This window comes from Pongo abelii, chromosome 4 (genome assembly GCF_028885655.2).
Source record: "Pongo abelii isolate AG06213 chromosome 4, NHGRI_mPonAbe1-v2.0_pri, whole genome shotgun sequence".
Lineage (NCBI taxonomy): Eukaryota > Metazoa > Chordata > Mammalia > Primates > Hominidae > Pongo > Pongo abelii.
The window spans coordinates 158,122,523-158,266,701 of NC_071989.2; the positions used below are offsets into that span (position 1 = coordinate 158,122,523).

General features: G+C 42.5%; 2 protein-coding genes, 1 long non-coding RNA gene and 1 other non-coding gene across 9 annotated transcripts in view; 1 reads left to right on the forward strand and 3 right to left on the reverse strand.

Moving 5' to 3' along the window:
• Window positions 1-5,123: 5,123 nt before the first annotated feature.
• Window positions 5,124-62,239, reverse strand: CSNK1A1 (casein kinase 1 alpha 1). 5 transcript variants are annotated; one of them, XM_024246753.3, is made up of 11 exons: window positions 61,683-62,049; window positions 60,914-61,020; window positions 35,997-36,123; window positions 31,254-31,352; window positions 28,755-28,838; window positions 23,987-24,126; window positions 22,888-22,966; window positions 20,975-21,049; window positions 18,112-18,218; window positions 16,546-16,658; window positions 5,352-7,879 (listed from the first exon to the last, which is right to left on the reverse strand). In XM_024246753.3, the coding sequence occupies exons 1-11, from the start codon at window positions 61,803-61,805 to the stop codon at window positions 7,872-7,874; spliced, it is 1,062 nt and encodes a 353-aa protein (XP_024102521.1). In that variant the 5' UTR covers window positions 61,806-62,049; the 3' UTR covers window positions 5,352-7,871.
• Window positions 9,916-16,503, reverse strand: LOC134761442 (uncharacterized). The gene is made up of 2 exons (XR_010140053.1): window positions 12,029-16,503; window positions 9,916-10,316 (listed from the first exon to the last, which is right to left on the reverse strand). It is a non-coding gene; the product is annotated as an uncharacterized LOC134761442 (long non-coding RNA).
• A 29,883-nt stretch (window positions 62,240-92,122) lies between the features above and the next one.
• Window positions 92,123-144,179, forward strand: part of ARHGEF37 (Rho guanine nucleotide exchange factor 37) — a 53,674-nt gene continuing 1,617 nt past the window's right edge. The window contains exons 1-14 of one of the 2 annotated variants that reach the window (XM_054556051.2): window positions 92,123-92,441; window positions 100,359-100,477; window positions 108,592-108,788; window positions 111,960-112,083; window positions 120,419-120,566; window positions 127,456-127,655; window positions 129,073-129,203; window positions 129,832-129,936; window positions 131,257-131,367; window positions 132,632-132,961; window positions 134,892-135,020; window positions 137,967-138,162; window positions 139,696-139,853; window positions 142,806-144,179. The exon at window positions 142,806-144,179 is cut by the window's right edge and continues 1,617 nt beyond it. In XM_054556051.2, the coding sequence (XP_054412026.2) occupies window positions 108,603-108,788; window positions 111,960-112,083; window positions 120,419-120,566; window positions 127,456-127,655; window positions 129,073-129,203; window positions 129,832-129,936; window positions 131,257-131,367; window positions 132,632-132,961; window positions 134,892-135,020; window positions 137,967-138,162; window positions 139,696-139,853; window positions 142,806-143,015 (2,028 nt within the window). In that variant the 5' untranslated portion in view covers window positions 92,123-92,441; window positions 100,359-100,477; window positions 108,592-108,602 and the 3' untranslated portion in view covers window positions 143,016-144,179. The remainder of the gene's footprint in view (window positions 92,442-100,358; window positions 100,478-108,591; window positions 108,789-111,959; window positions 112,084-120,418; window positions 120,567-127,455; window positions 127,656-129,072; window positions 129,204-129,831; window positions 129,937-131,256; window positions 131,368-132,631; window positions 132,962-134,891; window positions 135,021-137,966; window positions 138,163-139,695; window positions 139,854-142,805) is intronic. The other variant, XM_002816068.5, reaches the window with a different exon arrangement.
• On the reverse strand, window positions 117,503-117,607 carry LOC112133584 (U6 spliceosomal RNA). Its single transcript, XR_002915221.1, has one exon. It is a non-coding gene; the product is annotated as a U6 spliceosomal RNA (small nuclear RNA).

The window sequence follows — 144,179 nt, forward strand, 5'->3', positions numbered from 1 at the left end:
ATTCCTCCAAGATTAATTTCCTCAAGACAAGGAGTCTTCACCGTCTGCCGAAATCTTACTCATCCTTTCTTTTTTTTTTTTTTTTTTTTTTTGAGACGGAGTTTCCCTCTTGTTGCCCAGGCTGGAGTGCAATGGCGCCATCTTGGCTCACCGCAACCTCCACCTCCTGGGTTCAAGAGATTGTCCTGCCTCAGCCTCTTGAGTAGCTGGAATTAGTCATGCGCCACCAAGCCCAGCTAATTTTGTAATTTTAGTAGAGATGGGGTTTCTCCATTGTTCATCAGGCTGGTTTCAAACCCCCCACCTCAGGTGATCCGCCCGCCTCGGCCTCCCAAAGTGCTGGGATTACAAGCGTGAGGCACCGCGCCCGGCCTACTCATCCTTTCAGATGCAATTCATAGATTATTTTCTCTGGTCTCCATCTGCCCCATGAGTACTGTATCTGTAACATCCTATGTTGCATATAGGTCCATTTGAATTGTCACCCCTGAATTCCCAGAGACTAGCACAGTGCTTGGCATTTAAAAACTCAATTCCTATTATTGTTTGTATAGGAATTGCACTTTGTCATAGGCTAAAAAAAATCATGCATGCCATTACAGAAAACTCAATAATGTATGCTTCACAATTTTGCAGGGTACAGGATGGTCAATGATTTTTAAAACTATCTCAAATATTTAGTTTCACTTCTTTTGGTGGCACAAAAAACAAAAAATAATCGGTTTTACTGTCTAAATGGAGATTAAAACATGCTGTTAATGGAGTTACATACGTTAGCACAGTGCAAACCAGTTTTGCAATTAATAAAAAATATTTACTTAGCAACTGTTACAAGCAGTTTCTAAAAATATCCACCTCCACCCTTTCTTCTGATCCTAAATATCTAATGCAGCACTTTATCACCAAGATGTGTGCCGCTGTCCATTGGCATACAGAGCCAATGGCAGGCTGCCTGAAATCCACAGGAATTGTTTCCAACAGTTATTCAAACTATTTTGCTTCTCTGAATTAGCAGCATTGAAGACTTAATATGGTAATGACGAGAAAAGGCTACATTTTTTACCTAAGACATTCTGTTCCATAAATGACAGGCTATAAAAGTACTACAGAACTATAAGAACACCCTGTCAATGAATACACTGGTATATTAGAACAATCTATATAAACTTAGGTACACGGAAATGCTCTAAAAGTGTAAAAATATTCACAACTTCAAGCAAAAATAACTTGGTCAAGTTTGGTTTTATGTAGCAGACTGCAAATCTAATTAATGCATTCCACACTTGTAGATATAATGTATCTTAAATCCAAATACAATTTTAGTCAAGTTTTAAGGTGATTTTTAGAAAAAAGTCAATTTTTAATAAGACCATGAAACAAGAAGACTGGCCTTTTTTTTTTTTTTTTTTTTTTGCTATCATCAACACAGAGATGAAGTATTGCTGATAACTAGGTAAGGGTTGGCTAATAAACGCATTATATTAAAAAACTGCTCTGGCTTAAATGTGCCACTAGAAAACATATATTACCTCTAAATTGTGAGTAGTACTATTTGGCCTGGGTTCTAGTCTTGCTTGGGGAGCTTGACCACATCTGCACATCTTTTTGGGTTTCATATTCGTTAACCGGTCTCTAAGAGACAAAAGAAAATGAGCTCTAGCATTTGGCTCTAAATATGGATTCTACTGATGAGCCACAAAATGACCAAACATGTCAGTGGATAAGTTAGTAAAAAGCCTGATCATTTGCCCCTTTCTCTCCTGGACCTGCATATTTTGTGGAGTGCTCCTATATTTCAGTGAATAGATGAGGGGTGAAGGGAGTTTAATGACTCCTAAGGAATGGCAAACCTTTGCTATTTGAAGGCCAAAGGATCAAGACACCAGCGCAGCCTTGTAGGACACACACAATTACTTCTTTTTTTTTTTGAGACAGTCTCGCTCTGTCGCCCAGGCTGGAGTGCAGTGGCTCACTGCAACCTCCGCCTCCTGGGATCAAGACTCTCCTGCCTCAGCCTCCTGAGTAGCTGGAATTACAGGTGCGTGCCACCACACACAGCTAATTTTTGTGTGTGTATATATATATAATGTATTTTTTTAGTAGAGATGGGGTTGCACCATGTTGGTCAGGCTGGTCTCGAGCTCCTGACCTCGTGATCGTGATCCACCTGCTTCAGCCTCCCAAAGTGCTGGGATTTACAGACCTGAGCCACCATACCAGGCCCACAATTACTTTCAAAATATACACAAAGTACTGCCCTGCCTCTTAAAGTCATTCCCTCATACTTTCACTAAAGGCCCTTACTCCATTCTGCCTGTTCACATCCCCCTGCCACCCCAATCCCCAGCACTATCACATAGCAGCCTTTTGCATATGGCAGAATCAGTTCCCATCTGGTGGATGTAATGAAAAATTCATGACTAGACTGGAAAATTACTATTAAAATTTCCCAGATTTTCATGTAAATTAAAAAATACTAAAAAAAAAAAATACTCTGCAATCTACTAACATATTTCTAAGCACTTAAAAGATATCCTTATCCCACTCTTATACCAGTGGACACATCTTGTTTTATTACTGTCACTCCTATTTTCTTTAACACCCTAAACAATTAAGTACATCTATATTCTCTAATCAGATATATGTCAAATAGTAAATTAGAAAATGCTACAAAGAAAGAACCAAATTACTCCAAACATTTTAGTTAAGGCTCTGTAAGACTGCTTTTTAACTTACTGGGTGTGGATACAGGGAAGCTACTCATTGCCTTTGTCTTTCAAAGTGCCTAGATCTTAGTTCAAAAATGCTCCAAGAATAAAAATACTTGTTTGTGTAAAGTTGACGACAGATGCAGAAACTATCCATTTGCTTATTATAGATGGGATCTGCCCTGCCCAAGTTTGAGGGGCTAAGGGAGGCAATATAAGCACACAATACTTTTTTTTTTTTTTTTTTTGGAGACAGAGTCTCGCTCTGTCGCCTAGGCTGGAGTGCAGTGGCTCGGTCTCGGCTCACTGTAGCCTCTGCCTCCTGGGTTCAAGCAACTCTGCCTCAGCCTCCCAAGTAGCTGGGACTACAGGCGTGTACTACCACGCCTGGCTAATTTTGCATTTTTAGCAGAGATGGGGTTTCGCCATGTTAACCAGGCTGGTCTCGAACTCCTGACCTCAAGTGATCCGCCCACCTGGGCTTACCAAAGTGCTGGAATTACAGGTGTGTGTCATAGCACTCAGACAAGCACCCAATTTTCTAACTCCAAAATTGTTAGATCTGAATTAAGCACACTCCATTTATAGTCAATTTAATTTTGAAACCGAAAAGACTCTACAACACATCTATGTTGACAACAGCTGCAATTTAAGAAATCCTAGTTGCCCAATCTTCCAGTCATTCTGGATTTTAAATCTTTCCAGGCTGCCATCCTATTTGATGTATATTTTTATGTAAGATATTTAGACACTATAAACTACTTTGAAAGGGGAAAGTTAAGGTCTTATATCACTCAAGCCTGGGCGACAGTGCGAGACCCTGTCTCAAAAAAAATAAATAAATAAAATAGGGGAATATAACTATCTTCCCTCCAACTCTTTGCTTTGGTATCCTCATATGCAAAATGGAGACAGGATGTACTTCACAGGACGCTGATTAGGCAAATACATGTAAAGCACTTAGAATAGTGCATGACACTCAGCAAATGATGGCTAATACTATCAATCTCTGGGTTTAAAAGGGTGATATAACAAGAGGAGCACCATGGCTTAACTGCACGAAAGCAAGAAAATCAGGTTTAGGTCTTGGCTCTATAAAGCTTACCAATTACCAACATGCCTTGCCGTGGGCAGCCCCACTCTTTTCTGTAACAGTTCTTTTAACTGTTTCTTATTACTGTTATGAGGAATAAAAGAGATGACATACATTAAGGATTCTGAAAACTATAGTTTGCAAAATGATTTTTCTAACACATAAAATCCTTTCACCTTAAATTAGCTGACATTCAAGTTAGAGCTTTCTCTTCTCTCCATTTTTAAGTCAACGTGGAATCACGGTATCTTATTCAGTGAGTTGTAATGTTGCTACCAGTTTATTTTGATAATTGACACAGATTTAGCAAGTATAAATCCTTCAAGTGGCTCCTGTGCCCTTTTGACATGTATCCACCTTTTTGTTGCTGTTGAGACGGAGTCTCGCTCTGTCCCCTAGGCTGGAGTGCAGTGGCACGATCTCAGCTCACTGCAACCTCCGTCTCCCGGGTTCAAGCGATTCTTCTGCCTCAGCCTCCTGAATAGCTGGGATTACAGGTGCCCGCTACCACACCCGGCTAATTTTTGTATTTTCAGTAGAGACAGGGTTTCACTACGTTGGCCAGGCTGGCACCATAATAGAATGTTCCAGGTTCATCTCATATTTCTCCATCCCAGGAGCCATTATTACTCTACTTTTGAGTATGTCCTCAAAACTGGTCTAACAAGTCATTTCAGAAAATAATTTCACTTCAACAATACACTGTTTGTTGATTCAACACAAACTGCATGGGCTGCTTAGATCAATTTACACTTGGTTCATCGCCATCTTTGGCTGTTTCAAACATACACTGCTAAAAAAAAAAGATTGTCATTAAGAATGTTACAATAGAAGTGGAAGTTTTGAGGAGGAAGAAAATCCCCCAAAATGTAAGCAATGGTAATAATGCATTTAAAGTATAGTCTCACAAAGTCTCACTTAAGAGAGCAGCAGCACATCCAGGATACATATATTGATCTGCTGACACCACTTCTTTACTATACTTCATACAGATGTCCTCACATCTTGATTTACATGGTTATAACTGCTTAAAAACTGGCAAAGAGAAAATCTAAAATAATGCTTTATACCAGTTTGAGTCAGAACCAAACTGTTCCAGACTAGTTGGAAAACGACCCAGGAACTCACCTGCATTAAATGCTGAATTTAACTGAGCAAAAAATTTAACTCACCTGCATTAAATGCTGAATTTAACTGAGCTAAAAATGTCTAGGCCATCCCTTCTTAGAATTCCCATGACTCATTCTAGTCAAGAGCTATGAGAACATATCCCTTAATAGTTCAGCAAACTTTAGGGGAAACTAGCTCATTGTCTTGGGTTCTAATGTTCTTTTGTTTGATTATTTTTATTATAATGAAATTAAACTTATGACTATTACAGCATGCTCAGCTTAAAACATTTATGAGTACTGCAAGGACTAACAGAAACAGGAAAAATCTTAATAAAAATATTTGTTGATGGGAAATCATTGTGAAAGCAAACCTCCAAATATTCATTTGTAAGCCATAAGAGGATAAGCACAACCATATGGGAGGAGATAACCAGTCTCTCCCTTCATATATATTCTTTTTTATTTCTTGTTATACCTTCCCAAAACAGAGACATTCAACAGTAGTTAGAATGGCCATCTCCCAACATTTTAAAAAAACTGCACCCCCCAATGGGTGAACAAAGTAAAGAGTAGTAACCTAGAGTTCAGCTGAGTAAGCCACTGTGAAGCCTTAAGTGGTGAGGTCTTCCAATTTCAGAGTGATGTGTCTTCAACTTGTATCATCATTTTAGCGGAAAAACATAATTTAATTTTGGTGAAATGAGATTCATCTCGCAACAGGATTAGTAACAGCATTCACTGAATTTCACATTCTTCTTTTGTGAACAGTGAAGAAAATGAATGGTAGCTAGAAGATCAATGGGATTCCAGCTCCAGCTGCAGATGGAATGACGATATACCAGGACAAAAAACACCTATATTTTGATTTACAAAGCTAACAGCAGTTTTAAATCTGCAACTTAATTACAGACCAACCACACCACAACCTTTTCAAATGGCAAAAATACAAAAAAGTGTTACAAAAATATTTCAGAAAAAGTGCATAGTCTAAGTGCATAGTAAATAAAAGCACTGAAAAATATCTTGCTAGAGGGAGTTCAGCTTGGAAGTTATTACCAAAGCTAAACATTTTTATTTTACACAAACTATACTCAAAAATAGCTTTATGAGACCGATTTCTGGCTAAAAGTATCAAAGGGTTTATTAGTCAAGAAACAAATACCTCAACCGACAAGGGTGGATAGAAAAGAAACAAAGAAGCTGCCTACCCCAAAAGTTCAGACTTAATAAAATTTCTTCAGTATTACGGTACTAATATCCCTTAATGGCAGAATGTGATAATCATGGAATTAATTATTGCTAAAGTAGTTTTCAAATAAAAAAAAAGAAAAAAGAAAACAAAACAAATTAAACTTGACACAATCTGACCAAACACGTGTCAATTTACAATTTCAAGGTTATTTTACAAAATACCTACATTTACACAATAGGCTCCCGGCAGCATTTCCAGACAAATGTTCTTTTAATTTATCCTGACATGCTATAAATGAATAAATTACACTATTTAAAAATTATCATCAGTAAGTTTTCCTTTCTCATGGGTCAGAGAAAAAGAAATGAGCGTGCAAAGAAGATTGAGAGGAAGCGCACGCACACAGATAACTTAAAGAAGCAGGAGGGGCTGGGGAGGGTCAACAATCACTGAACCTCACACAGTGTGATGCTCTCCAAGGGTGAAATTCAACTGCTTATAGCCATTTCAAAAGTATTTTAAAGAAAAATGTTTTGTAGGGAAACCCTTTAATGCTTTCATTTTTATTCAAAATCAGTCCAGCTGCTAGTCAGCGGGCAGCAGCTACAATACCAAGTTCTGGCAGTTGCAGTACTAGATATTGTGCCTGCAAGTCACAAAAAAAAAAAAAAAAGAAAAAAATGAAAGAATGCCTTTCCCCTTCAGACAAAAGAATTACTTTTTTCATTTTTCTTAAAAAAAGAGGAGAAGTTATAACACGAAACCTAAATTGACTTGCAAAGGAATACCATGTAACAAATGGCTTGAAGTAGTCTATCAAAAAATTGGGGAGATTTTTATTTAATAGTGAGTCAGCAAGGCATTTTTTGTTGTTTAAAAAAAAATCTCATTTCCTTACAGAAACAGTTTTTAGTTTTTAATGAACTTGTAAACAAAAAAGCTCCCATTTCAAAATAAAAACAAAATCCCAGATCATATAGATGTTTACAGTGATTACATTTATCTAAGCAACATACATACATGTTCAGTTGTAAGATGTTAACTAAATTTCTGTGACAAATATGCTTTTTTTTTTTTTAATACCAAGAACATTATAGAGTTAATGCAGAGTCCTAAGGATAATCTAGTAGTCACTAAGTTTTTCTTAAGTCTTCACTTTAGATGCTGTTATTTCTAGCACAATTAAGCAGGCAGAGTCTTTCATATGCTCAAACACTGGAATCTTTGGTTGCTACCATATCAGCTGGCTTGCAGACAAGAAGCCAACCATTTTAAGAATGTTTTAAGTGAACAACTTGCAAACCCCAGGGATGGAAAAACCCTAAGAATGCACAATTGTGAGCATTTACAACCATCACAACTGTGGCTGAAGACTGTTCATGCCGTTCTTCTGAAATGAGATCTCAAAGCAGTATAGTTCAAAACAAAAGGTTTTAACAAAAAATTGGCATATGCACAATTTCTCCACCAATTTTTGTGTGTCAACCATTTAGTTAACTTTTCCACTTGAAAAAATGCAATAGAAAACCGGACACCATGTTTCACTATCTCAGTTAATATTCACAATTACAGCGGCTACAACTCAGGATACAGCATCACCAATGCTGCCCAGAGTCAGTTTATACTGAAATTAAGTTCTTTACACCAAGTAAATGGTTGTCCACAACCACTGGCTAGTGTACATATGAACTAAAATTTCTAGATTTGGGGAGAAACAAATGCTGCTCCGATCATCTGCTCTGCTTCTTCTGTTCCTCAATTCATGCTTAGAAACCTGGTAAAAAATCAAAACAAAAAAAAAGTTAAAATTCCAAGTTAAAAATTTTAAATTACACCCAAAATATGGAAATTGGGTGGAACTGAGCCAATAATTATAGTGGCTCATGTTATTTCGTCTCTTGTGAAAAGTATTAGCTCAACTTTTTAAAACAGAAAAACATGAATCTATACTTAAAACTAATTTTTTCTGTTTTGAATGACTCTAGGAAGGAGTGGTACAGTGAATTCAAAGCCTCTCAGCATACTAAAATAATTATTAGTAATTCAAATGAGCATGTTTCTGCATTTTTAGTACCCAGAACATATTAGGCATTCACATATTTATCAAATCAATGAAAAACAGATTGCTTTGCTTTAACTAAAGAATACAATTTTAATACTACCATGAGCACAAATTATTTCTGACACAAATTAAAACGGTTAGCTTTAATAATAAATGCATTCAAGGCATAACTATCTGTATTATTTTACTAAACAAAGACCTGAGAAACATGTAATTTCTGTAGAGAAACCTTAGATAGACCTTTAAAACTTCTTTACCAGCCGCATTAGAAAGATTGTTTTGTGACTCATTTAAAAATGTAAGCAAGTGATGCTTTTTTGGCTTTATTTACTTCTCAAGCCTACACATTCTACAAATACTTCCCTCCTCCACCACAAGTAGACCCTAGGGCCTCTACATAGGCCCTAGGCCAAGTTTGAATACAAGAAGCCTCAGGTCATAACCACACTTTATCTACAGCTAAAGGCAAAGGGAGAAAATATGCCTGTCCCACAGCAATAGCCTGAAAATCTCTTAAGCACCGTTTTTCCTCTCACCAGACACCCACTCTGAGGCACCAATGCCCCTTTGTCCACCTCCTTACAAATGAGCTAGAAACTATAGCTCATTCTAGCCCACCCCAATCAATCCTCACTTCTTCAGCCCAGGTTATGTTTTCTTCAGTCATAAACTGCTCCTTTTTAGTTCTTTTTTCTTTTTTTTTGGAGACAGAGTCTCACTCTGTCACCCAGGCTGGAGGGCAGTGGCATGATCTTGGCTCACTGCAACCTCCGCCTCCTGGGTTCAAGCGATTCTCCTGCCTCAGCCTCCTGAGTAGCTGGGACTACAGGTGCCTGCCACCATGCCTGGCTAATTTTTGTGTTTATAGTAGAGACACGGTTTCACTGTGTTGGCCAGGCTGGTCTCAAACTCCTGACCTCGTGATCCACCCACCATGGCCTCCCAAAGTGTGGGGGTTACAGGTGGGAGCCACCGTGCCCGGCCTCTTTTACTTTTTAAACATTTGTTGGGCCATCTCCCATGGGCTTTGTGGGAGAAACAAAATAATTCTAATATTTATTTCTTATGCATATATGCCCATTTTTTTCTGGGAAATAATAGCAAACATACAACAGAGTAGGTGCATAATAGATCTTTGTTGCCTGGGTACTAAGTCCATAAGCAGCAAATGCCAAAAATGAAAGATAACAAAACTTTGAGAATATACTCCACCATAGGGAATATCATTTGATGCATGTTATTAAGAAGTTATTAGCGAGGTAAACCTTTCTTTTAAAAGTTGTCAAACCAAACCTTAATAAAAATCTGACTATACCTTGTGACCAAATTTTAATTTTAAAATACAGGAAAAGTTTCAAGCTTCTTGTTTGGGAGTTTAAAAAAGAAAAAAAGTACAATACAGGATAAGCTATGCAGGTTAAGAAACTAAGGATTAAACAGAAATTAAACAGATTAAACAGGATTAAACAGAATTCCCCCATCAGGATTTGGTTTCAAGTCTTGCAATTCTTCTTAAACATGATTTAAAAAATGTATTTTCACAACTACTAAAATTGCTGGGTTTCATCATAGTTTTCTTATGTAATCATATTAAACTAATTGTTATGGTGAATATACCAAATGGCTTTCAAAGGGAAAACCACCATCACTAACAAACTAAAATGGAAACATGCTACATTGTCAGTCAAAATACAAGGAAACTCTTGTGCCTTTAATAACAAGAAAACTTTAGAAAGTATCTGTACATCTTTTGACCTGTTATCTGAGGAACTGCTGAGTCAATAAATGATTACAATTGTTTAGAAACTGGTAAAAGGCTACCCTAACAATATTCCTGGTAGAATAGAGCAGTCAAATCCAGCTTTAACTCTTCAGATGGGTCAATGGTATGACACTCCAGCCAGGGATCAACATTTCTCCAGTGAATTGTCCTAAGATGTTACTGAAGTATGTTTAGGAAAAAACCTCAATAGGAATATTCAACAGGTATTCAACATTCAGTCTTGAAGTACTAAGCATTCTTTTCCCCAATACGCATTAGTCTTTGGTTTTTATCTTGCAGATTGGGTGGCTTATCCAGGCTTCCAAGAGTTCAAGGACCCATCTTCACTGTAACATCAGTTAAAATGAGGAATGAATCCCTTTATTCCTTTAAAAAAAAAAAAAAAAAAAAGGGCGGGGGGGGGTAGTTAAAACAGAGTTGGAGGATGTGATGATTAAGAAGTTAATAGCTTAATTAAATTTCAAATCTGCAAAAAGCAAAAAAAAAAAAAGTTTATTTTTATATAACTAACAAGGACATTCTATCCCTGCCCACCACCCAATCTGAAATCTAAAATGTATGCTCTGGCCCAGACGAGGTGGCTCACATCTATAATGCTAACACTTTGGCAGGCTGAGGCAGGAAGATCACTTAAAGCCAGGAGTTCCAAATAAACCTGGGCAACATAGTAAGACTTTGTCTATAAAAAAAATAAACAAAAGATATGTTTTTTTTTTTGAGATGAGGTCTTGCTGTTATGTTGCCCAGGCTGGACTTAAACTCCTGGGCTCAGGAGATCCTACCACCTCAGCCTCCCCACACAGTGTGTATCTGTTCTTATTTGTAAATTAATTTCAAATGTTTTCGACTTTTTAAATAGAACCAGAAACTAGTTCAAAGGGATATTTACGTAGTAGTAAGGCTTCTAAGTTTGTGATGGGCTTTTGAAATTTAGGATCCCTTCACGCTACAAGACAACTTTTTAAGTTATTTTGAATATATTAATTATGCTATGTCATTTATACTAACTTTTCCCATAACATGGCTGTGTTTTTTCTTTTCTTTTTTTTGAGACAGAGTCTCGCTCTGTCACCCAGGCTGGAGTACAACGGCGCGATCTCCACCCACTGCAAGCTCCCGTCTCCTGGGTTCACGCCATTCTCCTGCCTCAGCCTCTCAAGTAGCTGGGACTACAGGCACCTGCCACCACGCCCGGCTAAATTTTTTTTTTTGAAGGTGGAGTCTCGCTCTGACGCCCAGGCTGGAGGGCAGTGGCGTGATCCTGGCTCACTGCAAGCTCCGCCTCCTGGGTTCACGCCATTCTCCTGCCTCAGCCTCCCAAGTAGCTGGGACTATAGGCGCCCGCCACCACGCCCGGCTAATTTTTTGTATTTTTAGTACAGACGGAGTTTCACCATGTTAGCCAGGATGGTCTGGATATCCTGACCTTGTGATCCGCCCTCCTCGACCTCCCAAAGTGCTGGGATTACAGGCATGAGCCACCGTGCCTGGCCCCGGCTAATTTTTTGTATTTTTAGTAAAGACAGGGTTTCACTGTGTTAGCCAGGATGGTCTCAATCTCCTGACCTCATGATCTGCCCACCTCAGCCTCCCAAAGTGCTGGGATTACAGAAGCGAGCCACCGCGCCCAGCCTTTTTTTTTCTTTTCTCTTCTTTTTTAAATTATTTAAAATAGAGATGAGGTCTCCCTATATTGTCCAGATGGTTCTCAAAATCCTGAGCTCAAGTGATCTTCCCATCTAGCCTCAAAAATGCTGGGATTATAGGAGTGAGCCACAGTGCCTGGCTGCTTGTGTGGTTCTGTTGGTTGCACAGAATTAAGCTTGGAGAATTTTAAAATAGATTGGCAGCATCTAAAGTTAAAGAATAATAATAATAATAAAAAACCTGTAATAACTCTTCCTTCCCTACAGAAACTAAAAGAGTATTTAAAGTTGGGAAAGACAAATGACAATTTTAAGTACAGAAGGTATACATTATTCCTAAACTGCATTAAAAAACAGACTGAATTCTTTTGTCTTCCTTATAACAGAATTCATTCTGCTACACATTTCTGATGTTCTGGAGTTTTAAAATACCTGTTTATAATTGATTCTTTCCCCAGCTGGTAGATGGTCTGCACTCAACACCACTGAGTCACAGCAACGCTGTACTCTTCTAGGTCTTCTAATAGTTGTGCTATCATCCAGATGATCTAACAAGTTGCAGAATTTGAAGGTCCAGCAGTCTTGGAGACATGGACTCCAGATGACCACAAACCAACTCTTGCACTTTCATCGGCATTTCCTGTTGGGTTATTTAGATCTTTCCAGCTTTACTGTCCACAGTAAAAAAAAAAAAAAAGCTGACAAAAACTCAAGATTTCAGCAAGAAGATGCGGTTCCCTGGTACTTCTTAGAATTGAGTGTATTCAGAGCAGTGTGTTCAGACTGTCCAGGTGTTTCAAGATCTTCCCCTGTGATGTGGGTGTGCTGCTGAATGACCAGCACGTTCCTAGCAGCAATTGGTGAAGTCAGAAAAAGTCAAACTAGACATAAATGGTAGATGCAGCCCAGTAAAACTGGAAGGTAATTCAAGGAAGACTGTGGACATGGTAGGTCAATGTGATAGAAAAATAATATTTGTAATCTCCTCTGAATGTCAACACTTTGATAGCCGTCTATATTATTATGATAAAATTCTGCTTAGTAACTATGGTTAGGGTAGTAAACAGATGGGTTAAGATGATGAGAGTACATAATAGTAGAATTATCCAAGAATCCACCTTTGGGTTCACTACCTTCTGAAATTCTCCCCCACCTCTTCCTGCCCTCAATTAAAGAAACACTTAACTTCATTAGATTTTGAATGTCCTAAAAATATTTCATTTTCCTTTACTTATTTTTAATATCTTGAAAAATACTTTTTTGATAATCACACATAGTCAAAGGGAGTGAAATACATTTTGAAGTGTGTTGGGTGTGAATCTTATGTATTTTTCTTAGGAACATGAATAAAAACAGTAATTATAATCTTGTAGTAACTGAACATTAAAAACTAGTATAGATAATAATTGGCATAAAGAGAAGTCTTTTGATGGATATTGGAATGGAGTATTTGAAAAGATCTAAAGAATATAAGGAAGACAGAAGTCTGCCTATTATTTAATAGGCCCACATTAGCTAGATAAGCCAGACTTAAAGAATCTTTAAACATTCTTAGTAAGTTATTAAAACGACACCATTTTTACTGAAGAAATAACAGATATATTTTTCAAAAATTACCATATAAAACATTAGTAAACGCTACCATTTTGGGGATTTTCCTACATTAGAGATTTCCTTGCTTAAAATACACTTACGAAATTTTTTTTAGTATTATTGAACTTAGTTCAATAACACTAAATCCTCTGAAAGTTTAACTCTGTGAAGAGTAATAAAATGCATTTAAAAAGCACCTTCTAAAAATTCCTTGTTGTGACACAGGGTCTCATCTGTTGCCCAGGCTGGAGTGCAGTGGCATGATCACAGCTCTCATTGCAGCCTCAACCTCCAGGGCTCAGGTGATACTCCCACCTCAGCCTCCCAACACAGCTGGGTTCACAGGCACTCACCACTGTGCCTGGTGCTTTTTTTTTTTTTTTTGGGGGGGGGGTTGGGGAGGATATTGGAGGGAGCTGGGACAGGGTCTTACTATGTGGCCCAGGCAAGTCTAGAACTCCTAGGGTAAAGCAATTCTCCCACCTCAGCCTCCCAAATGTGTTGGAATAACAGGCATGAGCCACTGTGCCTGTCCTAAAGTTTTTAACTAGAAAAACCCAGTAGGATGTTTTCATCATTATTAAAACGATTTATTGGAATCAATGAATCATTGAGCTGTATGAGTTCCTTTCTTTTTTTTTTTTTGAGACAGAGTCTCACTCTATCACCCAGGCTGGAGTGCAGTGGCACAATCTTGGCTCACTGCAACCTCCACCTCCCAGGTTCAAGCAATTCTCCTGCCTCAGCCTCCCAAATAGCTGGGACCACAGGTGCATGCCACCACACCTGGCTATTTTTGTATTTTTTGTAGAGATGGGTTTCCACCATGTTGGCCAGACTCTCGAACTCCTGGCCTCAAGTGATCTGCTTGCCTGAGCCTCTCAAAGTGCTGGGATAACAGGCATGAGCCACTGCGCCCAGCTGAGTTATTTCTTAAATAAAGAACCACTATAGTGGACCTTAAGAGACTATGCTTTTAAATGCCCTTGTTACTTAGAGACTGGAAGCAGGAATAACATAGAGCAATTGTTTTCAAACTCCAGAATTCCTAGGAGATTTCTTAAAGGATAACCTGCTGGGCTGGGGGTAGAAGTTAGGGGAATATGTTCCTCATGCTTATTTCATGCCTAAGGCCCGAAAGCCAGCTACATTTTCATGGTTTATGAGAATTTCATGTAAGATTCGTCTTGAGCACAAAGTTTTGTATTAAAAAAGAAAAACAGATGTTTTCAAGATGTCAAAGAGCAAAAAGAAGTCTGTGTTCTGTGAAGTGGCACTTTTCGGTAGCAATACAGATGTACTGCCTTGGAAGTGTATTTCTGAAAAGCAGTCAATGACATGTGATGTGTTTTATGAAAAGCCTAATTTTTCAAGCCCATGTTTATGTGATAATTTGTATGACCATTGTCTCTAATGTCACTATAAAATTTTTATAAGATTTTAAGTTGCTTTTACAAAAAATAGCTACAATACAAAATAAGGATTAAACAAGTTTAATTACAGTTCTTCCCACCCCCCCCCGCCAAGGAAACTAACTCAGTGGCTCCAACTTTTCTCATCTTTAAGATCTGGATAGGGCAGGACACAAATTCTGCTTGTTTATTGAATAAGAGACACACAGTAAACTAACAAAGAAACTAACTCAAAATAAGGTAATTCTTTCTGAAATCTGCTGAATGCCTGAAGTAAAATGTTCTAGGTCAGAAGAGATTTCAATCTAATTTTAGTTATAGAAACTGCAACCTGTGATGATCCTATTATCCCAGCTAGCTTTCGGCAAAATTGGTTTCATTTTGTGAGAAAAAGCAAATATACTATAGGTTGTCAGGTGTAACAAGTCCTTGGGTTAGAGACTCTATTTGGTCTTACCTAAAATGGTAGGACTGTTTTTCAGTGACACTAGCTACATAACACATTATGAACTTCTTGGCACTATGATTAGTTACACAATGATTAAAACACTCAAAAGGAGCAACTATCCCAACTGAGATGCAGAGGCAGAGCACTGTGTGAACATTAGGGTTTGCTATCCTGAGTTTAAATGTCACCATCTGAAAAACCCAACGACAATAAACCTTCAACTTTAAATCCTTCCCAAATACAAAAACATGGAATAGAAGCATCTCAACTTCATTCCTAACAGATGAGCTGCTGGGATGAGGATGACATCAGTTAATAATATTTCTTGAAAAGTATCTTCAGATTAGAATCTATTTTTAAATAATAAAATAGTTTAAATACAACACTAATAATGTGAACCAAAGATTAATCTATAAAGGCCAAGTTCAGACTAGAGCAGTCATTCCGAAATTTAAAAATTAGAAACCAAGAGCCAAATCTTACTTGCCCACTACTTCCAGAAAGTAGGCAGGTATCATCAGGAGGTAAGCTCCAGAAATGGGAAAAGAAAAACAAAACATGAAAACGGGAGTCAAACTGTATAGCAACAGTGTGCCCTAACAGTTCTACTCCTTACAGGCAGTAAGAGTGCCAGAGAAAGGTAGAAAGGAAATAAGACTAGCGGTTTCAACGGCATTTGCCCCAGTTACCTTCAATTTGCAAGGCCTGGCTGCAGACTGCAATTCCACATTAAACCCTGGGAGCCTGATATTTGCAACATTGTAAAAAATCAAGCCAAAAACAAAGAAATCGTTTTGAAATTAAGATCATATGTAGTTAAACTGCAAATAAAAGAATTATTTTTGTGACTAGAAAAGATGTGCTGCGCTTTGCATTTATTTGAGCATTTAAGAGAGAAAATGAGATGCTCTGCAACTGAGAAGACAGACACTTTGGGGGTAATGCCAAACTCACCTCTTGAAATTACAACACGTTCACAATTTTCCATTTTAAATGCTAAAGCATTAACATGCAAAATAAAAAATCTTAACATTGTTAGTCTGAAATAAAGTCAAAATATGGCTAACCAAATTCATTATTAGAAATCAACAAGTGTTAGGTCTAGGATTTTGGATTGATTGATTATATTATATTCCCAACACCAAATTTTTGGAAAGGGGGTTAATGAATGAGTAAAAAAGATGCAGTTGTTAAAAAATGACCCAAAATCCCAAGAGAAATGATATAAATATATACACATATATGTATATACAAATACATATACATATATATGAACAAGGACATTTGGGTTTAAAGTTAGTAGTCAAATTTTCCAAGGACGTCTTTTTTTTTCTTTAACACAGAGCCAAATTTTTATGTATTTTAAAACCACCTCCTTGATCTAACACTGTTAGAAATGAATTACCCAATTTTGTATTCAATTTTTTCCCTGTAACGTCACTTGGTTCTTGGCTACTAACCTTTCATGTTACTCTTGGTTTTGTCAGTTTGCTTGCCTGTGGGGGTTTGGGCCTGCTGACCCTGCCCACTGGAAGAGGCTGCCTGCTGTGCTGCTTTCTGCTTTAACATTGTCCAATCAAATGTGTAGTCATATTGATGGTTCAGGGTCCTGGAAAACATAAAATATTTTATGTTAATCCTTTAATAACAGAGTCCAGTTATATAACCTACTAACTTTTTAAGACAGTGAGAGCATTTCTTTACACAACGAATATTTCCTCAAGTGTGGCAGCTTCTAAAATATTTCTTATTATAGATGAAAAAGGCAGCATGAAAACTGAAACACGAAATCAAGCTGTCAGTTATCTAGGGGAATACTCATAAGAGGAGGTACTTCCTAAAAACAAGTAAGAGTAAATATTCAACTGGAAGTTTGGGAATAAGATGTCTGACTGGTGCCTGGGGAAGACACTTTTCTGGGGTTAAAAGATTACCTGAATTCTCTCTTTCTTTTTTTTTTTTTTTTTTTTTTTGAGACCAAGTTTTACTCTTGTTGCCCAGGCTGGAGTGCAGTGCAGTGGTGCAATCTCGGCTCACTGCAACCTCCATCTCGCAGGTTCAAGCAATTCTCCTGCCTCAGCCTCCTAAGTAGCTGGGATTACAGGCGCCTGCCACCATACCCAGCTAATTTTTGTATTTGTAGCAGAGACGAGGTTTCACCATGTTGGCCAGGCTGGTCTCAAGCTCCTGGCCTCAGGTGATCCACCCCCATCGGCCTCCCAAAGTGCTAGGATTATAGGTGTGAGCCACTGCACCTGGCAGATTACTTGAATTCTTTGTTTTTCTCTTTTGAAACAGAGCCTCACTGTCACCCAGGTTGGAGTGCACTGGGGGGATCTCAGCTGACTGCAACCTCCGCTTCCCAGGTTCAAGAGGTTCTCCTGCCTCAGCCTCCCAAGTCGCTGGGATTAAAGGCGAGCACCACCTCACCCGGCTAATTTTTGTATTTTTAGTAAAGATGGGGTTTCACCATGTTGGGCAGACTGGTCTCTAACTCTTGACCTCAAGCAATCTGCCTGCCTCAGCCTCTCAAAGTGCTGGGATTACAGGCATGAGCCACCGTACCTGGCCGGATTACCTCAATTCTTACTCTCTTCCAACTAAGAGTCTGAGCCACATGTAACCTATTTCCCCCCCTTTTTCAAGACCAGTTCTGGGTTGTGCCTAAGGAACCCTACCCTAGTTTAGGACTGCTACCACTTGATCAGACTCCATGACTATGTGGTATTTTAATTGCTTTTTATTTGCTACTGTAACAAAGTTGGAGCGTTCCAGAAGGCACTGACAGCCACTTATATCTAAGATGAATTATAACTATTCTGGAAAAGTTACATTCTACTTTGAGTATGATTCAACTCTCCATCCACTCCAAACTAAAATCACCTATTTACACTACAAATAGAAAAATGCCAAATTAGTCCCAAATAAATCAGTTTCTTAAACCTTTTATTCATGTTAGCTAGATCTGCTTTACTTTAGTATTTATCAAAATGAATTTGTTAGGTAAATTTAACCAATTTCCCTCACAGAGTTTATAATCTTAAAATACCTTAAAAACTGACCTGAAAAGAATGCGGAATAGCTGCCTCAGATACATGTAATCTGGGGCTTCCTCAAAGCGTAGCCCACGACAATAGTTTAAGTACATCGCAAATTCTGCAGGAAACCCCTATAGGTTCAAGGGTTAAAACAAAGTTAAAAACAAACATTTCAAGATAGAAAAATAAGTGCATTTAAGTATAAGCAAAAAGATATTTTTAGGTGGGATATTTTACCATTTCATAGGAAGATATGAGAGCTAAAATGATGGCTTGGTCTCCTCATAAATTTAAATAAAATTTCATGACCCTATCTACCCTATTATGTACAATATTAGTAGAAGAAATACATATGTTTTTCCCATATAGTGCTTTTCCTATACAGTACTATGTTCTTAAATAACTTATATAGCCCACTTGTTAAAACCTGTCATTTTATCAAAGTCCCGCCTCTTCATGAACTTCTTTTTCTTTTTTAAAGACAGGGTCTCAATCTGTCTCCCAGGCTGGAATGCAGTAGTGTAATCTCAGCTTACTGCAATCTCCACCTCCCAGGCTTCAAGCGATCCTCCAACCTCAGCTTCCTGAGTAGCTGGGACTACAGGCACGAGCTACCACGCCCAGCTAATTTTTTGTATTTTTTAGTAGAGACAGGGTTTTGTCATATTGCCAAGGATGGTCTCAAATTCCCGAGCTCAAGAGATCTGCCCCCCCCTTGGCCTCCTCGGTCTCCCACGGTGCTGGGATTACAGGTGTGAGCCACCATGCCCAGCCTTCAGAAGTTTCTAAATGGTTGCATGATATTCTACCTAGTATATACATCATTAACTTGTTCTTTATAATTGAACATTTGGATGTATTCTAATTTTTCTCTATTATTAATAATACTGCTAAGTCCATCTGTGGGCACAGAATTTTTCCATTTAGCTCCTTAGGAAAGATTCTCAACAATGTATAAACATTTTCAAGACTCTAGGTATTAGTCACCAAAAGGATTTCCCCAATCAGCAATGTGGAAATACAAAATATTAAAAGAGCACAAACCTCTATATCTCCTCTCCTAGAGTAAACGCCAATGTGGAGAGTGGTAAAGTTAAAGGAAGCAGTCTTCTTTCTACAACCTTATGATTGTGGAGTTAAAGTTACAATCTCTTTCTACAACCTTATGAGAAATTTCTCATGTCCTGGAGTTAGGAAGGATAGAATGGAAATGCTTGCAACATTTTTTATTGATTGCACTGATATAAATTGGGTGACCACTTGAAACATATACATATGTTAAAAGATGTAAAATAACACATATTATACATCTTTCTAAAACTCTACATTTATATACATTTATGGCCCGTGTTAATGGTAAACAGTATGACAATGAGACTGAAAACAATCTCACCACTTTATAATTACTATTTTAACTCTCACTGATTTCTTCCCTCAACTATTTATTTGTATACTGCTTTGTACTTAATTTCAGGTATACAATTCTTTCTTGTCTGAAAGACCGTATGGCCTTCTTTTTATGGACAAGATCATGATTATTCATCATGACACAAATACCTCTCTATTCTAAACTCAATTGCCTTTCTATGAAGTTGAAAATTTCAGAAAAAATGAGTATGATTCAAACTGTCTTCTGTATTCCTGTATTGTTGGAGAGCTGCTATTTTGGATTGCTCCAATCTGTCTGCATGTTTCCCTGTTCCTTAATGTACTAATTGTTGATAACCTTTCTTTTCCAGCACTAGTTTAGGGTAAGGAGAATATTTCTTACTTTTTCTTATAGATTAATGAGGTTCTATTGAAAATGTTTACCTGCCCTGTTTATTTACCCCTAGTTTTCAACAGATTAGAGAGCCCTAACAAACCAGAAACATAAAACACTTATTTTACTTACTTAAAACGTTTATTTAACTTATTTTTTATTATTATTTTACTTATTTTTGTTGTTGTTGCGACAGGGTCTCACTCTGTCACCCAAGCTGGACTGCAGTGGTGCAATCTTGGCTCACTGCAGCCTCGACCTCCTGGGCTCAAGCATCCTGCCCCAGCATCCCCAAGAAGCTGGGATTACAGGCATGCGTCACCATGCCAGGCTAATTTTTGCATTTTTTGTAGCGATGGGGTTTCACCATGTTGCCTAGACTGGTCTCGAACGCCAGAGCTCAAGCGATCCACCCTCCTCAGCCTACCAAAGTGACTACAGCTGTGAGCCACTGTGCCTAGCAAAACACTTATTTAAAAAGACCCCTATGTTAAAAGCCCTTGTTAAAGATATTTAGAATAATAAAAATGTAAATTTAAAATGGTGAATAGCTACCTAACTCGATGTTACAAATTCCAGAGCTGGCAAATAAAATGTTCCTTTTTCTTCTTGGATCACTCATTCATTTATTCACTCATTTGAGACAGAGTCTTACTCTGTTACCCAGGCTGGAGTGCAGTGGCACAATCTCAGATCCTTGCAAGACAGCCAAGACTGTACCACTGCAATTGGCGCCTCCCGGGCTCAAGTGATCCTCCTGCCTCAGGCTCCTGTGTAGCTGGGACCACAGATGTGCATCACTGCACCCAGCTAATTTTTGTATTTTTGGTAGATAAGGGATTTCACCATGTTGCCCAGGCTGGTCTTGTGGAACTTCTGGGCTCAAGCGATCCGCCCACCTCGGCCTTCTAAAGTGCTGGGATTGCAGGCGTGAGCCACTGTGCCCAGCCGGATCATTTATCTATTAAGGTAGAAATGGGGTTTCCCTATGTTGCCCAGGCTGGTCTTGAACTCCTGGGCTCAAGTGATCTACTGCCTTGGCCTCCCAAACTGCTGGGATTACAGGCATGAGCCATTGTGCCTGGCTTCATTTATATTTTTTTAATATTCATCATACATACTTACCTTACATAAAACTTCAACAGGCGTGGACATCTTCTTTTCACTAATCTTTTCGTATTTTTGTTTCTTTGTTGCAGCCTGTGGAAAAGAATAAAATAAAAAAGATATACTCAGTGCTACTGAGAAGAACCATGGTAGTTTAATGCACTAGACATATAAACATATACCTGTGAGATTCAAGAGAAATTTTAACCCAGAATTAAAAAAATCAAAGTATAATACATCTAACAAAAATTTTTCCCAAACTGTTAACTTCTGATGTAAGTTTCTTCTCTAAGAATATAATTTTAGTTATAGGGAAAGGGTGAGTCTAATAGGAATGAATATATGGATATTAGATTTAAGTAAAAATGGCTGGGGCCAAAATTGAAAAGCATTTTCATTCTTTCTATATATTTTTTTTAAAGAGATGGGGTCTCACTATGTTGCCCAGGCTGGAGTGCAGTAGCCATTCACAGGCTCAGCAGTAATTCCCTGTGGCCTCCAACTCCTGGCCTAAAGCAGTCCGCCTGATTCAGCCTATCAAGTAGCCGGGACTACAGGTGTGCATCATCATACCCAGCTGAAAAGCATTTTCTTTCCTTTTTCCTTTTCTTTGTTTTTTGTTTGTTTGTTTATTTTTTTGAGACAAGGTCTCCCTCGGTTGCCCAGGCTGGAATGCAGTGGCTCGATTATAGCTCGCTCGAACTCCTGGGCTCAAAGCAATCCTCCCAGCTCAGCCTCCTGAGTAATTGGGGCTACAGGCATGTGACACTACACCCTGCTATTTTTTTTTTTTTAAGTAGAGGTGAGGTCTTGCCATATTGACCAGGCTGGTCTTGAACTCCTGGGCTCAAGTGACCCGCCTGGCTGGGCCTTCCAAAGTGTTGAAGATTATAGGCATGAGCCACCATGCTCAGCCTGAAAAGCATTTTCTTAACCCATGTTCAACATAAGGGCAAAGGCATCAGATTAATACAAAAAAATTTGTTCATCAATTAGTGACATTAATAAATGGAGTTAACTGTATAAGTCACAATATTTTTCTAAACTAAAAATACTCATATTAGATAAAGCTACCTACCCAAGGACTGAGCACTACAACTAGCTCACAGCCACTCAATAAATACAGGTATTCCTCCAAAGAACTGGTAAGGTACCAAAATAGCCATTAAAATTTAGGACACACCAACAGTGGTGACTCACACCTGTAATCCCAGTACTTTGGGATGCTGAAGCGGGAGAATCGCTTGAGCCCAAGAGTTTGAGACCAGTCTGGGCAACACAGTGAGGCACTGTCTCTACAAAAAATACTTTAAAAATTAGCTGGGCATGGTGGCATGTTCCTGTAGTCCCAGCTACAGGTAGGAGGCTGAGGTAGGAGGACTGCTTGAGCCCAGGAGGTTGAGGCTGCAGTGAGCCAGGCATTCCGGCTTGGGCAACAGAGCAAGACCATTCCCCAGGCCCCCACCCCCACCCAAAATTAGGACACGGTGATTTATCATTAACACACACTCACAAAAGTAACAGTAAACTCCTAGCTAATAGAAACAAAATGTTAGGACATGTATTGCTGGATAAACAGGTCTTGCTGTACATAAAAACATACATTTTCAACATAATGGCAACCCATCAAAATGAGAAAGTCTCCACCTTTCTTAGTCCATGCCCACTTCCATCTAGACAGAGCTAGTGGCTACCAGTGGGTACCAGCTTACTGTCTCTCAGAGGACACTGTTCTTCAGCTGAACTAAGTTCTTACTAAAATGATCTGGTTTCATTTTCCCAGATAAAAGGTAAAAAGTAAATTAAGGTTAATTCTTTATTATCTCAGAAAAATCTCAGACTTAGAAAGGACCTTAAATCTTATCTTCTCCAATATATATTTTTATTCTAAAAAAGAGAGAGAAAAATCTGATAATGTGAGTCTGGTTTACCTTTAGCCCTTGCCATGGCAGGCTGGTTCTATTAAAATACATCAAAACATATCCTAATGATTCCATGTCATCTCGGCGACTAGAAAAGAGAACGTAATTTTATAAACTGGAACTATTATGATGAAAAACATATGAAAGAAAGTCAAGTACCCAGAAGAAATGTTCCCAAATGAGGAGGGAACACTATTTGGTGTCTTACGCAAGAAGCTACTTATTTAAGGTGATTTTAAAAAGTTCATGTGTTACCTACCTCTAAACAAAACTTTTTCCATGGAATCCAAAATCAGACGAACAAGTGTCTTACAATTTAAAAGAACAAAAAGGATTTGGCTAAACAACCCTCTAAATGAGCTTAATGAACCAAGCAGGATGACATTTCTATATTTTGCAGAAACTCATTAAAAAAAACTTCAGGAGTACTGAAAAGGAGTTACAACTTAAAACTAGTTGAACATCTATATGAATGTATTCATGCATACATATCTATATACACATACATACAAATATATATTTAGAGATATATATATATTTAAGGATAGGTAATGCCTTGGCGTACAGAAAAACTGACATTACAGTTTAAACTAGATCATTCAGATATTCATGGATATTTCTTAAGCCTGAAATTCTTGGTATGAGGTTCTTTAACCTGAGGCATATCATTGTTTTTTCCACTTATTACTTCTATGCTTGTTTTAAGGAGCAAAAAGTGACTGTAAAAGATGAAAGGAACTTTTATAATGCATTCTTCCAAACTCAACCTGAATTACTAAAGTATAAAAAGCCCCAAATAGCTTTAAAAATATATGTACTATCTTCAGCTGCAAAAAGAAATGTCAACATTGCACTTATGCTTCTAACTTTCTATCACGCAGTATTTTCCCCCCAAGAGACAATCTTCAACAACAACAAAAAATCCAAAAGACCTCATTTAACAGTCTTCTCTACACTGGTTAAAGCAGCAGGTAAAATGATTAATAAGCATCCTTCAAATCCTCAGCCAAGAAACATCCTTAGACATTGTAAGAAACTAAAATATTTCAAAAACCCATTGATGGCTTCTGCTATGGCTATGATAAGCACATTCCATTTTCGAACTTACCTCTGCTCAATACCAAGATGTGCATTGATGCTAGCATATCGGGCAGTGCCAGTGAGGTTTTTATCTTCTCTGTATGGTATGTGTTGCCTTGTCCTGTTGTCTCTGTACTTTTTGGCCAAACCAAAATCAATAAGGAATAACTTTAAAAGAGAAATACAGAAACATTAGGTTTCCAACCTTGTTCAATTAAACTGCTTCTTATTCATTAAATGGTATCTATTCTATGCATTCAAATATATCAAAATAAAGTATCCTAAGTATTAATAGAACAGATAATGAACAGACTTAACACCCCCCCATAAGCTTTTACTAGTCTTTATCAATAAATCAAGTTAAAAAAAAAACAGTCTAGTAGTTTATCCTTGTCGTTTGCAGATTTCACAGGCCCATTTCATTACATACTCAGGAACCTGTCTTTACAAAGTAAGAAATGTATACATGCTTGACAGCAGAAGCAACAAGAGTGCTGCTATTTGTCATAATGACACCTGATAGTCTGTACACCTGTTACTATTGGTAAACAAACATGAGGTTTCAAAATCTAGATATAATGGCCGAGTGCGGTAGCTCACGCCTATAATCCCAGCACTTTGGGAGGCTGAGGCGGACGGATAACTTGAGGTCAGGAGTTCAAGACCAGCCTGGCCAAACATGGCAAAGTCCCACCTCTACAAAAAATACAAAAATAGCCGGGCGTGGTGGCACATGCCTGTAGCCCCAGCTACACAAGAGGCTGAGGCAGGAGAATAGCTTGAACCTGGGAGGCAGAGGTTGCAGTGAGCCAAGACCGTGTCACTGCACTCCAGCCTGGGCGACAGAGCAAAACTCTGTCTTAAAAAAAAAAAAAAAAAAAAAAATCCAGATATAAACTATCTGAACTCTTCCCTCCTACAAAGGCCACTCTTAAATGTGCCAACAGAATGCTTGTTATCTACCTTAAAAGTCTGACATTGCTAATGAAACCAAGACTTTTTATTAATAAAAAATACTACTTAGCACTGACATTATACAGATGGGTCAGGTTAAACTTCTGGAAAATTTAACAAGTTGATATAAAAATCCCCCAAAAAAGCACTTAGCATTTAAATCAAGGTGGCTTACAATTAGCAGTTTAAGTGAGCTAACTAAAAACAAAAACTAGTGTTTAGAACAAAATAACGTTTAGTGTTATCATGTCTATATGGTACTCAGGGAATAATGTATTCATTTATAATGTAGCTAATTGTTGTATGTAATTCAAGTTTACACTCCAGAACTTAAGCCTTTTATAAGTAAATAACTATTTTTATGAAAAAGAAATCCAAAACATATTCATATTTACCTACCATATGAAAAGAAATAATCTTTATTTAAAATTTTGGCTTTTGTCATAAAATCACCTATTATGCTATATTTTAATAAAAGTTAATCTACAAATATTAAGCTAGGCAGGTCTATGTGCCCTTACACTATACAGCCCTAGTCTATTGTTCTCTAGTTATTCCTAAATTTTGTAGTTCTTCTCTCCATTAGGCTACTGGGTCCCTTTTGACAGTTTATAATTTGTGATGTGCTGGGAAACTTGATCACCTAACCTGCAGATTTCATGTCAATAAATAAAGCAAGTTACTGATTTAGGTTATAAAGATCTGACCAAGTACCTCTCTTAGGAGCATGAGTAACATCTATTTCAGCCAAGCATTATAACCTATTCTCAATTATACTTTGGACAGTAAAGACACTGACAGTTGAGCTTCAGTCACCATGTCAACGAGATACTGATTTTTACTTAGTCTACTATAAAAGAATGAAGATTAAATTATTAGTAAATGTTAACTGGATGATGAAGACTCTCAAAGTAAAAAGATTAAACTCCCTTCCTAAGCAATCAAGTCATTACAGGAAAAATTGTGTTGTAAAACACTAAGAAATAAAGCTTATACTTTAAGTTTCTCTTGATATGAAAACCAGATCAGTACACAAATATTAAAATGAGCAAAATACATTTGTTAAGCAAAACAAAAATGATGATTAAGTTCTGCAGAGTCATAGTGAAAAGAAAACATGGGGAAAATAAACACAAAAGGACATTCAGCTTCATGGTATTTTAAAAATATCTCTAAGAAATATGTAGACATTGAATGAAGAGTGATTAGTACATAGAATTTCCTCCAGTTCACATTTTCTAGGATTGCTTCCTTTCGTACTTTAAAATGAAGGACAAAAGGGAAGAGCTCTGACATGAGTATGTCTAACAGTTTCATTCATGTCTAAATCTACATTCAATAGCTCCATTTGTGACTCAATAACCAGACACTTTCTCACAACCAAAAGACTGCTTTATAAAAATTCAGTGTTCGCTGGAGAGTTCTTTCCTCCCACAACGCCGAAGGAGGAAACCTTATTTATCAAGAAAACTACAGATATGTAAACACGATCTTCTTAAACATCTCAATCTAAAAACAAAAATCTAAAGAGCAAATAATTTTAAATGCTCTCCTCTTATAGAAACTGAAAATACGTCAGGAAAAAAATGTTAGCACTGAACAAAGATAGCCTATTCTCAGTAAACAACTGAAAGGAAAACTACTTGAAATTAAAAAAGGAAATAAAACTCTTGGTGGTTCATTACCTTCGGGTACCTATCAAGCTTCTTTAGTAGCTTTCTGTATGCTTTGCTGTTTAAAACTAATAAATATAAACATATAATGGAAATGTTTACATGAAACCACATGATGCCAAAGATACAACCAAAAAGCTGTAAATATGTAAAGGCAGAACCAAATGAGGAAAAGTCAGTATCAAATAAGCATAAGATAATGCATTTTTATTATAGGCTTTTATGTGCAAAGACACAGGCACTTCCTTCAGTGAGTCAAGCTCCTTTTCTGTGGATTTTTACTAACTACATGTTATGAGTAAAATTTGCGCCCATTTTAAACAATGCAGCCTATTCTTCAAAGGCACAGGGAACTGAGTTGATAAATAGGGGATAATTTGACCAGGCGCAGTGGTTCACGCCTATAACGCCAGCACTTTGGGAGGCCAAGGCAGACGGATCACTTGAGGCCAGGAGTTCAAGACCAGTATGGCCAATGTGGTAAAACCCCGTCTCCACTAAAAATACAAAAATTAGCCGGGCATGGTGGCGCGCACCTGTAATCCCAGCTATTCAGGAGGCTGAGACAGAACTGCTTGAACCTGGGAGGTGGAAGTTGCAGTGGGCCAAGATCGCGCCACTGCACTCTACACTCCTGCCTGGGCAACAGAGTGAAACCCCATCTCAAAACAAAACAAAAAACAAAACAAAACAAAACAAAACAAAAAACCCCCAAAAAACAAAAAATAAAACAAAACCAAAAACCAAAAAAAAGAGGGGGGGGGATAATTCCATAATTCCATTCAATAGAGGCACATTTTCTTCAAAAATCACTGTGGCTAATCTTAGTGTTTAGTACTTGCAGCATTTTTTTTTTTTTTCCTAACCAGGGGTCATCATTTCCCTTGCCCTTCTAAAACATTCACAAGGTCACTTTACTAAAAACCTAGCTAACCTGTATGTACAAAATCTAAACAATGTAATACAACTTTCTTTGTAAATTATTAAATGATGCTACGAAATGTAAGCAAAATATGTGAATGGGTAAGTAAAAATGAGGCACTATAAAACTAGTTTTATTCTTCTAATACGCCTAATGATCCACCATCTACTGTCTTCCCCCCACTCCTTATCTAACTAGTCACAATACTTGGTACTTCTTTGCCTGAATAAAAATAACTCTGAATTTCTGAAACCTTTTTTAATAGCTGGAGGTGGTTCCTGGAATAAAGCTGGGCAGTATGGAAAAGGATTAAATGATTATCCAGATGATACATGTGGATAATTTAAGGTATTACAAAGTATGTTTTTTGTTTTTTGATTACTCATGCCAATACTTCCTCTTCACTGTATACTAAACTGAATGATTAAGATTCATTTGCTCAGGAGCATGAACATTTATGAACTTAAATTTTGTGATAAAAAAGCTATTTAACTTCAACAAAAGTACAACAAAATATGAAGAGTTCTACTTACAAATTTAGAAAATTAGTAGGGTGTTTATCCAGCCTGCCAAAAACTAAATTTAATATATTTCAATGTATTACTAATGGCAATCTACCATATAGCTTGATAAGTGCTTAAGCTATGTTATTGTTATATTGTTAAGAATGCAGTATCTTCTAGTTCCAGAGCATATAATGCTCTGTAAATATCCATTTGCTAGAAGTTGAGAATACAGACTGAGGAAATAAGTTCTAGAAACACTAGATCTGAAATCTGATCTACACTTACCTGAAGTTCCTTAGGGAAGGGGAAGAGAGGTGAGGTAGAATATATTCATTATATAGCACTAATGAACTGAATTTAAATATATTTCGTGCATTAAGTTGTATAACTCCAAATAAATTTTTAAAAACTAACACTCTATCTCAAGTTTACTATTAGGTAAACAATTTCAGTAGTAGACCAACATCATTTCCTCATATGTATGTTAGAGAGCTAAACATAATATCCTATTTTCATTTAGCTTTTTTCTAAACTTTATAAGTTTTAAGCAAAAGCCACAAAGAAATATCTTAGTAATGTTATGTTTGCCAAGTATGTCTGAATAATGCCAACGTAAGAGGTGCTTGAGCAAGATCTACATTCTCCAGAATTAAAACAAAACAAAAATCATCAAAATAAAACAATAAAAAGGAAAAGCACATGAATTTGGGATTGAGGTTGGAATAGGAGACAGTTTCAGACCTGGTTTAATCCTGAGAAAGATGGGTCCTGAGAAGTACTAACAGTCATGCTTCTTTTCCTCTTCCCCACTGGAGATTCTAAACACTAAACAGACAATAGAGGGTGGCAGTGCATCAAACAGTATTGCTTACATTGCAACAATGGCCGGCGCAGACAGGCAACACCGAGGCATTAGAGAAAGAACAGGGTAGCCAAATGCCATCCTTCTTCCACCAAGCACTGTAGCTTCTCAGTTTTCCAAATAAGAATCACATGCTCAAGAACATTTGAATTCTGGAAATTACTCAGGTTTTTAATGCCACTATTTTGTGTCACTGCCTGAAACAGGGATAGCAATGGTGACATTTGGCTCTTTTATATTTTTAATCAAAAATGGGGAATTTAGATCTGCAATCTTTGGTACCACAATCTGCCCTTCCCCCCCAAAAAAAGATTGTACGGGGGAAAAAATCTTCAGTAAGGAAGAGGTAGAAGGCATTTAGTCACCTTAAAATTTATTTTCGTAAGCATGCAGGGCTGATTACTGGAAGAGATGAGCAAATTCACTAAGATTGGAGTGGCCACTCCTAAATATCAAATTCAGAACAATTTTCCAAATAAGAAATTTAACTTTAAAAATTGTCCTCAAAAGCCCCCCAAAACCATTTTTCCCCCATGAATAGAAAACTACTGGAACAAGCTGACCAAAGAATCCAGTCTCATACAACTGGCATTTTTCAAACTACAATACAGAAAACACTAAAAATCAACTACATAAACAAAACACTAATCTAAAATGTTCAAGAGCAACATTTAGCATTTGAATCTTAGTTGAGTAAAACACTTTGCTTCTACCCCATGGCCTCTCTAAAACAGTGTTAAACAGCAAGCAGCTCCACAAAATTATTTTTAATATCTGCAAGGAGAAAAGGAGACCTAAATCTCCTAAAAAGGTTTTCACCACTAGATAACTTACACTTCCTTAAGACAACTATGCGATTAACAAGCTATTCTTAAGGGGGCTGTGGGGGTGGGGGGTGGAAGGCAAAGTGATATCTAGGTCATCATTTAAATTTAAGGCAAAAACCATGTACTGCAATGTCAACGATGCAGAATAGGAATCACATGGTGATAATGGGTTTTTAGGGGGTAAGAAAACGGGAAGGAGAGGGCTGGGAAATGGCCAAGAAGATTGGAGTCAAATGGACAAAACTGCCCCAAAACTTAAGAACAGTAATTTTATTTTTTCAATTGAATTACCAGGCTTTACAGTAATAAAAACCTGTATACTTCAGAGAAAAGCTATAAAATATTTTTTAATGCAACTTGGGAATGACAAGATAAGTTATGTGTATATTTAAACACCTTTCATTATTTAAAGCTCAACAAAAAAATTTAATTTCCTAAAACCTAATCAGACCATCAGTATCTCACATTGACAAATAACACCAATTCTAATGGTAATGGCTCCCAGTTGGCATTCATACAGGCAAACAAAGGTAAACATTTATAGCTAGACCTAAAAACACCAAACATTTCCTAATAGTTTAGTAAAACAAATGGGCATCTTCCTTCCAAAAACAAAACAAAAAAGCCACAAAAAAACAAAAAAAAGCCCCCAAGTTGTCCTGAAGTTGAGAATTTCTATCAGATAGATCATCAGATCACAACATGCTTAGTGCATTGCCAATGCTGCCTGTCTGCCCGAGCTCAACATAGTATCGATAAAGAAAGCAATTCACTCAGTAAGACTAATCATTACAGAAAAAAAGTCAACACAATTAGTTTCTAACTGCAATCATGCGCCACTAGCTAAAACCCAATCACCCCGTAAGTTGAACCACTCTCAGAGACCCCAAATGAACACTAGTTTTGTTGTATGAATGTTCATTTCACTTGTCTATATTTTCCTTTAAAGGGAGAGAGAGGGGTGGAGAACTCACCCAATTTGGCACCCAAGTAAAAAACTGTCAACTACTTTTGAAGCAGGCCCAAAAGTTACCCTTTTAAATACACAAATTCAAGGACTGAAGAATTCTCATTATCAACCATGCTCAGTCAGCAAATGTTAACACCATGGTGACAGATAAGTCAGTGTTCCCACACTGGCACAAGCACATATATTATAAAAACCCACACTTCAGAGCCAAAGGTTAAAATCTGGTTTTAAGCATTCAGGAAGAAAAGAATATGGGGGTTTTTGCTATTTTTGTGAATGAAAAATAGATACAACTGTTCAACAGTTAAGTAACTTAGACAACTACAGTTCATTTTATAGCCCTTAGAATTTTATATTTCCATATAAGGTAACTAACCTCGGTTGGGTAAGTTGAAGATAATTTATTTCAAGTTACTAAGTTAATGGAGTTAGCTGATTATCCTTATAGCACAATCTTTTAAAGCAACTGTCAACAGCAAATTCAACTTACTATGGCTTTTTAAAAGATTGAAAAGTTTACCAAAGCAATTCTTGTCGAAACTTTACTCTTTGTTCTTTCATGCAAAGAGCATTTGACTAACCTTATTACAGTGACGCCCAATACCCATTAGGAAGTTATCTGGTTTAATGTCTCTGTGTATAAAATTCTTTGTATGCACATATTCAATTCTACTGATCATCTGGAAAAAAAGGAAGGGAGAGATAATTGAGTTAAGTAGTAAATGAAAATCAACACATTATTTCTTAAGTATTTCAGTATCTCATTTTAGAGTTCACAAAGACAGTGCTAAAGAAAATGAAATGGAAAGGACAACTAAGTTCTCCATTTATTTCTAGGTTAATGGATATCTAAGCATATACTTGCTGTGTCCTTTGGCTTTACCTTCTAGTATTAATGATTAAAACCATGGGAGGGTCTAACCCCATAGGAAGACTTGGTGTTTGTGATTTTCAAGTAATAAAAGGAATACCTGTAGAATAGTTTCAGTTGCTACAATAAAGGAAATAAAATAAAAACTTTCCACTCTCAATCCTAGGCCTTCTAAAGTAACCTGTTAAAATGGCCTGGTATTACCCAGACCATGTTATAAGATATACATATGCACACAAACAGATACACATATACTTGGGAGTGGGGGATGTTGACAGATTGGCAGATAAAGCTATAAGTAGTTGTTATAATTCTTATATAATCTCATTCCAAAAGTTAAATATTAAACATGCCATTCTTAAAAGCTTTCCTTAATTTCTTGGAAATTATGCAAAGTCAAACGCTATAGCTCAAATATCCTTTTTAATAGCTACAAATATTCTGTGATAGAGATGTTATGTCTTCTCACAGTATTCTCACATTGTTTTCCACTTTTTCCTACTATAAATAATGCCATTAACAGACATGTATCTTTACCCACTAGTACTTTTATTTCTATGGACTTCAAATCCCATATAATTATGGGGAGTTGCTGAGTTGAAGGGTGTATTTTTCATTTTGATAGATAATATCACACTGCCTTTCACAATAGGCTGTAACAATTTGGATTTACTCTTTTTTTTTTTTTTTTTTTTTTGAGACAGGGTCTCACTGTCACCTAGGCTGAAGTGCAGTGAAGCAACCATAACTCACGCTGCCTCAACCTTCCAGGCTCCAGTGATCCTCACACTTCACCCTCCGGAGTAGCTGAAACTATAAGGTGCATGCCACTACACCTGGCTAATTTTTTTGCGTCAGCTAATTTTTAATTTTTGGTAGAGACGGGATATCGTTATGTTGCCCAGCTGCTCTTGAACTCCTGGGTTCAGGAGATCCTCCTGCCTCGACCTCCCAATGTGGTAGGATTACAGGCGTGAACCACCATGCCCGGCCTCAATTTAGGAGTAATCCTTCCACGAGGATTTTTTTTTTTTTTTTTTTTTGAGACAGAGTCTCACTCACTCTGCTGCCCAGGCTGGAGTGCAGTGGTGCAATTTCGGCTCACTGCAGCCTCTGCCTCCCAGGTTCAAGCGATTCTCTTGCCTCAGCCTCCCGAGTAGTTGGGATTACAGGCACCCGCCACATACCTGGGTACTTTTTTTGTATTTTTAGTAGAGACAGGGTTTCGCCATGTTGGTTTCCAGCTCCTGGCATAAAATGATCCACCTGCCTCGGCCTCCCAAAGAGCTGGGATTACAGGCATGAGCCACTGCGCCTGGCCCTTCTATGAGGATTTACTCTTCTATGTACTGTCAAGCTCCACTCTTTGCCTATTTTTCTTTCGGCCTATTGTCTTCTTGTTAGCTTTTAGGAGTTCTCGTCATAAAACAAACAATCTTTTATCTGTCATTATGTAAACAGATTTAAATTAAGTATTTTTTATTTTGACTGCTTATGGCATTTCTTGTATACAACAGAAGTTTTGTGTTTTTTTTTTTTTTGAGACAGAGTCTCACTTTGTCACCCTGGCTGGGGTGCAGTGGCGAGATCACGGCTCACAGCAGCCTCAACTTCCGGGGCTCAAGTGATCCTCTCAGCTCAGCCCCCTGAGAAGCTGGGACTACGCACATGCGCGTTACCATGCCCAGCTAATTTTTGTATTTTTTGTGGAAACGGGGGTATCGTTATGTTGCCCAGGCTGCTCTCGAACTCCTGAGCTCAAGTGATCCTCCTGCTTCTGCCTCCCAAAGTGCTGGGATTGCTGGCATGAGCCATCACACCCAGCCTCTATCTTTTCTATAAGACACTTACTTAGAAGTTGTATTTTTAAATAGATTCCATATCCAAAGACTGCCAACATTATCTTTCTGTCCATATGTTCTTGCTCTTCCCAGTAGTATCTGTTAGGATTCTATTTTTTATTTGTCCTCATTTTCCCCAGAGCTTTTATTATCATGAATACACAGATTCTAAATTGTACTCTTCTACCTTGATAAATGTCTTCTGAAGCCAAACTAGTAATCTCTGGCTTGAACAACTTACACCTGTTACCTGTCAGCCACAGAGCAAAACTTAGGTGTTAACTACCTTAAATGAAAGCTTTCTTGTATCTCCCTTCCTCAGAATTATATTTTTTCCACATTTGTTACCCGTGTACCCAACAGAGACTTCTACAACTCTACAACAAGGATGGAACATCTTATTTTTCCGTCTTTATTAGACTCTAAGTTTCTTTCTAGAGGGAAGAGACTAATTCTTATTTTTTTGCCACCCCAACCCCCAGCACTAAGTACAGTGGTAGGCTCTCAATACATGTTCAATGTATGGATGCTTACGTGTTACTGAACAAACAAAACATAAGCCATAACTCTTTTATTAGGATTCACTCATATATGTTAGTTAAAACATATTAAAGGCTTTTTTTTTTTGAGACAGAGTCTCGTTCTATCCCCCAGGCTGGAGTGCAGTGGTGCGATCTCGGCTCACTGCAATCTCCACCTCCCAGGTTTATGTGATTCTCATGCCTCAGCCTCCCGGGTAGCTGGGATTACAGGCGTCAGCCACTACGCCCAGCTAATTTTTGTACTTTTAGTAGAGATGGGTTTCACTATGTTGGCCAGGCTGGTCTTGAACTCCTGACCTCAAGTGATTTACCGGCTTTGGCCTCTCAAAAGTGCTGGGACTATAGGCATGAGCCACCAAACCCGGCCCACATTAAAGGCTGTTAACGTAAAAGAGATGGGGTCTTTGCTCTATTGCTCAGGCTGGAGTGCAGTGGCATTATTATAGCTCACTGTAGCCTGGAACTCCTGGGCTCAAGAGAGCCTCCTGTCTCGGTCTCCCAAAGTGCTGGATTACAGGCATGAGCCAGTGTGCCTGGCCACTTTTCACCTTTTAATGCTTGAGTTTGTTTTGTGCCACAAATATCACAATTTGCTCACATTTGCTTGAGCCACTGAGTACTTTTAAGGTTAAGAAGCTTGGGGAGTATCAGGTGCTGATTACAGAAAATGGGCACTACTTTCTAATCCCTGGAATTATAGACAAAGTTTTTTCATTGATCTATAATAGTTGTATATATTTATGGGGTATGTGTGATACTTTGTTACATGTATACAATGTGTAATTATCAAATCAGGGTAGTTGGGATATCTATTACTTCAAACATTTATATTTTGTATTAGGAACATTACAATTCTACTCTTCTAGCTATTTTGAAATAAACGATAAGCTATTGTTAACTATAATTTCCCTACTATACTATGTAATACTAGAACTTATTCCTCCTAACTGTATTTTTGTGCCCATTAACCTACTTCTCTTCATCCCTCTGAATTTACAAACTTACTAAAATTCCACCTCAAATATCAAGTCTGTTTATCTCCATTTTACTTTATGACATTTACTTGAAAGAAGCTCACAGTGATGCTTTGGGTAATACATAAATAATAGTATTAAAAGTTAAGTGATAAAGCAAATAAAGGTAAGTGATAAAACAAATAACCTGTGTTCTCCTTTCCCTTTTCCTCATTTTATTTTCTTCTGTTATTTTCCCTCTTCCTTTTTATGTGATAGGCAAATCTGGACTAGAGAGCTGTCACAAACCCTCCATTATATTTTTAAATGTCATTCTCTTCATAGTATTTTTATAAGCACACTGAGTTTAACTTGAAGCATTTCCAGCATTTTCCTGCCCTTAAAGGTAACAAATACTGATCAAAACAAAAACTTATACATGTTTTGATATTTACCAATCATTATCTTAATGTATTATCTTTTCCCTTAAGGTTTGTTCCTTACTCTATCTTTCTCATTTCTTAAGATCGAAATATCCAAACTTTGGCTGTAAAAACCATTTAATCTAACCTACAGCCAATGCATCAATCTAATTCATGACATCTCCAAAATTTCCTAGGTCTTAAGTAACACAAATGGTTGAGAATCCATTACTCCAAGCAGCATCTACTTGGTCAAAAAATTCTTCCTTATATTACTTCAGGACCTTTTTATCCTCAAAAATAGCTTTTCTAAGAGTCCCACACATAATACATAATATTCAATTTTGCTTAATTTAACCAAAATGTCAATATACATTTATCTACAATTATATGCATACATACACTCTAAACTCTCCAAACAAAATCTTACAATAACCTGCTATATATGACACTAAAACTTCATCTGAAGGAGCAGACTGAAAACTACTAGTCTACAGATGAGTAAGAAACCAAGATAATTCCAGGTTTTGTCTTATTCCCATAGGAAAATATCTACAAGTCACATTATTTTTTTTTTCTGCCTATGCTAAGGTTAAATAGTGATGCACAGGATTTTAATACTCTTATTTATGAATAATGAAATTCCAGTCAACAGTACTATTCTCAGTTTATATTCTAATCAAAATTTCACATACCTGGTCAGCTAACATAAGTACAGTTTTCATTGTGAACCTTCTTGAACAGAAATTGAAGAGGTCTTCGAGGCTAGGTCCCAGAAGATCCATGACTAGTACATTGTAGTCTTTTTCCTGACCATACCACCTAACGAAACAAAAGGAAAAGAGAGGATATTACAAAAAGCTATTACTTAATATCATCAACCCTAAGAATAATATAGTTTTCTTTCACTGACTAGGTATTATTTAAGGCGAATGTTCCCCTACTCAGAAGACGAACCCACTAATTAACTACAAGGCCCAAGACAAAACAAGGGTAATGAGACTTTTTTTTTCCCTGTCATGCAACTCCATTCTCCTATATAGATAGGACATGCATAGTAGCCTTAACACTCCTGTTACCAGGGCAGCTGAATTTTATACCCACTGGCCACTGATTCCTATGGCCTTTACCAAATTCCTTAATCTCACCTGAATTTACTTTGTAACTGAAGAAATGAAGATGACTCTATCAGTCATTCCGAAATGTTTCAGAAAGCAAAGATTTCTTTTATCTGAACTTCCATTCCAGTTCCTACCAAACTGCATTTAATCAATAATTACTTGTCCTTATTCAAAAAGGAGTCACATTTTTGCTTGGTTTCAGATCATAGAAAATAACCCGTATAACACAAGGTAATGACATTTATTTGCTTTTAACTGGAATCATGTTTTAATTATCCCGGGCTGTATTACTGTATACAATGTGTCCCTAATAACTCAAGAAGTATCAACTGCCAATTTCATTTATCCCAAGGACTGAAAATCACTGCAATAAATTATTTCAAATTTTGATGCCTATGATTCTGGTAAGAGTACTTTCCTTAAAATAAACACTACCATTTTTCTTTCAAACTTTTCTAGATATCAAATTCTGCTAAGAAAATTGGGTGATACTTAAAATTTTGTTTAAAAGGTTACTTTAAAGCTTAAACTGCAGTCATTTCTTTGTTAACTCCAATAAGAACCAATACCAAAATTTACCATATCTGGAAAGCTTATGTTTTAAAAATATTCAAAAGGAGAGAACAGGCTTTTCTTTCTTTCCCTTCCTTCCTCCTTATTTATTTATTTATTCATTTATTTTTAGACAAGGTCTCGCTCTGTTGCCAGGCTGGGGTGCAGTGGCAAATCACAACTCCTGCAGTCTCTGACCTTCTGGTCTCAAGCAATCCTCCTATTTCAGCTTCCCAAGTAGCTGGGACCACAGGCGTGCCATCATGCCCAGCTAAATTTTTTAAAAGTTTTTGGTAGAGACACAGTCTTTTAAATTTCTTGTAAAGGCAGAGTCTCCCTATGTTGCCCAGGCTAGTCTCTGACTTCTGGACTCAAGCGATCCTCCTGCCTCAGCCTCCCAAAGCACTGGGATTACAAGTTGAACCACTGTACCTCACCAGCTTTTCAAGAAAACTAAAATCTGTGTCAAAATTATAACAAGTATCAGTCAAGGAGGAAACTGTTTAGTGCCATTTCTTGCTTTGCTGATAAATGCCAATGATTCAAGAAAATCAATATTAAAACTAGAGTATAAGGATTTAATCTTTTAAGAATATTTTTCTAGAAAATGCAAAGATAACTATACAGATGTGCTACTCTTGTGTCTCTTCTTTAAGAAAATAGTCTATTCTAACTAGTGGTCCTGGGCACCCATTAACCCTTGATGGCATCTACCAAAACCGCAGAAATTTCAGGCATAGCACCTGAGAAAGGCAGGCGGGGGGAGCCTCAAATCAGTTAGCTTTAATTTAAGACCTATTCAGATAGGTCTCATAGTCAGGTATAATAAATATGCTCCCTAGAATCTTATGTTGAGAGTAAGAGATCCTAAGAGGATTATAAGCCAAAAAGTTCAGTTCCTTCCTACGATTTTTGCTTCAGTTGTTCTTGAGAACTACTTCCCAAACCTGACACACGGATAACTGCCAAGCACACAAAATCAAATCCATTTCCACATCCTCTTTGCAGAAAAGAGATAATCCAGTAAGGGAAAAGTGTCTGCTTAACTTTCTAGAAGTCTTGCCCACTAGGCTAGGAAACAAATGTGTCAACGTGACAGCAAAAGAGCCTTTTTTTTTTTTTTTTTTTGAGACACAGTCTCTTGCTCTGTCCACCAGGCTGGAGTGCAGTGGTGCGATCTTGGCTCACTGCAACCTCTGCCTCCCAGGTTCAAGTGATTCTCATCCCTCAGCCTCCCAAGTAGCTGGGATTATAGGCGCCTGCCACCACGCCCAGCTAATTTTTGTATTTTAATAGAGACGGGGTTTCACAATGTTGGCCAGGCTGGTCTCGAACTCCTGACCTCAGGTGATCCACCTCTTGGCCTCCCAAAGTCCTGGGATTACAGGTTTGAGCCACCACACCCAGCCAGAAAAGCCAGTTTTGTCCATATTGCTTAAAACAGCGCGCTAAAGCTGCTGTTATTTTCCCTCTTCCACTCTTTATTCTCTCTACGAGAATTCAACACCTTTCACATTCGCTGAAACATTTACTTGAAAGAAGTTCACAGTGATGCTTTGGGTAATACATAAATAACAGTTTTAAAAGGTAAGTGATAAAGCAAATAAGCTGTGTTCTCCTTTCCCTTTTCCTTATTCTATTTTCTTTTGTTATTTTCCCTCTTCCTTTTTATGTGATAGGCAAATCTGGGCTAGAGAGCTGTCATGAACCTACCATTATAAACGTTCAACACTTGTTTAATATAAATATAATTTACCTAGGCTTTTAAGAAAACGAGAACACCAAATCCAGAAAGAGCTAAGGAAGTAAGAAGGCGCAAAAAGTCAAATAGGCAAAAGGGAAGGCATAAATCAACTCTTATTTATAAGACCACGTCTCAGCTCTAGACAGGTTTCCACTGATGGCTCAGACATACAACTACAAAAAACAAGCAAATGTTATAACCATCCATCTAAGCCCAAACACAAACCTGAAATGTAAAAGGCACAAATTCAGACTTTATATTTTCATGCAATTAATATGATTTCATAAAGAAATCATCTGCAAAGTAAGCCTCTAACAAAATCACCTGCATGTAAGCCTCTAACTCCCTTAATAGTTAGAAACTGGGAAGAATTAGATGAATTGAGAAGCACACTTAAAACACACACATTATTGGGCATTCTTCATCCTTGCTTAAATTTATGAACACAAGACATATTCACTATTCTCAAAGTCAGGAGGATTAAATACTTCATTGAAAGTAGCTAAAAAAACAAGCGTCTCAAAGGCATTTTATCTTGTGGAGCAACCATGCAGTTCTAAAACAGCTAGGACTTTCTTTTCTATGGACTGGTACTATAACTCCTTAAACCTAAGAGACAGGTGTTTACATCTTTCACACTTCCTTTGGTCTCAAGGAATATATAGCTTAATTCTCTAGAGCTAGAACGTCACACCCTCCATCTGTGCTTTTCCATCTGGACTAACTCATTCAGACATTATCACACACAGATTCAGAACCAGAAATGGTCTTCTGCTTATTCCAATCTTACTTATTCTTAGTTTCTACCTTCACCTCCATGCTTCCCACGTCTATTCTGAGAGCTTTTCTCTACCTTCTATCCCAACCTTAAAACCCAGATGCCAAAGAAATCTTCCTTATGTCACCTATCCCACATTGGTCTCCTATTTCCTAGAATTCCCAAAGCCATTAACTATTGCTTGTATACACAGTCTTAACCCCTTGACAACACTCATCTACTGTTACTTTGGTGTTTGTCTCTATACCTGGTAGGACAGAGCTTACAGCTTTATTTTTATTTGAATAGCCTTTTCACAGAACCTGAGTAATGAACAAGCATTAACCCGATTCTCTGAGGCCATTTAAGTTTATAGTCTGAAACACCAACACAAAAACCTCACTCTTATTTACTTTCTAGGCCTTCAAACTAGAAACACAGGTTTTACCTTTAGACATTTTTAAGTACAAGATGTGTTGCTACTAAGTGTACAGTGGTAAAGTGATGTGCATATTGCAGGTACTCAGGTAATTATGAGACTAAAAAAAGTACTCCAGTTGATTTGGACCTTACTCTTCCTAAGTTACAAAACATTAAAAAAAATCAAGTAATTTACTGGGTGAAAGTGAAAATAATAATTTTAAAAAGATAAAATGTTCGGGGATCTCATTTTCCATTTGTTTCAAATCTATACCTTCAGACTTCAGTGTTACCTAAAAGTAGGCTGAAGAATGAGTTCATAATTTACACAACCATCATTACTTACTTACAGCATAAAAAAAGTATCTAAGGTTTGAAGATAATGCCAGGAGAAGGCAAGGTCTATCTGTCTGCTCTTATGTCCTTTCCTCTAAACGCATATCCAAATTAAATCCAATTTAAAAATTAAGACATACACAAAAAGCACAAATGTAAGACAATACATGCAAAAGTCAATGAGGCTGACAAAAAATGCTAACACGATCCACACAAAAGATCAATGAGAACTAAATCTGCCTAAAGAGGTATTAGGAAAATAGTCTGCTACCAGTCAGATCCTGAAGGATGAACAGTGTTTTGATAAGTAAGGCAGAAAAGGGCTTACCAGGCAGGGGCAAACCATTTTGGAGCATGGACTGTCATAAAGGGAAGAGTCAAGGTGGCAGATAGATTGAAACTGCAGTATAGGTTCTTCAGTGCAAGGCTTACGAGCTTTACATGCTGTAAATAATTGGGTGAACTATTACTACAGTTTGTGGCTGAGACATAATTAAAATCAGTATTTATTAGCCTTGGCATCAGTATACAACATGGAAATGGAGGACCAGGGGAAGGAACGACAATGACATGGTTACCAATTAGGAAGTGTTATACTATAGCCGGAGATCTCAAGCTAGGGGTTTGCTTTTTTCTGAAAAATCTCTTCATGAAAATGGGAGTATTTGAGGGAAAAAAATACATATTTTTCATATAAAAATATTTAAGTATTACTATGAGACCCAGAATATTCCAGAATAAATCAGTGTAATTATTGTAATATGCACTTTACCCAAATATATGTTAGTTCCATCACCATGACTAGGACAAAATAACAGTAAAAAAAAAATTTAATGTAGATCTTCCCCTTCAGACTATTAACTTAATTAGGGGCAGTCATTATATGTCTTGTTCACAATCTGTATTCCCAGCATACACAAGAGATGCTCAAAACATCTGCTGAGTAAAATAATGAAAACTCATATTAGAAGCGGTAACAGTGTAGGGAGTGCTTGATTTGGCAGATAAGGAAAACAAAACAAGAAATGCAAAAACACTCCCTGCACTCAAAGTGAAGTCATCAGGAAGCATCTATTTATCCCTAATTCAAATAAGCCAAATAATTATAAAAGTTAAAAAGTCATTTGCCAATCTTTCGGTTATTAATGTCAGAGTCTTCAGTGAACAACTAAAAAGTATCAACACTGAATCAGTGCTATAATATATCCAATTTTAATAGCGCCTACAAGATATCCTGAAGATACTGTCTCTCAAACTTAGTCTCTTGCCAACCCATCATCATCCGACCTTTATGCTCCTTTTTAATGGGAGCAGAAAAGGAATTTGGCCTAGCAAGATCTTGCTGAACCATAAGAACTAGCTCAAATTGTCTCTTTAGGATACTACTGCTAACAGTTCCAGCTACTCAGGCCGGGCGCGGTGGCTCACGCCTGTAATCCCAGCACTTTGGGAAGCCGAGGCGGGCGGATCATGAGGTCAGGAGTTTGAGACCAGTCTAACCAATATGGTGAAACCCCGTCTCTACTAAAAATACAAAAATTAGCCGGGCGTGGTGGTGGGCGCCTATAGTCCCAGCTACTCAGGAGGCTGAAACAGGAGAATTGCTTGAACCCAGGCAGCAGAGGTTGCCATGAGCTGAGATCTCACCATTGCACTCCAGCGTGGATGACAAAGCGAGACTGTCTCAAACAAAAAACAAAAACAAAAAAAACAGTTCCAGCTACTCTGTTCCCTTTTCTCTAAAATCCTTTTAATGTTCCTATACTCATATTTGTGTATGCCATTCTTAACAGCTATTTGCCATTCATTCATTATACACAGATATATTCTCAAAACCACAGATACCTCTTCTCCCCATACATCTCTTCTCAGAATAATGTTTTAAATGCATAAAATACAAGGCATTAGAAAGAAAATCAATTATAGTGAAATTGAACTAGCATAAAATTACTTCTAAAAAATCAATTTTGGGGCCAGGCACGGTGGCTCATGCCTGTAATCCCAGCACTTTGGGAGGCCAAGGAGGGCGGATCACCTGAGGTCGGGAATTCGAGACCAGCCTGACCAACATGGAGAAATCCCATCTCTAATAAAAACACAAAATTAGCATGCCTGTAATCCAGCTACTTGGAAGGCTGAGGCAGGAGAATCACTTGAACCCAGGAGGCGGAGGTTGCAGTGAGCCGAGATCACGCCATTGCACTCCTGCCTGGGCAACAAGAACAAAACTCCGTCTCGAAAGAAAAGAAAAAGAAAAAAAAATCAATTTTGAGCCAGGTACAGTGGCTCAAGCCTGTAATCCCAGCACTTTGGGAGGCCGAGGTGGGTGGATCACTTGAGGTCAGGAGTTCGAGACCAGCCTAGCCAACATGGCGAAACCCTGTCTCTACTAAAAATACAAAAAAAAAAAAAAAATTAGCTGCACATGGTGGTGGGGGCCTGTAATCCCAGCTACTCGGGAGGCAGACGTTGCAGTGAGCTGAGCTTGCGCCACTGCACTCCAGCCTGGGTGACAGAGCAAGACTCTGTCTCAAAAAAAAAAAAAAAAAAAAAAAAGCAATTTGGGATATAATAATATACACACTCTCCTTATTATTATTATTTTTTGAGACAGGATCTCACTGTGTCGCCCAGGCTGGAGTGCAATGGTGTGATCTTGGTTCACTACAATCTCTGCCTCCCAGGTTCAAGAGATTCTCATGCCTCATCCACCTGCTGGGATTATAGGCATATGTCACCACTCCTGGCTGATTTTTGTATTTTTAGTACAGACAGGGTTTTATCATTTTGGCCAGGCTGATTTCGAACTCCTGGCCTCATGTGATCCGCCCGCCTTGGCCTCCTAAAATGCTGGGATTACTGGTGTGAGACACGGTGCTGAGCCCTACACTCTCCTTATTAATGCACTAAATATAGGAGCAGGTCTAATAAATGCTATAATTTTGATGTAGTAATGAGTGTAAACCATATTTTAAGATACCTGCAACAATAATATGATACAAAATATCTGTGATTTCAGCCGGGCGGAGTGGCTCACGCTGAGATCATGCCGTTGTACTCCAGCCTGGGCCACAGAGCGAGACTTAGTCTTAAAAAAAAAAAAAAAAATCTGCGATTTCTAGCTGGGTGCAGTGGCTCACACCTGCAATTCTAGCACTTTGGGAGGACGAGGCAGATGGATCACCTGAGGTCAAGAGTTTGAGACCAGCCTGGCCAACATGGTGAAACCCCATCTCTACTAAAAATGCAAATATCAGCCAGGCGTGGCGGTGGGCGCCTGTAATCCCAGCTACTCAGGAGGCTAAGGAGAATCACTTGAACCTGGGAGGCAGGAGTTGCAGTGAGCCGAGATCATGCCATTGCACTCCAGCATGGCGATAAGAGCAAAACTCCATCCACCCCCCACAAAAATCAGTGATTTCTATTGGTGACAAAGTCAAAGGTTCTGCTAAAACTCATGAGGTTTCCTACTTACACTTAAAATCAAAAAGAAATACTAGATTTGAGTGAGAAGCTCATGAAAATAAAAATGTAATTTTCCTTACCTGTCTAAACACATAGATCTCATGGGTGGTGGATATGGTTATGAACCAGGTTAAGAGCCCCTGTTCCAAACCAACTTTTGAGATAAATAGTCTGTAGAATAAGATCTAATATTTGAAAATCATGTATGTTTTGCTCAGCAACAACGTAGTCAACTAAGATGATTTGTTTTCCCTCTTCTTGCTGCCTTGTTACTACTAATCCTTTGCTTACATTACCCCCAAGATCCTTGAATTATGGTACATTTTCATATTCTCCACCTTTGTTCCTTGCCCTTTGCCTTCAAAGATATATAGATGTTCCTTAACTCCAAAAATTATAAAAACAAACAAAAAAAACTTTATCACTGTTCATTATCAAAGTTACTATTCATTTATCCATTCAATATTTAGAGTAGCTAACAAGACAAAACAAAATAATTGCTGCTTTCGTGGCTTACAGTGGGGAAGGGGGATAAATACCATGATGAAGGAGAGAAGAGTGCTATTGTGGGGGCACAAATTATGGGGATCCGATCTGTTTTTTTAAGGGAGGCATCAGGGAAAGTTTCTCTGAGGAAGTAAGGTTGATTCTCAAAGGATAGATGGAAGAGAGCCAGGTAAAGGGGTGGATTGGCACCAGGCTGAAGTCTGGTGCTCACAAGAAACTAAGTGACAGCATAGGTTGGTATAGTGTGTAAGATCACCTTATTTTCTTCTTCAGGTAATTTTTTGAAAACCTGGTTTATATTTGCATCTTACTCTCATTTTTTCTTGGTTCCCAGTAACATAGTTATTTTCCCCATAATACCCAAAGTGTTATTTCAAAGATCACAAATAATTGAGCGGGGATGTAGTTGCAAAAAAAAAAAAAAAAAAAAATCACAAATGACCTAACTTTTGTCAGCTCTTGTCATCATTGCTCCAACATTGATAGTGGTAGTATTGAGGGACAGCATGTGGAGAACTGGAAGGTCCAGGGAGATACAAATGTTAAAATACACTTTTTCATTGGGAAGTGGAAAATGAACTTATAGTCTTCATAACACAAATTACAAAAGCTTGATCAAATGTTTTCTAATAGGCATTTATATAAAAGTAAATTAGTAGTTCCCTAGGGCTGACGGGAAATGGAGTGACTGACAATGGGTTCAAGATTTCTTTTTGGCATGAGGAAAATATTCTAAATTTGAATTATGGTAATGGTTGTACAACTTTGTACATATACTAAGAAACAAACTGTACAGCTTAAATAGGTTAACCTTTATATGGGTAAATTATATCAATAAAGCTGTTGAAGAACTGGTAAATGACAAGTGTAATATAAAGGCAACCATAAATACAAAATACAAGAAGAAGCAATTTACTTAGAAGATAAAAAAGAAGGCTTCTGGCCAGGCGCGGTGGCTCACACCTGTAATCCCAGCACTTTGGGAGGCCAAGGCGGGCGGATCACAAGGTCAAGAGAGATCGAGACCATCCTGGCCAACATGGTGAAACCCCGTCTCTACTAAAAATACAAAAATTAGCTGGGTGTGGTGGTGCACGCCTGTAGTCCCAGCTACTCTCAGGAGGCTGAGGCAGAAGAATCGCTTGAACCCTGGAGGCGGGGGTTGCAGTGAGCCGAGATGGCGCCATTGCACTCCAGCCTGGTGACAGAGTTAGACTCTGTCTCAAAAAAAAAAAGAAGGCTTCCTAAAAATGTTAGCACCTGGGCTAAATTTTGAAAGATGCCTGGATTATTGTATTAGCTTCTTAAATATTCTCCTAGTTCCAGTTACCCCTCTATGGTTTTACTGTGTCATTTCTCTGTTATAAAAACTAAAGGAGCCATGCGATAGCTCACACCTGTAATCCCAACACTTTGGGAGGTCAAGGTGGGAGGATCACTTGAGCTCAGGTGGTTCGAGATTAGCCTAGGCCAACAAAGACCCCGGTCTCTCTGTAAAAAATAAAAAATTAGCCAGGCGTGGTGGCACGCGCCTGTAGTCCCCAGGAAGCTGAGGCAGGAGGATCACTTGAGCCTTGGCTGCTGAGGCTAGCCACTGTACTTCATCCTGGGTGACACTGAGACCTTGTCTCCCCCCCCCCCAAAAAAAGCCCCTTACCTACAAAAAAGCAAGAGTTTCATATATCAAAAAATTCCTAAGTATGGCCTCTGCTTATCCTTTCAATTCTATGTACTTACTCCCTCTTCGGATTATCCTCAGACCCAATCACTGAGTCAAGTTACTTTACTGAGCACCTGTTGTGTACTGAGCTCTAACACAGCCAAACCCCAAACCCTTTAAGTCTCATTTCTTTCCTACTTCTTGGATACACATTACCTCTTCCTAAAAACTTACTTTCTTTATTCAACAGCCCATTATCCTGACTCTCCTCCTGCTTTATTAATTCCGAATTTCCACCAAGGGGATGAGTCCTCACCTCCCAATTTACTTTCTCCACTATCACTTATATGCTGATCTTGCTTAGATCTAACCCCAATCCCAATTGCCTGGCCTAGGCTCAGTCCTGTATTTGCTGCTAACTTTACTACACAAGAGTAAAACACAATATGCCATTCATCTTAATTTCAACATGTCCAAAGCCATTACCACCCACCATACTTGTAAAATACTAAAATTGGGCCCCCTTCCTAACTCCCTAATTCAAACCTCAAATTCTTAAGGCTCAAGTGACTTACCTCCACTCCTTAAAAAGGGGTAACATGTACATTAAAAAGTTTCAGAAAGAAAAAAAGAAATCAAACACACTCCTATAAAATATCCCCTAATACACTATTAAGAGACCAAATGGCTTTTTGTTTGTTTCTTTGTTTTTGTTTTGAAATGGAGTCTCACACTCTGTTGCCCAGACTGGAATGCACTGGCATAATCTCGGCTCACTGCAACCTCTGCCTCCCAGGTTCAAGCGATTCTCCTGCCTCAGCCTCCTGAGTAGCTGGGATTACAGGCACATGCTGCCACACTCAGCTAATTTTTCTGTGTGTTTTGAGTAGAGACAGGGTTTTGCCATGTTGGGCAGACTAGTCTCGAACTCCTGACCTCAAGTGATCCACCCGCCTCAGCCTCCCAAAGTGCTGAGATTACAGGGGTGAGCCACCACACCCAGCCACCAAATGGCTTTCTTTCTTTTTTTGAGACAGAGTTTTGCTCTCATTGCCCAGGCTGGAATACAATGGCGTGATCTCGGCTCACCACAACCTCTGCCTCCTGGGTTCAAGTGATTCTCCTGCCTCAGCCTCTCAAGTAGCTGGTATTACAGGCATGCGCCACCACGCCTGACTAATTTTGTATTTTTAGTAGATATGGGGTTTCTCCATGTTGGTCAGGCTGGTCTGGAACAACCAACCTCAGGTGATTTGCCCACCTCAGCCTCCCAAAGTGCTAGGATTACAGGAGTGAGCCACCATGCCCAGCCTCAAATGGTTTTCTTTAGGGTAATTTTTGCACTATAAGTTAGCACTTGTATTACAGATAGTGTTTCTGTATGAAGATAGTAAGAGAACAAATAACTGGATGAAGGGAACACTTCCCCCTACTTTGCATTAATTAATTTGCTTAGAAAATCCTCTTTAAATGGATAGAGCTAAGTATTCTAGATAAGAAACTGTAGACGAAAATGATACAAAAAGGCAAAATTAAATTATCTTCATTAGTGCAGAAAATGAATACAAAAAGAAAACAATGAACATTCCAAAGTTTGATATAATGTTTGTTTTAAGTAGCAAATACAGAAGAAAGGACACAATGCCTGGGCTGCAAACATACAGCAAAGGGGAAAATGAAAATGGAAGAAGCAACACAAGCTACCAGAAAGGAATGATACAACCTCAAATAAAGAAAAGATAGCTATTCAAATACATGAATAGCTATCAAGTCTGTACAACCCTGAATAATACAGAACTAAGTAATATTCATAAAAGTAAGTCCTTCAGCGACCAGACCATTAAAAAGTAGTCCAGTAAATCTGCAGTTACGTTTAAGAATGGGAAGCTGGCTAAGTTGACAATGTATGTAACATAGTACCAAGAATACTGGACCAGCAGCCAGAAACATAAGTTCTAGTCCTGGCTTGTTATTTTCTTGCTCTGTGACTCCGTGTAAGTGATTTCTGCTCACTGGTCAAAGATTCTTAATATAACCCTATTTATTTATCAAAAGGTGTTGTGGTAATTATGAGACAGTTTATGTAAAAGCACTTGATAAATTACAAAGCATTACATAAATAAGGGATTATTATTCTTACTACAAAAAGCAGTCGCCTGGCCAGGTGCAGTGGCTCACGCCTGTAATCCCAGCACTTTGGGAGGCTGAGGCAGGTGGATCACTTGAGGTCAGGAGTTTGAGACCAGCCTGGCCAACATGGTGAAACCCCATCTCTACTAAAAATACAAAAATTAGCCGGATGCAGTGGTGGGCGCCTGTAATCCCAGCTACTCAGGGAGCTGAGGCAGGAGAATCGCTTGAACCCAGGAGGCAAAGGTTGCAGTGAGGCGAGATCGCGCCACTGCACTCCAGCCTGAGAGACACAGCGAGACTCCATCTCTAGGGAAAAACAAACAAAAACCAGTTGACCAACAATGAAAAAATGCCAACAACCAAGACAATACCATTTCCTACAACAGCCACAGCACTCAGCAAAATTCAGTAACTACCCTCAACAGCTTGATACAATGGAGTGCCAAAATCTCAGCACAGAATTTCTCAGTGTGGTTCTCTGGTCTTTAGTAGAAATTCCTTGTGGTAATTACATTAAAAACAAAACAAAAACAAAACAAAACAAAAAAAACAACTCTTGGTCCCCACTCCAGAATTGGTCAAACAAAAATCTGTTGGTAGAGCAGTGTAACCTGCATTTTTTACAAACTCTGTAAGTGGTAATTATTTATACATAGCTGAGGTTGGAAAATGCTGACTTAGCAGGATTCACATGAATAGTCTTAACGGGGTCCTACTGTTGCAATTAACCAAGGCAATCTCTAAATGTTTCAGGGTACTGTTTGGGGCTCATCTCAATATGCTACCCTCTTAAGTAAACATTTATGTCCTCACATAGTTTGAGATGTAGACATCTTTCCTCCTAATTTTCAGCAGGAGACAAATTCACAACTATATGCCAGGCTCACAGCAGATGCTCAAAAAGAATGCAAGCCTCACAAAATCATCGTCTGTTCAATGAAGTGTGCCCAGTTTTTTTTTTTTTTTTGAGACGGAGTTTCGCTCTTGTTGCCCAGGCTGGAGTGCAATGGCGCGATCCCGGCTCACCGCAACCTCCGCCTCCCAGGTTCAAGCGATTCTCCTGCCTCAGCCCCTCTAGTAGCTGGGATTACAGGCATGTGCCACCACGCTCAGCTAATTTTGTATTTTTAGTAGAGAAGGGGTTTCTCCATGTTGGTTAGGCTGGTCTCGAACTCCCGACCTCAGGTGATCCGCCTGCCTCGGCCACCTAAAGTGCTGGGATTACAGGCATGAGCCACCGTGCCCGGCTGCCCAGTTTCTTAAACTGTGACTGGCACAGGGTAGGTACCCTCATGTGAATGTCAACTGAATGAAAAATGGTTGTTCTCTTCAAGGTACAGTACAAGGTGTTGTATGTTAAATTCACCAAGAGAGTCTCAAACTATCAGAGCTCTCATTTGAAGAGTAGAAGCTAACAACACTCACTTCTCTAAAAGGGATAAAAAATAATATTATGGAGGTTCAAAAATGGGACCACTAGGATTTCTGTAAGTACAGCTTGGTGGTAATAATTTCAATCAAGGGTAAACAGCCAAACACAAAACCAAACTCAACCTAACAGTGAATGGCTGGGCACAGCGGCTCACATCTGTAATCCCAGCACTTTGGGAGGCCAAGGCAGCTGGATCACTTGAGACCAGGAGTTCGAGACCAGCCTGGCCAACATGGAGAAACCCCATCTCTACTAAAAATACAAAATTAGCCGAGTGTGGGGGCGCATGCCTGTAATCCCAGCTACTCAGGAGGCTGAGGCAGAAGGATCACTTGAACCCGGGAGGCGGATGTTGTGGTGAGCCGAGATTGCGCCATTGCACTCCAGCTTGGACAACAAGAGCGAAACTCCGTCTCAAAAAAAAAAAAAAAAAGAGAAAATTAAATGTATATAGATATATAATAAAAGTAGAATTTCATTATTGTACTTGGCACAATAAGAAACACAAGATATCTCTATGAGTAAGACAGTTCTCTCCCTCAAGGAGTTTCTAGAATGCATTATTGTAGGAATGCATCTGAAACATGTGAAGAGGTAAATGGTTTCATACATCGATTTTAGACACTTTCCAGAAATCAAAGCATTTGATTACATGGGATTATATGTACTTTCTGGTACTTTCCAGTACCATGATGCCTATTACAGGATTTCCTGAATTAATTCTAAGAGGAAATATATAAATTAAGAACACAGCCTTACAGCCTGGGCAACACAGTGAGACTCTATTTCTAAAAAATAAAAATAAAAATTAGCCAAGTATGGTGGTGTATGCCTGTAGTCTCAGCTACTTAGAAGGCTGAGATAGGAGGATCACTGGAGCCCAGGAGTTCAAGGCTGCAGTAAGCTATGATTGAGCTACTATACTCCAGGCCTAGGCGGCCGAGCAAGAACCCAACTCTTAAAAAAAAGAGAGAGAAAAGAGTATAGCCTTATTAGGTTGTAATTCTAGGAAAAGATGGGGGTTGATGGGGGTGAGTAGCAAAGCAAAAATTAATTGTTATTATTAATATACTATATTTTGGGGATTAATAACAATTATTAATTGTCACATATAAGAATCACCCTGGGGAGCTTTTAAAAATCATGATACCTAAGTCATATCCCAATTTAATTAAATCAAAATACCTGCGGTTACGGATTAGGTGTCTTTTTAAGTTTGCCATTTGATTCCATTTGCAGCAAAATTTGAGAACCACTGGTAGAGCTGAAAGATGCAGTAGGACCTGTACAAATCACACATCAGCTGTGTGACTTTAGGCAAATTAACCACTTTGACTCACATACTTTATATGAACCACCAACTTGCAAGATTGGTGTAATGATTAAATGAGACCATATGCAATGCCTGGATAATACTGGACTCTTTTTGTTGCATGCAGAGGGAAAAAAAGAATGTTTAGCCACACTGAATTCAACCAATTATTCCCTTATTTCAAAAGTACTTATCAACATTACGAATAAATAAAAGGCAATTATACCTTAAAGTTAGAACAAATCATTACATCAGAGAACAAGAGGCATCTTTTGTCCTACTGATTCCATCAATATATACTATACATTAAAAAACCCTTAAGACCTTCTTGGGCTTTCGAAAACCCTTTTACAAGTAAGAACTGACTTTACAAATTATAGAATTCATTCTATTAATAGGTTCAAATCTAGATGGCATCACAGGCAGAACCCTGACTCATAATACAATGCTCTTTCCATCCCCCTTTATGTTGAGGATCGAAATGTACTCTCTTCAGCTAAACCTTTTTGTGTAGCACTTCCAAAATCTCCATTACAAGAGCCATAACATACCCCACTGCTCACACCGACAAGAAAAAGGCAGTATTTTAGTTCTTCAAAGGAGAGCAAGGTAAAGATATCAATTATCACTGAATACCATATTCACTACCATCACCTGCAACACAACCACCATCTGATAATTTTGTCAGATAAATCCTATAATGTACCTCATGGTGATTAGCAGACTATTAATCTATAGTAAAACCAACATCAAAATAATGCTTAACTGGGGACTGGGGAGAAAAATAAGGCTTAACTGTAATCCAAAAGACAGACTTAAAAAATAAATAAATAAAATAAAACTAACACTGTCACAGAATAGAACTTACCAAGGATGAGCAATGTGTGCATACAAAGAAAAAATCAAATAGTCCTTATCTCAATAGAGATGTAGGTTACACCAACATATGCATTTGTCAAAACTGATCCGGCAGGGTACGGTGGCTCACGCCTGTAATCCCAGCACTTTGGGAGGTCGAGATGGGCGGATCACAAAGTCAGGAGTCCAAGACCAGCCTGGCCAATACGGTGAAACCCCATTTCCACAAAAATACAAAAAAAATTAGCCGGGTATGGTGGCGGGCACCTGTAGTCCCAGCTACTCCAGAGGCTGAGCCAGGAGAATCGCTTGAACCCAGGAGGTGGAGGTTGCAGTGAGCCAAGATCGCGCCACTGCACTCTGGCCTGGGCAACACAGCAAGACTCCATCTCAAAAAATAAAAATAAAAATAAAAATCCCACTAAAACATGCGTTAGTTTATGCTATGTTAATACTAGTCAACCAATGTTTTTTTTTTTTTTTTTTTTGAGATGGAGTCTCCATCTGTCACTCAGGCCAGAGTGCAGTGGCGTGACCTCAGCTCACTGCAACCTCTGTCTCCTGGGATCAAGTAATTCTCCTGCCTCAGCCTCCCAAGTAGCTGGGATTACAGGCACCTGCCACCATGGCCAGCTAATTTTTGTATTTTTAGTAGAGACGGGATTTCACCATGTTGGCAAGGCTGGTGTCAAACTCCTGACTTCAAGTGATCCACCCGCCTTGGCCTCCCCAAATGCTGGGATTACAGGTGTGGTATGAGCTACCATACCTGGCCAGTCAACCAAAATTTTAAGAGCCATCTGAGATTGAAATTAGAAACAAAAACAGTAACAAAATAAAGCATAATTTTACCTGTGTTCATACACTGAACACCAAGTTAAATGATGAAAGTTATGAAGACACTCATTCTTGACAGCAAAAATCCCTGGTAAACAGTGACAGATCATGAGAAAACCAAGACTTAATGATATTTTAGGTACAGCTTAAATATACTTTTAAACAAAATGATCTAGCCAGGTGCGGTGGCTCACGCCTGTAATCCCAGCACTTTGGGAGGCCGAGGCAGGTGGATCACTTGAGGTCAGGAGTTCGAGACCAGCCTGGCCAATATGGTGAAACCTCATCTCTACTAAAAAAAATTAGCCAGGCATGGTGGTATATGCCTGTAGTCCTAGCTACTCAGGAGGCTGAGGCAGGAGAATCGCTTGAACCTGGGAAGTGGAGGTTGCAGCGAGTCAAGATCACGCCATTGCATTCCAGCCTGGCCAACGGAGCAAGACTCCATCTCAAAAAAAAAAAAAAAAAAAAAAAAAAAAAGATCTAGGTCCAGAAATGACTAAAGCCAAGGGTCCTTGATCCCTGGGCCACTGACCGGTATCCAGTATAGAAGCGAAGTGAAGCTTCATCTGTATTTACAGCCACTCCCCAGTGCTGGCATTACCGCCTGAGCTCAGCCTCCTGTCAGATCAACAGCAGAATTAGATTCTCATAGGAGCGCAAACCCTGCTGTGAACTGCACATCAGAGGGATCTAGGTTGTGCATTCCTTATGAGAATCTAATGCCTGACGATCTGTTACTGTCTCCCGTGACCCCCAGACGGAAGCATGTAGTTGCAGGAAAGCAAGCCCAGGGCTCCCATTGATTCTACATTAAGGTGAGTTGTATAATTATTTCATTATATGTTACAATGTAATAATAATAGAAATAAAGGGCACAATAAACGTAACGCACTTGAATCATCTCAAAATCATTCCCACCCCCACCCCACTCCCTACTTTGCTCCAGTCTGTGGAAAAACTGTCTTCCACGAAACCTGTCCCTGGTGCCAAAAAGGCTGGGGACCACTGACTAAAGCCAAGGAATAACTCATATACTTTACATGGGTTCAAGTATTTACTCCAAAATGAAATACAAATTTATATATATATAATTTTTTTTTGAGACAGAGTCTCGCTCTGTCACCCAGGCTGGAGTGCAGTGGCGTGATCTCAGCTCACTGCAACCTCCGCCTCCTGGGCTCAAGCAATTCTCCTGACTCAGCCTCCTGAGTAGCCGGGACTGCAGGCACACACCACCATGCTTGGCTAATTTTTGTATTTCAGTAGAGATGGGGTTTCACCATGTTGGCCAGCCTGGTTTCGAACTCCTGACCTCAGGTGATCCGCCCGTCTTGGCCTCCCAAAGTGCTGGGATTACAGGTGTGAACCACTGCGCCCGGCCACAAATTAATAATTTCTAACAAGTTTTTATCCTGCAATCCACACATTCAAAAGGGAGAATAAGAGCACCCTGAATCGTAAGCATCTAATTAAATACAAATAGGTTACTTATATTTATGTAAGAGCTCTTCAGCTTGTCTATGAGGCAAAATGCCAACAAGTGAAGAAGTACAGGATGGCTCTCCAGCATCAAATGGAACGATGTGGAGTGTGTGAGAGGGCATGATTTGACCTTGACATAAGGGTGATAATGATTCTCAGGAGAACTGGAAGTTAGGACACTCTAGTAACTCCCCTGAGATTCAAAAGTCTAATTTGTATTAGTAGGAATAGGGCTATATACATCTCTAACATTTTGTCCAGCTTAAAATGCTACCTAGCATTATTACATTATCTCATAAGCCAGTATAAAGCAGCTCTAGTATACCATGAACTCAGTTTCCCTTCGAATTAAAAAGCACATTTCTCGTGATCTGTGACGTACGTTGTTCTGGGTTTTTTTTTTTAGTCCAAGCTAAGCATGGACACTGTAATATATCTTAATGAAGACATATCCAATGCAGCGTCATCTTTGCTCTCTGATAACAGCCATTATGTTATTCACGGGATATATGCTCAGTGCCAAAGATAAGATTAAGCTGCTTTTAAAAGTGAAGAGTAAGGATTAACCAGTGCTTTATAAATACGTTCTAAAACATTTGACCTTCAGACACAGAGGGCAAAAATAGTGATTAAAACACACTAGGCAGCTGGGAGAGGTGGTATTCATCTGCAGTCCCAGCTACTCAGGAGGCTAAGAGGCAGGAGGATCATTTGAGTCCAGGAGTTTGAGGCTGTAGTGTGCTATTATCATGCTTCTGAACAGCCACTGCACTCCACCCGGGTGACAGAGCAAGAACCTGCCGCTAAAAATAAAAATAATAAAAGATGAAAGAAAAATAGGAAAAACAAGAAAGGAAGGCAAGTAGTAGACACAATATCAAACTGCTGGAATGCTTTTTTTCTAGCTACTATCCTTTGAAAATAGGTCTTAAAATTCCAGGACTAAAAGGCCTTAGGATCAATGAGGCCAGTGACACTTTTAAGTAGGGAACCCTTGTTCAAACAAAACCCTACCCAAAAGCTCAGTATGCAAAGGCAAATGGAAATGAGTATTTAGCTGGCAAAAGAAGGGTAGGCAGCCCTAAATCTTTCTATTCAGCACTCTCCTTCCCATTAGAACAATCCTTTTTTTATCTTCTAAATGAGGAAACAGATGGGCTCACACAGATTAAGGAACTGACCGACTATAGATGACCCAGTCAATACCACATGGCAGATCTACAGCTCAAACCTCCAAAACCTATCTAGATAAGAATTTTTTGGTATGTCATAATTGTTTCTTGGGTCGTTGCACGGTGGCTGATGCCTATAATCCCAGCACTTTGGGAGGCTGAGGCAGGAGAAGCACTTGAACTCAGGAATGCAAGACCAGCCTGGGCAATATATCAAGAGCCCATCTATATAAAAATAATAATAAAATTTTAAAATTGTTCCTTTGGAGAACTTAATTCAATTTAGAATGGAACACACGAAAAAAGAAGGTTTTAACAGAAACTCAATACAGCTGACCCTTGAACAAAAGTGGCTTGAAATGCACAGGTCCACTTATACACAGGTTTTTTTCTGCCTCTGCTACCCAAACAAGATCAACCCCTCTTCTTCCTCCTCAGCCCAAAGTGAGGATGATGAGGGTAAAGAGCTTTATATATATATATAGTTATTGACCAATCAAGTTATTGGTAAAGCTTTCAGTGAACAGTAGGCTAGTAGTAGTTAAGCTTTTGGGGAGTCAAGTTATACTTGGGGCCAGGCGCAGTGGTCCACGCCTGTAATCCCAACACTTTGGCAGGCCGAGGTGGGTGGATCATCTGAGGTCAGGAGTTTGAGACTAGCCTGGCCATCACTGTGAAACCCCGTCTCTACTAAAAATACAAAAATTAGCTGAGTGTGGCGGCGCGCCTGTAATCCCATGAACCTGGGAGGCAGAGGTTACAGTGAGCCAAGATCACACCATTGCACTCCAGCCTGGGTGACAGAGCAAGACTCCATCTCAAAAAAAAAAAAAAAAGTTACACTTGGATTCCTGACTGCGGGGCACAGTGGGAGTGGGTTGGGGTTCAGTGCCTCTAACCCCAGCACTGTTCAAGGGTCAACTGTTATTTTAAGTGAGCTCTCATATATTAATTCACAAGGTCCAAGAATTTTCTTTTTTTTTTTTCCCTGCCTCAGGTCTATTTGTACAAATAGCACAGGAGGACCCCAGCCCCATAAAGACAGCAGCCCAGCGGGGTCACATCAGTCCTTCTGTCCTCACATTGGCAGACAGAGATACCTACTCCGAAGCCTTTGTAGGGGCCTGAGAGACTTTGGGAGGAGCCTGAGCTGGAACTGAAGCTGGAGCTGCAGCCTGGGCCCTGGTTGATCCTTGGCCTTTGGCCCACACAGTCTGAGCCCCTTGGCAATGCAGAAACAAGCAGCTTCCCAAGCTTGGGGTGGACAATGTAGGCAAGTCAATCGAATTTGTAGCTGACACCCTTTGGGATCTTGGGCTTAACCTCCTTGGGCTTTACGAGGGCCCTGCTAGCCTCAGCAAGTGCACTCATGGCCTTGGCACTGTTGGCCTGCATCTTCTTTAGGCCCTTCTTGTGCTTCTTGGCGAAGTGCATGTTCCTCAGGAACCTGGAGCCCACCATTTCTGTGTCATTTTCAGGACTGGTTGTGTGTGGTGTGGTTCTTGGACTTGGCCATGTCTGTCTGTATCTTAAGCCGTGGCTCTCCAAGTGCCTAGAACCGGAAGCTTCATTTCTTAAAATATCAAGAAAATGGATGCCATTCTCTCATCCTTGCTTTTTTTTTTTTTTGATACGGAGCCTCATTCTGTCGCCCAGGCTGGAGTGCAGTGGCACGATCTTGGCTCACTGCAACCTTTGCCTCCCATGTTCAAGCAATTCTCCTGCCTCAGCCTCCTGAGTAGCTGGCACTACAGGCGCATGCCGCCACACCAGGCTAATTTTTTTTTTTTGTATTTTAGTAGAGACAGGGTTTCACCTGTCTCTACTGCCCAGGCTGGTCTCGAACTCCTGAGCTCAGGCAATCTGCCCACCTCAGCCTCCCAAAGTGCCAGGATTACAGGCGTGAGCCATGGCGCCCGGCTTATCCTTGCTCTTTACTCTGGATGCTATGCTTCTTAACAATAGGTCTCTCAAATTACACAGGAAGGACCTGATTAAGCAGGTCATCTATGCAGGCCAGGTAATTTTCAGTCTCTGTTGTAAGATATACCAAAGTATCTTAAAGCAAATCCTGGCTGGGCGCGGTGGCTCACGCCTGTAATCCAAGCACTTTGAGAGACCGAGGCGAGCAGATCACGAGGTCAAGAGATGGAGACCATCCTGGCCAAAATGGTAAAGCCCCGTCTCTATTAAAAATACAAAAATTAGCTGGGCATGGCGGCACGTGCCTGTAGTCCCAGCTACTTGGGAGGCTGAGGCAGGAGAATTGCTTGAACCCAGGAGGTGGAGGTTGCAGTGAGCCAAGATTGTACCACTGCACTCCAGCCTGGTAACAGAGTGAGACTCCATGTCAAAAAAAAAAAAAAAAAAAAAGCAAATCCTACAGGGAGTTTTGTAACAGAAAACATAGGGAAGGGATTGAACAAATTTGTATATGAAGGATAAAGGCAGCAAAATCTAAATTTTTTAAATTAGTGACAATACTTCTAAAACAATAGATAACACATAACTTTTATCTAGCTAATACTAAATAGTCAACTTAATTCAATACTTTCCGAGTAAATATTTATTAAGTATGTACCATGTATAGGTGATACGGAAATAGTGGGGAACAAACTGAGGGGGATGGGAAGATGTTGCTACCCAAATAAAGAATGTTTACATAAATCTTTATCCTTTTTGCTTCAGTGGAAACAGTTTTTTTTTTTCACATTTCACTTTAAAACCAATGAACCACTTTTGTTTCCATGTATCTGACCCTACCACTCCTAAAGCAAATTTACCCTTTCCACACTCTCATCCAATTACTGTGTTCTGCTTTAGAGACTACACCCAGAAGCCACACTCTATTCTTGGATGCCTTACCAAACCAGTTCACCAAGCTTTCTTCCTTAGAGCCAGATCCTGAAATCCCATCTCTCAGGAAGCCTTAACTTGAAAGTCAGGTTAATCTGTTTAGCCTCACCCACAGACAGCTTATAACTACCATAACTCTCTCTGCACTCACCACCTTATAATAGGCACCTATTACTATAATTCTGCTCAGAAGTTAATTTATTCATGCGCTTATTCAGTACATTACTCATTGCCCTTATGGGTCTGTATCAGGTCTTAAATAAAAGCTACCAGATAAAAGGACATGTACTGTACTTGGGTTTAGCACTGAAAATGACAATGCTTAATGCTTTTTGAAACTGATTTCAAATACATTAAATTTAACCTGATTTGTGAAATTTATAAAATCTCCCAACATAGATGAATCTCAAAAACATTATGTTAAGTGAAAAGTGCCAGACACAAATGACCTCATATCATATGATTCCATTTATATGAAATTCTGGGAAAAACTATAGTAATGGAAAGCAAATCAGGGGTGAGGGGCCTTATTTTCCCACATAGTAGGTTTTTTTTTTTTTAAAGGCAAGAATGATTTAAAAACTTCCAATCTATATCATCTCAGATTTAATCTTCACCTCATAAGATAAATTTGCAATTTTCTTCCAAATGATTTACTTGCTCATTTACAACCAATAGTACATTTTATCATTCAAATCTCCATTAAAACTGTAAATCAGCATTGGAACTTTGTTTATTTTTTTGTTGGGTTTTTTTTGTGTTTTTTTGAGATGGCGTCTCGCTCTGTCACCAGGCTGGAGTGGGGTGGCGCCATCTCAGCTTACTGCAACCTCCGACTCCCGGGTTCAAGCTATTCTCCTGGTTCAGCCTCCCGAGTAGCTGGGATTACAAGCACGTGCCACCATGCCCAGCTAATTTTTGTATTTTTAGTAGAGACGGGGTTTCACCATGTTGGCCAGGCTGGTGTCGAACTCCTGACTTAAAGTAACCCGCCTGCCTTGGCCTCCCAAAGTGCTTGGATTACAGGCGTGAGCCACCACGCCTGGCTGGAACTCTTTTTAAGGACAGTTTTATTTGGGTTGTGTCTATGTAAAGACTATGCAACCCAGTCCTTAATTCAAGATATGAAAAATACAAACTGGAATAGAAAAAGGGGCTAACAGGCTGGGCCTGGTGGCTCACGCCTATAATCCCAGCACTTTGGGAGGCCGAGGCAGGTGGATCACCTGAGGTCAGGAGTTGGAGATCAGCCTGGCCAACAGGGCAAAACCTCATCTCTACTAAAAATACAAAAATTAGCTGGGCGTAGTAGTGCAGCTCTGCAATTCCAGCTACTTGGGAGGCTGAGGCAGGAGGATCACTTGAACCTGGGAGGCAGAGGCTGCAGTTAGCCAAGGTTGCGCCACTGCACTCTAGCCTGGGCAGCAGAGTAAGACTCCGTTTCAAAAGAAAAAAAAAGCCGGGCACAGTGGCTCATGCCTGTAATCCCAGCACTGTGGGAGGCCAAGGCAGGCGGATCACCTGAGGTCAGGAGTTCGAGTCCAGCCTGGCCAACATGGTGAAACTAAAATACAAAAATTAGCTAGGCGTGGTGGCGGGCGCCTGTAATCCCAGCTACTCAGGAGGCTGAGGCACGAGAATCACTTGAACCCGGGAGGCAGAGGTTGCAGTGAACCAAGATCGTGCCATTCATTGCACTCCAGCCTGGACCACAAGAGCGAAAACTCCGTCTCAAAAAAGAAGAGGCTCCAGTAAACAGTAAATACCATTCTTACCTATTCTGAATAATTTTGCAAATGTTATTTTAGATTATTGCTAGAAAACAGCTGAGCTTTAAACTATATTTTAGTCTCCATTCCATGAAGAGGCTCTTTAATTCCAAAAGTTAAAACATTACTCTAAAACCCTCCGAAGTAAAGTTAACCATTTGACAGAACAATGTCTTTCTATCTCGTCATCTTTTATCCTCGTTACTGCTATTTGCGCTCACCAATATTCCACACCAACTAAGGCCCCAATTTCTCTGATGTGAAGATTTACTGACAAACTCAACAGGTTAAAATTACTTATCAAAGTGTGACTAAGTGATGAAGATTTCTTTTAATACAACTGGTATGAGTAAATTTTAACATAGTTGGTGCTGCTCAAACTGCCTTTGCCACTACCTATACAAATTTAGTCCCGACTGAAACGTGCCAAACATGACCATTCACGAAAAGAAAGAGTAATTAACACTTTTAAAAGAACTACAAAGGATTTTACATAGTATAATTCAACAATTTCGTGTCACATCTGCTGCAGAGACCACAAACATTGTCACTATGCCATCTCCTTCCTCGAACCCCCACACCGCCTCCTGCAGCTTTATTCTTGGCCTTTCAAAGGTTTAATCCACTCGGTGCTGCTAAAGGAGGAATCAAGGAAGCATAATTTGTGAACCCAAGCTGAGAAAAGGGCAGGAATACGGGGTTGAGTCACGTCGTTCCGCCATTTTCTAAGCGGAGGAGGAAGACATGTTGGAACAAAAACACAACAAAAGAGCAGCCATTTCCCAAGCCAGCTCCAATAGCAACTCGAACTGACACTGCCGGGTCGCTTCGGCACCTTCAAATCCACTTCACTGGACAAACCTAAGTACATCAGAAGTGCCGCCGTAAAAAAGGCAGCAGCCAACCCTTCCGCGTAGGGATCAAAGATGACCTGCACGCATAACTGCAAATGAAAGCCTCGGGAAGAGAGAGAATGACGGAAGCGAAATGGAGCAGTGTAATACAATGCAATAAGTTGGCAAACTGAAATTTACTCAGTAATTGACATGACTGACTTACAGGAAACCACCAGCTATAGGGAACCCAGGTAACTAAAACACCAAGACCCGGATTCAGCTGGTCTCATTAACTGCCTCTACCCACTTCCCCATTCCGTGGTTCCCTCAGCGGATCGCCTATATGCACCGGGTTCTTACCGTATGTGGGGGATGCCAACCCCACCTTGAAGAATCTTATAGAGCTTGCTCTCGTACAGCAACTGGGGATGCCTGGCCTTCTGAGATTCTAGCTTCACTGCCACTTCCTGCAGGGGAAAGAGGGGATGATGGCATCAACATCCCTACGGATTCAATGTCACTTAGGAAAGGAGGGAGACATCAGCAAAACTCCAAGTCGCGACTACAAGGAAGAAGTGAAAAGCTGGAAAGCGAAAGCTCTCGGTAATTATAAAACGAGGCAACCAGCCTCAAAGGCCTCTTCAGGGGGTTGTGACGAAATCCGTACGTCCTCTAAAGTGCAGGAAAATGATTCATCCAGAAAAAAGAGGCAACCTCTGAACGTAGTGAGAGGTTTTTAAGGAACTAGGCGATCGGAAATTGTTCTAATTGGAACAAGAGGCCCAGTAGAATTAAAAATTAAAAAAAAAAAAACCCATGGGAATCACAGAACGAGGATTTTGCCGTTTCCACCTTAAAAGATGGTTAAAAAAAAAAAAGCTCAACTAAGGGACATTTATGGGACGTGTTTAACAAGCTGGGAAACTAGTTCCCCCAACCTTTCTATCGGGTTCTTGACCCTTTTAGGGAGACAGCGGGCGAGGTTCGTAAGCCAGGAAAACTAGCTCCCTGGACTCCCTGGCGAGTGCGTGCGACGAGAAGAGGCCCGAGCACTTTGGGGGTGCGCGGTGGTGGTGGGGGGAATGAGGAAAAGCGCAGCGTTATCGTGAACCCCACCCCAGATGATTACCTCGCCGTTAGTGATGTTGATCGCCAAATAGATGTCCCCGAAGGAGCCAGACCCGATCTTCCGTACCAGTTTATATTTCCCTCCGACAATGAATTCGGCCTTGGAACCGCTGCTACTCGCCATCCTGAGAGACGAAGATGGAGGCTGGGGCCAAGCCCCGACACCTCTGGGAAGAGGACGGAGGCCTCTGGGGCTCCTACACTAGGCAAGGCTACGGAGGAAGTCGGCAGGAAACGGAACACGGAGGCCTTTACCAGCGTTCGGGGCCCAGAATCAGCAGAGGGGAGCCTGATCACCGCCGCCCAGTCAGGTTTCTTTTTGCCAGGCCGCAGTTTGTGAAGGGCTTCTCAGCGGTTACCAGGCTGGGCCACTTGTTTCTCGGCGGCCGCCGCTGCCTCGCTTGCGCGGCGACGTCGCGGGCTGGAAAAGGGGCGCGGTGAGCTAGGGCGGCGATACCGCTGCCACCACTGCCGCCGGCTCCGGCCCAGAGGGACCCCTGTCACTCCGCCGACGACGCCATCTTGTTACTCCAGCTCCAGCCAACACAAAATGCCCCCAGTCCCTGGGAGCCGCTTCTTCACGGCGCAGAGCACTCTGGGAAAGGGATCTCGGGCGCTCACTCCGAAGGATCGGCAGCGAGAGGGCGGAACCGGATCCGTGAGAGTCGCGGCCCACGCTCCGAGCGTCACCCTGTCACCGCCCAGCTGCGCATGAGCGCTGTAACTCCTGCTGACTGCGCAGGCGTGCCGCGGCCTGTCCTCACCCGGTCCCAGGCTCTCTTCCACTTCCGGTCGGCGGCGGCTCAGCCGGTGTTACCTGTCACTCGCCTCGGACCCGCCGGGTCTCTGGAAGGCTGAGTGGCCCCCAGGCCTCGATATTGGGAGGAGTCACCTTCATGTTTCATGGCAGATGAAAGCTTAAGGCCTCCTTAGGAGTTGGGTATTGACCTTTGCTCTTTGAGTCGGTTTTTAACCTTTGATCTTTCTTCTGGCCGTTCCCCCGGACCGGCCTATTCCAACCCAGTTTCTGTTTGGAAAGAGGCTGTCGCCTCTGGTGGAGAGCAAGAGAAAAGCAGCCAGCGTTGAGGAATCTTTCAGGGCTCTCGGTTATAGCAGAGCCTAGCTAATTACCCTTCATAATTAGAATTGTCTTATCTACTACGGAGTGTTATAGACCCTCTTTCCACAGGAGGGGAAAAAAGAAAGAAGCCGGAATCCCCCTGCCATCCTATGACTTTGCATTATTGCCTCACTACCACATTTGATCTTCAGAAGAAAACCTGGCATATTGTTCATAATGAAGATTAAGGATAGATGGAATCAACAGAAAATTAATTAAACAAGAGTGAAAAAACTGTTATGTCCCCCCAACCCCATCAAAAAAATAAATAAATAAAAAGAATCGTATGTTGGTCATGTTGAAAACCGCAGTATTAACCTGAACAGAGTAGAGGTAACTATTACAAAATTTAATTGACAACATTTAAAACTACACGGTAATTTTTTTTCTTTTTTACTAAAAATCGATCAGAGAATCCAATTTTGACCACGTTTTGTTTTACAAAATTTGACCTGGGAAAATTGGGCTTAGTAATAATAATGTTCACGAAAGAAAGCTCCATGGTTTATGCTATCATCTTAAGTCAGACGTCAGTCGTAAAAATTTAAGCTAAGCCTATCCTAAATAAAATTTAATTAAAATAGAAATGGGGGCCGGGCGCAGTGGCTCACGCCTGTAATCCCAGCACTTTGGGAGGCCGGGCCGGGTAGATCACTTGAGGTCAGTTGTTCGAGACCAGCCTGGCCAACATGGTGAAACCTCGTATCTGTTAAAAATACAAAAATTAGCCGGGTGTGATGGCGCACACTTGTAACCCCAGCTATTCGGGAGGCTGCGAATCGCTTGAAGCCGGGAGGCGGAGGTTGAGGTGAGACTAGATCACGCCACTGTACTCCAGCCTGGGCAACAGAGAGACCCTGTCTCAAAAAAAATAATTAATTAAATAGAAATGGGAGAAAAATGTGAAGAATTTTAACTGCAACTTTGAAAGGTGGTCAAGTAATTAGTAATAGGGTTCATCTCGGAAGATAACTGAAGTGAGAGGGGAGGAGACTTCCCCTGAAGTTTAGCATGAAGTTTTAAAGCCCAACCAACACCCAGGGTGTCCAACTCCCAAATCAGCACTGTTAAGACATCATTCTCCTTTGGTGACTCTAAAGCATGTTTTGACTAAGTTAAAATCTGCTGTTAAATTCTGATATAAAACGCAGCCGGGCGTGGTGGCTCACACCTGTAATCCCAACACTTTGGGAGGCCGAGGCGGCTGGATCACCTGAGGTCGGGAGTTCGAGACCATTCTGGCCAACATGGTGAAACCCCGTCTCTACTAAAAATACAAAACTTAGCTGGGCGTGGTAGCATATGCCTGTAGCCCCAGCTACTCGGGAGGCTGAGGCAGGAGAATCGCTTGAACCCGAGAGGCAGAGGTTGCAGTGAGCCGAGATCGTGCCACTGCACTCCAGCCTGGAGACAGAGTGAGACTCCACTCCATCTAAAAAATTAATTAATTAATTAATTCTGGTCTAAAAAAAAAAGCCAAGTTTAAGCATCTTGAGTTTTCCAGAGATCACTCCTATTCTGCTAATTTTCTCACACACATCCAAAGTTTGATGGATTCCTCAGCTTGAGGAGTTCTCCATAATGGGATGAGGTATACATTTAGACGGATATTTTGGTATTGTGATAAAAATGCTCAATGAAGTCGGGGGCGGGGTAAGGGTGGACATGAAGTGGTCTAAATTAGTGATTCCCAAAGATCTGTGTATGGACAGGTGCAAGTCGCTAACAAAGTTTGCCATGAGAATGTGAGAAAAGTAAGCAATACATCTTTCATTTATTTATCTGATTTCACATTATATTTCATTCTGAGATTTAGTCTTTTCACATATGTGTCATTAAAATGCTCTTTTATAAAATGGTGCTGATGGTAGATGGTTTTGGTTTTTAAAATATTCTTGCTCAGTTAAAAGTTGAGCCCGGGTGCGGTGGCTCACACCTGTAATTCTAGCACTTTGGGAGGCCAAGGAAGGGCAATCACCTGAGGTCAGGAGTTCGAGACCATCCTGGCCAACATGGTGAAACCCTGTCTCTACTAAAAACACAAAAATTAGCCGGGCGTGGTGGTGCATGCCTGTAATCCCAGCTACTTGGGAGGCTGAGGCAGGAGAATCGCTTGAACTGGGGAGGTAGAGATTGCAGCGAGCCGAGATTGTGCCACTGCACTCCAGCCTGGGCAAGAGAGTGAGACTTTGTCTCAAAAAAAAAGTTGAAAGCTGTGTACGGTGGCTCATGCATGTAATCCCAACACTTTCGGAGGCCAAGGCAGGAGGATCACTTGACTCCAGGAGTTCCAGGCTGCTGTAAGCTATGATCAAACCACAGCATTCCAGCCTGAGCAACAGAGCGAGACCTTGTCTCAATGAATGAATGAATGAATGATAGGTACTTGTATGTCTAATCCTCCTCGCCTTGTTTTTAGAACTTCTGTAAGCCCATGAAATTCTACTGGTCTAAATGACTTCCAGAAACCCTTCTAACCCTGAGATTCTATAATTTTGTGTATAAGGTATGAGTCCTCCTTTGTTTCCTGCCTGCTATAGTCACCATTCCAACACTGACAGTGCCCAGCAAAATGCACAAAAATGAGATGTGAGTGGGTCTAGCCTTTTCAAATGTGATTTCGGTTTCTTAAGATTTAAATTTATTGGATTTAAGAATGGCAAAATTGTTTTTTTTTTTTAACATGGAAAATGAAGTCCTCAGGTGTTGGCTATGACTCAGCCTTCTTCTTAAAGTCATGTATCATTTGCAGTAACTTTCAGCCTAAAAGATTGAAGAATAACCTGTTTTTGGTGTTGCTATTAAAGTCACAAATCATTCTGTACTTGTTGAATCAGCAGCAGCTTTGGTGTAATGAAAGGAGTCTTTTAGGCTGGGCGCGGTGGCTCACGCCTGTAATCCTAGCACTTTGGGAGGCCAAGGCAGGCAGATCACAAGGTCAGGAGTTCGAGACCAGCTGGCCAATATGGTGAAACCCCGTCTATACTAAAAAGTACAAAAATTAGCCGGGCGTGGTGGCAAGCGCCTATAGTCCCAGCTACTCAGGAGGCTGAGGCAGGAGAATCACTGGAACCCGAGAGGCGGAAGTTGCAGTGAGCTGAGATCGTGCCATTGCACTCCATCCTGGGCTACAGAGTGAGACTCCGTCTCAAAGAAAAAAAAAAGAAAGAAGGAAAGGAGTCTTCAAAGAGCAATTTCTGGCTCCTAGATCAGATGAATTCACTAAAAATATCAAAAGTGTGGAATAAAAATAAAAATTTTAGACCTTGAGGGAAATACAGAGATCACCTAGTTCAATAATAATAATTGTATTTTTTAGTGCTTTGCAATTTACTTATGAGTCAAAGTCTCACTCTGTTACCCAGGCTGGAGTACAATGGCACCACCATAGCTCAGTATAGTCTGGACCTCCTGGGCTCAAGCAATCCCCCTGCCTCAAGCTTCCCCAGTAGCTAGGACTATAGGCAGGCACCACCATGCCTGGCTATTTTTTTTTAACTTTTTGTGGAAATAGTGTCTTGCCTTGTTGCCCAGGCTGGTCTTGAACTCCTGGACTCAAGTGATCCTGATGCCTCATCCTCCCAAAACGCTAGGATTACAGGCAAGAACCACCGTACCCAGTCTGCAATTTAGAGTACTTTCACACATATCATTTGTGCCCCAGTAAGACAAAGTGGCTTGCCCAAAATCATAGAGATCTTAGTGGCAATGACAGGACTAGAGCCACAACTACTACCAAAAGAAAGAGAAAAAGGAAAGAGTAGAACACAAATTAGGACAATCATGTCCCAGGGATTACTTCTGTGTTCGTAGGGAATTCAAGATGAATTTTAAAACTTTTTTTTTCTTGGCTGGGTGTGGTGGCTCATGCCTATAGTCCCTGCACTTTGGGAGGCTGAGATAAGAGGATCGCTTGAGGCCAGGAGTTCAAGACCAGCCTGAGCAACATAGACCACATCTCTACAAAAATGTTTTAAAATAATAAAAACAAAAACCATTTTTTTAAGCCACAGTGTTTACTCAAGGAACGGTCACTGGTATCCAGAATGTGCTTTGAGTGAAATGATAGAGACAAGCACAAGAAGTCTAGATGGATGCTAAAAACAGAAGGGTAGCCTGCCAATCTCTAGAATTGTTTGGTGCAAGTAAATAGAAAAATGGAATGCCTTAGAAACATCAGTGTCCCAAGTGTTGTTTATTTTATTTATTATTTATTTTTGAGATGGAGTCTCTGTTGCCCAGGCTGGAGTGCAGTGGCGCGATCTCAGCTCACTGCAACCTCCACCTCCCGGGTGCAAGTGATTCTCCTGCCTCAGCCTCTTGAGTGGCTGGGATTACAGGCACATGCCACCATGCCCAGCTAATTTTTGTTTTTATTTATTTATTTATTTATTTATTTTGAGATGGAGTCTCGCTCTTGTTGTCCAGCCTGGAGTGCAATGGTGCAATTTTGCCTCACTGCAACCTTCGCCTCCCAGGTTCGAGCGATTCTCCTGTCTCAGCCTCCCAAGTAGCTGGGATTACAGGCATGCGCCACCACACCTAGCTAATTTTGTATTTTTAGTAGAGACGGGATTTCACCGTGTTGACCAGGCTGGTTTCAAACCTCTGCTCTCAGGTGATCCACCCGCCTCGGCCTCCCAAAGTGCTGGGATTACAGGTATGAGCCACTGCGCCTGGCTGTAATTTTGTATTTTTAGTAGAGATGGAGTTTCTCCATGTTGACCAGGCTGGTCTGAAACTCCTGACCTCAGATTATCCACCTGCCTCAGCCTCCCAAAATGCTCGGATTACAGGTGTGAGCCACCAGCGTCAGGTGTTGTTTAACTCTTACACAGTCCTGTGCATAATCAGCATCAGAAAAGGGAATTCATGGAGTGATTGAAAACATGAAGACATTAGAAATGTGCAGTTGGGTCAGAGTGATAATCCATTCAGCCTGTTTTTCAGTCTTGGATAATGATGCCATTTCTGTCCCTTTCTTTAATCAGTCCCTGTTCTCCCCCTCTGCATTGTCCATGGGGTTTTGTGAAAGTGGATTGCTGCATCTATGACAGTGTTTTGCAGTGGCTAGGTCTGTGCAAAAGTACCCCAAAGTCTGAGGAAGTTGGGATGCTGAAGAAAGAAGCTGACAAATACAGTATTTAAGAAAGAAACATTTAGTAGGGACTTCGAACAGAAGCTATTGAGTTCAAGGAACAGAAGCCAAGATGGTGGATACTCATGCCATTACCCCCGAGACCAGGGCTTATATACCACGGGGAAAGGAGTGGTTCAGATATGACCTGTAGGACAATTGAAATGGATAACATCGAAGTTGTTTGACCTAAGAGTAGGATTTACAGTAAATATCTGCTGTTACACAAGGAACATAGATAAACTGGGAATTTTCAAGGACTTCCTGGAACTGCAGTTAAGCCAAAATGGTGGCTTAGTTTCCAAGATGGAGTTGCTTTGTTTGTTTGCTTATTTATTTATTTATTTGGGACAGGGTCTCCTTCTGTTGCCCATGCTGGAGTGCAGTAGTGTGATCATGGCTCACTGCAGCATTAACCTCCCAGGCTCAAGCAAGCCTCTGCCTTAGCCTCCCAAGTAAATGGGACCACAGGCATGTGCCACTGCACCTGGCCTAACAGGGAGTTGCTTTAGCCTCCCATCCAGGAGGAGTTGCTTTAGCTTCCACAGTTAGCAACTTCAAACACATTTGATACTGCATATATTTCTTACTGCATGTATTTCTTACTTTTTATGGCCTAATTAACCATACATTTATTTCAATTAATGTCATTTTTTGAATATATTTATTCTTTTGATTCATATAGCTTATGGATTCTAAAGATTGGTAAGTTCTATATGTTTACCCAATGATTTTTTTTTTTTTTTTTTTTGAGACAGAGTCTCACTCTGTCGCCCAGGCTGGAGTGCAATGGCACGATCTTGGCTCACTGCAACCTCCGTCTCCTGGGTTCGAGCAATTCTCCTGCCTCTGCCTCCCAAGTAGCTGGGATTACAGGTGCCTGCCACCACGCCCGGCTAATTATCGTATTTTTAGTAGAGATGGGCAGAGACGGGGTTTTGCCATGTTAGCGAGGCTGGTCTCAAACTCCTGACCTCAGGTGATCCACCTGACTTGGCCTCCCAAAGTGCTGGGATTACAAGCATGAGCCACTGTGCCCGGCCCTTTTTTTTTCTTTCTTTCTTTTTTTACGTTTTTAGAAATAGAGACGGGGACTGACCGGGCACCATGGCTCTCGCCTTGTAATCCCAGCACTTTGGGAGGCTGAGGAGGGCGGATCACGAGGTCAGGAGTTCGAGACCAGCCTGACCAACATGGTGAAATCCTGTCTCTACTAAAAATACAAAAATTAGCCGGGCGTGGTGGCTTGTGCCTATAATCCCAGCTACTCAGGAGGCTGAGGCAGGAAAATGGCTTGAACCCAGGAGGCAAAGGTTGCAGTGAGCTGAGATTAGATTGCACCACTGCACTCCAGCCTGGGCGACAGAGCGAGACTCGGTCTCAAAAAAAAAAAAAAAAAAAAAGAAAGAAATAGAGAAGGGGATCTCACCATATTGTTCTGACTGGTCTTGAATACCTGGGCTCAGGTGATCCTCCCACCTCGGCCTCCTAAAGTTCTGGGATTACAGGCGTGAGCCACTGTGCCCAACCAGACAACCCAATGATCTTTAAAAAACCATATATAATATATATATGTGTGTGTATATATATATATATTTGTATATGTATAAAATATTTACTGTTCTTTTCCTTATAAATGTGACATTTGAAAAATTTCGAAAATTCAGATAAATCTGAAAAAAACAAAAATCTCTTAGAGGTAATCACCAAATGTTAACATTTTGCCGTATAAAATTCCAGCATTTTTCTATGCATATGTATATATGTGTATGTGTATCAGTATATCTGCATATCACACTACTGCATTCTAGCCCGGGCAAGAGAGCGAGACCCTGTCCCAAAAAATATAAGTACGTATTTTATTTTTCATTTCTTAAAATTTGCAAAAACTGGCCAGGCACAGTGGCTCACGCCTGTAATCCCAGCACTTTGGGAGGCCGAGGCGGGCAGATCACGAGGTCAAAAGTTCGAGACCAGCCTGGCCAACGTGGTAAAACCCTGTCTCTACCAAGAACACAAAAATTAGCCAGACATGGTGGCACATGCCTGTAATCCCAGCTACTCGGGTGGCTGAGGCAGGAGAATTGCTTGAACCCAGGAGGCAGAGGTTGTAGTGAGCCAAGATCACACCACTGCACTCCAGCCTGGGTGACAGAACAAGACTCTATTTTGGAGGGGAACAAATGTGCAAAAACTGGTCATGGTATACATTTTGTGTTGAGATCTGTGTTTTTCATGTAGTGATTTGTCAGAGACCTGTTTCCATATAACTAATTTTCTGAAATATCATTTTTAATGTCCATATGTTAAATATGAATCATATTGATGGAACAACATCTAACCAATCCTAGTTGAGTATTCTGGTTGTTTCCAAACTTTTGCTAATATAAACAAACTAATGCTGTAATGAATATTCCTGTAGCTAAATCTTTGCTGGCATCTAAAATTAAGTGGTTTAGGATATATTTCTAGAAATGCTACTCTTCTTAAAATTCCTTGTATCATAAACAACAATATCCAATTGTGTTTTGATATAGTTTGTGGTGATTAAACCTGTATTCATGGAGTATTCAATCTTTTCATTTATCTTTACAGACTTAAAAGAGATTGTTAGGTTTTCTTTTCTGACCAGCATATTGCTCTAAAACTCAATAAATTTAATTGTGCAATTCCCCTATTCTCTCTCTCCCCCCAATTTCAAAATCTCAAGAATTTTGCAAGTCTGTTGCTTGCAAGGATGTGCTCATGCTGTTAAAAATGTCTGTTTTATGACATAGCTAACAAGACATATTTGTTGCCCATTAGTGAAGCAATTGAGTTCTATAGCTTCTTAGATTCGGTGGAAGCAAGCAGCAGGGGGCGAGGTAAAGAGAATGAGTTTCCTGGAAAACAGAATAGATGTCTTCAGAATCAAAACTACAGTGAGCCAAGTATGAGAAAAAGTAATCTCATGTTTTTTTGTTTGTTTGTTTGTCTGAGACAGAGTTTCGCTCTTGTTGCCCAGGCTGGAGTGCAATGGCATGATCTCAGCTCACCACAACTTCTGCTTGCTAGGTTCAAGTGATTCACCTGCCTCAGCCTCCCAAGTAGTTGGGATTATAGGCATGTGCCACCACGCCCGGCTAATTTTGTATTTTTAGTAGAGACGAGGTTCTCCATGATGGTCAGGCTGGTCTCGAACTCCCGACCTCAGGTGATCCGCCCACCTCGGCCTCCCAAAATGCTGGGATTACAGGCGTGAGCCACCACACCTGGCCTATTTTATTCTTCAAAATTATTTTGGGGTGGGAGAAGAGAAACCAAATTATCCCTTTAGTTGGGTATTTAAGGACAGGTTAAATTATGTCAGAAAATGTTATCCTGACCTTAGTCAGGAAATCTGATTTTAATTGTGACTCTACCTTAAATATTTTCCTGGACTTCAATGTTGTGATCTTTTAAAAGATAAGTCAGATTTTAAGATTGCTTTAAAAATATTGTGCTATTGGCTGGTTGCGGTGGCTCATGCCTGTAATCTCAACACTTTGGAGGGCGAGGGGGGCAGATGACTCGAGCTTAGGAGTTTGAGACAGCCTGGGCAATATGGTAAAACCCTGTTTGTACTTTCAAAGAAAAAAAAAAGTGTGCCATTTACTGACGATATTCCTATGTTTTGAAGTAGAAAGAAGAAACTAACATACTCTTTGTCTTTTACAGCTTCTTAAAATTCAGATAAAATGTAAAATTCTGACAGGCAGATCTTGACTTGTGCTCCTTAATACTTAAATGTTAGGAAAATCAGATTCTCTAACCGCGAAACATACCAATAGATAGGTAGTTAGAAATTAGAAAATACTGGCCAGGTGCAGTGGCTCACGCCTGTAATCCCAGCACTTTGGGAGGCCAAGGCAGGCAGATCACAAGGTCAGGAGTTCAAGACCAGACTGGCCAACATGGTGAAACCCCTTCTCTACTAAAAATACAAAAATTTGCTGGGTGTGGTGGCAGGCACCTGTAGTCCCAGCTACTCAGGAGGCTGAGGCAGGAGAATCGCTTGAACCTGGGAGGCGGAGGTTGCAGTGAGCCGAGATCACGCCACCACACTACAGCCTGGGCAACAGAGCAAGACTCCATCTCAAAAAAAAAAAAAAAAGGCAATAATTATACCTTAGTTTTTAGTATAGCTTTCCATGGGGGTGGGGGAGGGGCATTATTTAAGTGACCTCTGTAAATCTCTTTTAGCCTGAAAAGTCCTTGCATAGATTTTCATAAAGGGAAAACACAAAATGACTTTTACTCTTCAACATAGTCTAATCCTTGGCAAAGAGTTACTGTGAAATAATGCTGGAGGCTTTAACTCGTTTGTCTGCAATGAACACTGCAGTGTAATATATACAATGCCAGAGATATGTCCTGACAGGGAGGAAATTCAAGTCATCAATGTTCCATCTACTCATTGAAAACATTACTGGTAAGGCCAGGACTTGAGAAGCACAAAAAAAGACTAAATGCTGCATTTCGCCTGTGTTTCCTATCCCACTCCCATTACCTTATTCTAATCAGTATGTCCCGGCAATATTTAGATAATCAAATTGTATTTTAAATTTTCTATTTTAATCACAACAACCATTAATTCCTGGAAATGTGCTGTCATATGTGGCATTTTGGAATATTTGTGTTAGCTATTTTTATTTGGAAGAATTTTACAGTATTTTCGAGTTTCTGCAATTTCTATGTCTCTTTCTTTTCTCAGCCCCTGTTCTCTTCCTCTGCATTGTTCATCAGCAAGGGCATGAAACTGCTCCTCGTGACTCATTATTACTCACTATAGTAATCTAACTCTTCTTTGTGAGACTAAATTTGGAAGATGCTTGAGTTGCCATTCCTGAGGAGAGCTGGTCCTAAGAACACATCCTGTTAACTCTTAACTCTCCATGCTGATGATGCCAGGAAGCACTGATACTTATCACAGAAAATGAACTAACTGCTCCATTTCAGCCTGGCTAAGCCCAACACCACTGCAAAAAGACTTTCTGCAGTGAACAGAGCCAGGGACCTGAGTAGGGAAAAAAAAGAACTTTGGGCAAAAAAAGAACTTTGGGTTTTAGGGCCCTAATCCACAAAGCATAAAAAGTCAGTTTGTATTTATATGGCACTGTATAGTTCATAGAGTATTTTGTGATTCACTAACTTGTGTTTTTCCTGGCCAGTATAAGAGCTAGGTAACTGCAGCTATTGTATCCATCGTATGTGTGAGGAAGCCGGAGCTTACCCAAGAACACCAGCTTTTATTTTTATTTTATTTATTTATTTATTTATTTTTTGAGTTGGAGTCTCGCTCTGTCGCCCAGGCTGGAATGCAGTGGCGCGATCTCGGCTCACTGCAAGCTCCTGGGTTCACGCCATCCTCCTGCCTCAGCCTCCCGAGTAGCTGAGACTACAGGCGCCCGCCACCACACCCATCTAATTTTTTGTATTTTTAGTAGAGACAGGGTTTCACCGTGTTAGCCAGGATGGTCTTGATCTCCTGACCTCGTGATCCGCCCGCCTTGGCCTCCCAAAGCGCTGGGATTACAGGCGTGAGCCACCGTGCCCGGCCAAGAACACCAGCTTTTGAGAAGGATTCCTTACATTCCACACCACTGTTCTATGATGTATGTCTGTTTACTTTTACAGGGAACATGTCCTGTCCAGAGCTTACTGCCTGTTCTAGATATGAATGGGGAGTAAAGTAGCAGAGACTACGTAAGTAGGCCTACATTTGACTTAAATCATCCCCCTCCCCCCTTGGCTCATTTACATAGTTCATCTGCAGCTCAATAAATCTCAATTCTGCCGCTTGGTGTTCCGTCAGGGTCTGACTTCCAGTTGTGCCTGAACTCCCACAGTTTTAAGAGTCAGCACCCATCTTCATCGTGTCTGAATCTCAAACCCAGCAGTTCCTGGTGTGCTGTCCAGTTCCTTGATCCAGCTGTCTGATCCCGGTTACTCACCTCTGTCTTCCTGTCCCCACCAGCCATCCTTCCTAGACAGTGCTGCTTATTCCTGCTTCATCAGTGTACATTTCTTCTGCCTCTCCCTGTCAGATTCTAAAGCCAATTGACCTATTTAAACCTTAACTACCCACCAGCCTTTCTACACCCTTCTTGCTTCCTGTCAGACTCCGAACCTGATCTGAGCTCCTAAATCTTGCTTCCTTGCGTGTGTTCTGTAGGCCAGGCAAATGATAGACTTAAGACTCTTTCTACTTACCTTCTAGCCCCCTCCAACCTATATGCAAGCCATGTTTTGTTGATTTGTGGCTTAGAATTTCAAGTTCTGTCATTCTTCTTAGCCTGTATTTTTTTGTGTCCTACACTGTATCATTGATTGCCATAGCTTCTGCCCTAGTTGATATAGGATATGTGAGAGCACTTTGTTTAGGCCATAAACCTCTTAGAAATATACCCTGCTGCTGTTATTATTAGGCAATTCAAGCCAAAGGTGACATTCTCTAACCTTCCTGGGGGAGGGAGACAAGCTTTCAGCTGAAATAGAAACTTCACAATTATTGTCCAAAGCCAAAAATAAGAAAGTGTAACAACTATGACACGACCACTTCTGATATCTTCGTGTAGAAGATTCCTTTTGACAAGGTCATCACTGTAGACTTTCAGATGTGTCATAGGAAACAGATAAAAATTTCTAGGTTATTCTAAAGGTTTTAGAATCTTTCTTCTAATCAACGTGAAGATACTGAGTTTGAGTTTTCATCTACACTGATTGATTTTCCCACGCATAGGTAATAATTACTTTAAGTTTTTTTTTTTTTTTTTTTTTTTTTTGAGACAGAGTCTCACTCTGTCGGCCAGCCTGGAGTGCAGTGGCACGATCTCGGCTCACTGCAGCCTTCGCTTCCTGGATTCCAGCAATTCTTATGCCTCAGCCTCCTGAGTTGCTGAAATTGCAAACATGCACCAACACGCCTGGCTAATTTTTGTATTTTTAGTAGAGATGGACAGGGTTTCGCCGTGTTGACCAGGCTGGTCTCGAACTCCTGTCCTCAAGCAATCCATCCGCCTCAGCCTCCCAAAGTGCTTTAATATTTATACAGTGCTTTATACAATATTAGTCTTACGTATATTATCTTATATCATAAAAAGATTTCATTGGGAAAATAATTTCATTGTTTTAAATTTTAGATAGGGCAACTTAAGCCCAGACATCTTACTTAACTTGCCCAGGTGCACTAAATGAGTCAAGGGTGCATCTTGTACTTGAACTCAAATTTTTCTTACTCCAAAGAACCTGCATTTTCATTTCTCCAGTTTATGCATCTCAGGACTACAAAACACCCTGGAAAGGAAACTGCTCATCTCTTTCAAGATTAAGGGAAGATATAAAAACAGACATCCTCGGCCGGGCGCGGTGGCTCCTGCCTGTAATTCCAGCACTTTGGGAGGCCAAGGCGGGTGGATCACCTGAGGCCAGGAGTTCGAGACCAGCCTGACCAACATGGAGAAACCCTGTCTCTACTAAAAATACAAAGTTAGCTGGGTGTGGTGGTGCATGCCTGTAATCCCAGCTACTCAAGAGGCTGAGGCAGAAGAATCGCCTGAACCCAGGAGGCGGAGGTTGCCGTGAACCGAGATCGCGCCATTGCACTCCAGCCTGGACAACAAGAGTGAAACTCTGTCTCAAAAAAACAAAACAAAACAAAACAACTCCCAGACATCCTTTTAGTAGATCCCATGGTATGGCACAGCAAGGTATGTTAATGAACCCATGGCCCATCATGATCTTAATGATTATACAATGCTGCCATCTTGAGGATATGATTAGTAATTGTTATTCTAGCCAGCCTTCCGTGGCCTAGCATCAGGCACAGCCAGAAAGCTGAATCTGGACAGTCAGATGTTAAATACCCAGGAAGGAGCTACAGCCAAGGAGGCCAAAATAACATCTGAGGAGCCAGGCAAGTGTTAGGAGATTGAGCAAACCTATGGTGCTTTCAGAACAAGGTAAATGAAAAGGACCAAATTAGGGCACATCAATTCATGTATGCAGGATAAGAAAAACGGGGACTTTTATTTACTCCCAAAGCACCCTGTTCTTCCTTCTAGTATAGTGCCATCTCACTGTATTATAATTGCTATAAACTGGTTTCTCCCAGTGGACTGATGAGCCATGACAGCAGAGAATAAGTCCTGTTATAGTTATATCTGCATTATGTCCTCAGCATTAGCACACTGGGTAAGAAGTATTTAGTAAATATTTTGTGGCTTAATGAGTGACAGGCATAGGCAGCAGGGGACAAAGTCAAAATAATGGCAGAGCCAGTTTTCCAGATTCCCAGATCAGCGCTACTATCTACTATACAACATATATTTATGAATGGGCAAAAGCATACTGGCTACCAAGAGACACTGAAATATACCTCGCCTTTTAGGTGGCCACCAGCAATGATAGCCGTTAGGCATGTCTCTAAGGCTGTAAGCACTGGGCTTATTTATTGAATACCACTTTGGACCAGTCACTGCACTAAGTGCCAGGACTGCAATGAAGAACAAAAAAGATAGCCCCAGCCCTTATGAGGTTTACAGCCTAGATCTAGACTATACTACTGATCAGACAGGGCCTTTCATGGTCATCATGACTTGGTGAGAACATCTGATTCCACGATCTGGTCTTAGCTTTGTAATGTCAGAAACTCTAATTCTTTTTTTTTGAGACAGAGTTTCCCTCTTGTTGCCCAGGCTAGAGTGTAATGGTGCGATCTCTGCTCACTGCAACCTCCGCCTCCCAGGTACAAGCAATTCACCTGTCTCAGCCTGCCAAGTAGCTTGGATTACAGGCGTGTGCCACCACGCCTGGCTAATTTTTTTATATTTAGTAGAGACAGGGTTTCACCATGTTAGTTAGGCTCGTCACGAACTCCTGACCTCAGGTGATCCACCCGCCTTGGCCGCCCAAAGTGCTGGGATTACAGGCCTTCACCACCGCCCCTGGCCCAGAAACTCTATTTTATCTATGGCTTCGGAAGAAGTTTAGACTCATTGAACCTTCAAAAACCCTATGTGGGCCAGGCGAGGTGGTTCACACCTGTAATCCCAGCACTTTGGGAGGCTGAGGCGGGTGGATCACCTGAGGTCAGGGGTTCAAGACCAGCCTGGCCAACATGATGAAACCCTGTCTCTACTAAAAATACAAAAATTAGCTGGTCATGGTAGCAGGCGCCTGTAATCCCAGCTACTCCGGAGGCTGAGGCAGGAGAATTCACTTGAGCCTGGGAGACAGAAGTTGCAGTGAGCCAAGATTGTGCCACTGCACTCCAGCCTGGGTGACAGAGCGAGACTCTGTCTCAACTCCCCCATCCTCCCCCCGCAAAAAAAACAACCAAACAACAACAACAACAACAACAAACCCTACGTGGGGGGTATCATTATCACCTCAGATTTTTATACCCAGCTCACACAAATGAGGAAACTAAGTATTAAGACAGGCTAGTTAACTTGTCCAAAGTTACAAAAGATAGTAAGTGGAGGAGCCAGGACATGAAATTTCAAGTTCACTGTCCTTCCAGTGTGTGACAAGGATCAGTTTATTCACTTGTTAATGGTTATAGCTTTCTCTGTCAATCCAACAGAACCATTATCTCACCGAGAACTACATGTCATTCTACTCCCCACTTTCAATTTTATATGTATATATGTGTGTACATATATCTCTTCTAATTATATATGTAATCATGTCACTTATTCATTAAATACTTCAGTGTATATTTCCCAATAACAAGACTACATTTTCTTTATAACTGTAGTAATTTATCAAAATCAAGGAATTTAATGTTGATACAATACTATTGTCTAATCCATAGTCCATATTCAGATTTTATTGATTGTCTCAATAATGATTTATATTTTTTACCAGTCCAGGATTCAATTCAGGATCAAACATTGTATTATTTCTTGTCGTCTTAATTTCCTTCAATCTGGAATTTTCAGCTTTTATGTTTCTTCATCTTGACATTTTTGAAAACTACAAACCAGTTTTTCTGTAAAACGTCCTTTAATTTGCATTTATTTTGTTTGTACATGATGAGATTCAGGTTATGCTTTCTGGCAGGAATACCTCTGAAATAACATTGTGTCCTTTCCTTTGCATCACATCAAAAATTACATTATGCCAGCCCAGCATATCTCAGTATTGATAACATTAGCTTTTATCTTTTGGTTAAGGTGGTGTCCACAAAGTTATTCCACTTCAAAGTTACCATTTGCCTTTTGTTTGTTAATAAGTAATGTGTGGCAAGGTATTTTGAGACTACATAAATATACTGTTCCACACTAAACTTTCACTGTGGCATCCGTTAAGGTTTTTCTAAATATACCACTCCTTCTATATTTATTAGTTGAATTTTACATTCGTCTTCATTTCTTTCTTTATACATCCAGTTATTTATATCAGTATGAACTTATGGATTATTATTTTAGCTAATGGATTATAACCTGTTAACGCTTATTTTCATGGTTAAATTATCCAGATTTTGTCAGTGAAAGCCCCTTCAAGCTGACTCCTGTGTCCTTTGGGCTCCTATGTTCTTTTAACATGTCCCCTTAATTCTTTGACACTTTCTTTTCGGCATAAATTGTTTCAGGCCCTTCTTGTACTTTCTCTACCTTAGCCATGGAATCAGCCATTTCTTTGAGGATCCCTGGTTCCTTTTAGTGGAGAATGGTAGTATTTTAGAAACCAAGATCTGGGTGCCAAATGTGTTTATCTCTATTGGTTTGTCATTACTTCTAGGACCTCTTAGCAAACAGATATCTCTTCCTCTCTTTCTCTCTCTCATCAGTTTATATACATCTAATTCCAGTCCAACTTCACAAGGTGCATTCTAGTGTTCTTCTTTTGCACACATACTTTTTTTTTCCTTAACAGTCAGAAACCTGATTCTTATTATCCTCTATCTATCTATGGTTCAAGTTATCCTCCCACCTCAGGCTCCTGAGTAGCTGGGACTACAGGTGTGCACCACCACGCCTGGCTAATTTTTTTATTTGTTTATTTTGTAGAGACAGGGTTTCACCATATTGTCTAGGCTGGTCTTGAACTCCTGTGCTCAAAGAGTACTCCTGCCTTGGCCTCCCAAAGTGCTGTGATCAGAGGCATGAGCCACTGTGCCTGGCCAATATACTTGATTAAGCCTAAAATGTACAGAAGATAGATTCAGAATTGCTAACCTCTACCTCCAAAAAAGCAAACCTAATTAAAATTCAATATTTACTTATACAATGTTTTGAGGTAAAATTTACATACTGAGAAATATACAATGTTAGGTGTGCAATTCTCTGAGCTTTAACAAATGCATATACTCTTGTATCCCACACCCTTATCAAGATACAGTACATTGGCCAGGCACGGTGACTGATGTCTGTAATCCCAGCATTTTGAGAGGCCTGAGGTCAGGAGTTCAAGACCAGCCTGGCCAACATGGTGAAACCCCCGTCTCTACTAAAAATACAAAAATTAGCTGGGCATGGCAGCATGTGCCTATAATCCCAGTTACTTGGGAGGTTGAGGCAGGGAGAATCGCTGGCACCTGGGAGGCAGAGGTTGCAGTGAACTGAGATTGTGCCATTACACTCCACTCTGGGCAACTGAGCGAGACTCCATCTCAAAAAAAAAAAAAAAGATACAGTACATTACCATCACTCCAGAAAGTTCCTATAAGTCTTTTCCTAGTCAGTCACTTCCCCATTCAGAGATAACAACTGTTCTGATTTTTTTAATCATATATTTGTTTTCTCTGTTCTAAAAAATGTGTATGTATATTTACGTATATGAAGTCATATAGTATGTGCTCTTTGTGTCCAGCTTCTTTTGCTCAGCCTAATATATGTGAGATACATTCATGTTGTTGTATACATTAGTAGTTTGTTTCTTTTTTTTGTAAAGTAGTACTTTGTTGTTTGGATGTGACACAGTTTATCCTTTATACTGTAAGTAGATATATAGGTTTTAAAATTTTGGCTATTATAAATAAAGAAGGTATATACATTCTTGTACATGACTTTCTGTGGGCACATGTTTTCATTTATTTTGGTCAAATACCAACTAGTTGAATTGCTGGGTCCTAGTAAGAGAAGTTTCTGTTTATTTTTATTTATTTATTTATTTATTTATTTATTTTTATTTATTTTTGAGATGGAGTCTTACTGTTGCCCCAGGCTGGAATGTAGCAGTGCGATCTCTGCTCACTGCAACCTCTACCTCCCAGGTTCAAGCAATTCTCCTGCTTCAGCCTCCCGAGTAGCTGGGACTACAGGCACCTGCCACCACGCCCGACTAATTTTTATATTTTTAGTAGAGATGGGGTTTCATTATGTTGGCCAAACTGGTCTTGAACTCCTGACCTCAGGTGATCTGCCCACCTTGGCCTCCCAAAGTGCTGGGATTACAGGTGTGAGCCACCGCGCCCGGCCTTATTTATTTATTTTGAGACGGAGTCTTGCTCTGTCACCCAGGCTGGAGTGCAGTGGCTCGGTCTTGGCTCACTGCAACCTCCGCCTCCCAGGTTCAAGCGATTCTCTGGCCTCAGCCTCCTACCTGAGTAGCTGGGATTACAGGTGCACACCACCATGCCCGGCTAATTTTTGTATTTTTAGTGGAGCAGGGATTTCACCATGTTTGCCAGGCTGGTCTCCAACTCCTGACCTCAGATGATGCGCCCGCCTCGACCTCCCAAAGTGCTGGGATTTCAGGTGTGAGCCACTGCACCTGACCATATGTTTAACTTTATTAGAAACTGCCAAACTTTTTTTCCAAAGTAGGAGTACTGTTTTATATTGGATGTTTTTAGTATTTTTCATGCTTATTCATTCTAATGTGTATGCAGTAGTAATTCCCAGCCAGTACAATAATGCAAGAAAAGACATACAAAGCATAAAAATTAGACAGGATGAAGTGAAATTTTCTCTAGTCACAGATGATATGATTTTGTACATAGGAAATCATGAATTTTTAAAACACCTACTAAAACTAATAAATGAATTTAGCAAGGTTTCCAGGTACAAGGTCAATATATCTAAATTAGTTATATGTCTCTATACTAGCAACAAACAATTGGAAAATTAAAATTAAAGTTTAACTTATATTACTGGGTGCAGTGGCTCACACCTGTAATCCCAGCACTTTGGGAGGCTGAGGTGGGTGGATCACCTGAGGTCAGGAGTTTGAGACCAGGCTGACCAACATGGTGAAACCCCATCTCTACTAAAAAAAATACAAAATTAGCCGGGCATGGTGGTGGGCACCTGTAATCCCAGCTACTCGGGAGGCTGAGGCAGGAGAATCGCTTGAACCCAGGAGGCGGAGGTTGCAGTGAGCCAAGATCCTGCCATTGCACTAAAGCCTGGACAACAAGTGCGAAACTCCATCTCAAAAAAAAAAAAAAAAATGTTTGGCCAGGCGCGGTGGCTCACACCTGTAATCCCAGTACTTTGGGAGGTAGAGGCGGGCGGATCACGAGGTCAGAAGTTCAAGAGCACCCTGGCTAATATGGTGAAACCCCATCTCTACTAAAATTACAAAAATTAGCTGGGCATGGTGGTGTGCACCTGTACTCCCAGCTACTTGGGAGGCTGAGGCAGAAGAATCGCTTGAACTCGGGAGGCAGAGGTTGCAGTGAGCCGAGATCATGCCAGTGCACTCTAGCCTGGGCGACAGAGCCAGACTCCATCTCCAAAAAAAAAAAAAAAAAAAAAAAGTTTAACTTACATTGTACACAAAAATAAAGATGTTTACTTGGCTAGATTTTGTTTTGTTTTTGATTTTTTGAGATGGAGTTTCACTCTTGTTGCCCAGGCTGGAGTGCAATAGCACAATCTTGCCTCACCGCGACCTCTGCCTCCCAGGTTCAAGTGATTCTCCTGCCTCAGCCTCCCAAGTAGCTGGGATTGCAGGCATGCGCCACCACGCCCAGCTAATTTTTTGTATTTAGTAGAGATGGGGTTTCACCATGTTGGTCAGGCTGGTCTGGAACTCCTGATCTCAGGTGATCCACCCACCTCAGCGTCCCAAAGGGCTGGGATTACAGGCATGAGCCACCGCACCCGGCCAAGTTTTGTTTTGTTTTGTTTTGTTTTGTTTTGCTTCGTTTTGAGACAGAGTCTCTCTCTGTCACCCAGGCTGGCATGCAGTGGCACGACCTTGGCTCACTGCAACCTCTGCCTCCTAGGTTCAAGCAATTCTTGTGCCTCAGCCTCCTGAGTAGCTGGGATTACATACAAAAATAAAATTTTAGGGAATCAACAAAAGTTGAGTACGACCTCTACACTGAAAACTACAAAACTTTGCTGAGAGAAATTAAAGAAGACCTACGTAAATGGGGATACAGTGCACGTTTATGGATTGGAAGACTCAAAAAAGTGTTAAGGTGTCACTTATCACCAAATTGATCCACAGATTAAATTCAATCCTAATCAAAATCACAGCAGGCTATTTAAAAATAGAAATTGACAACCTGGGCCAGGCACAGTGGTGCACACTTGTAATCCTAACACTTTGGGAGACCGAAGCAGGAGCACTACTTGAGCCCAGGAGTTTGAGACCAGCTTGGGCAACATAGCAAGACCCTGTCTTTACAAAAAATAAAAAGTTAGCTGGGTATGGTGGTGCGTGCTACTTAGGAGGCTGAGGTGGGAGGATTGCTTGAGCCAAAGAGGTCGAGGCTGCAGTGAGCTGTGATCTCTCCACTGCACTCAGCCTGGGTGACAGAGTGAGATCCTGTCTCAAAAAAAAAAAAAAAAAAAAAGAAGAAGAAGTTGACAAGCTGATTTTTAAAATTATATGAAAGTGCAAAAGACCTAGCATAGCCAAAACAACCCTGGAAAATAAGAACAAACTTGGAGGTCTTACAATACCTGGCTTCAAGACTTCCTATTATATAAAGCTACTGTAATCAAGATAGTGTAATACTGGGATAGGAATAGATAAATTGATACCTTGAACTGAATAGAGAGTCCAGAAATAGAACCACCCTTATATGGTCAATTGATTTGCAACCAAAGTATCAAAGCAATTCAATGGAGGAAAAGAAAGTCTTTTCAACCAGTGATGCTGGAAAAACTGGTTATCTATATGGAGAGAATATACAGTTTGTTTCTTCTTTCTCTTATTCTCTTATGTAACATAGGATGTATTGACTTAATATCATAGTACGTAAATATTGTTAACTTTACATGGTAGTATTTAAGTTACAGTCTATCAAGGAGACAAGTAAACATTACCCAAGGACTTTGCATTCTCTTCTGGGGAAAGGGTTGGTGCATTTTCAGTTGTATGCAGAATAGTGTGTAATATCAGGTGGAAGTATGAACTTGTTATTGTCTTTATTTGGAAGCATGGTTTAAGGAGATGCATATGGGTACCAAGCTGACAAGTGATGGACTTGTGAGGGTTAACGTATCAACTTGGCTGGGCCTCAGTGTCCTGATATTTGGTCAAACATTATTCTGGATGTTTCTGTGAAAGTGTTTTTGGATGAGATTAACCTTTACATCAGTGGACTTGAGTAAAGCAGATTACCCTCCATAATGTGAGTAGGCTTTATCCAATCAGTTAAAGGCCTTAGGAGAACAAAGACTGACCTCTTCCAAGCAAAAAGGAATTCTGCCAAACTGATTGTGTTTGGACTGAAACTACAACTCTTCCCTGAATCTCCAGCCTGCTGGCCTACACTGCAGATTTTGGACTTACCAAGTGTCTTAGCCCATTTTGTGTTGCTATGAAAGAATACCTAAGACTAGGTAATTTATTTAAAAAAAATTTATTTAGCTCACAATTCTGCAGCCTTGGCAGTTCAAAGGCATGGCCCTGGCTTCTGGCAAGGACTTATGTGCTGGGTCATAATCTGGCAGAAAAGGTCAAAGCGGAAGTAGACACATGCAAAGAGAGAAAACCCAAGGGGCATCCTGGCTTTATAACAACTTACTCTCACAGGAACTAATCCATTCCTGCAAGAACTAATCCAGTCCCACCAGAGTAAGAATTTACTCACTACCTTGAGGATGGTACCAAGACACCTATGAGGGTAAAGCCTCCATATCCCACACACCTCTCATTAGGCCCCACCTCCCAACACCACCACATGTGGAACGCATTTCAACATGAGTTTTGGTAGGGACAAACAAACTGTATCCAAATCATAGCATTCCAAGTCTCATAATCACATTAGCCAATTCCCCAAAATAAACCTCTCTGTGTGTGTATGTATACACACTCTGTTAGTTCTTTTTCTCTGGAGAACTCTAGTACATTCCCTTACTTCATTCGGGTCACTGCTAAAATGTTCTCTCCATAGGAGCACTTTTCTTGACCAAATTATTTAAAATATCCCCTTACCCATACTCACTCAATGCCCAGTTACTCTTCAACTTCTTACCTTGCTTTATTTTCCTTCATGGCATGTATTAGTATCTAAAATTGTATGTGTGTGTATGTGTTTACTCTTTTATTGACTTTACCTCCTTCACTAGAACATTAGCTCAATGAGACAGGAACTTTTTCTGTCCTGTTTACTAATGTATCCCCAGAACAGTGCCTTCTTCAATAATATCTGTTGAATGATTCAGTAGATTATATATGCACCATATATATATTTACATATATAATAAATATATGGCCTATAACCTGCTTTTTAAAATTTACAATATATCATATCTATAGCATGGATATCCTTACATGTCAATACTCATAGATTAACCTTGTTCTTATTGGCTGCATAGTATTCCACTGTGTGACATACTGGGATTTATTAACCAGTATCCTGTTGATAGTTATATGGGCTATTTTTAACTTTTCACTTGGATGTTTTTTGAGTCACAATAAACATCCTTATGCAAATATCTTTATACACTTTGTGTGATAGGATAAATTAATAGAAATGAAATATCTGAGTGAAAATGGTTGTATCAACTTGCACCCTTATAAATTATTTCTATCCTTGCCCACACAATGGCAGATTATTAAATCTGTAGTGACAAGACCTTGAGATTGTATTCCAAGGAACTGAATGCATGTTTCAGGAGAGGGAGTTTCCCTTTCACTAGACTTTTTTCTCATGCAGTTTCTAGCAGAGGTGCACTAACAGAGGAAACTTTCATCTAGAAACCAGTAAATAAAAATCAAATGTTACAATCATTCAGACAATACTTGGAAGGGTATTGATCCAGAATTTCAACTATAATTTTATCTGGTGGTATGGGACCAGACTGAAACACAGAAGTTGGAGGATATTGTCTATCAGGAAGTTTACTAAAAGGTTGGGTCTCCTCACAGGTCTATCTGACTGCTCCATCTCATTCTTTGCCGGCTCCCCTTTCTTTGCCTGCCCCTTGGTTGTGTTCACCAGTTTTTTGGCCTTAGCCCTCTTCTTTTCATGCATTTACTGCTTTCCTAGAGTGATCTCATTCATCTTATGGCTTCATGTACAATGGATATGCCAGTGACCTCCTAGTCTATATTGCCAGTCCAAACTTCCCTCTCTCAGAACCTTACGTCCATCTTCCTGTTGACACCTTCTCTTGCATAGCACAGGTATCAGCTAGCCCAAAATTTGTCTCATCCATCATCCACCTGACTATCCAAGACAGAAATCCCAGAGTCAGCCAAGGTACTCATCCCCTTACATCCCATAGGTCACCAAATTCTACAGATACTCCATCAAAGTTTTACTCTTACTTTCTCCTCTTCTACCTCACTATCACTGCACCTTAATCTGAGTCTTTGTCTCTCCCTTGGCCGAATACTACAACTTCCTAAATGATTTCTCACCTCAGCCTTATGTCTGCTGGGATCCATTTTCCACTCTCTAGACAGATGATCTTTCTAGAATTAAATAATGTTATGCTGTTCTCATTCTTCAATGGCTCCCCCATTACCTACAGATTACATTTAATTTCTTGAGTATGGCACCCATGCCCTCCATGATCTGGTGCCTGCTTATGCCTCCAGTCTTGTCTGTCACTGAACAATCCATGCAGATCATTCAATCCACTTATAATGAAGTTCCTGCAGTTTCTGAAAACACAAGCTAGTTTCATATTGTTATGCCTTGTCTGTACTTTCTGTCTGGTATAACTTTTCATTTTCCTGGTAAGAAATGTTTCTTACCAGGAAACATTCAGACTCGGTAGGAAAGGTCACCTTATCTCTGGCTCCCTAATTTCCCTGTAGAATTGCCAACTCCCTGTTGTAGCAGACACCGTTGGCTGCCTACCTAAGAGCATTCCTCTTTTTCTTTCCTCTTACCCAATAAGATCCCAGTTTTGTTAAGGCTACATGGCTCTATGCTCAGGGGACTGACACAGTGTTGGGTCTTCATCCCTCTTGGCCAGTGATTGGTTTAGGTATGCACATGGGATACTATTCTAAGCAATGAGACATGAGGAAGTGTCTGCTGGAGAGCTTCTTCAAGGGGCTTCCTCTTTTGAAGAGACACAAAGTAGAGATGGTCCTTTCTTCTGTTGGACATCGTAGTTTTTGAATAAGTTGGATTTCTGTCACTGCAACCAAAGGAGTATTTTTTTTTTTTTTTTTTTTTTTTGGAGACAGGGTCTCGCTCTGTCGCCCAGGCTGGAGTGCAGTGACCCAATCTCAGCTTACTGCAACCTCTGCCTCCCGGGTTCAAGCAATTCTCCTGCCTCAGCATCCTAAGTAGCTGGGCAGATTGCTTGAGCTCAGGGAGTTTGAGACTCGCCTGGGCAACAAGGTGAACCCCCCGCCATCCCCCACTCAAAAAATATAAAAAATTAGCTGGGCGTGTTGGCGCCTGGCCAAGTGGTGGTTTTCAATACAAAATGTAAAACAGGGCCAGGCACAGTGGCTCATGCCTGTAATCCCAGCACTTTGGGAGGCCGAGGTGGGCAGATCACCTGAAGTCAGGAGTTCCAGACCAGCCTGGCCAAAGTGGTGAAACCCTGTCTCTACTGAAAATACAAAATTAGCTGGGCATGGTGGCACATGCCTGTAATCCCAGCTGCTCTGGAGGCCTAGGCATGAGAATCTCCTGAGCCTGGGAGGCAGAAGTTGCAGTGAGCCAACATCATGCCATTGCACTCCACCCTGAGTGACAAAGCGAGACTCCGTCTCAAAAGCAAACAAATAAACAAACAAATTGTAAAATAGGCCCAGAGAGGGTATGAGATGCTGGAAGAAATGCAGGCTTTGAAGTCATACTACTGTTTCAGTCCCAGTTCTGTCATTTCCTAGTAGCGAGGCCTGTGTGAGCTTCTGAATCTCTCAAAATTTCAGGTTTCTCATTTGTAGAAAGAAGATGGTAACACTTATCTTTTAGGATCATCTAGCAGAATGCCTGGCTTATAGGCTCAATAAAGCAGACAGTCTTGTTATAAAAATTATTATGCATTAGTAATGAGGCTACTAAATTTGTCTGTTATGTGATGAATGTTTAGCCACCATAACATAAATTTGTCTGTTATGTGATAAATGTGTGAGCCACCATGCCCAGCCAACCAATAATTTCTTGACTTGTCTTTCTTACAGATTGATATCTCAGGGCCGTGCATGGTGGCTCACACCTGTAATCCCAGCACTTTGGGAGGCAAGGCAGGTAGATCACCTGAGGTCAGGAGTTCAAGACCGGCCTGGCCAACATGGTGAAAACCCATCTCTACTAAAAATACAAAAATTAGCCAGACCTGGTGGTACACACCTATAATCCCAGCTACTAGGGAGGCCAAGGCAGGAGAATCTCTTGAACCTGGGAGGCAGAGGTTGCAGTGAGCTGAGATCGTGCCACTGCACTCCAGACTGGGCAACAGAGTGAGAGACTCTGTCTGAAAAAAAAAAATTGATATCTCAGGAGACAGAAGAAATAATTCTCAAAACTTACGTTCTAGACTTAGTAGAATACACTTTTTACATGGTTATAGAGATCTTTGCAGAAAGCAACCACACAAGAAACACTATGGTATAGTAGTAGACTTGGTTTCAAATCTCAGTCACCTATGAGCTATATAACCTTGGACAAGTTACTTAATCTTTCTGAGCCTCAATTTCATCATCTGTAAGATGCAAATAATATCTATCATAGGATGATTGTCATGATTAGAAACAATCTATGAAACATTACTGACATGTATTAGGCACTCAGTAAGTAGCACCTATTTTATTACTATGGAAAGAGTGGTAGATTTCACAAAGTAGAATAAAAAATTAGATATGATCCCAAGACTGAGACTCTAAAAGAGGTAGACAGCTTTTTAAAAATTTATCAGAAAAATGTATTTACTTGACTCATAGCATTGCCCGTATTGTGGTGCTAAGTACACATTTGGCACAACTTACCTCTTTCTTCTCAACCTTCCTTTGCTTACCTCTGGAACTGCAAGTGATTCTAATGATTAAAAAAAATGGTATGGGAAGAAAGTATTAGTGCTATAAAGAAGTTCTCTGATTAGCTAAAATTATAAAAGGTTGAGAAACAAACATAACACCCACTTCTCCAGGTTTTGAGAGTTTGGCTCAGTTGCTGTATTAAGTACATTATACAGAGTATATTCTTCAATTCTTTTAGTTTGGGGCCTACAAATTATTAGAAGATGACTGCCATGTGGACATTTGTCATTTTCCTGGCTGCCCAGCCTCCATGTTACCATTATGCATTTGGAAAACAGGACGTTGTGTAAAGCAGGGCCCTGGATCTCATTCATGGAAACCAAAAGGCCTTGGTATCAGTTTTCTCTGATTATGATTCTGGAAAGAAGAATGAAGAGAAGCAGGCAATGTGTAAAGTTTATTCAGTAAATTTTAGTGAATTTCAGTGGTGGTGACATTCAGTATCCGGTAACAGTAATGGCAGCTAGGTCATCTATGGCATCCAGTCCGCAGGACCAGAGCCTGAATGGCAGGGCCAGTGGCATTGCCAGTGTCCAGCAGAAGCATCCTTCCTCTGGCATGGTCTCCTCTGTGGATCTGGCCACCTGGCCTCCCATGGCGCCTGTCTATATTACTAACCCAGTTCTCTAGCCTTTCTACTGATTCTTTGAGCTCCCAAATACTCTTCCAAGAAATTCCTTTTCTGCTTTGGTTAACCAGAATCAGCTTTTGTTGCTTGCAACCATGGACTCTGGCTAGTAACTAGTCTTTAGGTAATGTGCAACCCAAAACACTCCAGTGCTGCTTATTTTAGTAAAAATCCCTTGATAAAGTCATGGTGAAATTTGCAACTGGTCTAGGAGTTCTGTCAGGGCTCCCTTTAAGGCCCATACACCTCAGGCAAAAGAAGAAATACCAAGGAAAGGGGCTGTTGTCCCTTGACTCTCAAATGTCTGCTGCCCCACCCTAATCCACCTCTTTGCCTCCTACAATGTCTTCACACTCACTTATCCACCCATTCAACAAACACTTATTCAGCACCTACTATGCACAAGGCATTATGCCAGGCAATAAGAGGAATCTAAAGATCAATAAGCTAACCCTGACAGTATACTTTTGAATTTTGAACTGGCACATGTATTTTCTTTTCAAAATACATAAAATTTAAAAATGGATCACTCTGTCAAAGGTAGAAGTGAAAGGGAACCCTTTTTTCTTTGGATTAGCGTCACTGAGGGCAAGGTGATGTCCATTTCTTTGTAAATGTTCTAGAAATCAAACGGATTCCTTTGTTAGAGGTTTCCAGTCAAAAGCAAACATCTCTCCAGAGGACTGAGAAAATAATGCCCCTTCTAAAGTCAACAAGTAGATTGCTGCTCATCAAAATCTGTGTGACTAGGGTGAAAGATGGTGGAATTAGTGGCAGTGCATTAGAAATGCCACTCAAAATAACTGAGTCCTAAAATAGAATCAAAGAAACATCAGTTTCAAATGAAAAATATTATCCAGCTTATTTCGGTCTCCTTAAATTGCCAAGTAAATACTTGGGATCCTATAATACAGCAGCTGCTCCGGGGAGTGTTGACGCTTACATCTAAAACCACAGAATACTCAAGCAAGGAAGATGGGCACACATTACAGGTGCAAAGTATTCCATCACATACTTCTGAAAAAAAGTGCAAAGTAAAACATGTAAAGCAGATGATTTCACACATTCAGGAAAAACTGGTCAGGCACATACACACTTTACAGGAGTGTGAACTGAGGCGTTGAGCACTCACAAGACCCTCACCTGGAAACAATCAGGAAGTCTGATCTAGGAATCAGTTTCAGCTTTGGGGTCAGCTCTTCACTTCCCAGCTGACTTTGGACAAGCCATTTAGCCACTCTAAGACTCACTTAGTTTCTTTATCGGTAGGTTAGAATAGACAAAATATCAAAATTGAAGGGAACCTTAGAGATCACCTCAATCAGTTTTTAACTTGTACCTGACTTTTCTTTGAAGCATCCCTAATAAGCTTCTCTGCTTGAATGTTTACTTTTAGTGACAGGATATGCTCTCCAGGCAACTGATGTTATTATTATTGTTATTATTTTTGGGACAGAGTCTCGCTCTGTTGCCCAGGCTGGAGTACAGTGGTGCAATCTTGGCTCACTGCAATCTCCGCCTCCAGTGCTCAAGCGATTCTTCTGTCTCAGTCTCCTGAGTAGCTGGGATTACAGGTGCCCACCACCATGCCCAGCTAATTTTTGTATTTTTAGTAGAGACGGGGTTTCAACATGTTGGCCAGGCTGGCCTCGAACTCCTGACCTCAAGTGATCTACCCTCCTTGGCCTCCCAAAGTGCTGGGATTACAGGCGTGAACCACCGTGCCCCGCCAACTGATGTTATTTTTGAAATACTCAAATTGTTAGAAAAGTTCTTCCTTATATTTTAAATTGCAATGCATCTCCTTACAGCTTTCTGCATCCTGGTGGCCTCTGAGGTCATACAGGTTAGGTCTAATCCATAGGACTACTTTTTTGAAAAGTCCTCAACTTCCCTTCCTTTTCTTTTTTCTTTCTTTTCTTTTTTTTTTTTTTTTTTTTTTTTTTTTTTTTTTGAGACGGAGTCTCCCTCTGTCGCCAGGCTGGAGTTCAGTGGTGTGATCTCAGCTCACTGCAAACTCTGCCTCCAGGGTTCAAGCGATTCTCCTGCCTCAGCCTCCCTAGCAGCTGGGATTACAGGTGTGCACCACCACGCCCAGCTAACTTTTCTATTTTTAGTAGAGATGGGATTTCACTGTGTTGGCCAGGATGGTCTTGATCTCTTGACCTCGTGATCTGCCCCCCTCAGCTTCCCAAAGTCCTGGGATTACAGCCGTGAGCCACCGCGCCCGCACCCTTGGTTTTTCTCTTCTGCAAGCTATACCACCCCTCTCCCCTTCAGTTGCCCTCATCTGTCACATTCAAGAGAAGACACTGTTCTGGTTTTCATGTTTTTATGAGTGTAGAGTGGTGGTTAAGCACCCTGAACCCTCAGATAATCTGAATTCGAATACTGGCACTGTCACTTAGTAGTTGTGTGTCATGGGCAAGTTATTTTCACCTCTGTAGCTTAAGTTTCTCTCTCTTGAAAATGAGGATAATAATAATGATACCTATCTCTTAGAGAAATTTTGAATGAGATAATTGAGACAGTACAAGTAAAACATTTAGTATAGCGCCTGGCCCTTAGTAAGCAATATGACTACTACCAGCAGTAATAATAAATAATAAGCCCTAAATTAAGCCCTAAAAATGAAAATAAGAATAAAAGAAGTGACAGAATGAGAAAAGCTAATCTAGTCCATTCCTGACGCTACAAACAAGGTTTGGTTGCCCCAGTATGAAACTTTACATGCGTTTCATAGCAACTATCATTTTCAGTGGTGGGTTTAGTGTCTAGCACAGGAGCCCAATAAGGCCAGGACCTTGTCTATCGTGTTAACTGTTGTGTTCTCTGTGCCCAGAACAGTGTCTTGCTCCCAGTAGAGTGAAAGAATGGACCAACACCGTCATGTCATGGAAGAGACCGGCCGACTTGGCTAAGGTTGTGCAGGGCTCCCAGGAGAGCTGGGGCAAGAACCAAGGGCTCCTCGGCAGCCAACACTAAGAATTAAATTGAGGCCCAGCCCTAAAGTTTGGTGATTCGGGCAGGAGCAAAGGTATCCAGTAATACCGGGGTCAGCATTCCCACCGGGTGGCCTAAATGCCGGCTCCTGTTTTCGGGATGACGAGCCCGCGGAGAAGGTGGCTTAATGAGAGGCCGCAGGAGGGTGGGTGCCGGCACGTCGCTAAACTCCGCCTGCAATGCTTCGGGTTGGCTGCCAGCCAGGGCACGGTTCCGAGCCGGCCGGGGCTGACTCCGGGAGGAGCGAACAGAAAACAACCTGGCTCCAGAAAGACAATTAACAAAGGCTGGAGACCAGCCACCCCCTCGCGGCGCACGCACGCAGGCAGCTGCGTGGGCATAGCCGCGCCCGCCAGCGCCCTCGGTGGGCACAGCCACCCGGAGCGGCGCGGGTGCCGGGAACTGGGCGACGCACCCCTCCTGCCCCGGCTGCGCTGTTGCCCCGGCGGCCGACCTCCGTGCGTGAGCGCCGGCAGGCACCTTGCGCGCGCGGGTGAGTCTGCCGGGCGATTGGGGCCTGGTCAAGCAGGATGGGGCTGGAGAGGGGTGCAGGAAACAGCTGCTGGGAAGATCAGAAAAGGGAGGTGGGACAGAGAAAGGCAGGATGCGACGACTTCCCGGGTCCCAACTTGCTTGGTAGCTAGCTTTGTGTCTTGAGCCTTATGGGAATGTAAGCCACCTGGTCCATATGGCCTACCCCAGTCGTTTTACAGGTGGGAAACTGAGGCCCGGGGAGGTAAGCCGGCCTGGAAAAACATTATTATTCTTTGTTCCTGTTTCTCTCTGCCTTCTTCCGTGCAGGACTTCAGACAGCTTTTAGAAAGAATGCATACATTATAACAATGGAAAAATACAAACAATGGTAAAGAATCCTTGCCAAGCAAAATATAATTATGAATAGACAGTCAAGGCCAGGAAAAAAAAGAACAGAAATCCGTGATCCATAGGTGAGGTGACTTGGCTAAGGTCCCTCAGAAAAGTCGTGCCAAAGCTGGGACTAGAAGTCAGAACGTCCGGCTTCTGAACGCCAGAAACTTACAGTGGGGAAGTGGACAGCCTGCCCAGGCACTGGTTCTTAACCTTCTGGGGGTCCCTGACCCCTTAGAGATCTATGTCCACTCCCCGCAGAAGGGTTCACACAAAGCCTTGTGCACAGTTTGAGATTTGACATGAATTCCTGCTGTAAGGAATGCCTGCAGGCTGGCACTCAGGCAGGGTGGTTTCAGAGCACTTTCTTTACTCCTTTGAAGGGAGGCAGCCGGTGGAGGAGTACCTGCTGTGCGTCCAGACAGCTAGCTGTGTGATCCAGGAAGCATAGTTTAACCTCTTCAAGGCCCAGTTTTATGTGTAGACTGGGGATGAGAGTGTCTGCTTCATCCTCCAGGTTATTGTCAGACTTAAAAATGAACATAAAGGCTAGTGCTTGACATAATATATGCTCAATAAAAGTGCTGACGATTATAGGGTGACTATAGTTTACAATAATCTATTGTATATTTCAAAATAGCTAGAGATAATAATTTGAATGGTTCTAGCATAAAGAAAAGACAAATATTTAAAGTGATGGAATGGATATCCCAAGTACGCTGATTTGATCTTTATAAATAAAGTATCACAGGTACCCTGAAACTATATACATCTATTATGCATTAATTAAAAAAAAAAGTGATGACACACAAAATCAAAGCTGTGGTAGTTAGGAAAGGGTGATGACCTGGAAGAAATTGGGCTGTATCTGAAATAAAATACAATTTAAAAAATTATAAACATGAAAAAATAAAGTCAGCCCTATTATGACTTACAGACCACACCACATACGTTCGTGATGGTATCCTAAATAAAGGTGCAGCAAGGTATTACCCTCAATATTTGACTCCAAGTCAAAAGCTGAAAGTAGAAACTACCAGATACTGTAACAAGGAGTGTTTACTGGGCTTCACTTGCCTCTTTCAAATGGGGTCAACACCCCATTTTTTTGTTGTTGTTTTTTGTTTTTTTGTTTTAGACGAAGTCTCGCTGTCTCCCAGGCTGGAGTGCAATGGCACGATCTTGGTTCACTGCAACCTCCGCCTCCCGGGTTCAAGCAATTCTCCTGCCTCAGCCTCCCGAGTAGCTGGGACTACAGGCACACGCCACTACACCCGGTTAATTTTTTGTATTTTAGTAGAGACGGGGTTTCACCGTGTTGCCCAGGCTGGTTGCAAACTCCTGAGCTCAGGCAATCGCCTACCTCAGCCTCCCAAAGTGGTGGGATTACAGGCGTGAGCCACCATGCCCGGCCTGTAGAGTTTGTTTTTAAATGAGAGGAAAGAGGACATAAACTGGGACCTGAGCAGCACCCACCCTTACTCAGCAATAGAGCCTCAGCTGAATTTCTGCCAGGGAATAGGAGTTGCTGGCAGTTGGCTCACATCCCTCTTGGATCAGCAGATTACTGTGGTAAACAGTGCCTTGGTTGATTCTGCCCTAGATCAAATAAATGGCTTTTTATTTAACTAATGAGGTAGGGAATGTGTTTTCATGTGCTGTAGCAGAAGCAAAATGGCATTTGTAGAGCTTGACTGTCCAAAGCCTATTGCTTGTTTATTGATAGGCTGAAGAATTTGTTTATTTGTTTGTTTATTTAGAGACAAGTTCTCCTCACTCTGTCGCCCAGGCTGAGTGCAGTGATGCAGTCACAACTCACTGCAGCCTCAGCTCACTGCAGCCTCAACCGCTCAGGTTCAAGCAATCCTCCTGCCTCAGCCTTCTGAGTAGCTGGGACTACAGGCATATGCCACCACACCTGGCTGATTTTTTACTTTTTGTAGACACAGGGTCTTGCTATATTGCCCACGCAGGTCATGAACTCCTGGATGCCAGTGTTCCTCCCACCTCAGCCTCCCAAAATGCTGGGATTACAGGCATGAGCCACTGTGCCCAGATAGTTTTATAATTCTAATAATTGTTATTATTTTCTTAATTCCCTAATACTGGAAGTCTCAAGAACTTTAAATCTATGGATCCAAACTTGTGATGACAGAGCCTGGTCAGGCTCACTTATCTATAAAAATAACTGTTTTAAAAAAAATACTGTGTTGTCTCCTTCCTCTTTTGGAAGACCTTTTTAGGCCTTCCAAATAGAGCTGGGGAAAAATGGCTAAGGACAAATAGCTTCTATTTGATTTGGGTTAAGACACATACCACCTGTCCTCTCCATGTATTTATAAAGGGGAGTTTTTCCTCCAGGAAAGAGAGAGAGAATGTGTATGTCTGTCTGCATATGGGAGAGGGGATGTCTGTTGCTCTCTTTCTGCCTCACTTCCAATCATTTATTTATCAACACAGAGAAGTCCTTTTCTGTAAGCACAGTGACTTGGAAAATTCCTTCCCTTTTTGGCTCTGTGGCTCTATTTTGTTTCACAGTAGTTTCTAAAATATTAAGATTTTTTTTAAAATTTTGACTGTGAACTCTTCTTTATATTTTTCTTTTCTTTTTCTTTTTTTTTCTTTTTTTTTTTGAGATGGAGTTTCGCTCTGTCGCCCAGGCTGGAGTGCAATGGTATGATCTCTGCTCACAATAACCTCCACCTCCTGGGTTCAAATGATTCTCCTGCCTCAGCCTCCTGAGTAGCTGGGATTGTAGCTAGGATTACATGTCCATGTGCCACCACTTCTGGCTAATTTTTGTATTTTTAGTAGAGACAGGATTTCACCATGTTGGCCAGGCTGGTCTTGAACTCCTGACCTCAGATGATCTGCCTGCCTTGGCCTCCCAAAGTGCTAGGATTACAGGCATGAGCCACCATGCCTGGCCTTCTTTATATGTTTCCATGTTGTTTATCTAGTTATATAATGAGCAAGAGCCTCTTTCATTATTTAAACAATTTTTCTAAATGTTGTCCAAAGAATATATATGGGTGGCAAATAACCACTTGAAAAGATACTCAAGATCATTACTCATTAGGGAAATGCACATTAAAACCACAGTGAAATATCACTTCATAACTATTAGGATGGCTAAAATGAAAATATTGGCTCTACCAAATGTTGACCAGAAGGTAGAGGAACTGGAACTCTTATATACCATTGGTTGCAATGTAAAATGGTACAACCACTTTCAAAAAGATCTCAGTTAAATACACACTTAACTTATAAAGTTAAATATACATTTACCATGTTATCCAGAAACTTCACTCCTAGGTCCAGCTTTATTGTAATAGTGAAACAGGAAACAAACAGTTGTTTATTTAGTGTATGAAGAGACAAATTGTGGTATATCCATATAACGGAATTCTGCTAAGCAATGGAAAGTAATGATGTATTGATACATGCTTCCATATGAATGGATCTCAAAATAATTTTTCTGAAAGAAAGCCCCAGGCAAAAAACACTACATAGTGCATACTGTATTATTTATTTATTTATTTAGAGACGGAGTCTTGCTCTGTTGCCCAGGCTGGAGTGCAGTGGTGTGATCTCGGCTCACTGCAACCTCCGCCTCCTGGGTTCTAGCGAGTCTCCTGCCTCAGCCTCCCAAGTAGCTGGGATTACAGGTGTGTGCCACCATGCCCGACTAATTTTTTGTAATTTTAGTAGAGATGGGGTTTCACCTTGCTGGCCAGGCTGGTCTCGAACTCCTGACCTAATGATCTGCCAGCCTTGGTCTCCCAAAGTGCCCAGCTAATTTTTGTATTTTTAGTAGAGACAGGGTTTCACCATGTTGGCCAGGCTGGTCTCGAACTCCTGACCTCAAGTGATCCACCTGCCTTGGCCTTCCAAAGTGCTGGGATTACAAGTGTGAGCCACTGTGCCTGGCCTGTATTTTTCTTTTTATATAAAATTCAAAGGGAGTTGCTATTCCATACCTGACCTCAAACTTTCTGGTGGCTTCCAAGAAGAACCAAGAGTTGTGTATGATCATATCAGTCTAACTCCAGTTGCAACAATGTCATTGACAATTTGATCTTTATTCTGCCAGTGTTTGCCCATGTCTTTCATTCATTAATTCAATTAATTGAGCACCAACTATATGATAGATCTGGAGTAAACACTAGGTAATGCACTGATGAATAATAGGCACATGATCCCTGCCCTCATGGAGTTTACATTATTTTGAATGAAACTCTGAGTAATACAACAAATAGAATAAACAAAATTATCACGGGAAAGGAGTGGTTCTTCTGAAGGGTGATGGACTTCAGGGATAGACTTGTCTGGGTTTCAAGCAGAGAAGTAAAGTGACGAATTTTATGTTTTTTTGTTTTTTGTTTTTGTTTTTGAGATGGAGTCTTGCTCTGTTGCTCAGGTTGTGCAGTGGCGCAATCTCAGTTCACTGCAACTTCCGCCTCCCAGGTTCCAGTGATTCTCCTGCCTCAGCCTCCCGAGCTGGGACTATAGGCATGCACCACCATGCCTGGCTAATTTTTCTTTTAATTTTCATTAGAGATGAGTTTTCGCCATGTTGGCCAGGCTGGTGTCGAACTCCTGACTTCAGGTGATCCACCTGCCTCGGCCTCCCAATGTGCCCGGATTACAGGTGTGATCCACCATGCCCAGCCCAATTTTATGTTTTTGAAAGACCACTCCACTCTGATGCTGTGTATCCAGTCAGGAAGCTGTTGTACCAGTCCAGGAGAAAGGTGGTGGAGGTTTAGACCCAGACAGTCTCAGAGTTGGAAAGCACAAATTAGTAGATATCTTTAATAAAACAAAACAGAGCCCAGAGGTGGACACTACACTGATCAACACTCTTTGAATTTAGTAGTTTTATCACTTTTTAGTCCTTATTACTGTCCTGTCTCTGCCCTCTACACCGGCCTCCACCACTGCCTCTTATTCCATACATGTAGGTATGTCACAAGAGACTGACAACACCTTCCTGGTCCAGATACACTGGACTACAGCATTCCTTTGACCTACTGATCTAGTTCACTGTCAGTAACAGTATGCGGAAACTCTGGCATGACCAGTTTTTATTAAATTAGCCTATGCTGACTCCAGATGATCTCTGTTTCCCTTTCTAAGGGCTAATGAACTATTTGTTTTAATCAAGTGGCAGAAATCCAGCTCAGAGTGGCTTAGGCAAAAGGGAGATGAGGAATAAAAATGTATTAGCTCATATGAAAAAGGGAATCAGTCTCTATCATGGCTGAAATGAGTCATGCCATCATTTCAGTCTCTCAGTCTCTCAGTTCTATTTCTATGGTATTAGTCTTATTCTCAGTAAGGCTCTGATATATAGTTCTTCTTATTATTATGATTAGCTGTTCATGGCACCTGCTTAAATATTATGCATCTAGATCGGCCACGTGTCTTTAGACAACTTCATACATCTGATCAATGGTAATGCTACCCTTTCCAACTTAACAATAATAGAAGCAAAAAACCACGGCTACTATAATTGAGAGTTTACCATGTACCAGGCATTCTATTAAATATTTTACTTGGATTATCTTAAGAAATCTTATAACAACCCTGTAAGAAAAGTTATATAAATATCCTAGGAAAGCCAGCTAATGGATTGCAGAATCAGCATTTGAAATGAGGTTTTCTGGCTCCAGGGCCTGGGCTCCTAACCTTCACCATACCTCTCACAATCAATCTTTAGGGCTAAGAAGAGGAAAGCACTGCCACCAAATAGTGTGCCTCTCTCTTACTTTTTCTGAACATCAGTCTTAAAATATGCTTGGTAGTGATAGTAGGGATGGGACTTTGGAAGTTATTCTTATAATTTTGTTGATTCCAGCTCTTTTGGGGGTTTTAGAGTTCTGGAAGCTCTTTGTACAGGATCCTCCCTTCCGACTATGGTGTCTATCTTTATAAACCAGGCTTAGTAGCCAGGGTCCCTATGAGAACATTCTTGTTTCTTTTAGGTGTTCCCTCCCCTCCCTTTATTCTTTTTGTTTTGGAGACAAAGTCTCACCCTGTCGCCCAAGCTGAAGTGCAGTGGCATGATCTCAGCTCACTGCAACCTCCGCCTCCTGGGTTCAAGCGATTCTCCTGCCTCAGCCTCCTGAATAGCTGGGATTATAGGCGTGTGCCACCACGCCCGGTTAATTTTGTTGTGTTGTTAGTAGAGACAGGGTTTCACCATGTTGGTCAGGCTGGTCCCGAACTCCTGACCCTGTGATCCGCCCACCTTGGCCTCCCGAAGTGCTGGGATTACAGGTGTGAGCCACCGTGCCCGGCCTTTTTTGTTTGTTTGTTTTTTGAGACAGAATCTTGCTCTCTCACCCAGGCTGGAGTGCAGTGGCATGATCTCAGCTCACAGCAACCTCTGCCTCCAAGGTTCAAGCAATTTTTGTGTCTCAGCCACCCAAGTAGCTGAGATTACAGGTGTGTGCTACCACGCCTGGCTAAGTTTTTGTATTTTTTAGCAGAGATGGGGTTTTGCCATGTTGACCAGGCTGGTCTCAAACTCCTGGCCTCATGTGATCTGCCCGCCTGACCTTCCAAAGTGCTGAGATTATGGGCATGAGCCACCATGCCCGGCCCCTTTATTCTTCAACGGGATCCTTTGCTCTCATGATGTCTGAACTTCACCTTTGACAGTTTTCTATGAACCGTTCCTGGAGTCTGAGACCAGATTGTTTTCCTTTTTCCCCCCTTCCTTAAATGTTTAAATTGGCTCCTCCTGGGAGTAAGAAAGGGAAAGAAAAAAAAATTAAAAAAATAAAATAAAATGGCTCCCCTTTAAAGCCTTGGTGGGCAGCTAGCTGATGGATCCTCAACTTTCCCTGCCCTGACATTTCATCTTCTGAAAGAACTTTCAAATGATAGTTTCACTTTCCCCAGGGATCTGCTTAGTTCCATTTTTCCATTCAGTTCCTCCAATTGGTCAAAACTAGGCCAGGCTCAGTGGCTCATGCCTGTTATCCCAGTGCACTGGGAGGCCAAGATGAGAGGATCACTTGAGGCCAGGAGTTAGAGACCAGCCTCGGAAACAAGTGAGACCCTGTCTCTACAAAAAGTTAGAAAATTAGCTGGGTATGGTGGCACATGTCTGTAGTCCCAGCTATGTGGGAGGATTGCTTGAGCCCAGGATTGCATCCCTGTACTCCAGCCCTGGGTGACAGAGTGAGATCCCGTCTCTTAAAAAAAAAAAAAAAAAGATTTGGAGTATTGTTTCCTCTTGTTACTTCTTCTCTCTTGAAAGGGATTAAATAATCAGGATGTCCATATCATTTTTTAAAAGTTTTATTATGTTTTTAATTGACACATAATGTTTTATTAATTAATTAATTTATTTATAAGACAGGGTCTCACTCTGTTGTCCAGGCTGGAGTGCAGTGGCATGATCACTGCTCACTGTAGCCTCAACTTCCGGAGTTCAAGCAATCTTCCCACCTCAGCATTCCAAGTAGCTGGGACTACAGGCATGCACCATCATGCCTGGCTAATTTTTTGTTTTGTTTTGTTTTTGAAACAGAGTTTCCCTCTTGTTGCCCAGGCTGGAGTGCAGTGGCAAGATCTCAGCTCGCTGCAACCTCTGCCTCCCAGGTTCAAATGATTCTCCTGCTTCAGCCTCTCGAGTAGCTGGGATTACAGGTACCCGCCATCACGCCTGACTAATTTCTGTATTTTTAGTAGAGATGGGGTTTCACCATGTTGGCCAGGCTGGTCTTGAATTCCTGACCTCAGGTGATCCTCCCGTCTTGGCCTCCCAAAGTGCTGGGATTACAGTTGTGAGCCACCATGCCTGGCTGCCTGGCTAATTTAATTTTTTTTTTTTTTTTTTAATAGAGATGGGGTCTCACTGTGTTTCCCAGGCTGGTCTCCACCTCCTGAGCTCAAGCAATCCTCCCACCTTAGCCTCACAAAGTGTTGGGATTACAGGCATGATTCACTATGCCCAACCTGCATCATGTTTTAATTTAAATAGTTCCTCTGCTTTTAGTGGAGTGAAACCTGGAACAAATGACCAGATATTTTAAATACCTTATCCTAATTGTAGACCCACTTTTTCCTGATCTTTGTATTTCTGGAATCCTGCAAAATGCTTGGCATGTAGTAGCTGCTCCAAATACTTGTTGAATGAATGTGGGAATGCCCAAATCCCTCTGTGCCAGTGTGAAAAGAAGAGAAGAGAGAGAAGAGAATTAACTCAGTTTTATTCTATTCTAGAATCAGAAGCAGTAGCTTGCTGCAGAAGCATTAACTGCAGATCATTCAACTTTTTTTTTTTTTTTTGAGATGGAGTCTCACTCTGTTGCCCAGGCGGGAGTGCAGTGGCACAATCTTGGCTCACAGCAACCTCTGCCTCCTGGGTTCAAGTAATTCACCTACCTCAGCCTCCTGAGTAGCTGGGATTACAGGTGCACACCACCATGCCTGGCTAATTTTTGTATTTTTAGTAGAGAAGAGGTTTCACTGTGTTGGTCAGGCTGGTCTCGAACTCCTGACCTCGTGATCCACCCACCTTGGCCTCCCAAAGTGTTGGGATTACAGGTGTGAGCCACCACGTCTGGCCTGGCTATTTTATTCTTTTTTTTTTTTTTTTTTTTGAGACAGAGTTTCGCTCTTCTTGCCCAGGCTGGAGAGCAGTGGTGTGATCTTGGCTCTTGGCTTACTGCAACCTCTGCCTCCCAGGCGGAGAATGGCTGCCACCTCAGACTCCAGAGTAGCTGGGACTACAGATGTGCGCCACCACACCCGGCTAATTTTTTTGTATTTTATACAGAGATGGGGTTTCACCATGTTGCCCACTGTGGTCTCAAACTCCTGAGCTAAAGTGATCCTCCCGCCTCGTCCTCCCAAAGTTCTGGGATTATAGGTGTGTTCTGTAATTTAATTGAGGTGGTGGCTACACAAATCTACACGTAATAAAATGGAATAGAACAATCAAACACAAACATGTATTACACCAATGCCCATTTCCTGGTTTTGATGTTGTGCTATATTTAAATAAGATGTAACCACTGGGGAAACATGAGTGAATAGTACAGAGGACCTCTTTTAGTTCTTTTTTTCTTTTTTGAGACAGAGTCTCTCTCTGATGCCCAGGCTGCAGTGGCACAATCATGGCCACGCCGTGCATGGCTCTCTGTGGTCTCAACCTCCTGGGCTCAAAACAATCCTCCTGCCTCAGCCTCCTGAGGAGCTAGGACTTTTGTCTTCCATCTCAAAAAAAAAAAAAAAAAAGTTGAATGTTCTAGAGTTAATACTTCTGCAGCAAGCTATTGCTTCTGCCCAGGCTGGTGTCAGACTCTTGAGCTCAGTCAATCCACCCACCTCGGCCTCCTAAAGTTTGAGGATTACAGGCGTGAGCCACTGTGCTCGGCCAGCCTTTGTCTTTTTTTAAGAGATGAGGTCTCTCTCTATTGCCCAGGCTGGAGTGCAGTAGTGCCCTCATAGCTCACTGCAGCCTTGAACTCCTGGACTCATGTGATCCTCCCTCCTCAGCTTCCTGAGTAGCTGGGATGATAGGTGTGAGACTGTTTGCCTGGCTTCTCCCAGGCTTTTAAGCTGCTTTGTCCTGAGAGTATTGCAAAGATAGTGAGTAACTTAAGCTATACAGACAGCTGCCGACTTATGATGATTCGACTTTATGAATTTTTGACTGTAAGATGGTGCAAAAATGATACACATTCAGTAGAAACCATACTTTGAGTACCCATACAACTATTCTATTTTTCACTTTCGATACTGTATTCAATTAATTACTCTAGATATTGAACACTTTGTTAAAAAACAGATTTTTGTATTAGATAATTTTGGGCAATTGTAGGCTAATGTAAGTGTTCTAAGCACGTTTGAAGTAATCTAGGCTAAGCTATGATGTTCACTAGGTGTCAGGTATATTTCATACATTTTTTATTTATACATTTTTCAACTTATAATCGGTTTATCAGGACATAACCTCATTGTAAGTCGAAGAGCATCTGTATAATATTTTGCTTTTACATTTTTATTTTGAAATAATTATACATCAAGGTGAGGTTGCAACAATAGCAAAGGGAGGTCCTCTGTACTGTTCACCCATGTTTCCCCAATGGTTACATCTTATTTAAATATAGCACAACATCAAAACCAGGAAATGGGCATTGGTACAATATATGTGTTTGTGTTTGATTGTTCTATTCCATTTTATCATGTGTAGATTTGTGTAGTCACCACCTCAATTAAATTACGGAATATTCTGTTGTAGGCAATAACACCGTCACCACAAAGTTCTCTCTGTTACTGTTCTTTTATACTCACACCCACCTGCTGTCCATCCCCATCTCTAACCAGGCAGCCACAAATCTGTTCTCTAGCTCTACAATTTTCTCTGTTATTAAATGGAATCACACAGTATGTGACCTTTAAAGATTGGCTTTTTTTCACATAGCATCATGCCCTTGAGAGCCATCCAAGTTGTTGCTGTATCAACAGTTCGTTCCTTTTCATTTCTGAGTATTCAGTGGCATGGATGTACCACTGTTTGTTTAACCATCATCTATTAAAGGAAATTTTGGTCGTTTTCAGTTTTTGAATATTACAAATAAAGCTTCTGTGAACACTTATGTAGAGGTTTTTGTACATAAGTTCTCTTACTGTGGGATGTCCAGACATGCAATTGCTGAGTTATACAGAAAGTGTATGTTTTATTTTTGAAGAAACTGACAAACTATTTTCCAGAGTGGCTGTACCATTTTACATTTTCTTGGTTTTTTTTGGTTTGTTTGTTTTTGTTTTTGTTTGAGATGGAGTCTCGCTCTGTTGTCCAGGCTGGAGTGCAGTGGCACGATCTTGGCTCATCACAACCTCCGTCTCCTGGGTTCAAGCAATTCTCCTGTCTCAGCCTCCTGAGTAGCTGGGATTACAGGCGCCCACCACCACGCCTGGCTAATTTTTATATTTTTAGTAGAGACGGGGTTTTGCCATGTTGGTCAGGCTGGTCTTGAACTCCTGACCACAGGTGATCCACCCGCCTCAGCCTTCCAAAGTGCTGAGATTACAGGTGTAAGCCACTGTACCCAGGCATTTTACATTTTCACTAGCAGTGTATGAGAGATCCAGTTTCTCCACATTCCTGCCAGCATTTGATATTCTATAATATTGTTTTGGTAGCAGCTTTACTGAGCTATAATTCACATCATATGGTTTGCCCATTTAAAGTGTACAAATCAATGGTTTCTAGTATATTCACAGACTTGTGCAACCAACACCACAGTTTAGAACATTTTCATCATTTTCCCAGAAAACCTTGCATTCTTCAGCTCCAAACTCCAATTCTCCATCCCCTCAGCCTTAGGCAATTGCCAATCTTTCTGTTTCTATCTGTTTCTGTAGATTTGCTTATTCTGGTCATTTCATATAAATGCAATAATAAAATATGTGGCCCTTTGTGATTGCCTTTTTTCACTAAGCATAATGTTTTTAAGATTCATTCATGTTGTAGGACATATCAATACAGTTGATCCTTGAACAACATGGGGGTTGGGGCACCAACCTGTGCCAGGGAAAATCCACTTATAACTTCTGACTCACCAAAAACTTAACTACTGATGGCCCACTGTTCACTGGAAGCCTTACTGATAACATAAATAGTTGATTAACACATATTTTGTATGTTATATGTATTATATACTGTATTCTTAAAGTAAGCTAGAGAAAAGAAAACATTATTTAATAAACCATGGAGAAGAGAAAAAATGTTTACTATTCGCTAAGTGGAAGTGGATCATCATAAAGGTCTTCATCCTTGTGGTCTTTGTGTTGAGTAGGCTGAGGAGGAGGAGGGGTTGCCCTTGCTGTCTCAGGGGTGGCAGAGGCGGAAGAAATTCTGTGTATAAGTGGACCCATGCAGTCAAACCCATGCTGTTCAAGGGTCAATTGTACTTCATTTCTTTTATTGCTGAATAGTGTAGATATTTTTCCTTTAAACAATTATTAGTTTATTTTTCATGCTATTTTAAATGGATATATAATAGTTGGGGAGTATATGTGATATTTTGATACCTGTATACAATGTGTAATGATCAAATAAGGGCATGATGTTTTTAAAGAAATAACAATGAGGTTTTTTCCATTACACAGGCTATAATCTAAGGGATAACACATGCTGCTACAGAGAGGTTTTTGCCTGCTAGGAGGTCTACATTGCAATTAACCTAAGTGCAAATTAATGCTGTTTTAAGTCTTTAGTAGTTCTCTGTAAAGTATTTCTCATGATTTTATTTATTTAGCAACAGTTTTGAGTTGTGGAACCTGAATAGCTTTCCTGAAATTCTATGGGGATCTTTCTAGAGAAGCTGTGCACAGGTAGTGAATGTTGCCATTCAGGCCAGGGACAAATCAGCAGATCACGGGGTGTGTTCAGGAGCTAGAATACAGCTATGCATCAGACAGATTTGTTTCAGGATCTTTCTGGGCCTTTGCCCTCTGTACATCCCTGCCCTCCCCAAACACCCATTTATGTACTCTCCGATCTATGGAACAATGCTTTCGGCCTAAGAAACTTCAACAACTACTAATACATCCATAAGAACCATTTATGTAGCAAATAGTATTAATCATTGGCGTGGTGAGGCACACGGGAGGATACAAGATGAATAGGTGCTCATCTTGCCTCCAAGAGCTTAGTGTCTAGCCAGGAAAACGAGCACCCTGAGCACAAGGTTACATGGGATCTGTGCCATTTTAAATATTATGAAGTATTTTAACCATCCAGAAAATAACAAAGCACAAAATAACAAATACCCACCTACTTACCTCCTAGCTTTGTTTAACTTTAACATTTTTGCCATGTATCCTTTGTACTTTTTTAAACAAATAAAGTATCTCAGCTACTCAGCAATAAAAAGGAAGGAACTATAACTATTGATACCCACAATATACATGAATCTCCAGGGAATTATGCTGATTGAATAAAGCCAATCCTAAAAGATTACATACTGTGTGATTCCATTTACATGAATTTCGGGAAAGGACACAAATATAGAAATGGAAAACAGGTTCGTGGTTGCCAAGGATTAGGATAGGATGGGGACTGGAGCGAATTAGGTGAAAAGGCAACATGAGGGATGTTGTGTAACAATTGTGTATCTTACTGTGTCCATGTTTCTTTTGTTGTTGTTTTTGTTTGTTTGTTTGTTTGTTTTTGAGACAGGGTCTCGCTCTGTCACCCAAGCTAGAGTGCAGTGGTGCAATCTTGGCTTACTGCAACTTCCATCTCCTGGGCTCAAGCAATCCTCCTACCTTGGCCTCCTGAGTAGCTGGGACCACAGGCACGTACCATCATGCCTGACTAATTACAAAAAAATTTTTTTTTGTAGAGACGAAATCTCACTATGTTGCCCAGGCTGGTCTTGAACTCCTGGGCTCAAGCAAGCCTCTCGCCTTGGCCTCCCAAAGTTCTGGGATTACATACATGAGCCACTGTGCCCAGCCCTATTTGGTACTTGTAAAACATTATACAGGTCTCTATTTTCTGTCCTAGTGTCTTTCCTCTTTTTCTGTTTCTGTTTTGGCCCGTATCTGACTGGTTGGTTATCTGACACTCCTGGGGTCTACTCCTGCTCTTGTTGTTTCTGCTGGTACTCACTCACAGGGGCATTCTTATATTTTTTATTCTAAACTCATCTTCAGGACATGGTTATCTGTGGCCTAGGTTAAAGACGTGTCCTTCTGGAAACATTTTATTTTGTTGTGGCCACTCAGAATTCGGGATTTCTTTTTGTATAAATTTATCAGCTTTGGGCCACCTGGACCACATGTGTAGCATTGATTTGGACCTAAACCCAGTGAAGGCAGGTGTGTTGTTACAAATTTATGTTACAAAGGAGACCTTTTTTCCTCACCCAGAACCCAAGCCAGGATGAACTGTCTCTGTCATCTTCTGTGTGGATAGCTGCATTTTTTTTTTTTTTTCTCATCCACCATTTCACAGAAGTCCTTGTGGCTGGGGGGGCCCAGTTCTGTGAAGGAGCTTGTCTCCTGTTCCTACCTGGGCACTGATGCCCAAGTCTCTGGTTCACTGAGTTTCAAATACTGTCTTCCCTACCCACCCCTCTACTTTGGGCCACAGCTGCATCAGCTCAGCTGCTCCCCACCCTAGTTTTCAATTCCCTGTTTGAGGGCCCCAGTGATTTCTTTTTCCTCTCTTACAAGATCTGTCATGCAGTTAAAAAGTTTATTATAACTATCTAGCATTCCTAAATGTTTTGTAATAGGAAAGTTTTTCAGATCATCTTGTCCATGGTATTGCCCTTTACACTTTATTATTATTATTATTATTATTTTGCGATGGAGTCTTGCTCTGTCACCCAGGCTGGAGGGCAGTGGCACAATCTCATCTCACTGCAATCTCCACCTCCTGGGTTCAAGCGATTCTCTTACCTCAGACTCCTGAGTAGCGGGGATTACAGGTGTGCACCACCACACCCGGCTAATTTTTGTATTTTGAGTAGAGATGCAGTTTTACCACGTTGGCCAGGCTGGTCTCGAACTCCTGACCTCGGGTGATTTGCCCACCTTGGCCTCCCAAAGTGCTGGGATTACAGGCGTGAGCCACCGCACCCGGGCCGTTGATACTTTATAAGTTAGAGATAAAGGATTGTAGGAGTTTCAGAGAAGAAAAGTGCAGCTGGTGGGAGTGAGAAATGAGGGGAGGATCAAGAGTGGCCTTAGAGAAGTGAATGCTGGGGGATAGGAACACAGGAGGGGGCATGGCAAGTGCAAAAGCAGGAAACGCCAATGCAGGTATGGAGAAGAGCGCTCAACTCTCTTTCCACTGCAGTACAACCTGTGAAGAGGAAATGAAGTTAGAGCCTGGAGTGCAGTCTGTGAAGGGGAAATGAGGTTGGAATCAGATCACTGAGCAGCAGGAAGCTACTAAAGTCTTACAGCAGGGCACACCATGTTCACAAGCTTTGTTTCAGGGAGTTTAAACTGGAAACGTGTCCAGAAAGAATGGGTGTGATGGTGGCAGGAGAGCAGTGTGGATTAGGAAGGATGACTCTGGGGGCTGTGGAAATAGCCCAGGCGATGGGTAGTAAGGCCTAAATGGGGTAGCTGGTGGGATGGGGTGTAGGGGGACCACTGGGAGAGGGTGAAAGAGATTCAGCTGCACCAGATAAAGAAATCTAGGTCAAGAGCTGGATTGGAAATAGAAGAAAAGCCAGGCAAGCGTGTTGTCTGGGTCCTGGGAAATGAATTTAAAATGTCAAGAATTATCTATTTAAAAAAATTTTTTTTTGAAAGAGTCTTGCTCTGTTGCCCAGGCAGGAGTACAGTGGTGTGATCTTGGCTCACTGCAACCTCTGCTTCCCGGGTTCAAGTGATTCTTCTGCCTCAGCGTATCTGAGTAGCTGGGACTACAGGAGCCCGCCACCATGCCTGGCTAATTTTTGTATTTTTAGTAGAGACGGGGTTTCACCATGTTGGCCAGGCTGGTCTCGAACTCCTGACCTCAGGTGATCTGCCCACCTTGGCCTCCCAAAGTGCTGGGATTACAGGCATGAGCCACCACCTAAAATGTCAAGAGTTATCAGAGCTGTTACCTACCTTTCAATATTGTTCAGGTACTGCCTACAAATGCTAATAAACAGTTCATCTTGACTCTGTTTGCAGCTTAAGATGTTTTTAGGCCTCTTGATGAGTAATTGTCATTGAATTAGAGACAGCATGTCCCAATAGTTCTTCCTGGAAGTGAGTGGGGATGCTTTTGCTTTTCCCAGAAACTGCTGACATGGCCAAGCATGGAGCCGACGAGCCGTCCTCCAGGTCAGGAAGTCCGGATGGGGAAGGTAGGGCCTCTGAGGACAGATCGCTGCTTCATCAGAGGCTGGCTGTCCGGGAGCTCATCGACACTGAGGTCTCCTACTTGCACATGCTCCAGCTCTGTGCCTCTGACATCAGGAGCCGCCTCCAGCAGGTACTTGGGTGGGGTCACACACAACCTGTCTTTATAGGGGCAAATGTGGGTCCCAGCTTCTGAGATTTCCCATCCATTCCTGGGGCAAGCTTGATAGAAAGGAAGCGTGGTGGATGTGAAGTCTGACAGACCTGGATGTAAGCCCCAGTGCTTCTTTTCCTTGGCCGTGCAACCTCCAGCAAGGTCTTCCATGGCTTAGAGTCTTAGTGTATTCCTTGGCTAACTGGTGAGCGGAATAATCACCGGGAGACCTATGTGAGCTAATGAACAAGCCCTTTTCAAGTTTGGAACAGATTGCTTAAACTGACCTTTCTTCCTCTTCTTCTTCTTCTCCTTCTCCTCCTTCTCCTTCTCCTTCTCCTTCTCCTTCTCCTTCTCCTTCTCCTTCTTCTTCCTCTTCCTCTTCCTCCTCTTCTTCTTCTTCTTCCTCTTCCTCTTCTTCCTCTTCCTCTTCCTCTCTTCCTCCTCTTCCTCCTTTTCTTCTCCTTCTTCTCCTTCTCCTTCTCCTTCTCCTTCTTCTCCTTCTCCTTCTTCTCCTTCTCCTTCTTCTCCTTCCTCTTCTTTCTTCTTCCTCTTCTTTCTTCTTCCTATTCTTTCTTCTTCCTCTTCTTCTTCTTCCTCTTCTTCTTCTTTTTTTCCTGCTTCCCCTTCAAGGGTCTCTTTATTCGATCTGTAAAGTCACTGTCAGCAACTTGGCCTGGCCCTCTATGGCTTCCAACAAGGAAATGCTTAAAGGTCAGGAAACGCATTTGCTGCCTTTCCTAGTACCAAAAATTGACTACAACCTCTTTGGGCACCCTGAGATAAATCAATAGTATTTGCTTTTTCTTTACTTTTCTAACAGAATTCCAGACAAAAATAAATCTCTTTTATATATATATATATATATATATATATATATTTATATTTATATACACACATTCATATATAGAGAGATCCTCAACCAAGAAGAGGCAAAGGATCCAGTGTCCTCTGAGGTGCCCCTTGGCCTGGTGCAGGAAGGCCAGGAGGCACCAGCTGTCTTGGGAATCACCTTGAGATGTGCAGTGCTGAGCTGGTGTGGCATGGATGGGGGTCTGCAACAGCCCTCTCCCTCTAAGGAAGTTGGAGCTAGGACAAACCAGCGGAGCCCTCACTCAAGCTTTCCACACATCCTGAAATGTAAGCTGTGCCTGATGGAGCCTTGAAACTAAAACTCAAAGTCCAGATACAAAAGGATTCCCTGATAGGGCTCTAGGGGACTGACTCCTTAGGGAAGAGTTCCAAGAGCATCAAGTAGCAGGGGCTGGGGGAGCCAGCAGGGAGGACATACGCCTACAGCCCCCAGGCCCCCGAAGACAGGTGTCATGGACACAGAGGCCTGCTCATCCACAGGAGAGGGGTTGGGCTCTGTCCCCTCCGCAGGTCTCCAACCACAGCCCCTGCAGGCTCTCAGGCAGGGGAACCCAAAAGGCCAGGGCAAGATTTGGATCACCCAGAAAAGGCCAAGGCAAACTTTTTTTTTTTTTTTTTTTTTTAAGAGACAGGGTCTCACTACATTGCCCAGACTTGTCTCAAACTCCCAGGCTCAAGTGATCCTCCCATCTCTCCCTCCGAAGTCAGCCTCCTGATTAGCTAGGATTACAAGCACATGCCACCACACTGAGCCATGACCTGCATTCTAACTGTCTCATTTGCAGGGTGGTGACATGGAGAAATTATCACTGTTGAGAATTACTATTATAGTGCTTATTTTTTACATTTTCTTTTTCTGGTTTCAGAAATAATGCAGGCTCTTGCCTGCTACATTTCAAGCATCCCCTAGCATTTGAGCTCCATAAGAGCAAATATTTTGTTAAGTTGAGTATATCCCAGTCTTGACATATAAATAACAGACTTAAAATTAGTTTTTCTTCATTGAATGAAATACCAAAGTAGATAATGTAGAAAGTGAAGTACTTCTTTTATTTTACCCTCCAGAAATTGGGATTTTTCTCTATAGGCATTAAACAAGCAAATACAGTCATATGTCACTTAACACCAGGGATATGTTTTGAGAAATGCATTGTGAGGCAATTTCATCATGTGTGAACATCATAGAGTGCACTGATACAAACCTAGATGATACAGCCTACTACACACCTAGACTGGATGGTATAGCCTATTGCTCCTAGGCTATAAATGTGTTCAGCATGTCACTGTCCTGAATACTACAGGCAAATGCAGCACAATAGTATTTGTGTAACTAAACACAGAAAAGGTACAGTAAGAATATGATATTATTATCCTATGAGATCACCCTGGTATATGCAGTCCATCATTGATTAAAATGTTATTATGCAGTGCATGACTGTATATGTTGTTATTTATTTTAACAAAAACAAGAGCAGACTCTAGATATTGTTCTGCAGTTAGCTTTCCCACTTGAGTGTGTGTCCAGCACATCCTTCCATGTTTGTGCATTTATATAGATGTCCTGCATCTTTTTAAACAGTGGTATAGCCTGGTTAATAGGGGCCAGAGAATGCATCTTGAAGTCATGGCGGTAGGTGCCAAGTATGTCAGAGCTGGAAAGAAGTCTAACTTCTCACCCTTCAGTGACAGATGGGGAAACTGAGAAAAGCTAGCTGGCAGCAGACCTAGGCTAAAACCCCGCTTCAGCTTTCCTTCCACACTGAGTACTCCATCTGTTCCTCTCTTCTTGTAGAGTAATGAAAATACCTAATTTTTTTTTTTTTTTTTGAGATGGAGTCTTGATCTGTTGCCCAAGCTGGAGTGCAATGGCATGATCTCGGCTCACTGCAACCTCCGCCTCCCAGGTTCAAGCAATTCTCTACCTCAGCCTCCAGAGTAGCTGGGATTACAAGCGCCCACCACCACGCCAAGCTAATTTTTGTATTTTTAGTAGAGATGGGGTTTCACCATCTTGGCCAGGCTGGTCTTGAACTCCTGACCTCATGATCCACCCGCCTCAGCCCCCCAAAGTGCTGGGATTACAGGCGTGAGCCACCGCGCCCGGCCTGAAAATACCTAATTTATAACATTTCAAAATCCTTGCAAAATTCCACTGGGGCAGCCGATCTTCTCAAGAGTGATGGAAATGGTGTGAGTGTTCTGTCCTACTCTCAAAAGCCTGCAAATACATTTTATGGAACTCCCAACCACCTCCCATGTCTTCTTTGTTCCTTCCAGTTGCCGCAGGGAGATCTGGATGTCCTGTTCTCAAACATTGATGATATCATCAAAGTGAACAGCAGATTCCTCCATGATCTGCAGGAGACAGCCTCCAAGAAAGAGGAACAAGTGCAGCTAGTTGGTAAGCAAAAAACCTAAGGAGCTGTCAGCCTTAGATTCTCGTGGAATTGTTCTCAGCGAGTGGTCACTGCTTAACTGTCTCCAGAGTTCCAGAGAAATGCAGCTCAATGACAGCCTGTTTTGGGGATCTCCAAAACACAACATATCAGAGCCAGCAGGGCCCTCAAATAACGACTAGTCCAGTCCCATTGCTTTACAGAGACTGAGCCCCAGAGACAGAGAGGAACATGCTTACAGTCACACAATTGTTAGTGATGCAGCTAAATCTTTAGTCTGTGTGTCTTCCACATTCATTCATCCAACAGTTATTTAATGAGCATGTGCAGTGTGCAGGCACAGCATCAACAAGAGAGTCTGAGCTTCTATTCTCATGAGGTTGACAAGTTAGTGACAGAGACAGAAGATAAACAGACAACAGAATTGTAGGTAATAATTTGTAATTTGAAGGAAATAAATAGTCGTGGTAACTTCTGGGTGTGAGGGAAGGCCTCTGGAGGAGGGAACATGTGAGCTGAGATCTGAGTGTCAGGAAGGAGCTAGCCTTGAGAATATCTGAAGGGAGAGTAGAGAGCATAGTTGTGCAAAGGCCCTGAGGCAAGGATGAGTCCAGAATGTTTAAAGGACAGACAGAAGGTTGATGTGGCTCCAGGGAAATTAGTGAGGAGAGACTGTTAGGGGATAAAATAGAAGATGCACGCAAGGACCAGATCATGCACAGCTTTGTAGGTCGTGGTAAGGAGTTTGGAGTTTATTCTAACTGTGATGGGGAGCCATTGGACGGTTTTGAGTGGGGAAGTGACACGGTTTGATTTATGTTTTTCTTTTCTTTTTTCTTTTTTCTTTTTTTTTTTGAGACAGAGTCTTGCTCTGTCGCCCAGGCTGGAGTGCAGCGACATGATCTCGGCTCACTGCAACCTCTGCCTCCCTGGTTCAAGCAATTCTCCTGACTCAGCCTCCCGAGTAGCTGAGACTACAGGCGTGCACCACCACGCCTGGCTACTTTTTGTATTTTTAGTAGAGACAGGGTTTCACCATATTGGTCAGGCTGGTCTTGAACTCATGACCTCTTGATCCACCTGCCTTGGCCTCCCAAAGTGCTGGGATTACAGGCATGAGCCACCGTGCCCAGCTGATTCATGTTTTTCAAAGATCTCTTTGGCTGTTGTGGACAATGGATTATGAGGGAGTGGTGAGAGTGGAAGCAGCAAGACCTGTAGGGGGCTTTACTGTGGCCCACATGAGAAATGAGGATAGTCTCCTTTGGTTTAATATTATTTTTTGAGATGGGATCTCACTCTGTTGCCCAGGCTAGAGTACAATGGAGCAATCACAGCTCACTGCAGCCTCCACCTTCCAGCCTCAAGGATCCTCCTGCCTCAGCCTCCTGGGGAGGATAGTCTTCTTATTCTGAAATGGTTAGGATGACCACAGCAGAAAGAAAGGAGGAGTGGGTCCAAACCTCATACCTGTCTCCTTCTGTCTCATCCCATCTGCTGCCGGGATTCCCATGGTGAGGGGTTTCCTAGTGGAGTCAGGAGATATAGGTGAATGGGTGGGTGCCAGATTCACTACAGTGGCAGAAAGGAGGAGGAGATGAAGGTATCCAGTGCTGTGGCCACCCAAGTCCCCCTGGCTTTCCCACCACCAATCTTCTAAACTTTCCTGGACATAAATGATGAAGATGGGGATTAAAAACAACAAATACGCAAAAAAAGTTTTACTTTTTTTTGGAGATGGAGTCTCGCTCTGTCGCCCAGGCTGGAGTGCAATGGCATGATCTGGGCTCGTTGCAACCTCTGCCTCCCAGGTTCAAGCGCTTCTCCTGCCTCAGCCTCCTGAGTAGCTGGGCTTACAGGCGCCTGCCACCACACCCGGTTAATTTTTGTATTTTTAGTAGAGATAGGGTTTCATCATGTTAGCCAGGCTGGTCTCGAGCTCCTGACCTCAGGTGATCCGCCCGCCTCGGCCTCCCAAAGTGCTGGGATTACAGGTGTGAGCCAGTATGCCTGGCCTAAATACACAAACAAATCTTAAAAACCTACTTTCTGAGTGTTTACAAAATGCTAAGCACTGTTCTTATGTACATATATTAATTCACTTCATCTCAAAATAACCCTGAAATGTAGCTACCATTATCTCATTTTACAGTTGAGGAATCTTTGGCACAGAGAGAGGCAATAACCTGCTTAGTCACGCAGCTAGGGGCAGAGCCAGGATTTGAATGCAGGTAGCTGGCCCTGAGAGTCAGAGCTCTCAACTGCTACACTGAATTGCTTCTGCATGGTAGAAGGTGAGACTAAAGCCTGTGTATTGTGTGTTTATCATTCCTTTGAAAATATAGTTCTTTACTAAAATAGCAATGTGAGTTACTATTCCCTATAAATGATAAAGAATGCAAAATTAAAGAACAAGATTTTAAAAAGTACCTGTAGGCCAGCTATGGTGACTCATCCCTATAATCCCAGCACTTTGGGAAGCTAAGGTGGGCGAATTACCTGAGGTCAAGAGTTCGAGACCACCCTGGTCAACATGTTGAAACCCTGTCTCTACTAAAAATACAAAAATTAGCCAGGTGTGGTGGCACACACTTGTAATCCCAGCTATGCGGGAGGCTGAGGCACGAGAATCGCTTGAACCCGAGAGGCGGAGGTTGCAGGGAGCTGAGATCGTGCCAGTGCACTCCAGCCTGGGTGACAGAGTGAGACTCTGTCTCAAAAATAAAAAAATTTTAAAAGTACCTATAGATGTTCTCACAGGTACTTTCTCTATCATTTGATCATTATTTCGGTTAATAATTAACACTTACTTGAATGGAAATTGATATAGCCTCAGGCCGAAAACATTCTAAGGGTCTAAGGACTTTGAGCTTGGGCTCTTCTATAGCTACATGTTTGAGGTTTGGTGAGGTTCCTTGTAAAGGTCTTCATTTCTCAGTCTGCCTTAGTGCTGGAGCCACAGAGCCAAAATGTTACTTTGTCTCCTGATCACACCTGATGATAGGTCCATGGACTGCCCTCACTGCTTCACTGTAGGGTTTCCAGTTAAAATATGGGATGATCAGTTAAATTTGTATTTCAGATAAACAATGAATAATTTTTTAGTATAAGTATGTCCCAAATGTTGCATGGGACATGCTTATGCTAAAAAAGTATTCATTGTTTATCTAAAATTCAAAATTAACAGAGCATCCTGTATTCCTCTCTCCCTGCAAATTTGGCAGTCCTGTTCCCTGGCCTTTACAGAGTCTGCAGAAAATATCCTCCTCATCCCTTGTCTCTTGTGGTTGCCAAAAAGAGGCCCAAATAACCCACATGGCTTTTCTTCTCCTCAGTGCAACTATGTGCCAGGCCAGGCTGCTCTGGCTCCTGCCTGCTGTCTCTCTGTTCCCCTTCTACCCCCTAGGCCTTGCTATGCAAGGAGAGCCCTTTTCCCAGTAGCGCAGCAACACCAATTTTTTTTTTTTTTTTTTTTTTTTTTTTTTAAGACGGAATCTCTCTCTGTTGCCCAGGCTGGAGTACAGTGGTGCGATCTTAGCTCACTGCAACCTCTGCCTCCTGGGTTCAAGTGATTCTCATGTCTCAGCCTGCCGTGTAGCTGGGATTACAGGCGTGCGCACCACGCCCGGCTAATTTTTGTATTTTTAGTAGAGACTGGGTTTCGCCATGTTGGCCAGGCTGGTTGCAAACTCTTGGCCTAGCCACAGCGTTTTGAAAGATTTTTGGGAGACTGGGCATGGTGGCTCACGCCTGTAATCCCAGTACTTTGGGAGGCTGAGGCAGATAGATCACCTAAGGTCAGGAGTTTGAGACCAGCTTGGCCAACATAGTGAAACCCCATCTCTACTAAAAATACAAAAATTAGTCGGGCGTGTTGGTGGGTGCCTGTAATCCCAGTTACTTGGAAGGCTGTGGCAGGAGAATTGCTTGAACCCAGGAGGTGGAGGTTGCAGTGAGCCGAGATTGTGCCACTGCACTGCAGCCTGGGCAACAGAGCAAGACTGCATCTCAAAAAAAAAAAAAAAAAAAAAAGAAAAGAAAAAAAGAAATATAACGTTAGCTACAAATATTTAAAATTTTCAAGTAGCTACATTAAGAAAATTAAAGAAGCAACTGGAATTAATTTTAATGATATCTTTTATTTAACTCAATAGATCCAAAATAATATTTTAATATGTAATCAGTATAAACATTCATCATTCATTACTTTTGTTTTGTATGAAGTCTTTGAAATCCAGTATCTTTTACACTGACAGCACGTCGCATTTGGGGTTCATCATATTTCAAGTGCCCAATAGCCACGTGTGGCTGGTGACTACTGTATTTGAGCACTGCAGGTCTAGGTTACAGCAGGAGCTTTGGAATCTGACTAACAAGGCCCTGCCACCCACAAGCTCTTTCCTTTCTGAGTCCCAGTTACTGCCACCTTAAAATAAGCATGAAAATAGTATCCATCTCTGTGCCAACAATGATGCCAAGTACTTAACCTGAAGCTCTTTGAGTTATCATAACATCGTTACTTGTTGATTATTATTAATAACCTCCATTTTACCAAAAATGTCTCTGAGGCTCAGAGAGGCTAAGTAACTTTCCCAAGGTCACACAGCTTGACCAGGCAGAGTTAGTAGTTGAACCCAGCTCTTCTAGAGCCCTAGGTCTTGACCATGCTGCCTCCCTTTCTCTCCTTTCCAACTAATCCCAGCTAGAGATAAGTATCCCCTTTGATGCTAGGAATAAATTGTTGGCTAATCTGTGACTGGAGAAGGACAAGCAGGGAGGAAACAAGCCTTTCCTTTGGTGTAACTGGCATTCTTGCCTCTTTGGACCACTCTGTTCTCTGGGAGTTCACTTTTCTCCATCCTTTAGTTACTGAAACACCCTTGCCCCTGGCCACACTGGTATGACACAGTTTCCTTGGCATGTCTGTCTCATTTCTGAGGACACACCCATGTTGAGGAGACTGTGGGAACTGGCCTAGGTTTCATGGCCACACCCAAGCTATCTCTTAGCAGGGCCGTCTCTGCAGTTGGCTAATCTCTCTCTCACACAGCTTCTTCCTGGCTGCAGTTTAGGGTGGTCATGTTCTGTCTGGCTCTAGGGGCTTCTCCTGGGAGTTCTTGCTAGGCATCAGCTGAATCGACACCGGGAAAGGGTAGGCCCTGGGACGGCGATCTCCCCATGGGCATCTTTGCTGAGAACTGGACCATGCACCTCTGGCCACCAACTGATGTGTCCCAACACAGACCTTGTCTGGGTCACAGGTCTAGCCCATGGCTTTGGCAGGCAGTAGGATCATCTGGGCTTCCTGTGGTCCCTGGTTCCCCACCTGCCTTCTTGTGGTTAATATATTTTTCTTCACCTTCACCACTTCCTCTCAAGTCCGTCCATCCTCTGTAGGTAACTAATCTCGTTAGTTTCTGATTTGAAAATATGGAATGCTTCGAAAATTTGCATGTCATTTTTGCAGAGGCGCCATGCTAATCTCTATATTGTTCCAACTTTAGTGTATATGATGCTGAAACTGAGCACCAGTGTGATCCTTCTAAGCAGAAATCAGATCATGTCACCGTTGCTCAAAGCCCTCCAGTTGCTTCCTGCAACCATCAGAATAAAACCTGAATCCCTTACTGCCCTCCACTTACTTTAAGACCCTACATGATCTGGCTTCTGTTTCCTGCTGATTTCCTCTACTTTATTTTTATTTTTTTAATTAATTGATTTTTTGAGACAGTCTTGCTCTGTCGCCCAGGCTGGAGAGCAGTGGCGCAATCTCAGCTCACTGCAACCTCTGTCTCCAGGGTTCAAGCAATTCTCCTGCCTCAGCCTCCTAAGTAGCTGGGATTACAGGCGCCTGCCACCACGCCTGGCTACTTTTTGTATTTTTTTAGTAGAGACGGGGTTTCGCTATGTTGGCCAGGCTGGTCTCAAACTCCTGGCCTCAAGTGACCTGCCTTGGCCTCCCAGAATACTGGGATTTCCGGCGTGAGCCACAGCACGCAGCCTATTTTATTTTTTGACACCATCCACCTGGAGATTTATTTTGTCTACTTTATGCCCTTGTTCACCTGCTCCAGCCACACTTGCCTTCTTGCTGTTGCCCTTGTGGCCAGCACTCTCCTGTGTGAGGGCCTCTGCAGGTGTCCTTCCCTAATACTGGGTGCGGCTCTTCCCTTGCTTGTTCCTAGGGCTGGTTACCTCTGCCTCTCTGGTAGACATTCACATCTTGCGAGAGGCCTTCCCCAAGTACATCCCCCACCATTTTCTAACTCTTTATTTGGCTTCGTTTTAATTCATGGCACTTATCATATGTGTATTGTCTCATGCGTCCATGTGAAGAGACCACCAAACAGGATTTGTGTGAGCAACAAGGCTGTTTATTTCACCTGGGTGCAGGCGGGCTGAGTCCGAAAAAGGAATCAGGAAAGGTTGGTGGGATTATCATTGGTTCTTATAGGTTTTGGGATAGGTGGTGCAGTTAAGAGCAATGTTTTGGGGGCAGGGGGTGGATCTCATAAAGTACATTCTCAATGGTGGGGAGAATTATAAAGAAACTTCTTCTTCTTCTTTTTTTTTTTTTTTTTTTGAGACGGAGTCTTTCTCTGTCACCCAGGCTGGAGTGAGTGCAGTGGCACGATCTCAGCTCACTGCAAGCTCTGCCTCCCGGGTTCACGCCATTCTCCTGCCTCAGCCTCCCGAGTAGCTGGGACTACAGGCGCCCGCCACCATGCCCGGCTAATTTTTTTGTATTTTTAGTAGAGACGGGGTTTCACTGTGTTAGCCAGGATGGTCTCGATCTCCTGACCTTGTGATCCACCCATCTGGGCCTCCCACAGTGCTGGGATTACAGGCGTGAGCCACCGCGCCAGGCCTAAAGAAACTTCTTAACGGTGAGGGAGATTATAAAGAACATTGATCAGTTAGGGTGGGGCAGAAACAACTTGCAATGGTGGAATGTCATCAGTTAAGCTATTTTCACTTCTGTGAATCTTCAGTTGCTTCAGGCCATCTGGATGTATACGTGTAGGTCACTGGGGATATGATGGCTTAGCTTGTGCTCAGAGGCCTGACATATATAATAAATATATTACATATGTAATATGACATATGAGGATGGCGATTAAAAATAACAAATACGCAAACAAGTTTTTTTTTTTTTTGAGATGGAGTCTTGCTCTGTTGTGCAGGCTGGAGTGCAGTGACGCGATCTCAGCTCACTGCAACCTCCGCCTCCCAGGTTCAAGCAATTCTCCTCCCTCAGCCTCCCAAGAGTAGCTGGGACTACAGGGGCACACCATCACACCCGGCTAATTTTTGTATTTTTAGTAGAGACAGGGTTTTACCATGTTAGCCAGGCTGGTCTGGAACTCCTGACCTCGTGATCCACCCATCTCGGCCTGCAAAGTGCTGGGACTATAGGCGTGACCCATCGCGCCCGGCTGTAAGTGCTGTTTCTATTTGCATTCCATAGATGAGAAAATAGAGAGCTAGAGGAGTGAAACACTTGCCTCAGGTTACACAACTGGGGAAGGGTTGCTGGAGATCTGGCCCTAGTTCCCTGGAATCCAAGCCCACACTGTAACCAGTTGTGTTATGCTGCAGCATGTCTTTGTAAATTGGGGATTTGTCGTTGTGCTTGCCACACATTTTGTCTTTAATTGTAAAGATAAAATGAGTGGCCAGGAGTGGTGGCTCACAGCTGTAATCCCAGCACTTTGGGAGGCCGAGGCGGGTGGATCACCTGAGGTCAGGAATTCAAGACCAGCCTGGCCAACATGGTGAAACCCCATCTCCACTAAACATAAAAAAATTAGCCGGGCATGGTAGCGTGAGCCTGTAATCCCAGCTACTCAGGAGGCTGAGGCAGAAGAATGGCGTGAACCCGGGAGGTGGAGGTTGCAGTGAGTAGAGATTGCGCCACTGCACTCCACCCTGGGGGACAAGAGCAAGACTCTGTCTCAAAAGAAAAAAACAAAAAAAAACAAAACAAAAACAAAAAAACAAGCCAATGGTTATGAGTGTATTTTGTGTACTATAAAGCACTGTCCAAATGTGAGCATTATTAATATTCCTGGTATGACTATAGCTACCATTTAGTAGGTGCTCACACTGTCCTAGCCTACGATGTATATCATTCTGTCACTCAATCCTCAGAACAACCTTGTGAAAATATGAAAAAAACCAGAAAGTCAGGAAGATGAGGTCATTTGCCCATGGTGACATGCTGGTAAACCCAGCAATCTCACTGTAGAGCTGGAGGGGTTTACTTACTGCCTCCCTGTTGCAAGCTAGGGGACACACAGACATGCCCTTGACGACCCCTTGTTGCTTCTTCACCCTCAGGTAACATATTTCTGGAATTCCAAGAGGAGTTGGAGCAAGTCTATAAGGTCTACTGTGCCGGCTATGACCAGGCCTTGCTACTGGTGGACACATACCGGAAGGAGCCAGAGCTGCAGCGGCACATCCAGGGCATTGTGGAGGCGGTGGTGTGAGTAGAACGGCCAGTGAGCACTCACTCCTACCCCACTGACCCGGGTCAGGGCAGCTACGGTCTCACCCCTTTTTCATGCCATTCATGCTGGTTCAGGAGTGTTGCTCTGTCAGAGCCTGTGTTAGTCAGGATAGGGCAGGCTGTGCTGCAGAGACAAACAGCTCCCACATCTCAGTGGTTTCAAACATCAAAGGTTTATGTCTTCCTTATGCTCCATTGAAGGCTGACTTGGGTTTCTGCTCTTTGTCATCCTGACTTCGGGACCCAAACTCACAGCAGCCACTGTCTGGAATATTGCCAGTAACTGTGGCTTAAGAAAAAAGAGCTCTGAAGAGTCTAATGCTGGCAATTGAATGGTGTGGTCCAGAAATAATATTAATCACTTCTCATAATTCATTGGCCAGGACTAATCATAGCTTCATTCAACAGCCAGGAGGCAGGGCATGCCATCCTACCACATGTCCAGGGTTGGAGAAGCGGAAACATTTGGGAACAGTGCTCATGAGAAGCACAGGAAAGGGCAGTGAGATGAGGGGACCCATCTGTTCCCATAGTGATGAGAAGCAGGTGTGTATCACCTGAGGATCCCTCTCTACCAGTGGCTGAAGTCCTGCCACATGGAAAAGGGAGAGTATCACCAGTCCGTGGTGGACTCATAGCTTAGAATTAGCACCAATGGGTAGAAGCCCCAGGTAGAAAAATATAGAGAATATGTCTTCGAATTTAAATTTTCGAATGCGTAACATGATTACATGATTCAAAAACTTTAAAACAAAAAAATTTTTACAGTAAAAAATATCTGGCTGGCTGTATTTTTTACAGTAAAAAATATCTACAGTGCTGGGACAACAGTCGTGAGCCACCATGCCAGACCTAAAGTCTCCTTTTCAAGAACCCATGTCCTAGCCCTTCTCTGCTCCCAAAAAAACTGTATTCATTTTCCCTTTTTATTCATCCTTCATGGGTCTTACAAACAGGCTTCTGCAAGAGTCACTAAATATATTTCTGTAGTTTACAGATATAAAGGGAAGCAAGGTGCCAGAGATGATACAAAAGGGAGAGGTAGAGGCTGCGCAAACTAGAGACAACAGACCCTGTGTAGCGTGCAGCTGCAGCACAGTCTTAGCTAATTGTTGCTATCAAGTGGCTTTTGCTAGATAACAAACCACCCCCAAAATGTAGTGGCTTAAAACAAACATTTATTTAGCTCATACTTCTGCATATTAGCAATTTAGGCGTACTCAGTAAATGATTCTCCTGGAATCATTAGCACCCTCAAATATCTGCAGTCACCTGCAGGTCAGCTTTGCTGATCCTGGCTGGGTTTTTTTCATGGATCTGGGACACATGAGCTGCCTCACCTGTGGTCCTATGGTCTCTCCTCCTCCTGCCCGCTAGCTTATTCACATTGCGGCCTCAAGGTTCTAAGGGCTGTGGGGAGGGCTTGGCATCTAGAGGTCTTAGCTGGGAACTGGCACATTGTCATTCAAATGAAGTCCTAAGGCCAGCCCATACTCAAGGGGTGGGGAAATAAACTCCATTTCTTGGTAGCAGGAGCTTCATAGTGACAAAGGCTTGTAGAGATTAGGGGGAGAATAATAGCAGTGATTGTTTTGCAAACCATCTGCCTCAGCTGCCATGTAGAAATGAGGGTCTGTTGTGGCCAGAGCCTCTGATTTTTTAAGAGATGCCAGAAACTTAGATGTAACATCTCTCGAGAGTTCAGTGCTGGCATCTAGCTCAGACATTTAATAAACACTGTGTGTGGGAGCCCTAGTTGGCTCAGAGGCTGCTGTTTATTACATCCTCTGCACTTTGGTCTTTCCTAGCCAGGCCAGCTGGGCTTTGCTCATGGGCTCTGTAGCGGGTCTACATGGTGGTGGATGTGGCTTGGCCCCTGGCCATGAGAGAGCCATTTTATGTTTCAGGATCTAGTTTCCTTATGTGTAAGGTGGGAGGAATAACAGCCCCGCATGGGGCATTTATTCATTGCACATGAGTGACACTCAATGAATCCCACGTATTATAGTTATCTCAGCTAGGCAGGGATTCTATTTTCTCGGAGACCACACTGTAGTTCTCAGTTTTATCAGTGCCATGCTCCCTTGTTATAACAAATATTACATAAATTTACTATCCTAAGACATATCCTGAAATATATGTATAAAGAAATATATATCTCCTATCTATATATGTAACTGAAAAAAATCAATATAATGGCTTCACTATAAAGGATAAATAAAAGGAAAATCGTTTCCAATAAAATGCTATATAGTTCAGTGTGCATATGCTCGGACACCACTACTAAAAGATATAAGGAAGCCATCAGATGCTTGCAGCTACTTACAATAAATAAGTTTGGATTTAAAGAAAGAGATATCTGAAGCTGTTCTGTATAAAAAGTACAGAAAAATGAAACGGCACAGAATGTGTGTACCCTAGAATAGTAACTGACAGTGACAATAAACCTGACTTTCTTTCTTTCTTTTTTTTTTTTTTTTTGAGACGGAGTCTCACTCTGTCGCCCAGGCTGGACTGCAGTGGCGCGATCTCGGCCCACTGCAACCTCCGTCTCCCGGGTTCACGCCATTCTCCTGCCTCAGCCTCCCTAGTAGCTGGGACTACAGGCACCGGCCACCAAGCCCGGCTAATTTTTTGTATTTTTAGTAGAGATGGGGTTTCATCATGTTAGCCAGGATGGTCTCGATCTCCTGACCTTGTGATCCGCCCACCTCAGCCTCCCAAAGTGCTGGGATTACAGGCGTGAGCCACCGCACCCGGCCTAAACCCGACTTTCTTGTTTATGATAAGAGAAAGAAGGAAATAACACCGTTGAAATTGGGATTTATAAAAGGTAGTGTCATAGTAATTTCCAGTATTATGATATATGACTGGATAGAGTCCAAGTGTGACAAACATATTTAGGTTCTTAGAAGTGTAGCACATTTCGAGGCCTTTGTTCAGTTTCTGAATGTTCAGGGGGACATATGAGACATGGAACAATTCTCTGTAGTTCAGGACTGTCCTTGCAAGACATCCATTGTACCTGGTCCCTGCCCATTAAATGCCTGTGGCATTACTTTCCAGAGCCTGGCCAATAATAATCACCATGCCAGCCATAACTAGTACTTTCTCAGTCTGCTAGGATAGATGGCACCAGGTTATTCGATTCCTTGGGATTCCAAAATGCAAGCTGACCCCACCCTTTATTTGAGTAGGATGTTCATTCTGTCTTTTAAGGCAACTCTTCCCATCTGAGAGCCAAGGGAATAAAAAAATTCTCCTTTACAGTGGGCAGGAAGCTCTGCCCTAGGTAGGACTGTCCTAATGGTAGAGCTGTCAGGGTGGAAAAGGTGGCCTTGCAGAGGTGGGCCCGTCCAGCACAAAGCACTGCAATTCCAGAATGATGACTGAGGCAGCAGAGTTTGGAGAAGGCAGATAACCTTTGTTTTCCTTTATCAGCTAGATGTGTTTGTTTTAAATATAAAGGCAACATATGCTTATTGAACAAAAGGAAAGTTCCAATAACACACAAGTATATAAAGTAAAAAGTAAAAATCCATTCCACTAGTAGTGTTTTCCATCCAAATTTTCTACTGTATATTTATAGAGAGACAGATAGATGGACAGACAGATAGATGATTAGATAGATAGACAGAATTTTTTTTTTTTTTGAGACAGAGTTTTGCTCTGTCACTCAGGCTGGAGTGCAGTGGCGCAATCTCAGCTCACTGCAACCTCTGCCTCCCGGGTTCAAGTGATTCTCCTTCCTCAGCCTCCCGAGTAGCTGGGACTACAGGAGTGCGCCACCACACCCGGCTAATTTTTGTATTTTTAGTAGAGACAGGGTTTCACCATGTTGGCCAGGATAGTCTTGATTTCTTGACCTTGTGATCTGCCAGTCTTGACCTCCCAAAGTGCTGGGATTATAGGCGTGAGCCACGGCGCCTGTCTGATAGATAGAATTTTTATGAGGCTTCTTCTACACATGCTGTTCTAGAACTTACATTTATGCTTAACCATAGTAATGAATATCTTTTCAGGACAGCATGGATATTGATATTTCTACAGTGTTCTTTCTTTATTTTATTTTATTTTTTTTTGAGACGGTCTCACTCTGTCACCCAGGCTGGAGTACGGTGGTGTGATCTCAGCTCAATGCAACCTTGACCTCCCAGGCTCAGGTGATCCTCCTACCTCAGCCTCCTGAGTAGTTCGGACTACAGGTGTGTGCCACCACACCTGACTCATTTTTTGTATTTTTGTAGAGACAGGGTTTCTCTATGTTGCCCAGGCTGGTCTCCAATTCCTGGACTCAAGCAATCTGCCCACCTTGGCTTCCCAAAGTGCAAGGATTACAGGCATTAGCCACTGCGCCCAGCACAGTGTTTTTTTTAATGGCTGCAGAGTTTCTTTCCTGGACTGTTCTTAGACTATGGTTTATTTGGTCATTCCTCTATTGAAGCATATTTGGGTTGTTTCCAATTATTTACTAACTCAAATAGAGTCGCTGAACAACTTGTACCTTTATCTTTGCTCACTTGGGTTTGTATTTCTGTGGGTATATTTCTAGGATGGGATTGATGGAATAAAGGGTTTGTACCCTTTACAAATTGCCAAACTCCTCTGCCTCTCCAAGATCTTGCCAGTTGATACTCCCACCAAGAGAATGTACGAAGGCCTGTTTTTCCACACTCACCCAGCTCTGTGTATCATCTTTCAATTTCTGTTGCCTATCTGAAAAGCTGCATAAAAAAGTATTGTCCAAATTACCTTAGAAAGTCTGTAAATGTGAGCAGATGCCCTCATTCTTTGGTAATTCCTTCATGATTGTGAGGAAAGTACGCAATCATCTCTTCCAGGACCCCTTGCTCTCTAATTTGTGAGGCGATAGTTGTCCCCGGGAGACACTTGGCTCTTTCCCATGGAAAGGAAGCCCAGAGGATGGAGTCTTGCAAATACCTGGCAGTGGTTTCCACCTCCCCTGCCCACAGTCAGCCAAGCCCCAGGACACCCTTGGTGAGAGCAGATGACCAGCGTAGGCGTCTCCTGAAGGGTAATCCCGCCCCTTGCACCTTCTGAGGGGCTCCCACCTGCTCTGCCTATTCTTAGCTTCATGGCTGATCTTTCCTGGACATTTGGTCTGGAGATTTTCCTAAGGAAGGAGAGCCAGAGGCACGAGTATCATCAGCGAGGGCCCAGAGAAAGGTCCTGAGCAACACTGGTTAAGTCTTCAAGGAGAAGGCACACTTAGATGGCTGAGATTTGAAACCTTTGTGGCTTTCTCCAAGCTGGGCCTAGGGGCTACTGGTCATAATCAATGAAAGACTGTGGAGCCCCTTCCCAGATGCCATTGACTTAGGGACTCTTGATGAAATTCCAGACATCCTTAAGAAGGAGATTATAACTAGTCATCCATGCATCAGTGGTGTATCTGGAAGGGACCTTGGCACCATTAGTTTCAGAGTTTTATTTGTTTTCACTTTTTTTTTAAGAGATGAGGTCTTGCTTTGTTGCCCAGGCTGGAGTACAGTAGCATGATCATAGCTCAGTGTATCCTCGTACTCCTGGGCTTAAGCAATCCTCCTGCCTTAGCCTCCTGAATAGCCAACATTCCTGGTTAATTTTTTTTTTTTTTTGAAACAGAGGTCATGCTATGTTGCCCAGGCTGGTCTTGAACTCCTGGCCTCAAGAAATCATTTTTTTCTTTAACTTTTTTTCATAAAAAGTTTCAAAACTATAGAAAAATATTATAATGTAATAGATACATACCCACCACCTAAAATTAACAAGTGTTAACATTTTGCTGTTTGCTTTATCTATTTTTATGCTAATTTGAAGGAAATTGTAGATATTATGGCTTTTTACCCCTTAATACTTTAAATACATCTCTAAAAATTAAGTTCCTGTGATTTTAAGAACATTTTTTTCGCCGGGTGCGGTGGCTCATGCCTGTAATCCCAGCACTTTGGGAGGCCGAGGTGGGCAAATCACGAGGTCAAGAGATGGAGACCATCCTGGCCAACATGGTGAAACCGCGTCTCTACTAAAAATACAAAAAAAATTAGCTGGGCGTGGTGGTGTGCACCTGTAATCCCAGCTACTTGGGAGGCCGAGGCAGGAGAACCACTTGAACCCGGGAGGCAGAGGTTGCAGTGAGCTGAGATTGCACCACTGCACTCCAGCCTGGTGACAGAGTGAGACTCCGTCTCAAAAACAAAACAAAACAAAAAAACAAGAACATTTATTTGAGGCAGCAGACCATTCTATTAAATAAGATATCATGTGGATATGCAACACAGAGTTGAGCTGCGCTCGGGACATATCTGAGCAGAGATGTCAAGGATCCAGTTTACGTGTCAGTCTGGAGCTCTGGAACAGAAGTTGGAGGTGGAGATCTGGGCTTGGGATGTGTTTAAAGCCATAGGACCAAATGAGGTCACTAAGAGAAAGTGGAGAGAGAGGGAGGAGAGGACACCCAGGGCACTCCAGCATTGGAGAGAGACCAGCAGAGAAGGCTGAGAGAGCTGCCTGCAGAGTATGAGGAGAAGCGGGACAGAGGGTGTCTCTGGGACCAAAAGAAGAAAGTGTTTCAAGAGCAAGGGTGTAGTCAGTCGTGTCTGCTGTGGAGAGGCCGAGCAAGCTGAGGGCAGAGAGTTTGAACATTGGATTTGGGACAGATGGGAAAACAAGGCCCAGAACCATCACTGCCTGCCTAACATCTAGAACTCACAAGTTACAGATGAGGAACTGGAGGACCACAGAGAGGGAGTGACTTGCCTGAGATCACACAGTGAGCTAAATGGTAGAGTGAGGACTACAGCCGAGGCCCCCTGGTCCTCCAGAGGGTGGGCTTTACCTGCCTAATACCAGCCTTCTCCCTCAGGCCGCAAGCTGGATCTTCAGGCCTCAGTTTCTTGCTGGTAATTCCTCTGCAGAGGATCACCAGGTACCCATTGCTGCTGCAGAAAATCCTGGAGAACACAGTCCCTGATGCCAGTGCCTACCCTGTCCTTCAGAGAGCTGTCTCTGCCCTCCAGGACGTGAACACCAATATCAATGAGTACAAGATGCGCAAGGAAGTGGGTAAGGACTTGGGCATTTAAGGGGACACATTAGTGGGAACGCTTCCAGTTACAGAAAATTTATCTAAAATCAGCTTCACCAGTAAAGAGAATGTAGTGGCTTATGTAACTATAAATCCAGAGGTAATGCGAGCTTTAGGTAGGGTTCGATCAGGGTGTTGGCTCCATTTCCCTGTAACTCCCTTGTCTCTGCTCTTTACTCTGTATCAGCTTCATCTTCAGGCTGGCTTGCCTCATAATGGTAAGTTGTGGCTGTTCCAAGACTCACAGCTGCACACCACACTTACCAGGGTAAGGCAGGGTTTTTTTCCCCTTAGCCACAAAAATTAAATCAAAGTTTCTCTTTGATAGGACCCACCTGGGTCATGTGCTTACCTTGAACTAATCACCAAAGTTAGGGCATCATGAACTGATTGGCTTAGGTCTGGGTTATGTGCCCTTCTTTGAATCAATCACTGTTGCCAGGGGTTTGGAATTATATAAATTGGCTTGTATCAGTCAGCAACCCACCCCTTGAGCTAAAGTGAGATCAATCTCATCCAAACCACATGACTGCCACACTGTGGAGGAGAAATCAATAGTGGGGAGGTAAAGAGCTGTGCATACATCTGGGGAGAGGGGGACCCCTGCCTCTCAGGTTACTAAAACAGAACGGTTTGGAAAACGAAACAGTGTCCAAGTTAAGAGAAACTCAATTACATGACTGAGACAACATAAAAATGGCAATTCAGCTAATGTTTACTAAGGGCTAGCTGTGCCATGCTTTTTCCTTCATTGTCATATTTGGTCTTTGCACTAACCCTCTGAGGTTGGCCCTGTTAGCCCCATTTCACAGTCGGGTAAAATGAGAGCATGCATCACCTGCTTCCTATCACAGAACTGGTAAGGGACAGAGCCAGGTTTAAAACTCAGGCCTGGAGTCTTCACCACCATGCTATACTATATTTAGCAGCTTTGGATTTCCTCCCCACCTGCTTCTCCATCCTGCGACAGATCAGTAGGAAGCAGTGAGTCAGGACCGGGAAGCGTGGCTCCCAGCTGGCCTGGCTCAAAGTGGCTGAGGGACCCCAGGCAAATATCTCCTCCCTGGGTTCTTCTTTAGGAAGTTCATTCAGACCCTCTGTCTTAGGTGACTCTCCCAGCAATCCTGCGAGGTGGCTGGTCCCATTTTACAGATGAGGAAACTGAGGCCCCAAGGAGTGGTGACTTCCCAAAGTCAAGCAGGCAGGAAGCTCTTCAGCCAGGGCTCACACCTCGGACAGAGGACCCTGTGCTTTTCCTGTGTGACTCACCAACCTGATGAATGTGACCCTGATGGAGCAGAGGGCCCAAGCAGGTGCCCAGCCAGGCATGTCCGTGACACTTGCTGTCCTGAGTTGGCTTGATCACCGTGCTTCCCCTCTTCTCTGTCGTTGCAGCCTCCAAGTACACCAAGGTAGAGCAGCTGACCCTCCGGGAGCGGCTGGCCCGCATCAACACGCACACCCTCTCCAAGAAGACCACCCGGCTGAGCCAGCTGCTGAAGCAGGAGGCAGGGCTGATCCCCAGGGTGAGCGTGGGCCTGGGAGGAAGAGTCACATCCAGCCACCCCCAGGGCCAGGCCCTGCACAGTGGGTAGACAGGGGGCTTAGGCTCCTTTCAGAACTGAGGCAACGGAGGCTGAGAGATTGAGGTGCTGGGAAGAGGCAGAGGTGGCACCCCACTTGATTCTGAAGAGCCAGTGGAGGGGTTTCTCCAGTGTCTTAGGCCACTCTCTTTGGGGCCTATTTACACAGATAGGAGAGCTGGTCTCTGGGTTTGGGCAAAGCACCAGCCCTAAATAGCTACTTCTAGCAGCACAGGTTGGTGGAGTGCCTGCTCTGAACCAAGCATGCTCACACAATGAAATAAGTGTTCCCACTATCCCCATGAGAAAACAGAAACTCAGAGAGGGTAAAACACTTGTCCAGTCACACGGCTAGGAAGCCAGTGAACTGGGGCTCATGCTTGTGTATCTGATTCCATGCTCTGAATGTAAAACCACTGAGCTACACCACCCACTCAGCTGTGGGGTTGCGAGAACCAGCTCTGGTGGGCGAGTCTGTGGAAAGGTTGTCCCATTGAGGACTTGGGACACTGGAGCCAGTGTACACTGCCCCTATGTGGATATTCTCAACCCTCACACACATTACTTTCAGACAGAAGACAAGGAATTTGATGATTTAGAAGAGAGGTTCCAGTGGGTGTCTCTGTGTGTGACTGAGCTGAAGAACAACGTGGCTGCTTACCTGGACAATCTGCAGGTGAGGACCCTGCAGGGTTCATAAAGGGCGAGTCTGGGCTGGGTTCCCCTGGCAGGAGGCTTGCAGGGCCCAGCCTACAAGCTGGGAAAGGCACCAGCCTCAGAAACCAACCAGATTAGGTCATGCTGTCTCTGGCTGCCACCAGAAGAATGCTGGCCAGCGCTCCTCAGCCCCAGGTCATTATACCGGGGGCAGCTCTGAGCCCATTGGAGTTCCTACCACATAGGGCCAAAATTCACTGGAACCAGAGCCCCGCAGAGCAACCCTGCCAGACCAGCACCTAGAGCAGGGGAGACAAACTCAGGTGCCTAATGGGGCCAGGCAGGTAACGCTACTGAGTGAAGTGTGCAGGTAATAGGCAATCCAATGCAATAGGAACCTAGTGTCTAACAGGCTGTTTATAAGGCTTTTCAGTGAACTTAAATATAAAATAATATTTGGAATTTGAAGGGCTGAATGAATGAATACATGAATCAAATCTAAAGGAGCAGCTATTCCTCAGCTCTGAGGGGTTGTTGCTGGGTGGGAATATGGGCCCAGTTCTTCTGACTTTAAGAAAAACGCACCTGGAAATTCAGGTATTTTTCAGATTTTTGATGACATCTCCTGATGCGTCAATGTGAGCAACTAATTAAATGAAGATTTAAATGCTATGGGGCATTTTTTTAATGCATTGATGTAAATAGGAAAAGTTAGACAAAAGTATTAATAGAACATGTGGAATATGGACATGGGAAAAAAGAAACGCACTGCTGAGCGCAGTGGCTTATGCCTGTAATCCCAGCATTCTGGAAGGCCGAGGTGGGCAGATCACTTGAGGTCAGGAGTTCGAGACCAGCCTGGCCAACATGGTACAAACTTGTGTCTACTAAAAATATAAAAAAAATTAGCCGGGCAAGGTGTCACATGCCTGTAGTCCCAGCTACTCAGAAGGCTGAAGCAGGAGAATTGCTTGAACCTGGGAGGCAGAGATTGCAGTGAGTCAAGATCATGCCACTGCACACCAGCCTGGGTGACAGAGTGAGACTCTGTCTCAAAAAAAAAAAAAAAAGAAAAAAAGAAAAAAAACCCCACAAAGGTGGCATGTAAATGTATGAAGTTCAAGAAGCACTGGAATGAGGAGAAAGATGTTGACTCAGTCTAAGGCGAACTTTCTAATCACTTAAGCTGTGTGAGAATAGAATCAGCTGTGTGTGTCCCTCTCATTGGGGGTGTGTAGACAGCCTGGAAAACCTCTTTAAAGTATGGTGGAAGGGGATTCCAGCGTAAGATGGCCATGACAGGCCATGATTGGATGTTTCTCCTTGGTACTGGGTCCAGGTTTTCCTCTACTTCAGGCCGCATGAATACAATCTGGACATCCCCGAGGGGCCTGCAGTGCAGTATTGCAATTTGGCAAGAGACCTTCACCTTGAGGCCTTCCTGAAGTTTGTGAGTGGAACTTTTCCTTTCTCCTTTCTTTGTTAGGCAGGTGGTAGAGCTTACAAGAATAACATTTAGAAGTCAGGCACTTTGGCCATGCGCGGTGGCTCACGCCTGTAATCCCAGCACTTTGGGAGGCCGAGGCAGGCAGATTGCCTGAGCTCAGGAGTTTGAGACCAGCCTGGGCAATACGATGAAACCCCATCTCTACTAAAAATACAGAAAATTAGCCGGGCATGGCAGTGTGCACCTGTAGTCCCAGATACTCAGGAGGCTGAGGCAGGAGAATTGCTTGAACCCAGGAGGCGGAGGTTGCAGTGAGTTGAGATCATGCCACCGCACTCCAACCCGGAGACAGAACGAGACTCCTTCTCAAAAAAAAAAAAAAAAAAAAGAAGTCAGGTACTTTACACAATTGCCACATCTGTAATCTTCCTGAGTGGTCGCAGCATAGAGATTATTATTAGTGCACTTTACTGATAAAAATAGCCCCCACTAACATTTATTGAGCCTCACTATCTGCCAGGTTCTATGCTAAGCCCTTTATATTCCTTACATCATTTAATCCTCACCATATGGTTTTGGGGGTGGCTACTATGAATAGCTCCATTCTGCAGATGAGAGCTTGAGGCTCAAAGGGGGTGACCTCCTGGGTCATTTATACAGATGATCAGTGGTAAGCTGGGATCTGAGCCCCAAAGACTCTTGACCACCACTCTATACAAAATCTTTTCTAAAGCTGGGCAAGGTGGCTTGTGCCTGTAATCCCAGCACTTTGGGAGGCCAAGGCAGGAGGATTGCTTGAGCCCAGTTGTTAGAGACCAGTGTGGGCAACATAGACCCTGTCTCTACAAAAAATAATAATAATAAAATTAGCTGGGTGTGGTGGCATGTGCTAAGGTGAGCCTGACAGGTAGGCTGCAGTGAGCTGTGATTGCGTCGCTGCACTGCAGCCTGGGAGACAGAGCGAGACCCTGTCTCAAAAAAAAAAAAAAACTTTTTCAAGGTCTTTGCATAATAATGATTCAAAGTGCTATATAAGATTGAATGCCTACTCTGTGCTAAGCACTCTGTTAAGCTCATTGCATGCATAGTCCCCATTTTTCAGATGGGCAGATTGAGGCCCAGAGAAGTTAGATAACATGCTAAAGGTCCCAGCTAGTCAGTGGGGGTTAGACTGGAACCCAGGCCTGCATGCTTCCAAAGCCCCTTCTCACAGCCCCTGCCCTTTGCCACCTCCTTTCCCAACTCTCACGCTCACTTCTCCCCACAGAAGCAACGGCTAGAAGGCCTGGTGTGGCAGCCACTGTGCAGCCTGGCCAAAGCCCTGCTTGGCCCCCAGAACCTGATCAAGAAGCGTCTGGACAAGCTACTGGACTTTGAGCGGGTGGAAGAGAAGCTGCTGGAGGTGGGCAGTGTGACCTACCAGGAGGAGGCCGCCCGGCACACGTACCAGGCACTCAACTCCCTGCTAGTGGCTGAGCTCCCACAGTTTAACCAGCTGGTCATGCAGTGGCTGGGCCAGATCCTGCGCACATTCGTGACCCTCCAGAGGGACCTTGCAAAGCAAGTGCTGCAGAGGGCAGAGGGCAGCATGGCCCAGGTAAGGCCTCTGGGACTTGGACACCTGTGGGGAGTAGCCAGGCAAGGCCCTGCAGCCCCATCAGCCAGCTGTGTGTAGGGGCTAGGATGGAGGGAGGATAGGCCTGAACACAGGTCATCAGGCCCTTAGGAAGAGGCAGTGGGAACCTTCCAGATCTCTCTCATGCCCAGTCTCCCTCTGTTAGTGAAGTCAGACCATGAAAGCAAGGATAGGACTGAGATTCCAGACCATTCCCAAGTCCTGCAACTCAGAAGCAGAAGAAGCTTTGCTCGTACAATAGCAGACCTTGGGATTGATCTCTGGAGTGTACTAGAAGTTGATGACAGAGACAGAAGGTCGTTTCTACACAGTAAGAAGTAAATGTCTCAAGCCGGTGTTACTATTACTACTTCTAGCAGCCATCTTCTCATGAGTATTTAGGATGTACCTGTTTGGAGCACTCTCCATGCATTATCTCATTCAATCCTCACAACAACCCTACAGAGGAGGTATAATTATACTCATTTTAAAAATAAAGAAGCCAAGCCATGGAGAGGTTAAGTAGCTTGTCTAGGGCCACATGACTAATAGCAAGCATTGAACTCTGACAGTTCAGCTCCAGGGCCTGGGCTCTGAACCACAACACTCAAGAGCCTGTAAAAGGAGCTACCGGCTGAAAGCATAAATAGGTTCCACAGAGGTTTGGATAAACCTCCAAATGCAAACTTTGATTTAAGAATTTGGAAGACTGGAGTTGATACAGGAAAGAACACCCAGCTGCTTCCAGATCTTGCTCTCAGATGTCAACATCAGAGCTGAATTGCTGTTGGGTCCAACCTTGGGAGCAATTTCAATACTCCTAATATCACACGCTGTTTCCTGTGTGTCACGGTCTCCAGCTCAGCTTTTCCCCGTCCAATTCTTTGCATGAAAATTCTACTAAGATTTGCTTTCCCCACCCCATCGCCTTTCCAGCCCACAGCCCTCCCCTCCAGCACACAGCTGCTGAATGTGGCCACTCTGCACAGACACCTGCCTCAGCTTAGAATGCCCCTCTCCATTGTCCCTCAGCACTTTCAGTGTCTGGCATAGAGTAGGAGCTCCCCAAACAGGTGGCAGATGAATGAGTCTCTCCATGAAGCTCTCAGAGCTCCCCATCTCCCGAGGGGGAGAAGTCATCTCCCTATCCTCTGTACTCCAGCATCCCTGTGGATGGAACTGTGCTCAGTACTTTCCAGAGCCTGCCTTCTGCTGCAGGGATCCATGAATGTGTTTCTCCTCAAGCAGGGGGACTGGGACTGCAAGCTTTTCCTCTTTTTGGCCCTCACAGAGTTCTGTCCCAGACACTCTGCGAATTGAATTAGGCCTGAACCATCAGTAAAAGAAGTGTCTCTCTTCCTTGAGAGCAGAAGAGTAAATCTGATGAGATGATCTTTTCCCTCTCCTATAGCCTGGAGGTTTTCTCTCTTGGGCTGCCCCAACCCCTTGCATTAAAGCTGGGATATGCAGAGCTGGGGAGTGTTTGGGGATGCCAGTAGAGAGGTGGTCACGTTTATAAAAGCAGAAAGTAAGGGCGCTTCCTGATTGGTCCGTCAGAGTCTGCTGGTGACAACTGCCAGCCTGCCTTATCTGTGTCCTGTGATCCATACACGTGGCCTGTCCCTGTGGAGCCTGGGAAAGACTGCAGGCAGAAACCTCAATCTCCCCGCATCCTGGTGGGAGGAAGGCTCTAGGTCAGCACTGAGAGCAGTGAGATTGGTACAAGCTGTGGGGTCTCACTCACTCCTAGGTTGTCTGACGAAAATGCAAGAGATCCTGCACAGGGTCAAGGTCTCAGGACAGAGTATCACTCAGAACTCCTTGGGTTGAAAGTAATATAAACCCAAAGCAAGCCAGGGATCTCATTGTCCCCTCTTGCCCAGCTCTGTTGACAGTGTCTGTCCCCACTTAGCTGCCCCACCACCACGTCCCAGAGCCTGCCTTCAGGAAGCTGGTGGAGGACGCACTGGGCCGGACGAGTAACCAGCTTCGCTCCTTTCAAGAGACCTTTGAGAAAGTGCTGCCACCTCCCACCACACAAGTAAGCATCCTTCCTCCTCCCCAAAGACTGTCCAGTTCTTCACTGGCCAGTAGGGTGAGGCTCCATCCATCCCCTCTTTCCTTTCCTTTTTTGTCCCCCGATGTTTCCTGTTATCCATGGAAATATGTTCTCTTCTCTCTCCTTTCTCTTTGAGCTGGGGGTGGGGGACACACCCAGATACATACATACTTTTTACATCCAAGAAGTAGAAGAACAGCACAGAACTTCTGAGTCAAGAAAAAGAAAACTCAGACCTTTTAATATTAAGTGAAATTAGACATAATGATGGGCAACTGGCATTGACATCCAAAAACCTAGAACTTCTTCAAATTGTCATCAAAAGGTATCCTTAGCCAGGCATGGTAGCTCACACCTGTAATCCCAGCACTTTGGGAGGCCGAGGTGGGTGGATCACTTGAGGCCAAGAGTTCGAGACCAGCCTGGCCAACATGGCAAAACCCTGTCTCTACTAAAAATACAAAAATTAGCTGAGCGTGGTGGTGTGCACCTGTAATCCCAGCTACTTGGGAGGCTGAGGCAGGAGAATTGCATGAGCCTGGAAGGCAGAGGTTGCAGTGAGCCAAGCAAAGGTATCCTTTTCCTTCCCTGCCTTCTAATCCCAGCTTCAACATGAGCATTCAACATAAATAAAAATTTTGATTATGTCATTTAAATTTCCTATTGCTGTGGTATTTTTTATTGCAAAGAACAGTATTTCAGCTGCATGATGGTTTACAAAGCTTTGGCTGACCAAATGCTTTTTTTTTTTTTTTTTTTTTTTTTTTTTTTTGAGATGGAGTTTCACACTGTTGCCCAGGGTGCAGTGCAGTAGTGCGATCTTGGCTTATTGCAACCTCCACCTCTCTGCCTCAGCCTCCCGAGTAGCTGGGATTACAGGCACCCACAACTACGCCTGGCTAATTTTGTATTTTTAGTAGAGAGAGGGTTTCACCATGTTGGCCAGGTTGGTCTCAAACTCCTGCTCTCCGAACTCAAGTGATCTGCCTGCCTCAGCCTCCCAAAGTGCTGGGATTACAGGAGTGAGCCACCATGTCTGGCCCCAAATGCTTTTTAAAAAATGTATTTTCCTTTAAAATATAAGGAGAGGTTATCTGTTCTAGTCACTTGAAAAGTGTATCCAGGCGGTCTGTGTTTTAAAAGTAACTGAAGCAGCTGTAGGGAGAAGGGTCTCCTCAGACTGTGGCAAGACCTGGATCTGAGAAATTGAAACTGTCCCCTCACATGCAACACGTGAACTGAAGAGTCAGGAGACAGCCCTGAGATTCCCCAGAGGGAGAATGGGGCCCCAGGGACACAAAGAAACAAGAACAGGAGCCCAGCAGAACAGGACAGATAAAGGTGGCCCACGCCTGGCCCAAGTGCCGCGAACATAGGAGACCTTCACAGCCTGATGTCTGCCACAAGGCTGCAGGCTGACTCCTCATTGGCCCCACCTGTCCCCGCTCTTACTCTACACGGAGAGTTTTGCCCAGCAGAGGCCTCACTGACTGGGGGTGTGCCGTGGGCCCCGAGACTTGGCGAGCACGGGTGCAGAGGATAAACAGCAGAGCAGCCACTTGAATGTGTCACCCCTTCCCACCCTCCCACCTCTACACACACACACACACACACACACACACACACACACACCTCCTGCACATTCCTGATGTATTTGGCTGAGGGTATAGAACCCAGCACAAGTGAGGTGGTCTCCCCGGACAGGAGCAGCCCTCATGGGATCTTTACAAGCCCTCCTTAGGGGCCCTCCCAGGGGTGACGCTGTTCTCTGCATAGGGAGGGCCAGTCAGCCTTGAGAAAGAAGGCCAGCATTTGTGACACCACTGGCTTTTATACTCACATGCTTATCACTGTTCTAAAAGAAATGACCACAACACCACTGTTCTCAAAGAAAACTACCTCGTCTCTACATTCCTGTTTAAGGACCTGTTTAGAAACATTGGGATCTCCTGGTTCTAAATCCTGAGACCCCATCCCCTTTGGGGCAAGGATATGGCAGAGTCTGTGGCCAAATGTTCCTGAAGGGCATCTCTGCCTGCCTGCCCACACCCAACACCTCCCCCCAAGGAGTAACCACATAGAACATGGTGAACACACACACACACACACACACACGAACACACACACACACACACACACGCCTCTCTCAAGACAGAGAGTAAATATATATTTAACATATTTAGTTTCTTATTGATTTTACAAAAAGAGGACAAGCATCCATGAGTCTCTCCTTGTTGATACTCTTCTGGAAGCAGTATCATGGAATGGAAAAACAGGAAATGCCAGGAGATTTTTGGATAAGCTGAAAGTGCCACCGAATCATTCTTTCCAGCTAGATGGCAATTTTCATCTAGGTAAAACTCTCTCCTGTGTTTCTGCTACACCATTCACAAAGTTTTCCACAGTGCCCTGTAAATGGCAGGTGCTCCATAAATGCCTGCGGGCTGAAAACTCATGGAATCAAAGGTTACATGCCCTCGTTCGTGCATACGTGAAATCCGCCATGTGCTGGCCCTGGCTGGCTATTTAAGAAACCAGATGAATAAGGTCTGGTGCCCACATGAAACTCACACTCTAATGGAATTGAAAGACCTGTCCGAGGCATTCTGCTGTGGGATAACTTAGCCTGATGGTATGGGCAGAATTTAGGGCCCAATCCTAGGAGTTCAGTAACTGAGAGGTTTCAGAACTTGAATTAGAATTTTAGAGAATCCCAGAAATTAGAATTTTCTTCCAAAATGCCGTAGGCTGCTAAGAGCCAGCCATCTGCTAGTGAGGGCCCTGTTGCCCTGATCAGGGTGGGCCCTTCAGTGGCAGAGTTAGGATCAGGCCCAGTACTCCTGGCTGTCAAAATGTGAGCAAATGTTGGTGCCAGCTTTGACAGGTTTATTCAAGCACTTGTGTCTGTCTGTGCTCCTCCTCTCCCAGCCGCTCCTTCCAGGGTCTGAACGCCAGGTGCAGGCTCTCCTGAGCAGGTACGGCCCTGAGAAGCTGTACCAGGTGACAAGCAACATCAGTGGGACTGGGACTCTGGACCTGACTCTGCCTCGGGGCCAAATCGTGGCCATCCTTCAAAACAAGGACACCAAAGGCAACAGCGGCCGCTGGCTGGTGGACACCGGGGGTATGTGGGCCTTTGTGAGCCCTTCTTCTCCTTCTGGGAAAACTACCCCACAGAAGCCAGTGCAGAGACCCGGGCACTCTCGTGGGTCAAAGTCTGGCTGTGCATTCCAGGATGGGAGTAGGCACAGGTGACACACACAGGGCTCAGGGCACAGTCAGCTTAGAGTGACTCCGTGGGGCATGAAAAGCCAACAAGAGGAATTGAGGCATTCATTGCAGGGTCTATCATGAAGCACCTATGGTGTGCTGGGCGCTGAGCATATAAGACAAGGCCCCTGCCTGGAGGGCCCTGCAGACCACTGAGGTCAACAGGGCTATATGGAGAGAACTCCAGGACCACCCTGAAAGATGGAGATGGGCACAGATATAGAACGCTTGGACCCTGGCTACACTGCCAGAAGTCTGATGTGCAGAATGAGGGGAGCGATCATCCTGCCCGCTCCATACTGGTCATGGCCTTGGGAAGTGCTGCTGAGGTCTGGGTGCCCCAGTGTAACTGGGCTGGAGGGAAGTGGCACCATGAATCCAGGTGAGATGGCCCAGGAGAGCATCTTCCAAAGACAGGTGTGTGACCCACAAGATGAGGGGTGCCTGAGATTATTGTCAGGGGATCCACAGTTTTTCCCCCTTCAGACAGTGTATTATAATTGTTACTTAAGCATTTTAATGTGTATTCGAAAAGATATAAGTAGTCCATAATTCCATGATTATAATCATATTATTGTATATAGTACAAGATGAAGTTTTAAAAAGTGAGTCAATTAAAAAATTAAGAAAGCGGTACAAATCAGACAGAAATCATGAAACAGCACTTCCATGATTTAAGGTGGGAACAACAGAACGGGTATTAAGCAAGGCCCCCGAGGCCAAGAGGACTGGATTTGGATTCCAGCTCCACCACTTTGCCGACTGTGTGATCTCAGGGAAGTCATGGAACCAGTCTGAGCTCGGCTGGTTCAGCGTAAAATGGAGAGGATAATATCACCAGCTGCCCTCAAGAGTTGATGTGAAGACTATGTAATCAAATGCTTGCTCTGTAGTTTGGCACGCCCTCAGGAAGTGATAGCCATCCATAACGACAGCAATGAGAACAGCACTGGACTAGTTGCTACACACGAAGGAACTGGGGTCACGTGGAGAGGAGAAAGGCAGTCTCTGCCTCCTGGGAAAGGCAGTCCTGGGGAGAGGAAGCAGCTCTTGCTCTGGGCAGACACCAGAGGGGCATGGGAGCTGGCGGCTCCATCAGGAGAGCAGTTTTCATGCCAGTCCAGGGACAAACTTTTAGCCTCTATCATAGCTGATCAAAGGGAATGGTCTGTCCGGTAGGGAATGAGTCCCCCATCACTGGGGTGTGTGAGCAGAAGCCAGAAACGGTGAGTGTGGGGCAGGAGGGTTCAGGGTTCCTAGATGACCTTTTGGTTCTCTTGGGTGTTGAGAAGCTGTGTTGGAGACATTTATATCCATTGATTTTCTCCCTCATTAAAAGGGATGGGAAGGTGGCCTGCAGCCTGCTAACCTTCTGCATGTTCCCTAGGACATCGTGGGTATGTGCCGGCTGGGAAACTGCAGCTGTACCATGTGGTCCCCAGTGCAGAGGAGCTCAGAAGGCAGGCAGGGCTGAACAAAGACCCCCGATGTCTAACACCGGAGCCCAGCCCAGCTCCAGTGCCCTCTATTCCCACCGTGAACCAGGTGAGTATGGGAGAGGGCTGGGGGCTTGCCTCCCATTGGCCATCTGGACTGTGGCTTGGATTTTCCTTCTCTCTCAAAGTCTGTGCCCCTCCTGTCTGGTGGGGCTGCCACTCTGTGAGACCAAGGCCTTGATCAATGGCCATGCCAGTGTCCCAGCCAGGAGTGGGACCTGAAGAAAGGGGCCTCCCACCCCTACCACAGCAACCACAGAGAACTAACCCCTTGTTCCCCATCAGCAGGGCAAGTAAGATTCATTCATTCATTCATTCATTCAATATTTGCCAGGCACTGTACTAGATGAGAGATACAATGATGAGCAAAACTAAATCATGGTCTTTGCTTTCCTCAAACTTCTAATCTGAGAGTAGGGAAAACAGTGATTAAGAAAATAATTTCGTGACTAACTGAAGTTAAAGTTAATAGCAGAGATAAGTACCAGAGCCCTGGGTGTGGAGAGGTCCAGGAAAGGTTTTGCTGAGAAGAACGGTGCTTTTTCTAAAACAGGAAGGGAGAGAGGGAATTAATTGGATAAAGAGGGTGTACTGGGGTGCAGATGGAAAGAGCTCTGCAGAAAAGGCCCAGTGACAGGAGAGAGCAGGAGGTGTATGAGGAACCGAATGAAGCCCGTGTGGCCGGAGAAGAAAGGGGACAGACTGGAGTGTCATGCTGCTGGAGAGGTGGGCAGGGATAGGCCAGCAGGGCCTTGTGGCCTTGACGAGGGTGTCAGTCTCAGTCTTTCTCTGAAGAGCAATGGGCAGTATGTGTATGCATGTTCATGGCGGCATTATTCATTGCAGCCAAAAAGTAGAAACAACCCACAGGCCCATCAACATGAATGGATAAACACAATGCGAGCTCTTTGTACAATGGAATATTATTCAGCCATAGAGACGGATGAAGCACCGGTACATGTTGTAGCACGGACAAGCCTTGAACACATGCTGCTAAGTGAGCAAAGTCAGATGCAAAAGGCCACATAGGATTCCATTATGTGGATCTCCAGAATGGGCAAATCCGTAGAGATAGAAGGTGGATGAGTGGCAGGGGCTGGGGCTGGGAGGTGGGGAATGGGGACTGCTAACTGGTGTGAGGTTTCTTTTTGGGGGTGATGAAAATGTTCTGGAATTAGATAGTGGGGATAGTTGCGTGTATCTGCAAATATACTAAAAACCTCTGAATTGTACACTTTAAAAGGGTGAGTATTATAGAATGTGAATTATATCTGAAAAATAAAGTGTTTGGAAGCCATTAAGGGATTTGGCTTCGCGGGGATGGAGTCCATGAGCGGGGAAGAAGTTCAGTGGGATGTTGGAAGGATGGGATGAGACAGTAAAGCCAGGCTGCATGTATGTGAACCTCCCTCAATGGAGGCAGCTCTCACAATGATCAGCAGTTGAGGGTGGCAGGGGGTGTACTACAGGGGAAGCAGGAGCAACAGAAAGGATCTGGACAGACTCGGATGCCTCGGGCCAGGGTGGCTGGAGGAGCCTGCCGCAGGCTGTGAGTGCTGCATAGGTGTCCGGGAACCCTCTGCTCTAGCACTTGTGCCACACCCACCGGGAAGTCTGTCAGGCCAGCATCCTTCAGCAGTAGCCAGAATTAAAGCACCAGGGGCTACAAAGGACCCACCAGAGACCCACGGGAGGGCCTGACCACCCAGCTCAGCCTCTGCCCCAGTGCCTCTGGGGACAGGAATGAAGTTGCCCCCGCCGCCCAGCTCCAGTCAATGGGGGTGGTGTCTCAGGGAATCCTTATCCAGGGGCTCATTTGGGTGAGCTCGGCTGTCTATCTGCCCAAGCATATCAGCTGCTTCCTCTGGGACTCTGCAGGACTTGCCAGGGATCATCCCAGCCCTTCCATGGTGCTTAATGTTCCTGAGGCCTGACCATCAGTAATGACAGTAATGGTGAAACAAACAAAAAACCGAAGCAGCCTGCATTTATTGAGCCCTTGCTATGTATGTATCAGGCACTGTGTAAAACCCTACACATGTATTCCTTCATGAAATTCTCTCAATGACCTGAAGGGGATGGCAGGCTCAGAGAGGTTAAATGTTAGCCTAATACATGCCCTCCTCGCCAATTGTTTTCTCTAGTTCAATTTATTTTTCTTTCTTTCTTCCTTCCTTCTTTCCTTCCTTTCTTTTTTTCTTTTTTTTTTTTCCCGGAGTCTGGCTCTGTGGCCCAGGCTGGAGTGCAGTGCCATGATCTCAGCTTACTGCAGCCTTACCTCCCGGGCTCAAGCAATTCTCCCACCTCAGCCTCCTGAGTAGCTGGGGTTACAGGTGTGCGCCACCACGCCCGGCTGATTTTTGTATTTTTAGTAGAGGCAGGGTTTCACCATGTTGGCCAGGCTGGTCTTGAACTCCTGATCTCAGGTGATCTGCCCGCCTCTGCCTCCCAAAGTGCTGGGATTGTAGGCGTGAGCCACCACACCTGGCCCGGTTCTATACTTTTCTGTAAAAAGTAAGCAAGTTGCCCAAATCCTTGTCTCAACTTTCAGCTGGGAAACTGGCCTGGGCAGCTCAAACTGTTAGATCTGGAGAGGGAGAGGGTGCTGAGTCTGCTCAGTGATGTGGCAATAGTGGATCAAAAATATCTGTTTGGAGGTCAGACAGGCCTAGATTCACTGCTGTGCAATTTTGAGTAAGTTCCTTGACTTCTCTGATCCTCATTTTTCTTATCTGAAAAATGGAGCAAATAGAATGATAGAATTATTGTGAGAACCCAAACCCAGTAGAATGCTAGGACAGTGCCAGTCACATAGTATGGGCTGTGGTACTAGCAGATGCAGTCATTGCCTTTAGCACAAAAGATGTACTTGGGAGGTGACGAGCGTCCAGCAGTGGGGACGACAGCCAGGTGGATGGGAATAGGATAAACAGCCTTTCTGGATCGAGTCTGTCTACCTTCTCACCCTGACCATTTCTGTGTCGCTCCCCATGTGTTTCAGGTCATAGCCGCGTACCCTTTTGTGGCCAGAAGCAGCCATGAAGTGAGCCTGCAGGCAGGCCAGCCCGTGACCATCCTGGAGGCCCAGGACAAGAAGGGGAACCCAGAGTGGAGCCTGGTGGAAGTGAATGGACAGAGGGGTTATGTGCCTTCTGGCTTCTTGGTCAGGGCTCGGAGCCCAGTTCTGTGGGGCTGGAGTCTGCCCTCTTAGGGTACCCTCCTTGGAGCCCACATTGCCAAGTGATGGGGGAGGCTTAGAGGCTCTGACCCTGGAGGGAAAAGAAGCAAAGGAAAGGTGGAGGTGGAAGGGAAGACCAGGCCAGAGTGGGTGAAGCGCACTCAGGAGGCAGCCAGAAGACATGGGTGGGACTTGCAGAGTGCTTGGTGTGGCGGGGTCACAGGAGGCTCCAGCCAGGACTGCTAATTATGTCTGCGTAAAGAACTCATTCCGACCTGGGGTCACAATGCACTTGGACAGCAGGTCACAGCTGATTGGCCAGGACTCTCCATAGCTTACGGCCAGTCTTAGCTGTGCCTCCATCCGGGCCTGCCTGTGGGCGTGGGTCACACAGGATAATGTTACTCGCGTGCTGTGTGGTTGCAGGAAGCGGGTTCTGGAAGAGTCCAGAACTGCCTGGTCAGACAGTTCACTTCCTACACATGGTATCAGGAGACATCATAACCAGTGAGTCAGCTTTTATTTCTCTACGCTGGAAGCTGAGTTTATCTTGGGCAGTGACCCACTGGGAGCCCTCTCAAGTGGGGAAGCCATGGATTTATCGGTGTGGCAGAGAGGTTCCCAAGACTCTTGACTGGTCCTGGGAGTGGGTGTGACCAAGTCATAGTTCTGGAATGTGTGTAGGCAAATTCAGAGGCTGTTCCAGGGAAGAGGGGATTTTGATACTGTGTTAGGTGGGGTGTGTGAGGCTGTTGGCAGCAGGTGAACAGCTACTGCTGTGTTCTCTGGACTAGGGAACAAAGAGGTATGCAAATCATAGAAGAAACTCTGGGAAGGCGGTGATAAGGCCTGGTGGGTGGGGAGGTTAGGGAATGGCTTGCTTTCCTGTTTCTGGATAGAAGGGGAGCCAGGGAGAACCCCCGGTGGTTTCAGGTGGCCCCTGAGGTCCTGGAGGCAGCCGTGGATGTGATGCAATTGGCTGTGGGACCTTAGATGTAGGACACAACTTCAGTGTTCCCATCCAGAAAGACCTAACTCACATGGTTGTGCTGAGAATGACGTGAGGCTAAGCATGCAGAACTCCCGTAAACTATGAAGTGTGGTACAAATGTAAATGACAGCAGTGATCTCGGGGTGGCACCCGCCATGCTGCCCTCCCCCACGTCCATGCCCACGGCAGCAAACCTTGTTCATCAG

Excerpts from the sequence above, each read along its gene's own strand:
- CSNK1A1 (XM_024246752.3), bottom strand. The coding sequence starts at position 61,805 with ATGGCGAGTAGCAGCGGTTCCAAGGCCGAATTCATTGTCGGAGGGAAA. Across the intron at positions 31,353-35,996 it reads TACTTATGTTAGCTGACCAG|ATGATCAGTAGAATTGAATA; the intron begins GTATGTGAAATT and ends CTTTTTTTCCAG. Across the intron at positions 16,659-18,111 it reads CTATTCCGCATTCTTTTCAG|GACCCTGAACCATCAATATG; the intron begins GTCAGTTTTTAA and ends TATGTTTTCCAG.